At 34.5% G+C, this 129,300-nt stretch overlaps 1 protein-coding gene across 3 annotated transcripts; it reads left to right on the forward strand.

The window, feature by feature from the left end:
- The first annotated feature begins 15,970 nt into the window (after nucleotides 1–15,970).
- Nucleotides 15,971–86,603, forward strand: POT1 (protection of telomeres 1). Of its 3 annotated transcripts, none has more exons than XM_036864040.1 (20): nucleotides 15,971–16,245; nucleotides 16,918–17,205; nucleotides 18,831–18,903; nucleotides 22,011–22,102; nucleotides 34,156–34,269; nucleotides 35,077–35,124; nucleotides 37,102–37,216; nucleotides 50,987–51,117; nucleotides 54,901–55,191; nucleotides 59,910–60,065; nucleotides 64,734–64,903; nucleotides 66,012–66,100; nucleotides 70,518–70,574; nucleotides 72,418–72,574; nucleotides 74,325–74,530; nucleotides 77,633–77,768; nucleotides 81,141–81,229; nucleotides 83,054–83,145; nucleotides 84,707–84,812; nucleotides 86,392–86,603. In XM_036864040.1, the coding sequence occupies exons 2-20, from the start codon at nucleotides 17,083–17,085 to the stop codon at nucleotides 86,502–86,504; spliced, it is 2,358 nt and encodes a 785-aa protein (XP_036719935.1). In that variant the 5' UTR covers nucleotides 15,971–16,245; nucleotides 16,918–17,082; the 3' UTR covers nucleotides 86,505–86,603. The 3 variants fall into 3 exon arrangements, with proteins under 3 accessions (XP_036719935.1, XP_036719936.1, XP_036719937.1); XM_036864041.1 differs by having other exon boundaries at nucleotides 17,021–17,205; XM_036864042.1 differs by lacking the exon at nucleotides 16,918–17,205.
- The last annotated feature ends 42,697 nt before the right edge of the window (nucleotides 86,604–129,300 follow it).

The following is a 129,300-nucleotide window of genomic DNA, read 5'->3' on the forward strand; positions in this document are numbered from 1 at the left end:
GTAACATGTATCAATTCTTTACTCCTTTTTATTTCCAAATAATATTCCATAGTATAGATATACTTGTTTATTCTTTCATCATGTTGTTTATTCTTTCATCAGTTGATGGACATTTAGGTGGTTTTTACATTTTGACTTTTATGAATAGTGCTGTTATGAATATTCATATACAACTTTTTGTATGGAGGTATGTTTGCATTTCTCTTTGAGTATATACCCAGGAGTGGAATTACTACACCATATGGTAGCTCTGTGTTTAGCATTTTAAGGAACTGCCTAACTATTTTCTACATTGTTTGCAGCATTTTACATTCCCACCAGCAGTGTGAGAGTTCTAACTTTTCCACATCCTTATCAACATTTGTTTTTATTGTTTTTATTGTAGCCATTCTACTGAGTGTGAAGTGGTATCTCATTATAATTTTCATTTGCATTTCCTTAATAGCTAATGATGTTGAGCTTCTTTTTATGGGCTTATTGGAATTTTGCATATCTTTTCTGGTGATATGTCTATTCAAATCCTTTCCACACTTTTAAATTGTGTTATTTGTATTTTTGTTATTGAGTTACGTGTTTGTATTTCTGGTTACTAGTTTCTTATCATATAAGTTATTTACAAATGTTTTCTCTCATTCAATGAGTTATCCTTTCACTTTCTTGATGGTATCAGGATTAAATGAGGTAGTCTGAGCAACAGTATTAGTAATTAGAATAAGTTTGTAGCCACTCAAATGAAATTACAATATTAATCTTATTATTATTCAGTTATACATTGGATTACATGTGTGTATGATTTACCTTGAGAGTTACTTAAATACTTAATATTTCTTATTCCATAGGAAAAAATGCATTCTGAGTTCCAAATAACTAATTTACAAGTGGCTTTTGAAATAAAAAGGAATTGGTGTCTGTCATTCTATATTATACATAAGGCTTTATTTGCTTTAAGGCAAAAGCAGTTAGGCAAATATAAAGGCAGGTTATGTTGTAGTGAAGCACGCAATTTCTAAATGTTTTCCTGCTCTCATTGTGATGATACATTCATGGAAATGCATGATTTGAATAAATGATTTTTAAAATCTCAGAAGAAAGGTTTCAGAGAAATTCTTTAACTATTTTATTGCGAAAATAATTAGCTATGGGAAACTCTCCATCTTCAATTATTAATGCACAGAAATGATGCAACAAACCACAATAATCTTGAGAACATTTAATTCTTGAGACGGACCATTCCGCTTCCATTTCTAATGAAGGGGCAATAAGATAAACACGTATTTCTAATATTTTTATTTTAAAGCTCTGATTTTATTCACACTGATGATAATGTTATTTTAAATGTTTATCTATGAAATACATTTTTAAACTAAAATTTTAAACATTTAAACTTTTTCTTGTCAAAATGTTTTTCTTTCTGGAAAGCTTTTCCTGTTTTCTGTGTTGTCAAATACATTTTGAGAAGCAATAAATCAGTATTTTAACACCAAAACTTATTCTTCCAAATAAATATTGCAATAAAACATTTATTACAAATCAGAGTTTTTCTTACAAAACATGAGTGATTTCACATAGTCCCAAAATATCTTCTAGCCATACAGCTTTGATTACCTTCGTCTTACCTGGTGAGAGAGCTAACACGCTGGATATCTGTATTAAATATCTATGGGGTTTATTCAGGAAAGAAGACAAGCAAAAATCAAGGTATACAATGTGCTTAGTTTGTATGAATTTATAGATATGTCTTACTCCATCAATTAGAACGGGTGCTAAGCCATACATCTCATAACTGTATGTGCCACATTGTATAAACATAATTTTTCTTAGCTTCAACACAAACATTTTACAGAACGTAAAACTTTGTTTTATATAACATGCTGAAATTATTTTATATATTTTTGAACTTGTGTTTTTGTTGAAAATTGATCCAATTTAAGCATACTTCCAATTTATTAAAATAGATATTTGGTTTTGCCTAATTCTATAGGTTTGATGTTGTAGGATGAAGCTTTAAGCATGCTGTTTCAACAAGATTAACAGCTGATATAGTCTGCCTTAGCTGTGTGAGCTTACTTCATAAAGACTTGTTTTGCTATGTCGCATTTCCCAGAAGAATTTAATCTTTTTCTCATCATTTAATCTTTTAAAATCCTTACAAGTGATGTTTTCATTATTATGTTAATTACCTTCTAAAGAACATTTTTTTTCCCCCTGTAGAAATAATCTACTCATTTTCACATTTAGGTGAAAGTGCAAGATTTTTGTTTTAAGCATATCTATTTTTGCAGCTCATTCACTTTTTTTTTTTTTTTAAATACACCCAACTTTTTTTTTTTTTATAGCTACTTTATTTATTTATTTATTTATTTATTTATTTATGGCTGTGTTGGGTCTTTGTTTCGTGCGAGGGCTTTCTCTAGTTGCGGCAAGCGGGGCCACTCTTCATCGCGGTGCGGGGTCCGCTCTTCATCGCGGTGCGCGGGCCTTTCACTATCGCGGCCCCTCCCGTTGCGGGGCACAGGCTCCAGATGCGCAGGCTCAGTAGTTGTGGCTCACGGGCCCAGTTGCTCCGCGGCATATGGGATCTTCCCACACCAGGGCTCGAACCCGTGTCCCCTGCATTAGGAGGCAGATTCTCAACCACTGCACCACCAGGGAAGCCCTCATTCACTTTTATATCATCCATTATTTAAAAGTTTCTTTTGAGTTGTTTGATGTCAAATGACAGTAGTGTCACAAAATAAATATAAGGGTTTTTCATTAAAAATATGTAAGATTCAATAGTCTCTCAATTAGTTATTGATAAATAAAAAATGCCATTCTCCCCAAAATGGCAAGAAGAAAAACCTCACTGAATTTATCTCAGAAGTTTTCTGTTAAGGTAAAAGGAAAAAGTATCACTGCCTGCATTCCTTCCATTACAGTGAAAATTTAATTTCTGACCCATCCCCATAGGGATTTTGAAAATGTTGACAATTTCCTAAACTCCAATAATTAAAAATTAGTCCTAAAAAAATCTTAAGTGTTTGTGATAAATTAGCAGAACTGCAAGAATAATGTCAAGTACAAATACAATGTATAAGTTTTTGTCACTTGCTAAATTTGCTGGGAAGATTCTCATTGGTGTTACAGTTTACCTACGAGTTTTTCTGTTATATGTGTTCACAGAAAGATTTTGAAATCAGTATGAGGTAATGGTTGAACATAAGAATTGAGAGTAAATATGACTCTGTTTTCACTTTAAAATATCTTCATTCTTCAGATGATTTACTTTAAATTTTATACAAGCTCTGTATATGAACAACAGATTGTGAGGGCATACTCTTCTCAGTGTAGATTTTGCTGTGTTTTCACAATCTAAGATTCCAGTTATCAAGTAATAAAATAGCTAGCCTCTCTGGTTGCAGAGATAGTCTTTATGCTATAAATCAATGCACTAGCTTCTTGTAAACTGCTATGAAGCCAGACAGCCTGGAACAATTTAACAACAAGAGAGATGTGAATTTTCTCTATTTATCTTAATAAAGTGTTAACTTCAAAGTATTTAAGTGTTTGCAGTTTTATTCCAAAATAAACATGCTCAGATCCAGTTATGGAAACTTAATTAAATCACTTTTCATTTTTCAGTGTCTTTCTTAGGTTCTGCTATTTAACTACTACTATAAAAAAAGGTTTCTCTAGAACTGATGACAATAACTGGTAAAATAAATTTCTGAGCATAAACACGAAAAGGATTTTACTATACTTCCAAAGATTTTATCAATAATAACAACCTTGAATTTTTCTATCATGTAATAAAACTGCAATATTACTACAGAGTTAGTTAGACATTGGCATAGAACAAGAACTGAGCTTGGTTATAAAGCACTGGGACTCGAGTGAGATTTTTCTGGGTTGTAAAGAATAAACAGAAACTTTAATTTTCAAAAGTCAGGAGACCAGAAGGGGGAGCTCTCACACCGAGCCGCAATAGATAGTGAGGCTCAACAAGAACAAGATAGATTCCTCCTCCTTCAGCAAGGACTCAGCCAATGAGAACTGTCTCAAGTCAGCCAGTGAAAAGCCGTGGACTCTTTGTTTACCATAGCCCTCCCAACTTCCTTTTCCTCTTCTTCTCTAAGAGTTCTTCTCTCTTCTCATTCCAGGAGGTAATTTTGCAACCCTCCCTCAAAAATGGGAAGACTGGATGCTATCTTTCTTGATGATTGCATTTCAAAGAGATGCCTTCCAGTTTCCTTGAGAGAGACATACCTGGGTCCTAAAGCTGGGAAGAGTCTTATTTAGCTTTATTTACATACTTTTCAAAGAGACAAAGAAAGAACTTACAACTACGGTTTTCTAAAGTAAGTTTTCTAAGAAAAGGGGTGAGGGAAGTCTCTTAAGTCTCTTATTTTTAATTTATTTTTGCACTTAACAGTAGAAGTGAGAAATTGGAAATGGAAAGGGGAAAAGCAAAGAGAAAGTCTCTGCCATGTATCATCAGACTTAAGATACAGAAAATATAAGTGGCTAAAAAGAGAAATCAAGGTTATTTGGTTTTTAACTACTTATTAATGAGTAACATCAAGGCAGACAGTTTTCATTACGAAAGAAAATATATATCATAATGTAAAAAATTTTAAATTTTAAGAAATATTTACCACTTATATCTAATGTAAGTTTAGCCTAATAAAATTATGCTTACATATGTGGAAAAAAAAAAAAGAAAACTTTCTTTACTTGTGTCCAGGCTCCAGTATTCATTCTTCCAAGAAGGTGACTGGAAGGTAAGCTAAAAACAATTTCACTGGGAAGATCTGTACAACATTTACACAAACCCATTTCCTGGAACATACTCTGAGAAAAGAAGAATGCATGGGAGAATAAGTATGAGAAACATTTCATTTGCATCCCTGTGTAGGAGGTTCACAAACTACATTTTCATATTAAAGTCCCTGTGAAGTCCAGCTTTTGAGGAATCCCTTTAATTTTTTTTTTTTTTTTGGAAATAACATAGACTATCCAAATTTAGAACAATCTAATTTTTTTTTCAGAGCTTGCTATAGCAAAAGAGTCATCTACTATCACTTGTCTGCTGCCTTTATAGATAAACAAAAATTTAAAACAGTACAAAATATTTGAGTCACACTTCTCCTACTCGAGGACTTCCTAGAATTGCTTTATTTCTTTCTCACATTGAAAAATGCTGTAGCAAAGGTTAAAACCAATCTGACAAGTGGCTTAAAATGAGTTGATCTTTTATTTTATTGAATATTTTGGTTTGGTGGCTTGAATGCCATAGAAATCTTTCTGTTGTTTTAAATCCAGGAAATTTACATGAAAATGTCATAGTATTAATAAGTCAGAGCCAATTTTAATTAGAATACAATGTCCACCTTCAATTTATTGAATCAAAATTTTTTATCTCAGGAATTTTTCTTGATTTATATTTTTAACTCTATTTTCTGTTCAAATTGTTTTATTCTCCTCTCCATGGACCCCAGGTATGTGTATAATAGGTCTACGTTGGCAAACTTCCACATCTATCTCTTTCTAATTGTTTAAATGTTTTTTTCTTTTCTATTACATTTAATTCAATATGCTGAAATTTGTCCTTCTTTTAGGTAGATTTGTTTTCAATTGTGTGGATGCTTCAACTGTTGCATCACTTATTGTGGTTTTATTTTTGTCTCCACTTCTTTTGTCATATTATTATTTCTCCTCTGATTCCTATATTTCTGTCTTGAAATCTTCACACATGGAGGGCTTTAAACAATTAAAATTCTTTTTTTTAATTTACAAAGCTATTTGGTTCTATAGGAAAATACTTCACCAAAGTTTTTATCTACTCCATGTTAAAATATTTTGTAGGCCATCTTAGTTTTCAGCTTTTTATATTCTTTTATGACTTTTTTCCTTACGTGTCCCTTTTACATTTCTGCATACCTTTGATTGTGAGAAGTTCTTTCTGGCCCCAGTGGTTTACAGAATTTAATGTGGGAACAGACCGGAAGATTACTTTAGGCTAACATTATGAAGGGTGTGGTAAACTTCTTTGCTCCAAAAATGGAACATACATATAGTTTTTTTCCTTCAACTCCAATTCCCTTGCCAATCCATGAGGGCTAAGACAATCAGGAAGGCTTCTTCAGCCCACGCACTTGGTCTTGATGTCTAACGCAAGAGTTAATTTTCCACTGAGTGGTAACAAGCACTATGGAAACCTGCTACTCTGACAGATTTGCTCATGATCAGAAGTGGCTGCTAATCTTTCCAAACTTTCTCTCTTAATGTAATCATTCTCAACATTTCATCTCCAATGTCCAATGCAGTTGGTATACTTTATTAGTGTGCTTTAAATTTGGGGGTTATTGGTGCTAATGTAATCTAACATAAAATTACTATTCTACTTCTCATTTTCTTTGTTAGAAGTGGGCAGAGATTTTGTTCCTACTCCAGATTAAAAGTGTCTTTGTTGTGCATTTTTTAAGAATAAATCTTTCAATTTTTAAATTTTTATCTATAATTATTCATTGATTCATAGTCCATCACTCTAGAACCAATGTGAGCAATTTATACTTCCCTAGAAAATTATCGATTTGTCTATTTCAGTTAGCCTTTGAATTTTATTGGTGTAAGTTTTTACAGAGCATTATTTTATACACATCTAATAATCTACATCTATGATAGGTAACATTATTATTTCTGATATTTTTGTAACATCTTGACTCACTCTGAAGATGTTAACTCTGTGCCTTTTAAAGTCTTCTGTTTGATCTCTAAAATATTGAGGTTAATTTCTTCAAAAATTGGGTTTGGTGACATGTTAATAAAGCATATTTTCCTCAAACTTTTTGTGATATTTTTGCTAGTTCCTTATAATTTGGTTTGCTAATTTCTCTTTGCCTGGCCATGGATGTATGTTCTGATACCAGAGCAGGCCTCAGGAGACCGTGGGAGTAAAGTGCTGGTAAACTCTGCTTGAAATTTCTGTCTAATTATGTCTGGTTTCAGTGATGCAGGCACTGACCCTCGCCACTTTGCTCTGAGGGCAAATGCAGCTGATGCCCAGAGAAGGAGAGGGTTCCATCCAGCTATTCCGCATGCATTCACCCAAATAATCGCTTCTCTGGGGGGCTCCCCAACTGTTTTAATGTGTTGCTCTGGACTTGAATCATCCTTTGGTAAACAGTTCACATCTGCCCCTCAGTCCTCCTCCTAATGTCTTTCGAGCTGTAGTTTGCATGAGCCTCTTTTCTCTGTTTTATACATTTAACTAATTCCTCAGATTACATGGCTAATTGATAAAAGGTATTCTAGTTTTCCATCACCACTTTATATTTATCATTTTGTAAAATATATATGGCCATTTGAAGGTGATTTGGCTTGGAGAGGGTTCTTATGTTTAGTCAGCCATCTTCATCCGATGTCCTTGTTCAGCACTTCCTGTGATTACTGATTTGAAGCCCGATTTTTTTCTCTGATCTGGGTTGAACTTTTCTAGGAAAGTTATATAGTATCTGTGTGGATTTATTTCTTCTAGAAATTTGGGGGGTTGTTTGTTTTAGTGATATTTTTGGTGAGGGAATTTGTCACTTGCAGAATGTTTTTTCCTTATGTGTTTAAGAGATGAGTCAGCTTACAAAGCCCATAATGGGAGAAGAATGGCTTGATTATACCTTACACATTAAAACACAGTAATGTGTGATGCAAAGATCTGAAGAGTATCATTAGATATTTTATTATCTACTGGTCCTAATTGGAAGGGACCCTTTAAAGCTTGTAATTTAGTTTACTTTGGGCATTTTAGATATTTAATAGTGTCCATGTTTTTCACCTCTGTGGTAGTCATCTCCATAGAATGCAAATATCAGTTCACAGGCATAGTGTGGATGAATCTATGCAAAAATTTGGATATTTGCACTCTCACTTAAATGGCTGTTATTTTAATATTTGCTTTCATTAAAAAATGGGGGATATGTCAAAGATAGCTTTGAAAGTCTAATACTAAAACTTGGAGCTATCTGAGAGTAATCAAACTATGCAATTATAATTCGAATATGCTGAAACCATCAATCTACAAATATGACTCAGGCTGTAGTGTGTATTTTACTATTTGATTCCGGGGAAAGCTGGAAAATTATGAAGTTTATATAGGCCTGTGGAAATTGCCCCATATACTATTTTTGGGAAGTCTTGCAATTTTAATATTTCATCTTTGTATTAATATTTTACATGACTTTTTTTTTACAGTCCTCCAGGATTTAAAACAGTGCTAAACTAGGGTAATAGATAGCTGTATTTACCAAAGGTCCTCTAAGAAACCGGAATTAGATTATCAATTTATTACAGGTCCCAGTATGTCCTGAAAAGTGTATTTATTACTGTTTTCTCACAGATTGGTGATTCATCCTCAAAAACAAATAGTTTGGATGACACTTGCTTTGCCTTGAGGCATTTACTGTCTGGACTTTTTCCTTTTGCTCAGTATTCCCTAAGGGGTATTTTACCTCCTAATTCTGTGTCCTGGAAATAGATAGTTTTGAATTAGTCTTCAAAAAGTGAGATAAAGATACCTAGGATATGCCATATATCCTCTCTTTGCCCTTCTGTACCGTCTCACTATTCTTCTTTGACCTGCTGTCTGCCAGGGGAGGCTTGCATGTGTAGACCACATCATTTCCACCCCATACCCTCTGGTTTCTGGTTTCCTGGGGACTATGCATCTGTGGTTTGGCTTGAAGCTGACTTCACCACTACACTGAAGGTCACATCTCTCTTCAAGGCAGTATTCTCTACATGACTTTCTCCTTCTAAGATCTAGGAACTGCTCCCTCTCCTTACTGTTGACATAGGTGGTCTATAGCTTTACTAAGACATGTTGACACAGGTGGTCTCAAGTTTCACAAAGCAAAGAGTAATGACACTAGTAAAGAAAAGGAGATAGCGATAGTTTTAATAGTGAGGTTTACATAGTATAGCCAAGCTCAGTTTTTGGCTCATGGAGAGTTAAAAACTTGTACTAATTATTTTGTTGCAAATGAGAAAAAACAAAACTCATGTCAAAATGTCATAAGCAAAAATGGATTAGCTCTTATTACTGAAAAGTCTAAGAGTAGATGATCAGTTATCAACAGATCTGGAGATCAAACATTGTCATTTGGACTGATAACATATAGTCACCTATTTGCTTTAAAACTAACACAAGATAGTAAAAGACTAGTGAACAAATGGTTAGGAAAGCACCCTCTGGTAAGGTGACTTTTCAGCAGAGACCTGAAGGAAGAGAGCAAGTTTCATGGATATTTGGAGAAGAGAATTTCAGTGTGTTTAGGATGTTTCAAAACCAGCAGAGGGTCAGTACTTCTTAGCAGAGAGACTGAGGAGAATATTTGAATGTAAAGGTGGAGGTGGTGAGAGGCCAGATTATTTTTTTCTGAGTGTGATGAAAAACCATTGAAAGATATTGCAAGGGGAAGTGACATTTTCTGAATATATTTTTTAAAGAATCACTCTGGGTCCTATGTGGGGAATTGGATGTAAGAGGATAAGAATGATAGTTAGAAGGCTGTTACTTTGTAACAGTGAAAGATAATTGGCTTGATGGAGGTGGTGGCAAGTGCCTGGATCCAGGATAGGACATGATCTGAAGACAGAGACAAAGGACTTACAGATTGGTTGTGGAGTGTTAGAAGAAGAATTAAGGTGGTTTAGCCTGAGTAATGAATTGCATGAAGGTGGTGTTGTTCACTGAGATAGGGAGTATTAAAAAGGAGCAATTTGGAGGTTCATAACATCCTGAGTTCTCTCTTGGGCCTGTTATGGTTTGAAAGTTGGAGATATCTTCTAGACATCTGAATGGAGATACCTAGCATGCATCTGAAAATATAAGTCTGGAATTCATGGGAAGTATGAATTTTGGAAATATAGATCTTAGAGGCTGTTTTTTAAAAAATCCTCCCATCTCGTCTCAGATTTTGCTAAGTGAAGATTATTAGCGATGTTAGATGTCTTGTACCTATGAATTCCCTTCTGCTTGCCTGAAAGAAACCTTCTTTCGACTTACAGTCATGTAAAACTGAAACAAGCTCATATAACTAGAAATTCAGAGGCATGTGAATTTCAGAGTTAATTGATTCAAAGGCTTAAGACTATCAAGTTTGCAGAATTTTTTTTTTTAATCTGACATTCTGCTCAGTTACCACAGACTGGCTTCATCTTAAATCTGGTTCCTTTCTGGTCATGGAGCGGCATCCAGGAGTAATTACTCTACATGTTTCCTCACTTTGTATCAGGAAGATGGGAGGCTGATTTGTCATATTGTCACTACAGAGAGAGGAAAAAAATCTCTCCCAGAAGTATCCATCAAATATCTTTTCATCTCTCCTTGGCTCGCATTGGGTCACATGCTCATTCCTGAATCAGTAATTGTGGCAAAGAGGATAGGACTTTTCTGAGGGAGGAATGAATGGTTTGATATAAAGGCTGATGGGCAGAGATTGAAAGAAAAGAATGTTTAATATAAGGAAAAGTTGAGATTTATCAAGATTGATGTTATTAGTATTTGTAAGTTTAATATGAATAGAATTGATTAGCAGATTACTTGGAGTACATAAAAAATTCTTCATGGTCAGATATAAATGACAAGGCAAAAAGAATAAATTTCCTTTTCACCATTTCCTTACATTCTAATAGACTTACAAGACTCTGTTAAACAAACATGCCTCTAGACTTTGGACTTGTTTACACCATCTTAATATGAAAATAATTAGGAATGGCAAAGTATTTGTTTTTCTCCATCTGTTCTATTCCTTTGACTGTGCCAGACTTTGACACTGTACTCTGGGTTGAATATACCCTAATTAAACTGAAGTTTTTCAAATGTGGTTATATGGTAATCATTTGTATTCCACTCTAATCATAGGAAAGATACTTTGGACTAATTTTTTACTATTGAGGACTAGATAAAAGTAGGGCCAACACAAATGATATTTTATTCTCTAATTAATACAGTAGCTATAATCTATCATTGTAGGGAGAAAAGAAAAACTGTCATTTAGCTATAGACAGTCTCATTGTACACAAGTGAAAAATGGATAAGGTACCCTCAATTTTCATCAAGGGGACTCTATGATGTTGAATTTTCCATTTCCTGAAAAAGAAATGTACGAAGGTAATGAATAAATGCAGATTTTATTTAAACTAATAGAAGAAAGATCTGACAAAGGTACAAAATGTCTTTTTGTGTTAAAAATGCATTTTGAACCTAAAGCACATGGTTCTCAATTATTCCAAATAACCATGATGAATTTAAAAAACATGCAACCTCCTAATCAATTTTCCATTATTTAAAACTATTCATTATAAAGGTTTTTAAAATGTGCCTATTTTTGATCACTCAAAAAAGATGGGAACAAAAGAGAAAAATATCAGATTACATACTGCTACCTGCTACCATGCTCTCCAACTTTCAGAACTGGACCAGAGTCTTTCTAAAACAAGTCATCAACACAATTTTTTAGTCTAAGATTAAATAGATATAAAGTTCTATATGTGAGTAGTATTGCAGGATTTTCTAGGACATATCCTCATGGTATAAAGCATAGGGCATGCAGAAAATGGGGACTCTAAACTCAAGGCATAAACCCATTTGTCTACAGTGTTAAGAAGTTGAAAGTTCCCCTTTGACTAATCTATTCTTCCTGTCTGTTAATTTCCAGCAGGTCTTTCCCTCTTATTTTTCTTTATCTCTCTTCTGTGTGTGCTGCCTCAATTATCCTTGTATCAATCTGAACATAGACCAAGTTCCTTACTTCCTTACTGTGATCTCAATAACTTTACCTTATTAAAGATTTTTTTTTTTGAATGGGTGAATGAAGGACAGCACAGGCATCAAAAAATGACACCTCTTCAGGGAATCATGCATACCCTCTGGCTTTTTCCTGGTTCCTTCTCAATTTCTCCCTCTTCCCCACCTCTACAGAGAAACTTGAAGAACCAACCATTTTCTTAGGCAACGTGGTTCTTCCCACACATTGGCACCTGGGGATCTTAGGGTTTTTTTGGTTTGTTTGTTTATTTGTTTTGTTTTTTCTATAAACGGTTTTGTCAGAGAATCTTATTCTGAATTAACTCATGTTGATGTTGTGAATGCAGGTTTTTTTCATCTCAATATATATCTTTGGTGTAACTTAACTAAAGATTATCTCTGTTGAGACAGCCTGTCTCAATCAACCCTGTGCCTCTTAGACACTATGAGTTACTTAGGTGCCTCATGGCATGGTCCAACAGAGGAGAATATCCCACTCTTCTTCATGATAAAATCATGGCCCTTCTTGCTTAGTGCAGCCTTGCTTCACACATGTGTGTCCCTGTAATGTTAACTAGGCTTTTAGGCTGTTATTTTCTGTTTCCAGCCATTCACTTTTCCCTTAGTGTGTGGTTTGTCCCTTAGTATTCCTCTCAGACAGGGCTTTTCACTGAATTTCGTTTGAAGAAAACTGGAAGTCATACGTAAATTTTAAAAAATACTACTAAAATACATAAGTTATCAGGCAATCTCTTCAATAGACGTTGATTTTTTTCCCCAATTTGTGATACTCAATATTATGTCTAAAAAATATCTCTATTGTTTTCCTAATATGCACTGTGATTACATACCTATTACATATTTAAATTTATACTTGAAATATAAATTTGGTATAAATTTGTTTGAGATATCTTGTTTCAACTATATAACAATATAAAAATTTGATGCTTTAGAAATAGGATTCTATACATTTATTGAGATGTTCAATAGGATTGGAAAGAAATGCTATTGGATTATAAGGAAATGAATGCTAAACAACGTAGCCTAGATATTACTGTTGGGAAATCTCAGGAATAAGTAGAACATGATATTGTCAAGCTGTTGGGATGCAACATGATAACAAATGCTTGCAGGAAGATAGTTGATTGCAATAGGAATGGGTTAATGGCCCCACAATTAATGCAAAGGAAATAAATTTGAAGTGTTGGGTGTCGAGAAAATTCAATTCAAAATTTCAACATTAAAAAGTAAATATTAAGGAGCAGTTTAAAAATGCCAATGAGAGATAAGAAGTACCAGAAATTTGTAGATTAATTTCTTTCATTTTGGTCAATTACTGAGAATAACAGCACTGAATCCTTATATTTTTTTCTCAATTAAAAAAAAATTCTACTTTTAGTGCTCATTATTTATTAGTGAGAATCTCATTTTAACTTTTCTTAAAAATTGAACATTTTTACATTGTAGATTTTATACCAAAACTTTCTTCTTTGCACGTGTAAAAATTATAACTTGTAATAGCTATTACATTAATTATTAGTCTTGGAGCAGCTTTTTATGCTGCTTCAATGGATGTAGAAAAACAGTAATGGATTGTTGTGGCATTATATGAGTTCAGTAACCTTATCTAGTTGATTCAGTTTCTTTTTTTTCTCCTCTTATTGTCTTAAATTATGCTGTATTTCATGTTCAGTTTTCTTCATTTGTAGGACAAACTAATTGCTAATGTCAGAGAAAGACGTATAGGATCTGCAGCCAGATGCATCCCCAGCTCTGCCACTAATTGGGAGGTTGTGAAGAAGAAACAAGATTGGAAGTTACTTGGATGTGTAGGGAACACCTGGGTTCTAGAGTAATTGAGAACAATCACAAAAAAAAAAAGCAGTTATGTACACTTCTGTTAGATATCTGCATCACGGTGGGATATGGACATTTATAGGCTATATAGGAAAGAAAAAAAAACTTTAAAAGGTTCAGTTGATGGAGGATAAGAGAAAAACTAAGAACATGTGGTAGTGTTACCAAACTCAAATTTGGCTGCTCATTGCTCAAGAATCCAATACTGAGAGGCAAATATTGGGTAAAAGGAAAGATAGCATTATTGAGGAAGCTAGCAGTCCTGTGGAGAAGGTGCTCATGGCCAAAGAACCAACTCCCAACTCCCTAGGTTTTGCTTGGAGATTATACAGGGTAAAGAGGAAAAGGGCTACATGCTGAGGAGAGGGTTTTAGGGCACATGATCAGTACATGGACATTCTTCCAATTGGTTGGTGGTGAGGTAACTGGGCGTCAACATCATCAACCTTCTGGTTCCAACTGGTTTGGGGGTCTACGTGCTTGTGGGCAGCATACAGTTAACATCTTCCACCTGGTGGGCGTTTCACTATCTGCAAGACAGCTCAAAGGATATGGCTCAGAATGTTTTCTATAGCCTTTAAGGAGGAACCAAATGTCCTTAACTTTGTTTAATGGCTAAACCATCATTATTTTGTCTTATTTGACTATTTTCCTTTGTTTCTGCATTTTCTCATTTCTCTGATTGAATTTATTGTTTGGCTAAAGGTTTTCTACAGACAAGAAGCAGGTGAAGGACATTGGCGGTGGGGGGGGGGGGGTCCTGTCCCTGGAAGGCCCCATAGGGTCCTGCTCAGTTACAGTAGCAAAATGAAAATACTTTTTAAAAAGATGAGTAGGAAAGACTAAAAAGTGTCCTTTTGGCTTAGCAACAAAGAGGTCTTCAGTTATCTTGGAAAGGCAATTTCAGTGTTAATAGGGTAGAATTGGGGGTGAAATGGAATGATGGAAGCCAGAGGTGAGGAAAGAGAAAATTTTTTCCAGAACATTCGTTCATTCAACAAATATTTAGCACCTACAATGTGCCAGAACTGCTCAAGTTTCATGCATACAATAGTAAACAATTCTCCTTGCCCTTAGTAAACTTAGGCTGTGGAAGAATGTGTTTAAATGCCAACGGTGAATGTAAAAAATTAATAAACAGAAACCTCAATTAAATAGAGTTGGGAAACCAGAAGGGGGAGCTCTCACACCCTGCTGACCTCAACAGTTAGAAGAAAGACTTCTTTCCTGGCAAAGACTCAGCCAATGAGAAGCCATGGACTGTTTGTTTACTAAAACCCTCACAACTCCCTTTCCCCCTCTGTATCAGCTTTCTTCTTCCCTTGCCAGTCTGGGTCTTGCATATCTCCCCCTGGCTCAGAGTTGCCATGCTCTGCTGATCCCAAATAAACCCATCTTTGCTGAAGAATTATCCAGTAGTCTCTTTTTTTCAGATCGACACAAAGAATAAGAAGGAAAAGTTGAAAATAAGTTGAGAGAAGATATATAATTTATGACAGAGGTGAAATGAACGTGGCAAGGATCCAGAGCCAAGGTGGAGGTCTTCACTTAGGCAAGAAGAACAGTTTTTATGAGCTGGTAGAGACCAGGGTAGGAACAAGGAGAGGATCTAAGCCTTACTTAGGAAAGTTTTCCTCTAATGGCCAGCTGCTGAACTCAGACTGTTATCACAACTGGTGGTATATGAATCCAGGGGTGGGAGAGAAAGGGAAGATGGACTAACACCAAGTGCTTCCTGCTGAAAAGAATACTTTCTTTAAATATAGTTAGCTATTTCTTCCTGCAAATATATATGTACAGCAGATATTTTAGTCCAAATAGGCTTGGAAATACTTATGTAATTCTTCATTTCATTATAGTTTTGCACTGATGAGGTTTCGCTTAAATAGAATGATTGGAGGCATGAATCAGAAATTAGCAGAGGATTCACATTTAACAATGTCTCATTAATTATAGCACAAAATCATAGCCCTATAAACCAATGAAGTGGTTAATCAAATCTGTCTGAAAAGTAGCATTACTCATTGGTGGAATTATTTCACTGTAAAAGCTGCATTTGAGCGCTTGCTTTTAGGGGGAGAGAAATGGAAGCTAAAATAAGGGCCCTGCCCACAGGAACTTCCAGCCTACCAAACGGAACCTTTAAACCCGCTCTGGTTTTGGAGAGGCTTTTCATTGGTTACAGGATTTAGGAAACACGGCGCATAGCGTTCCCGTCTCCCCCCGCCCCGCACCCCCCTCCCCCACCCCCGCCCCGACACGGCTTGCCCAAAATAGGCGGGGGCGGGGCTAAGGGGAGCGGAGGAAATTCGGGGAGCGGGAGAAGTACAGCCGCCCCACGCTTCCCCAGGTGCCGCACCCTCTAGGTGTTCCGTGAAATTTCCAGGGCATTTTAGGCCTGGAAACCGTCTCGCAACTCGTCCTTCCAAGCGCCCAGGAGGAAGAGGCTGATTACACCCCCACCACCGACCGTGTACGCATGCGTGGGACTGGGTTGCTAGCGTGCGTGTGACGTCACGGGCGCGCCAGTCTGAACGCTTCCTAGTTTCTCTTTAGAGCGCTGGTCAATTTCCACGTACGTTTGGAGTTCGTTGCTTGGGTACAAGGTGAGTCGGGACCTGAACCAGTATTATGAAGAGGCTGATTTAATTTAGATCAAAATTTGGAGGAGTTATTGCAGAGAAACTCTTCGTACTTGTCTTTCTCGTGAGCTTGCTGTGTTGAGCATCTTGCTTGGCGTTTTGTGAGCAGCTGACTTGAGTTAATGCAGGTCCCCGCCCTCTAGACGGTCAACTGGCTTGGAGAAGCTTGGTGGGCACACACTAAAATTAAATATCGACACTAGCTCGTGTCCCAGGCAAGAAGTTTGAGAAAAAAGATTGACTCTGAAATGCACAAGTTAACATCAGTTCAATAGTCGTTTCTTTCGATTGCATAGGGGCTGGAGGGGGGGAGGCAACTGATATATTTTGGAGTAATAAGCTTTTGGTGCACAATTTGCCCACACAATATTACAACTGCCAAAGGGATTAAAAAACAAACCCCAAACTTTTCAACCTCCCTTCCCTTCCCCAATAGTTTGTACATTTTAAAGCACAGTACTAAAGGGAATTGCTAGTGCAGTGTTCACAGATCCTAAAACTGGCTTTTAGAAGTAGTTCTTTAAATACAAAACTAAGTAAAAAAGGGTTAAGTTTCAATGCCTTAGGAGGATGCGTGTATTGGTCCCTGTAATAAAATTATAGAATAATCCATCCTTCCTCCCTTTCCCCCAACAGTGATGACTAACTTAAAGGAAAGGAAAAGCAAAACTAAATCAAAGAAGCTTAAAGCAAATTATTGACTACATTTTGGATAAAACGCTGGGCTTTGTGTTTTCAGCAGTAAGCTATCAACTTCCCTAACTGAATTTGCTTTCCACGGCACTGTGAAGCAGATCTGATATGCCACTTGAATTAATAAAAGAAGTCAAAGGAGTGCCTGAAGTTGATCTGCTAAGTAAATTACACAAAGTAGATTTCAGATACCTACAGCCAGGTTGTGATTATAGCAGGAAATATATCGAGGTAAGAATTTTCATAACTCAGAATAGTTGTCTTTTGTTTTCAGCAGTTGGATTGTCTAGTGCCTAGGTGTGGTTTTTCTTTGAATTTCTCTTGCTTGTGGGTGGTAACTGAGCTTCTTGGATCCACAAGTCTATGTTTTTCATCAAATTAGGGATATTATTGGCTAATGTTTCTTGGATTTTTTTTTTTAGTATATTATTACTCTTTTCTCCTTCTGGATGTCAGTTACATGTATGTTTGTATGTTGGGCTGTTTGATATTGTACTTCTGGTCTCTGAGGTAGTTTGTTTTTCTTCAGTACTATTTTGTTTTTGTTTTGTTTTTTGGCTGAGAGGGATTTTCAGATTGTGGAATTTCTGTTCTGTCTTTAAGTTTACTGAACTTTTTTTTTGGTTATATCCAATATTCTTTTATGCATATTTAGTGAATTTTAAATTTTAGTTATTGTATATTTAAGTTTTGGACAAAGTTAAGAATGCTGGGAAGGAGGTAAGGGGCTTACTGATAAAATGGGTCTGAGAGTAAAAGAAGGAGAAATAATGCCACACTTCAGTTTTGCCCTTCTAATCAATATTCTCCATGTAGACATTTATCTTTTATTCCTTTATTTTCCATTTTCCTTATATTTCATATGAAATAGAGTATTACGTATTACAGTTGGTCTTCTCTACTTCATTGAATTTAAGTTCCTAATCAAATGCTTGTTAGTATTTGCAAACTCATTTTGCATTTGGTTGATTTGGATGATGTTTCTTGCATACTTGTATTTATTAATAAAGTGCTGTGATTAGATTCCTTTTCTTTGTGACAAGTCATTAATACTAATTATTACTGAGCTGTATCTAACTTTATCATTCTTATTTTGTGTTTGATATAGAAGCATTTAAATGAAATATTTTTTAAATTCTAGCACTTTTATTAGTGTTACTAAAATAAACCCTTTTAGATATAAGTGAAACGTCAGTTTGAATTCTTAAATTCCTTTGTCTAACCTGCACGTGTCTGTAGATATCTCAAGAAACATAAATATGTTTCTTGAATTTTATTAAATACATTTTACTGTGAAATTCATTGTTTTTAGTATACAGTTCTGTGAGTTTTGAGAGATATATAAAAACGTATAACTACAACCATAATCAAGGTATAGAACAGACAATCACCCCCCTAAAAAAAATTTTATAGTCAGCTGCTACCCTAATTTCAGTCCCTGGCAACCACTTTTGACCAGTTTTCTGAGAGTATACAGTATTCTTGCTTTTCAAGAATGCCATGTAAATTGAATCATACAGTATGTAGCCTTTTATTTTTTTAATTGAAATATAGTTGATGTACAATATTATATGTTACAGGTATCAGTAGGTAGCCTTTTGATTCTGGCTTCTTTCACTCAGTACATTTGAGATTCTTCAGGTTGTTGAGTTTATCAATAGTATTACTTTTTATTGGTTGCTAGAATTCCATCACAGTCTGTTTATCCATTCCCCAGTGTAGCAGTACTTGGATTCTTTCCAATATTTTGTAATGGTGAATAAAGCAAATTAAAAAATTTATTCTAATTTTTACTTGTATCTTGGTGTTATAATCTCTTTTGGCTTTTCTGTGTAACTGTTTTTCTCTCGTTTCAGGGAAAACTCTCACTTATCTCTTCTTTAACTTATGGTGGAAACAGAAGAGCTGTTTTGAAGATTGGACTACAAGGTATATAAGAAGACCATTTCTGCTTAACTTTTTGCTTGTAATCTAGAAATGGGTAACTTTATATATGTATACATACACACATAAGCACAAAAATCATTTCTAGTATAAAAATCTATGGAGTGAAAGGTTATTCTTTTCCTCTCTAAATTTTTTTCTCCAAAGTCTATCCTCTCCCCATTCCCCCATTGCTTCTGTTTTACTTCAGATTCCTTTAACGTCCTATCTAGACTATTACAATAACTAACTCATCCCCCTACTTCTAGTTTCACTAATGTGACCCAAACAACTTAGCAAATTTTAAGAAAATGCTACTTTCAGCATGTTATTTCTTACCCAGGTGTAGTTACATGAGAGATAATTCTTCTTCCTAGTAACCCTTAAATAATCCTGGTAAGAGCTTAGAATACTTGGGGACCGAAGTAAATCTCATCTGAAGTCTGAAATTAGTTGAATGAATGAAGAATGATCTACAGCAGTGAATGGGAAACAAACTTTGAACCACATTTGTACAACTATTGAAAACCAGATATATATCAGACACTGTTCTAAGTACAGGGAATATAGCAGTGACCAAAACAACGTTCTTGCATTCATGGAGTGTACATTGTAGGGGAATAAATAAATTCAACAAATAATTATATAAAGTAATAATTGATAGAAATGTGGTTTGTAGACAAATAGAGCAGGATAAGGTGGTATGCCTGATGTATTATCCTTTTATATATTCCTAGGTATGATTTGCTAGTATTTTGTTAAGGATTTTTGCATTTAAATTTATGAAAAATATGATAGGAATCTGTCTTTTCCTGTAGTGATTGGTAATTTATGTTTCTAAGGGAATTTATCAGGTCATCTTGGTTGTCAGATATATTGGCATAAAGTCATTCATAATATACTTTTTATATGCTTTTAATGTTGGTGGGATCTGTAATGGTGTCCCATTTCACTAATTTGATAATTTGTGACTATTTTCTCTCTCTCTCTCTCTCTTACTTTTTTTTCTGATCATTCTGGCTAGAGATTTATTTTACTGATCTTTAAAATCAGCCTTTCTTTTCATTAATTTTTCTCTATTTTCCAGTTTTCAGTAACATTTCTTCTCTGTTAATCTGCTGTTAACGCCAATCAGTGTACTATTAGCTTCTAATATTATATTTTTCAACTCTGGAAGTTCATCTTGAGTTTTTTCATATCTGCAAGTTCTCCTCACCTATTTTCTTCTACTTCCTTGAACATGTACTTTTAATAACTGTTGCAAAGTCTTCTTTGGCAATCCTATCATCGCTGTCATTTCTGAGTTCTTTTCTATTGATTCCCTGCCCCCCCCCCCACCATCCTTATGTGTTTTTCCTTTCTGTATGGTTGGCAGTTTTTTAACCGGATCCTGGACATTTAGAATTTTATATTATCAAATATTGGATTTATTTGTAATCCTTTAAATATTATTTGTCTTTGTTTTGGAATACTATAAATTCTCTTGGAATCAGTTTGATTAGCTTTTTTAGGATGGGTCTAGAGCAGCCTTTATTTGGGGGCTAATTTGCCCTTATCACTAAGGAAGTGCCCTTCTGACAAGTTTACTATGTGTTTTGTGTATGAGGATTCCACTCTGGCTGGTTGGAACCAGAACAGTTCACAGCCCTCTGTAAGTCTCAGAATTGTTCTGCCTGTTTCTTTCAAGTGGTTCTAATCCCTTTCCTCCTGTGCTTTTGGAGATCAGTACTCAACCAGAGACCAGAAGGCACCCATCTCCAGAGCACTCTTATCTATGCTGCTGTCTTCCTTTCAGCACCATGTCATGCAGATTCTAGCTGCCTTGTTGTCCTCAAATCTGAACTCTTCTGAATTCAGTGAGGCTGTTGGGCCTTCTTTGGATTTTTACATCCATTTTCTGCTGCCTGGAAACTCTTTCCAGGAAGTAAGCTGGAGCTATTGCTTTGTTTTCCCTCTCAAAGAGATCACTTACCTGCACCTACTGTTGTCCAGTGTCTGAAAACTGTTGTTTTATATATTTTTTCTTGGTTTTCTAGTTGCTTTAAGGCCAGACAACAAATCCCATCCCTGTTACTCTGTCATGGCCAGAAATAGACATTTGATAGGTCATTTAAGATGTTAAAGAAGTAAGTTATGTCTCGATTAAAGACCATTGTATTTTTGTTTTTAAGGAACATTAGTGTTTCAGTTTATGTATATACTTGTTTTGAGGAGTTGGATGAAAGAGGTAAGTGAAAGGCAATAGGCAGATGTAGTTGTTTCATTGCTGGTGATAAAGTAGCAGATTCAAGAGTTTTAAGTTACACTGCAAATTTTGGAAAGATATTTCATGTACTTCATAGATGCATGAAAGTCTGATATGAAGGCAGTTTCTTCGAGTAGTTGAATGTTTGAAAGCTGATGTTAATGAGACCTCCCTCAGATGATATAGTAATTGAATCTTAGCATTTGGACTTGCTTCAGTGGTTCTAGGAGGTGGCCTCTGGAGAATGAAGATTATGGAGATTCTTCACCAAAGCCTTGAATATCCAAATGAAATTATTGTAGAATGTTTGTTTCTTCTTTTCCAAGTAATTTTCATTGTCAAAATCACAGATAGCTTGGTTTTTACACACACATGCTCTTTTATTCTTCAATATATGGGTGCTGGGGGAGAAGAACACACTTCCCTAGATTAAAACTTCATGTTTTAATAATTATAGATTACCAGAAGATCAGTAAAAATGAAGTATTTGGGGAATGATATGTTATACACTATAAAAATTGAATAATTGTATCTTATTCAGTTCTTTTGATCATAACCATGTGAAAATAAATTGAAAGTGGTCATTATATGATGTTAATGTAGTATTTACAGAAACTTGTGAAACATATTTTAGGTGAAACTAGTTATAATTTTGGCTTTCACGCCTAGTAGCATTCTATACATTATTTTTATGATACTTAAGGTGTTAAGAGTAAACTACAAGTGAATTATAAACATTTTAATTACTCTTCTTCATGATTATATTTTGAAGTAACTATAGTTTTTAGAATTTAGTTGTCATCAATTTTCTTGTCTAGAGCACTTTTATATCTAAAGTGTTTTTCTGTGTGTCTGTGTTTCTCCACAGAACAAGAAAATTCAAATTCGGAGATCAACACCATCAGTGTATTATTTTTTGGAAAATTAGCAAAGGACTGTGCTAAAGTTTTCTATGAAGGGGTAAAGTATTTTTATATTACTTTATCTTTTTCACAATAGACTAATTATTGATGATGCTGTATTTATCCTATAGGCCATTTTTTAGTGATTCATTATATATTTGTAGATATATGAAAAACTATACTTAAAAAAGGAACATTTTTAAAATTGAACACTCGTAAGAGGTTAGTAAAACTTATCATTGACATAAAAAGGGACAATTTTTCCTCTCACTTAAGTTTAATTTTTAGTATTCAGTAGAATATCTTAAAGATATGTACATTTTCTCTTCACTTAATTAAAAAATAATTCTCACTAAAAAATAATGAGCTATAACTCTGTATTTTTATAATATTTTCTATAATTGTTATAAAAATAAATGCCTGCTAAATCCCCAACAAGATAATACCAAACCAAACACAACAGCATATTAAAAGGAGTAAACACCATGACCAAGGGGGATTTATCCCAGAAATGAAGTTTGGTTCAACATAGGAAAATCAATCATTGTAATACATCACAGTAATAGAGCAAAGGGAAAAAAACACAATCGTCTTAATTGATGCAGGAAAGGCATTTGAAAAATTCTACACACTTTCATAATCAAAACACTCAGAAAACTGGGAATAGAAGGGAACATCTCGACATAGTAAAGATCAATTATGAAAAACCTACAGCTAACATCATACTCAGTGGTGAAAGACTGAAAGCATTCCTCCTAAGGTTAGGAACAGGACAAGGACGCTTGCTTTCACCACTGTTATTCAACGTTGTACTGGAACTTCTAGCCAGAGCAACTAAATAAGAAAGAAATAAAAGACATCTAAGTTGTAAAAGAAGAAGTAAAACTATCTCCCTTCTCAGGTGACATGATCTAATATATAGAAAATCTTAAAGAATCCAAAAGAAAGCTACTAGGGCTAATACATGAATTTAGCAATGTTGCAGGTTACAAGATCAACACACTAAAATCAGTAGCACCATCCAGTAGAACTGTTTGCGATGATGGAAATGTTCTATATCTGTGCTGTCAGTATGGTAGCCACTAGTCATATGTGGCCAATGAGCACTTAAAATATGGCTAGTACAGCTGAGGAACTAAATTTTAAACTTTGTATAATATCATTTTAATTAAATTTAAATAACCACATATGGCTAGTTGATACTGTATTGGACAGCACATCTCCAGAAATTAACCACTGTTTGGTGTATAATCTTACAGATTTTTCTGCATGTGTATTAAAATGATTTAAAATTAACTTTCTGTAAGAATCTCATAACATCTTTGATGTTAATTGGAGATCCTCTAGATACTTGCAAAACCAGTTTTGGCAATTAACCAATATTGAAGCATATAGCTATAAAACATTGTTGAGTCATTGATAAGTCTCCAAATAAGTTGCTCAGAGTTAGACAGTACTTCTATAATGATGTTGCAGGAATATTAGATATATGGTTTCAATCCTTTTTGAATTATGATTGTTACTAATAAGTAAATGGCATGGGAAAAAACAATGGTTTCTGCAAAACGACACAGTCAGATGAGATTGTCTGTACTCTGTCTCTTTTTTCATTTAGGTTCAGTATACATTTATTAAGGGCTGATATTTTGCTTGACTCTGTGCTAGGCTCTGGAGAAACCAAAATGAATAAGACACAGTGCTTGACCTTATGGAGTCCACTATCTGTAGTCTAATGGAAAATCATTTAATGGTGGTAACTATAATAGAACTGGAATAGCAGCCTCAATAAACTGAATCTGCCTGGAGGATATGGGGAAAAACATCAAAGAGTAGGCACTTAGTTTTTTAGTGGGATATTTTATTTGTTAGTCTTTGAACTTTTTATTATGAAAAATTTCTAACATATATGTAAGTGGTGAGAATTGTATAACGACTGTCCATATTCCAAATATCTAACTTCAGTTATCAGCATTCAGGCTCTTATTTCATGTTTCATCTTTTCATTTTACTGCCACAAATTATTTTGAGGCAAATATCAGGAATTATATAATTTAAACCCTAAAACTTGCAGTATGTAAAAGAGAAAGCATCCTAAAATTATATGTGTATGTGTATATGTATATATACAAATGAATACATACCATAGTACAATTATACTACTGAAATATTAACATCAGCTTTTATAAGCCATGAAATATCATCAATGTATTCATGTATATACATATACAATACATTGTATTGTATGTACAATACAATACATATACAATGTATTCATGTATATACATATCTATGTATATCTATGTGTCTTACTATCTATTTGAATAAACACAATTTCATCATTATGCCTAAATAATTTAACAGTAATTCCTCTATATAATCAAATATCAAGTCAGTGTTCCCATTTCCCTGATGCTCTCATAAATTATTTTTACATTTATTTTCTTCTACCAGGAGGAGACTTTAGGTAGGGAGCTCAGTGAGGAGACCTTAACAGTAATTCAGAAGCTATTGTGTATGTGTAAAGACCAAAACTAAAGCGATTGTTGAATTGACATAGAATTGATTAGTTGTATATGTGTGTGTGTGTGTGTGTGTGTGTGTGTGTGTGTGTGTGTGTAGTTTGGAGAACTGATCTAAGAAAACTGTATGATTTATGTTAGAGAATGTTTTGCCTGTGTTCTCTCCTAGGAGTTTTTTGCTAAGTTTCTCTAAGGAGGTGGTAAATCAGTTAATTTTTTCTTAATTTATGATTTGAACAAAGGAAAGAATTAGTGTAGTGATTTTTTTTCTCAGTGAAAAGCTGTTATTAAATCAGTGGTATATCTTAAAATCTTACTTTACAATTTGAAGAAATCAAATAGTTGCCATGCAATTCATGTCCAGAAATTCCTAGGACAGTTCATTACACTGTTTCTCTCAGAATGATAACTAGACTAATTTTTGATGCAATTTTAAAAACTTTGAATGAGATATAGTTTTAATGTGGTTGGTATGGCACTGTGAAGTTCTAGAGGCAAGTATACTAAAAAAGTACTATCTGACAGTCTTATCAAGAAAGGGGACTAGGAAATAAAGTATATAAAGCATGTGTACACACACACACACATACACACACACACACACACACACACACACACACACACAATCATACATGCTTGAGGCCGTTTAGGTAGGGTAGGATCCAGTATCTCTCTATAGCTATTTCGATGAGGCACTTTTGTGGGTGGCTCCAGTAAAGGCCTGTTATTGTTCCTTATTATTATTCTTCTTGCCCTTAAAGGCATGACTTTATTTCAGCTTTGTTAAAATAATTAATATTTATGATGACAGTTCTGAATTATTAAGAATTCAGTGTTTAATAAGTCCCCAAATCATGCCATTTTTTAAGGAAGATATTCTTCAGAAATGATGAGAGTGAGGGAGGGAGAGGAATGAAAGTGAGAATACTAAGCAGGTGTTTAACAGGGAAAGATTCACTTATTTAGAAAAATAACTTACATATTTTTCCCTTGAACTAGAAAACAATTTTTCTATTACAATACTTTGATGAGATAGGGGAAAATGAAAAAAAATCAGTTTAATGACTAATTTGCATGTGGATGCTAAGTTATAACAGATATTTTCTCTGGCTGCCCATCCTTCAAAACAAACAAACAAAAAAACCCCCAAATCAGTGTATTAACAGCTTTCTCATTCTTCAGGCTGTTAGGTATGCATAGGCAAGTTTTGCGATAGTACATTGAATTAGTAATATTTAGTTTTCATGGGTTATAGAATATTTGAAATATACATGAAATGTAGTTTCATGTTCTTATTTCAGATGAACTCTTTCCTTTCTGTAAAGAAGTACACTTTTAACAGTTTTAGAGATTTCAAGGACCTGGGCCAGGAAATAATAGCCTACTTCCTTTCAATTTGCTAAGATCATTAAAGTTGCCTTTCTTTTCTTCGATCCTGATATATTTTTTAATAAGTACGACATTACACTCTCTGCTTCAGTTTCCTTCAGGGAAGAAAAGTTGATTTTAATGCATGATCAGGAAGAGGCTTTAGCATCCTGTTTTAAGAGTCAACTGGCAATAAAACTAAAGCCTGCTTCATTTTTATGAAAGGGCCTATAGTTTATAGATGAAGATGAGACCCTAGGGTGCTCGGGTCTCCAGTGAATCCCCAACAGTGTATAGATAGCCAAAAAAGGTTCTTCAGTCAACTAAAAGTGTATGTAAATGTATTTATGTATTTTTTTTCCCCTCTGAGGAGGCCATCTGTAACTATTACCTCATTCTCAAAGAGATCCATGAACATATGATCATCAAGAACTGCTTTTTAAAGGCCCAATTTCATGATTCTATCTCAGTATATAGTTGAGTTAATATTGAACTCCAAGAGCAATTAGCTCTTTGCCCACATTATACAGAAATAATAATGATCTGATATTAGAAGTTGGTATCTTACAAAAATCTTCTTGTATTATTTTTAGAAAAGTTGTATGTTCATGAAAGTCAAGTGCTAATATGAATGTAATGCTTTAATCTTCTTAAAGAATTTTTTGAAACATTTTACAAAGACAATACAAAAGAATCTTTGGAGGAAATGTTCTAGGTAGAGTTGCTATTAGAGAGGTTTGTGTGTATTACATTTATTATGCATATATTAATTTTTTTTTTTTTACATTAGTGCATAGATCTCTGTTTATCTTATACTTCCTTCTTCCTCATTAGTCCTGGGTGTCTCTGACTGTGTATGTGTGTGTGCGTATGAATATGTGTGTTTGTTTTTGGAGGGGTTCATAATTAAAGAGCTCTTCTGGCTGGCATGTTTGGATGTTTTGAAGTGAAATGATATAAAGAGATCGCAAATTCTAATTTTTAGTGATGTAAGGAGATTGAAGAACTTACTTTTCTGTTTTTTTTCTGTCCTTTATTTTACATAGTTCAATAGCAAAGGCCATACTTAAGAGGCTGTTAGATTTTGCTTAAGCTTAGGCAACAAAACACATTTGTTTATTTTTCAAACATTTATTAAAGCTAGCTTCTAATGCTTAATCAGGTTTTTGGAATCTTTTACTAAAATATGGTACTAGTCTTTTATCTATTATATTACTAATCTTTTATTGAGAATATCATATTACATTTGTATGGAACTTTACAGATTGCAAAGTGCTTCCATATACGTTTATCATTTGAGCCATTAGTAACCCTCTGTCCTGATGGTCAGTAGTACTGTTATTCTAAAGCTAACCTTGTAGTAAGTACAGAAACTACTCTGTCTCCACGACTGTATTTTTTTCCTGCCTCAAGGAGATATTATGGGCTTGAATTAGGTCTTGCAAATATTTGCCCTAGAAGATTTTGTTCTTCTTGTGTGGCCATGGTTTTAAAAGCCTTCAAGCAGCATGGAAGGGCATAACCAGAAAAATAAAAGCTGCCCCACTCACTCTGAACCCACTCTCATTACCTACTCCCATTATAAGATAAAACCACTGCTATGTCTTTTTTTGTTTTGGTATCCTTCCAGCTTTTATATATGTGTGTATATATGTATACTTATGTATGTATGTATGTATCTTTATATACATATAAATATATATGTACATTTTCTACCAAATGACATCATACTATCCATGTTTTGTAAATTGCTTTATTTTACAACGTATCTTGGACATCTTAGAGAAGTGTTTTAAAAATAAATACATGGTATTGAATATTAGGGATCTGTTTGCTTATATTTTAAATACGTTTTTATCTTTATCCTTCCTTAACATTCTTGTATTTATTAAATTCTTACCTGAGAAATAATATAAAAGGTTTATAATATAATGAATTAGCAAAACATGTACGTGTATCTATAAAACATGTATGATATATTAGATATTAATATTTTTCCTAACTGATATGAAAGGTGCCTTCTGCTTTTGAAATATATTTTAAATAGGTATTCATTAGAATAGAATAGAACTATACAACTAATTAGTACTTGTCAGGTAATAGGATGTTGGTAATGGTAAGTCAAGGTTTCTCCTTTTAAAATATAATGGTGAGAAGACTGAGGTCACAATTTAGTTTAAATTCTTTCTGCGTTTAAAATCACGAATGTTGATCATTTGGGAGGTCTAATTAGGCTATTTATTTTAGAGTTTATAGTATTAAGGTTAAAGATTGTTGCAAATCAAAGGTAAAACTTTTTGCATAAAAGAATGAATTTTTATTGTAGAGAGGTGGATGGACCTAGAGACTGTCATACAGAGTGAAGTAAGTCAGAAAGAGAAAAACAAATACCGTATGCTAACACATATATATGGAATCTAAATTTTAAAAAAATAAATTAATTAAAAAAAATTTTTTTAAGTAAATAAAAAAAAGAAAAAGAAAGAAAGAGAAAAAAAAAAAGGTCAGAAGAACCTAGGGGCAAGACGGGAATAAAGATGCAGACCTGCTAGAGAATGGACTTGAGGATACGTGGAGGGGGAAGGGTAAGCTGGGACAAAGTGAGAGAGTGTCATTGACATATATACACTACCAAACGTAAAATAGATAGCTAGTGGGAAGCAGCCGCATGCACAGGGAGATCAGCTTGGTGCTTTGTTACCACCTAGAGTGGTGGGATAGGGAGGGTGAGAGGGAGGGAGACACAAGAGGGAGGAGATATGGGGATATATGTATATGTATAACTGATTCACTTTGTTATAAAGCAAAAACTAACCCAACATCCTAAAGCAGTTATACTATAATAATGATGTTAAAAAAATTTTTTTAATTAAAAAATAAAATAAATAAATAAATGTGGACATACACAGGGTAAAAAAAAAAGAATGAATTTTTATAGCTTGATTCTTACACCATTCTTCTTTGTCACTTGTTTCCTTAAGATTAATTCTGTATTTGAATACAGCAATCCTACAACATCTTTGCTTTGCTAGATTAATGGTACATTTTGTGGGAATACAAATGGTCTAATTGAAATTCCCTCCATCTGAGGCATTTTTTTCAGTTTTAACTTTCATTTCAAGAAAGTTTGAATGTTAATATGTAGATATAAAATAGGAAAGACTTTTCCAAAGTATTTTAAAAGTTTAAAAAAAGGTCTTATCACAAAACTGTCAAAGTTACAGACATTTGTTAATACGTTTTTTCCCATTCCTGTAAGATTTAGTTCTGAAAGAGGAGGTAGAGTAGTACCTACCATGGACGTCAGGAGATCTGGGTTCTTGTCTTAGTCTACAACTAATTAGCTGTGTGTGACCTTAAACTGCTCATTTATTCTCTCTGGCCCTTATTTTCTTATCTGAAAGATGAAGGTGTTTGATTACACGATCTCTAAGGTCCTTCACAATTCTAAAATGCTAAGATTCTATGAAGTAAGTTTTGTAGTAGTTGTATAGTTTGTGTTAAAATTTAATGAAGGTATATTTTATGTAATGTGTGTGTGGTGTGTGTTTGTGTGTGTACATTCATATATTTAGGTATTCACTGAGTTGTCTAAACACTTGTCGAATGTTTTTTGTCTTCTATGCTCCATGTCAGAGACATTTTAACTGAATAAGACAGTTATGGACCTTGCCTTCGTGGAATAGTTTTCAATGGAGAAGAGTGGAATTAAACAACTGTTATGTAATTAATTATTTTATCCAGATATGATAGGTACTAAGAAGATTGAGTAGCAGAATGAGAAAAATAGCAGAAAGAATGAACATAGGGGTATTGGGAGAGTAGATAAGTAAGAGAAAACAGCATATACAGAGGCCCTGAGTGAGGATCCTGGAATGCTAAGGAATTATGGTAAAGCAGAGTTCCAGAGTGAGTCACATGAAATGCGGCTGGTGAGCTGGTTGGGCATCAGATCATAAAATGATTTGTAGACCATTTAAAGATTTTGGTTTTTATGCTAATATTACATATATTACTTCCAATTATGTCCTTGGTGTTACATGATCCAATAAGTGCTAATACCCATGAAATACATTTTTTATGTTAAAGAAACATTTTCTGTCAATCACTGCACTATCAATGACATCAGGTCCCTGGTTTTTCCCTGTACCCTTTCACTCTTTAACAGTGTTTTAAGATGTGATAACCTAACAATATTTGCAAGGTCAGTATAGTAAAAATTAATGCCTGTTAAAGTCAGATAAGTTTTTCTTTTTGGATTGTCAACTGTTTCATATTTTCTTTGCCCTTTTCCTGCTCAGTGATGACTTGAGAATTTTTAGTATATTATCCATTAAAAATTAGCAAATTAATACACTGGTTTTGTGATTTACATTTTTGTTACCTATTGGTTTGCTTCCTATTTCACCACTGATTGTGTTCCTTATTAGGAGATATTAGCATGTAAAAACCATGGTTGTTTATATGCAAGTAAGTTGTCTGATTTTTTTTTTTCCTTTTAATTGTTCATTTTTAAAGAACACTTAAGTTAAAAAGACCCGTACTGATTTCATTCATTTTCTCTGCGACTCTTTTGCGGTAGAAATAGTCCTGTTGGCTACCCTGAAAATTGTTTAATGATGAGGGCTCAATCTATCTAAGGCACTGTGACAAAAGGGAAATGACCGCTTTGCTGATATCTGAGTATGCTGAGTTATTTCAAAGATTTCATTTCAAATGTGTTTTCACTTTTATAACCTTGATGCAAAGATAGCAATTAAAACCTTATCATTTTTAGTAGCAGAGTTATGCTTCTCAAGCTGCTTTTCTAATACTGTTTTCAGCAGACTGAGATAGGCATCTACTCTGACATATCAGAATACTGTAGTCTCACCACTGAACTGTGTAATTCCCGTTCTTGTTTGAATGGCTTCAGTATGCTATGCTCTTCTCAGAAACTTAGAACAGTGCGTATTAAATCTCATTTTCACCTCAATCTAATGAGTGTTTATACGAACTAAAACAGCCTATTATATATTTATGTTTCTTATCCTCTGTGTATTTGAATTAATTTGAAAGTCATTATGATTAATAAATTCATGGGACATGAATCCTAAGCCATTTATTTTTAGATCTGTATTTCAGTTTCTACCAGTGTTGATTAATTTATTCAACAGATATTTGTTGACCACTGATTATGAACAGAAGCCTCCACTAGTCACTTGTGTGGGATATTCAGATGGATAAGACATTCTTAGTCCCAAGGATCTTACAGAGTTTTAAGGGCAGTAAAAACATTAAGAAAGTTTATAACACACAACATGAAAAATATTGAAATGTGGCATAGGAGAGTTCAGAGGAAGGAAGAATTATTTTTCCTTCTTCCTTCTTTGGGGTACAAGTTAAGCTAAACCTCACAGGGAAGAAGCATTTACAGCCCAGATTTTAAAAGATAGGTACTCAGAAAATGCAAAAAATGTATGAGGAAAAACATTGGGTATATAAGAGAATCTGATTTATTTTGTATTGAATGGCAGTATAGGGAGATAAAGCAGGCAAAGTAAGTTGGGATGAGATCACTGAGGGCCTTCAATGCAATTTATATGTGTAAATTAAATATAAATTCATGTTTATAAATATAAATTGGGGAGGGATAAATTGGGAGTTTGGGATGGATATATACCCACTACTATATATAAAATAGATAACTAATAAGCACCTACTGTATAGCACAGGGAACTCTACTCAATACTCTGTAATGGCATATATGGGGAAAGAATCTAAAAAAGAGTGGATATATGTATATGTATAACTGATTCACTTTGCTGTACACCTGAAACTAACACAACATTGTAAATCAACCATACTCCAATAAAAATTAAAAGTAAAATTACATTAAATTAAATTTAAAAAATAAAACATAAATATAATAAATTGAACATTTATTTTTCTTTTTTATAGCTTTATTGTGTAGCTTAAAATTTTTTTTAAATAACTATATTTTATTTTATTTTTTTTGAATTTTTTAGTTTTACTGATTTTTTTATACATCAGGTTCTTATTAGTTATCTATTTTATACATATTAGTGTATATATGTCAATCCCAATCTCCCAGTTCATCACACTACCACCACCCTCTGCTGCCACTTTCCCCCCTTGGTGTCCATACGTTTGTTCTCTACATCTGTGTCTCTATTTCTGCCCTGCAAACTGGTTCATCTGTACCATTTTTCTAGGTTCCACATATATGCATTAATATACGATATTTGTTTTTCTCTTTCTGACTTACTTCACTCTGTAGGACAGTCTCTAGATCCATCCACGCCTCTACAAATGACCCAATTTCCTTTTTATGGCTGAGTAATATTCCATTGTATATATGTACCACATCTTCTTTATCCATTCGTCTGTCGACAGGCATTTAGGTTCTTAAAAAGTATTTTTGGTTCTTATTTCCGTTTTGTCGATTGTATGCTAGAGGAAAAGTTGTAACTTTTTACTGAGTTGTGTTGCTAATGTTAGAATAGACTTTTGAAAATTTTTTATTATGAATACTGATGTCTTGCTTTTAATGATTTATTCTCTTTATTTAAAAATGTTTTCTCCATCATAAAAGAAATACTTTTATTCTTTAAAAGTTTGGTTTATACAGAAAAATTGAAAAATATGCATTTCTTCCCCTAACACTTGCATTTAGTGTATATCTTTCCGTATATTTATGTTTAAGACATTTTAAAGTAAAATAGAAAATAACATGAGATAGGTTATTTTTTGTATTTTGAAGAGAATTTAGAACTGACAGACCAATGATTTCCCTACTTCTATTTATTTTCCTGTGTTAGTTTGATTAAACAACTTTACATCTTTGACTAAAATCTTAAGTTTTCATTTAAATCAGAATATACTGTTCAAAGGTAAATTGGAAAAACTGCATATTTTTCAGTTATAAAAGTAATTTATTCCAGAAGCACTCTTGCTCTTTATTTTATTCCCCTTTAAAACTGCCTAAACCATGGTACCAACAGAAAATCTTCAGTGGGAAGGAAAATTTTCTCCCACTTAACTGTGAAGAATTGTGTTTATTTAGCATTAACAGCACAGACACAATTATGTTTGCAGTCTCACCTGAAGAAAATAAAATGCAGAAATTTGCAGAGCTAAAATATCTGGATAGGGCCAGAGATTTTAGAAAGGCAATTTATGATCCTTCCTTCGATTCACAGGTAGTTTATGGAGGGCCTACTTTGTGCCAAGCCCTGTAAATACAAAGCAGAATAAGACATGACCCTTGTCTTCAAGGTGCTTACAGCCTAATTAATGGATCTAAATAGAGAATCCTGGGGGTTGACACCACACTCTTATATGTGCAAAATAAAAATCAGTAATGCAGAAGACTTCCATTTGGTAGAAATTAAGATTATTGAAGGAAGCTGACTAAAGTAAAGCCCAGGAATTTCTGTTTATCTTAAGGTTTTGGTGTTAAAATTAGAGGAGTAAGATATAATATGTGTGTGTGTGTGTGTGTGTGTGTATAGATAGACAGATAGATAGATATAGATATATACATAAAATACAGCAAGACAGGACTCACTAAGTGTGGATGTTCCAGTATTTGGAAAATAAGAAAAGGGAGATTTAACTAAAGAATGAGAGAGGCAGGAATAAATGGAGATTGGCTTCTTCTTCTTCTTATAAACCTACGTGGAAAGAGAATATCTTTGTTCTTATTAGTGTATAAATGGAAATGTCTTATTTATGTCTCGTACCCTGGATCTTTATGCTCATGTTAGTTTTATAACAATATGGAGTTCTTGCACTAATGACATGTCTTCCTCAATGTAATCTCTCAGAGATTTAGTTTCATTTAATTTCCATTCTTAATACTGTTGGCTCATCACTGTCTCTTCGTTGTGTTTATTCATGCACACTTATTCACATAAATTGAGATAAACATTGATTTTTGAAGCCCTACTAGATAAATAAAAATTTCTAAGTGATTTAGGTAGTGTTTTCCTGGTCCATTAAGAGGAGCGCTGTACTTATCTATGGCTACATTGCTGATACCCTTTTGTAGGAGGTGGTAGTCTCAATCTTATATTCAGAAAGCATTAAACAAGTTTAGGCTAACCAGCTTTTGATTTTATAGAAATGATTCCTGTTTTTACATAGTAATAAAAATAAGAATCTCTATGGCATTCAGAATTATGGTATTTTGATGATTTTAAAATTATTTTTTTCTATATAGGACACCATTGCAGTGGCCGGATTTGTTATTTTGTCAGCATCTTCATCTACAAGCAGAGATGGTAAACTTTGCTTATTTTTGAAAGCATCTGAGGACTTCAAATCAACTGTTTATGTAAGTGTGCAACTTTTTAGTCTCTAATTATATTGTAGTTTTAATGAGCTAAAGTAATGGAATAGAAGTAGTATTTCTGTGTATCTGCAGATAAACTACTTAGTCTGACTGAATTATTGTAATTAAATATTTTAAGTTTAAAAAATAAAAATCCTTTTCGTGGCTTTATATTTAGAATGATTCCAGGTAGCAGAGAAGGATCCCTTAAAGATAGGTATTTGTTACTGAAATTCTTAAAGCTTCACGGACACTCTAAACCTGATCAATATATTCTTTGCAGTTATACTGTCATCCTCTTTTGATGGTCTGCTTGATTTTATCTTAAATTGATCAGGTGCCCCTTTTTAGGTAAAACTGATTTCCTCCTATTTCATTCTTTATGAAGGTCTTCATCCTCTCCCTCTCACTTCACCACCCCCGCCCCCCCCCCCCCCCCCCCCCCCACGCACACAAACACACACACACTTTTGGAGACTACCTGTTTGGTCAAGGCTGTCAGGTGGAGAAGTAGGGTTGGGTCAAGCTATGTGCCTGCAGACCAACATCTGCCTGTTTTGTTTTGTTTTTTTTTTTTGTCTGAACAGGGCATTTTATGGGCCAGGTTGTGGTTCTATGATATTAAAATTAGTGAATTAAACTGAAGCTTAGCTTAGACAACTTTGTACCTGCACTCTTAATTTGTAAGCTATAACTTTATGCCATTCTGTGAACTGGAATATTATAAAGTGTGTAGCTTTACTACAATTAAAGGTCTGTAATCACATTGGACATGTCTGTATACAAATAAGTCCTCTCTTTTTTTTTCAGGTTTATGTTAAATCCGTAAGAGATTTTTCTACAGAATCAATGTCTTTGGTAAGATGGTATTCATTTTAATTTAGAAATGTACACCCCACACACACATACATATATGTATTTGATCCACTTTATAGACTGATTTTGAAATAGTATCAATACAGTGGGAAAACATAATCTCTACTTTTTTGGTATATAATGATATTACATTTGAGTTATATATTTGCTTAGTAATTAATACCTGGTTCATCTGTTGTTTGGAATATTTGCTGATAATTTGCAGATGTTACGTACACAAGAAAATTAAAATGAAAAAGAAGTTTTATCGTGTGAAGACACTGGGATTTTTACTCCTTTTAAATCTTAGGCAAATTCATTTCTTTTGCTCTTCATCAGCTTATATTTAAACACATTATTAAGTGCTGAATTGTGATTTGACAAATTATGTAATTTTAAGTAAAGAATTTTATTTTACTTTTGATACATTTTGCTTTTTCTTTTAAATCATATTTTCAATATTTTATAAAATTTTGTCATCTCATAGCAATGGGAAGGTTCCCATTTTTAAAGGTGAGCTACTTGTAGCTGAGTGAAACTGGAAAGAAGGTAATATGTTGATAAAGTTTAGTTATGGCACATGGGCTCCTTAGTTGCACAGGCAGGTTCCTTAGTTGTGGCACATGGGCTCCTTAGTTGCGACCCGTGGGCTCCTTAAAATAAATTTTATGTTCTACCTGTGTTCTTAAACCTTTAGTTTCTATTGGACAGAGTTCAAGGACTTTGCTTCTAGTTGACAGTGACTACAGGATACAGGTTTTAAATTCTGAATACTACCATAATAGTATAACTTAAATTTGTTATTTAGGGTAACTGTAACCAATAAAAGTATTGATGTACTTTTTAAAAAATATGAATTAACTCTGATATTAGTGTTTTTCAAAATTGTTATAGATAGGTCAACTTCAAATATTTTATACATCCATGCACTTGTAGTAAGGCAGAAGTAAATGAGAGAACCTCTGAACTTGGCAAAAATGGTTTTTCAGGAAGCTCAGGTATTCTGAACTATTAGAATATAACCTAGCTGCTCTGCACACATATACTGACTTATTTACATTGAGAGCCAAATTACAATCAAGATGTTGATTGCTGGTTGTGAATTAACAAGTACATTACTTGGAAGACCATAATGGTTAGGGTCATTGAGCTGTGCTGGCCTTCCCATTCATCTCCACATTAGGGAGATATTTGTTAAGATAATATATTGGATCCAGTTAGTCTGTCAGCTGAATACCTATTGTCTCTATTCTGTCCCATATGCTGACCATCGTTTTTCTTTCATTACTTTTTTTTAATATCATGGTTTGATGAGATTTCTAAGCAAGCCCTACCCTTGTGTTTGGCCTGAGGGATCAGCTTCCTTGAAAAAACCGATTCATTTTGATTTGATTTTAAAAATTTTAACTCTTAGTGTGATAGGTAACCTTATTTCCAATTGGGAGTGAAGTGGGTGGGTGATGGGGCCAGATGTCTGAACCCTTTTCAGGATTGTTTGACTAACATCAGACATTCTTGTGAAATCACTTCCCCTTTTCTTTCCAAACTTCTGTACAGTTATTTCTGAAAATCTTTTTTCTTTTATTACCATTTTTAATGTCTTTATATCATTTATAATCAAAATCTGGCTTTATTTAGGCCTTATTAAAACCTTCATAGCAGTATAGGAAAAAAAATAAATATATGCCACAAGTTTTGAAGTGATATTAGTTAAGGTTAAAAACCAGAACAAAAGTCTCTTAAACTGCATTTTTTAGAGTTATGTACAAATTACACCATTTATAATCAAAGTTATTTATATGAAAAACTAGATGGTTTATATAGCAACCTTTATAAGCTGTGCATTTCCCCTTTTTTCAGGCTACAGCCTCTTTTTAGACACTTAGAAGGAAAAAATGCAGATCAGTTTACTAACTTACAAATTTGATCTTACAAATAAGATCTAAAATCTTAATACTTTTATTCACTGTCTTTCTTTAGGTTCCAGCCACACATTATGTATATACACCCCTGAATCAACTTAAGAGTGGCATGATTGTCAACGTCTATGGTGTTGTGAAGTTCTTTAAGCCTCCATATCTGAGCAAAGGAACTGGTAGGTATTATTAAAATTGGTCAAGATTTTAATGGGCTGGAACTGTTTTATTGGTTCGGGAACACAGCTCCTTCAGTACTCTAAGTCTTAGAAACTTAATTGTGATTTATAATTGTCAAACAATACTGATGCAAATTTTCTGGCCATTTTTATTTATAAAATAAGTATAGTCTATAAGTTCTAGAGAATAAATGAAGAAAAGAATGCTAAGCAGCAACATGACAGCATATGAAAGTATAAAATAGCCTGTGAAAGTATAGAATAAGCTAGAAAAGGTAAATATATAGACACGTACAGAATGTGTGATGCTGTAATGATGTTATGTAAATCATTTTAATTCTTGTATAGAAGTTAAAAGGCAAAAGTATAAAAAAGAGCTATGTAAACATATGTTAGTGGTTACAACATAAAAAGATGTAAATTGTGACATCGGTAACATAAAGTATTTGTTGGGGGAGGGGAGTAAAAGTGTAGAGCTTTTGTATATGATAGAAATTTATTTTTTATCAGTTTAAGATAGTTATAACTGTAAGATGTTTTATGTAAATTTTGTGGTAACCAAAAAGAAAATACTTACGGAAGATACACAAAAGAAAATGAGAAAGGAATCAGAGTAGGTCACGACAAAAAAAAAATCAGTGAAACACAAAGGAAGACCATAAGAGAGGAAACAAGGGACAAAAGAGCTACAAGGCAGACAGAAAAGAATTAACAAAATGGCAAGAGTAAGTTCTTCCCTATCAGTAGTTACTTTAAATGTAAAAGGATTAAACATCCCAGTCAAAAGACATAGTACTTGGGTTGTTTTTAAAGATAATTAAGGAGATATAACCTATTCTATATAAAAATGTAAGCTTTTAAACAGACTAACATGTAAAAGAATGAATCAAAAAAACATGGATTTCAGCTTTCTGAGAGTTAATGTAGTTTGAACAGACAGGTACTTTCACCTTGGTTTAATTTAGTTCAACGAAATTTAATGTTTATTGCTCTGTTTAGTCTAATTTGAAACAACAACATTTGTAAAAGGCATCATTATTTTATGTATCATTAAGAAAAGCTATGCTTCACTGTCAATTGTAAGATATAACCGTATTTTAGAGATGTTAAAAATGTGAAACACTGGTCTTGTTGATGAAATACTGTATCGACTGTATGCCTGCCAGCTGCTGTGGCTCATGCTGGGAACACAAAGATGTTCTCAGTGAGTTAATATTTTTAAAAGATTTAATTTATTAAATTATATATATGCAAATTTTATTGTGGTATGAGCTCTAAGTTTACTCCTTGGTGGGGTGGATGGGGGAAAAAAAGTCTCATTTTCATGTGGTCAGCATTTTTTTTTAGTGTGTGTTTTAAAATTTTATTTTGAGCATTATTTGATTTTTTTTTACATTATGAAATATATCAAACATACAGAAAATAATTAAATGACCCCTATATTATATTTACTGGGCAGATTTTACCATATTTGCTTCAGTTTTTTTAATTTTTATTTATTTATTTATTTTTAACTTTTATTGGAGTATAGTTGACAGAATATTTTGTTAATGTGTAAAGTCAAGACTTAGTTTATGTGAAAGTGACTATGTGAAGACTATTGAATCTAGAGATGAGAAGTTTGAAATAGGTGGTAGCTAAGTCTGAAGACCGCAAAAGGATGTTTTATGGAAAACCCTGATTTCTGTTGTTTCAGCAGGAGGGGAAGAATTAAACATTAAGGTTGAAGCAGAGAAATTTTGTTTGAATTTCTCAAATATTTTCATTCAACTTTACTTTTTTGCAAAGTCTACTTTCCACACCCCATCATGCCATTCAACGTACATATGAATACTTTCACCTTAGTAGTTTCTTCTCATCATCGAATTTTTTTCCCCTGAATTTTACATTGCCCATTCTGTGAATTCCTTGTAGAGGTGTAATCACTGCAGTCCTCTTCCAGTTGCCAGTGTTATCTGGCTGGCTTTAATAGGCCTGCCAAATTTAGGAATAAGCTACAATACTGGTAATAATGTTCATCTAACTTGGTAGAAGATATAACTTTAAAACTTTTTGCACTTGGTATGGTTCAAATGCTTATCATTGAAAGTTTTTAGTAAATTAATCAGCAAATACATTATTTTAAAAAATAACATGAAATGAAAGTATTATAGAGTAAAATGATAGCTGTTTTTAAAACAGCTATGATGACTCAATTTTAGTTTATTAGATAGCATAATCATTTTCTTCTGACAATGTTATTAAATCATGTGTATATAATGAAAGCATTGGGAAACTGTAGTATTTATTGTATATTCTATGCATCCTATATCTCTCAGATATGTTTATAGTTAGATCCAGTCCCTTACTAAAAAAATTCATGAGTAGTAATAAGCCAACTTTTATTATAAAGATAATATGTTTCTCTGTTTCTTCTGAGATACTAAATTAAAATGAATGTCATCAATTTTTTCTGAATATATTCATTGAAACTCTAAAATGTGTTTGAAGACACAGCGAGATGTCGTTACTACTACCAAGATGGTAATATTTTAAAACTATCTGTCTTATAATTTTAGTTACACTCACTTTTTTTTCTGTTGATAGAATTTATCCTTCAACATGCTGCAGGAGAGTCAGACAAATAACACTGATTTTCGTGTTCAGGAAAGAATCAACTTCATTAGTATTACCACTGAGAAGTACTAGAATAAATGTACAGGAGTAAGCCACAGCTGAGCCTTTTTTGTACTATATAAAGCAACATTATTTCACAAATACAGGGCCACAACCTAAATATTACATCTTGATGTACATAATAGTTATGTGTAGGAAAATTACCTTGATGCAACTCAAATTTAGATAGATGGAAAAAAGTTTATTCTCTTATATACCATTAGCTAGAATTTTTCATTAAAATTCATTTTATAAATGTTAAATTCAATGCAGTAGAAGCAATTTGGTGCAATTTAGCATCCTTACTTCTTGACTAAAATTTTTCTTGAGGACTTTCCTCTCATCCTCTGTAATAATGATTACACATGACCTGTAGCATACTGCTATCTTATTTCTGTAGCAAATGCTTTATTTCCCAAGCTTTATCTGCAGTCTTGGAGGAGTTGTAGCTTTTATTCTTACAGAAGTCTATCAGTCCTGTTTTTAAAAGGACTGTCGATGCTCACATTCTTACTCATTTGTGATAAGATTCATCATGAAAACTGAGAATTTCTCAAGGATTATGGAAACAGCATATATTAAAAGATCATCGTATCATCAAAATTGATTTTGATCATGACTCAGCAGGGATACATAATATGGCCTTTTTCATATAGGAAGACAAGGTTATTGCCACATTCTTGGGATTTTGAGATTTTATAGCATTTATCTTCTCTGAAAGCCTTACAGTTACTTTTGCTTTGAAGAGCTGGGTAGGTAGAGCTACGTAGGCAGTGTTTTGCCCTGCACAGATAACATTGGGCATTTTTCTTAGATAACACGTATAAAGGAGTTTAATTTTAGCTTTGTCTCAGATTTTAAGAAGTAGCTTAATTTTTTTTTTAAACTTGAGACACCTTTACTCTGTTCTTATTGTCTGTTCTTGCTAAATAAGGTAAGTAGAGGCAGGCCATAAAACATATCCATCCAGACTTGTTAATAGTATGTGGTCCTGCTTGCTTGGTTAATATCATAATGCCTGCTCACTCTGAGCAAATGGGAAGAGTAGAGAGAACCCTGTTTGTGCTTATTCTTCCTAATATTTGAGTCCAGAGGAAGGAAGAGAATAGCCAGAGTATTCATATCATCAGTTTTTACTGTTCACCTCTTTTTTAATTTTCTTCTCTGTCCAACTTTGTGACCCTAGAGGTCTCAGCCTTTTCGTGTCACATAATGTGGCACATCACCTGTGGCTCCCTAGCTTTCTTTCCTCAGGAATGCTTTATGTTGCTAAACTATTTTCACACCTCCTCCCATCAAAAATTCTCAATATTAGAAAAGCAGCTTGGTTAAACTGAACAGTTTTGGGTGTTACAGTGTTTCTACAAGCAGACTTCTGCTATTCAGTTTCTTAGAAAAAGGACACCTGTTTTAGCTACTTACTGAGCATTATAATCAAATTACTAAAATTGTATCCAAAACATTGGATTTCTAAGAGCCCCTATCTGTTTACCTTACTTTTCGCTCTTAGGATAGAGTGCTAGGATATAGAGCCCTAGGATTTTTTCTTTTCATGTTCTGTTAAACATTCCAGCTAACTCTGGATTACTAATTTTGGCTGTGTGAAAATACTGTTTTCACTTATGAGAATGACTTGCCATTTATGCATTAATGTTATGTAGCATAATTGTTTGAATATTTTTGTTTTGCCTGAGTAATATTGGTTGCCTATTAATGATTATGTAGTTAGTGTCTTTTAATTTCTTAAAGTATAATAATTAACTCCCACATATTCCACATTAAAATGGTTGAAAAAGAATTTATTAATTACTGAATGATTAATGACTTATTGGTACTCCATAAGATCCAGGAGCCTTTCTGATTCATCAAAGGGAGATTAAAACATCTAGTACAACATAAAATTGTATGTAACATTTAATTATATTTTTTATTTTTTAAAATTGATAACACATCTTTAGAATTTTTGACCCTTTTGTAGTCCTACACCTTTCTGAAAATGTGATGACAGTTATAGAGCCTGTCCTAGAAAAATTCACATGCATGTGAACTGGGAAGGGGTAGGACCAATTCTTACTTCTTGGCTATTTTGATTATGGTAGAATTACAAGGGACTATGTCTCTGTAGTGATCTATATAAAATGTAGTACTTTATGAATTTTCACTTTCAGAAAGTATAATATTGTTGATACCCTAAATCAGTGCTTCTTAAGCTTTTTATATTCCTAAAAATTATCAGGATCTCAAGGAGCTTATATTTTTATGGATCACAGTTATAGATATTTAAACATACTGGAAATTAAAAGTGAAAAACTAACATTAAATAATTTATTTAAACCAAAAATAGTCTATTGTAAACATAAGTAACATTTTTAATGAAAAATATATTTTCCAAAAATATGGAGTGTGGTATTGTTTCACATTTTTGATGACATTTTTATCTTTAAAAAATAATAAAAGTAGCAGGGTTCTCTTATCTCTTCAGCAGTCTGTTACGACATGTTATTTCAGTTGAGATACATAAAAATTTCTGGCTTCACACAGCTATGTAGTTGGAAAAGGGAAGAGGACTTTTATAAAAGTCTTCAGGTAATTTTGGATATTCTTTGATAACCTTCTTAAAGGTTGGTTACAATGAGGAATCTGAAACCATAGCAATGAACTTTCATATTCTATTGAATTAAAATCCATTGATCCATCTTGCAGTTTGAATGGATCTTTAAATCATCCATGATTTGTAGTGCATAGGTCATTTGAAAAAAAACATTTCCTGAGGTATGCAACTCTTCTATATGTTGACCTATTTCATTGTACAGTATCATACAATACCAAAATATAAGTTATTTCTGTCACCAGTCAATTTTATCAGAAAAGCCTTTGACGCAAGAGGGAGGAGATATGGGGATGTATGTATATGTATAGCTGATTCACTTTGTTATACAGCAGAAACTAACACACCATTGTAAAGCAACTATACTCCAATAAAGATGTTAAAAATAAGATTAAATTAAATTGTAAAAAGTCTTTGAATATTGAGAAGCCATCAATATCATGGTAGAAGATGGAACTTTTCCAATATTGTAATTTTAGCCTAAAAACTTCGGTTTTATCATTGGCAAAAAATGCCAGTTTTCTTTGAACTGAAAGATTAATTCCATTCATTTTTGTAAAAACATCTGACAAATACCAGAGCTTGAATAACTAAAATTCTTCTGTCAGTCATCCTTTTAAATAAAAATGCTGTTCCATGAGAAGAATGTGGCTAGTGTAACTCATAAACAATCACACAAGTGCTTTTCCTTAAGATGACCATCATACTTTGGTAAGCAGTTGAAATATTTTGCTTCCCATTTCACCACATAAAATATTAAAAAGACATGTACTCAAGGATCAAATATAAGAAATTTTTAATGCTTCATCAAGAATGGCCTTATTATTTAGTAAAACTGTTGTGGTTTTTGTTTTAATGTTAGTGTGTGTTGGTGAAGGATACAGTAACCACTACTACAGTTTGAGGCTACTGCCTTGATTCTTGCCAAGACACCAGCAGTTTTATTCACCATTGCTTCTATACCATCAGTCCAAAGGTCAACACAATTGAAAAGGCAAATAACATCTTAATATTACTATGAAAATAGGTTTGAATTTATGGACCCCATAAAAATATCTTGGAGCCCCCCAGTGGTTTGCAGACCAAACTTTGAGAACTGTTACCCTACAGGAACTTGAACATTTCTTCAAGCTGACACAGTGAACTTCTGTATCCTAATTTTTAAGTGAGGTATTAGATCTTCTTGGCCCTTGATTACCATTTTGATCCATTAAAGTTGTTCTATATTATCTTCAACATTGTAATTTTTGAATAAGTGGTTAGTGCTATATTCCACCTTATAGCTTTTTCAGAAACTCTTTGTGTTCCAAATGAAATTTCTCTTGAGGACCAGATGCTCTTGTTAACTACAAGATATTTCTCTGTGGAAGGTTGATAGCACCATATCTAAAAACAACTAATTGAGATTCCAGTGGAAATTAAAATTGGAATTCCTTTGCAGTCCCTTACATCTATACTTTTGATTTTATGTTCTGACTGTGATCCGTTTGGCACTGTATCTTGGCAAAGTATCTTCATGTACTTCGTTAAGACAGATTCTAAGATCATGTCTGTGTTCATTAGAAAAGAATGTTATGATTAATTATCAGTAATAGAAATGCTGCCGTTGCTACTGCTGCTGCTACTACCACCACTGGCCACCTCTTATACATGGCATTTAACCATGTTCTAGGTGCTATTTTAAATACTTTACATGTAGTTACTTATTTAATTTTAACAATCATATGAGGTGAATACTATTATTTTCCCCATTTTTTAGAGAAGGAATTTGAGGCATAAAGAGGCTAAATGATTTTCAGTGTCTGCAGTAGGCTTCAGAGGGAGAATTTTTGCAAGTACTGTATATTTGCTGTAGTAATGACATGCATTAATTTAGTAAAGATGGTTGATCAGCTACTGTGTGTTATAGATGCTGTGAACTGTGAAGACGTAATACTAAATCTGGAAGCCTACCTTTTTGTGTTTTCTGATTAAAGAGTGTCTACTTTCCTTCTGGCATTCTTCGGAAATCTTCTATATACAATCACTGTTCTGAAAATTATTTACTATGTACACATATATCTTTGTTACACAGTAAATATATGTAATTTATTTCATGACACATTGGGTGTTTTCCTACAGCTAAGTTATTATTTAAATTAGAAACTTTCTTAAGCAACTTCTTATCTAATTTGACAATGCACAAACGTTCTACACTCCATCTGTAAAACGCTGTTACTGATGCTTCTGTCATCCTAAGCTTTCACAGCTAGGAATTGGTGACTGGGAATTGCCTAGCCCTGATGCGCCTGCTCATTTCCGCTCCCGCTAGTGGAACTGTGTTCTCCAAAGAATTGCATTCTTACAATTTTGTTCCCAAATCTCTTTGTACTCCTTTTACTGGTTATTCTCATCAAGTAATTTCATTAAATCTTATATAACCAAATGAATATGAATGTGAAAAGACTTTTTTTGGAAAACTTAAGTTGAATGTTTTGTAAAGATAATAAACCAGTGGTGGGATGGATTTGGCTATGGACCATAGTTTGCCAACTCACGATTTATAATACTGTGCTCTCTCCTTTGTCCTCTTACACTCACAATTCAGTTAACTCCTCTTTAAGTAGCCTTAAACATACATCTTCTTTTATTGCTTTTGTCTTTCCACTAGGATTTAACTCTTGTTCAGATACCTCAGGAGATACTCTTTTTTGTCTCCTTTTCTTCTTTTATTCTTTCAGTTTATGAGTCAAAAAATAATTATTACAAAGAATGTGCAAATGCATATAAGCCTCATAAGAATGAATTATTGTAGAATCTTTCTGTGATGTTTGTGGGGTTTCTGTGATGCCTCTGGAGTAAATTATAGGTAAAGTTTCATTATAATGATATGTTATTCTTCAGTAATGAACTCTCCTTTAGTATGTTTCAAGATAAATGCATGAAATAGTAAATAATACAGAGTTAAGATACAGTATAATTTTACCTACTTAGGAAAACTCTCAACCCTCCATCACAGTTTTAAGCGTAATATTTTACTTTCTTTGGGATTGTTGTTGATGTTTTAAGAAGCATGCAACATGGAGACAGTGTGGTGTTCTGGTTAAATGAAGAAACAGGAGTCAGATATGCTGAGTTGTATGTGACCTATAAGACATTCACACTTGGATACCTTGCCTAGAATTTTTAAGAAACTAAGTTCTCTCGTTTGTAAACTGTTACATACAACTATCTAAGAATTCAGGGAGATAATGCATATAAATTGCTTAACACACTACCTGACATATAGTAAGCCCTCAGTAATTGCTGACTGCTAAATAATGTAATTTCCCCCTAGTTATAGGCCTGGGAATAAGATATCTTGCTAACATAAGTACTGTATTTTTGTTTTGTTTTCTGTCTGAGAAGTAAAGTGGATTATTCCATTTCTATAAATTCATTTAGAATATTGACATTTTGCACATTATTAATCATTATTTGATAACCCCAAACTGTATTTAGGACTGTAAATATGTTTTACCAAAATATATTCTTTAACATTAAACATAATTTCAGACTCTTGATTAAACTTCAGTCATGGTATGAAATTTAATTTAAGGTCTCTTGTGTTCTGAACTGCAAGGTTGGGTGTGAAATTTATAAAACCTTTTGTTTTCACCACTTTTCTAAAATATGAATGCTTATTGTACTGCTCACCAAGGATCCAGGGCCGTCTTAAGTCTGTCTATTTATCCAGTGCCAAGCTTAAATGTCAGTTTCCAGTTATTCTAGAAAATGTCATCTGGATCATTAATTCTGCCTTTACTGTGATGAGTCATTACATGTACAGGGAGTATAAACTCTATATACCAGCAAATGTTGGCATATAAAATAACACACAAGCTGAGATTACAGCATTAGTTTTTAAAGATGTAAATCAATAAAAGGAAAATGTAAACTTCATAGGAGAAGGTGCCATGCCTTGTTCGTTTAATATTCTTCCTGAATAGTAGCTAGGTAGCACTAGGTAGACACTCAAAAAATTTTAGTTTAACTTATGTAAAAAAAATTTTTTTATTGGATTGGAAAACAGTAAAGCAGAGACTAAGTAGGGTTCCTTGCTGCTAAAATACAAAATTCTAACCAGCACTGAGATATTTGGCATTCTAGGGTGGTGGAGGGAATTCCTACAGAGATTTAAATTCTAGAGAGGTTTATTCAAACTATGCAAGCTTGGTCATTCACCTATAGTTAGTATCTATGGTGATTCTGCTGTTGCATAACATTCACTCCACTGCCACCACCGTTAAGATCCTTACTGAATTGTCTTATTTGCGTACAAATTCTCAGTATTTTGTCACTCTATATATATATATGCAGTATAGATGTTTTTTGCTTTCACGGAACTCTTGCTCTATGGAAAGATTCTCTTTTTTCTTTCTTTGTTAATAAAATCTTATTTTATAAAAGGATTTGAGCACCAGGTGAGTCTCTTTGGCTTGCACTTGGGAAAAGTCATCGGTAGTACTTCCGATGAAAGAGAAAGAAAGGAACAGAGACTTAACATATGATAGTTCAGGTATGCAGTGCACAAGTGTGCACCGTCTAAGGAGATGCCATTTTCATCCACATGGAGTCACTTAGATGAAAGCACACCTGTGTAGATTTTCAGGCCAAGTCCTATTGCAGCTGGGGAGTGCCCTCCTCTGCATAAATGTACACCAGCACGTAGAGCCATCCCTTTGACCCAGTCAGAATTCTGAGCATGCACATACACACCCTGGCACACACGCCTGTTGTGTTGCTCTCTGGACAATCCCCTGCGGTCACTTCCCTCTCTCAGCAGTCCCTGGCCACCCTAACTCGGAACCTGACACAGACACTTCAAGGGGAGTGGGAAGGAGGAAGGGCCTCGAGAAGGAATGTGTGCATTGCAGGTGGCACATGTGTCCCTGTTTCTGAGGGCTTGTATAAAAAGGCCAGAATGTATGTGCCAAGGCTGCTACTCTCTTGGGCTCAGTAAAGTTCCTCTGTAAAGCTGTCTAAGTTGTACAGCATTTCTATTTAAGAAAGAGGAGTCTTTTTCTAAATCTGCACAAAGATACTGCAAAAGCTAATGGCGACCCTATATTAGACCCTCTAGACAGTGGGCCTACACAGTGTTTCTCAAAGTGTCATCTGGAGTCCTTTGCAATCTATCAAGTCATCTTTGGGAAGGCTGGCATTTTCCAGGAAAAACGAAACCATGAGACAGTTTTCAATATTTTGAAATTTAGGTTAAGCCTGATTTTTTTTTTTTTAACTAAAGCCCCAGGTTTTGTTTGTTTGTTTGTTTGTTTTTCCCAGTTATTCCATTCTTTTTTTTTTTTAATATAGATTTATTTACTTATTTTTGACTGCGTTGGGTCTTCACTGCTGCGCGCAGGCTTTCTCCAGTTGCGGCAAGCGGGGGCTACTCTTCCTTGCGGTGTGTAGGCCTCTCATTGCGGTGGCCTCTCTCATTTCGGAGCTTGAGCTCTAGGTGCACCAGCTTCAATAGCTGTGGCACGTGGGCTCAGTAGTTGTGTCTCGCGGGCTCTAGAGCGCAGGCTCAGTATTTGTGGTGCACGGGTTTAGTTGCTCTGCGACATGTGCGATCTTCCTGGACCAGGGCTCGAACCCGTGTCCCCTTCATTGGCAGGCGGATTCTTAACCACTGCGCCACCAGGGAAGTCCCTCTATTCTTCAATGTCATGTACATGCTACAAAGACTGGTCTCTGTCATTTCATCCTGGCTAACATTTAAATTCAGCTATTGTTATTTATGCCTGCTAAATTTGCAGCTTTCTTGGTGTATCATAACCCCAGTTTACAAAAGTGGCTCACTGTGAAGCATTTAAAGTGAAAGGAGTAATCTAGAATCACTGCAGCTTAAAATAACACTATAAGTAGTAAATCGTTCTCTGGTATAAATATGAAATGTGAGTTTGTGTATTCTATTACAAATAAATCTGTGATACGTGATCTTGCAGAAGCTGCCAGGAAACAAAAATGTAAAGACACCAAGTTTGATCATGTGTACCTGAATTGAGTTTCATTAGATTAGTGATCTCTTTGCCCTTGTGTTTAGTCTGTCATGAAATTGTATGAAACTTAAAACCTTCAGAGAATTTGTGTTTTATTCAAAGTACATTCATCGTTATCCATAGTGTCTAACGCGCTGCTACCTGTCTTTGCATTCAACTTCTGGTCCATCTAATAATGAGTAAAGAACTTCTTCGGTCAATCTTCTTCTCTGTGACTATTGGCAAAAAAATTTCAGTTCTGAATTCTTAACTGAATTCTTAAAGCTGAAGAAGAAACTTCAAAGATAGTTTTCAAACTTGGTTTATATCTTCTTGAAAGGTGTTATAACACATTGAGCAGCGGCGCAGTGCAGTAGGGATGATTAATTTCACTCTTGCATCACTTCCTCTAGGCAAGTTTCTCATTTTCCCATTTTAAAAATTAATTTAGTCTTTTTAAAGCGTAGATAGGAATAATGATGAAATAATTTATAGGATAATGAAATAGCAAAATATTTTGAGATAAAGGAAAATAGATGACTAAGATTCTGTAATGTATCTTAGATTTATAAAAGGGTACAATAGAGCCATATGATCATCACAAGAAGAATGTGTTTTATTCTATTAAAAAATCAGTAAAATTTATCTTTAATCTTTGGAAGACTGCTAAGAAAGAAAGAAAAAAAATGTCCTGAAGTAACACTCCTTACAAATAGTTAAAACTACTGAAAATGGAAACTCCAAAACTAAATTGGGTCCAGTAGATCCTGTATATCAAGAGACAAAGATGTAGTATCTTTTTACTCTTTTTGAAGATGCTTATTAAGGTTTTGTTTTTAAAGTTTTTTATGTTCTCTGAATTGATTATTGTCCCCTCCTCACAGAATCAGGTTTCTCTTTCTCCTCTTGCCCTCCATTCCTCTCCCCTCTCCTTTCCTCTCTCCCCACTTCCCCCATTCCTTCCCCTTTCTCGCCACTCCTCCTCTCTTCTCCTCCACCTCCTCCCCTCCCCAGTGTCCTTCCTTCTATCCATTGTTGTTCTGTGTCTGGTAATGGTTTACTGTTTACAAATTTACAAATGTAGGTATGGTTTATTTTAGGTTGTAGACATTTGTTTCCTTTGCTTTGTGTATAATGAGTTTGTTTTTTCAACTGGATCTCTTTTTTTGAATGGGAAATCTAACAGTCTGACAGAGACAAATAGTACTTACATAGGGCACATTGATTGAAAGTGTCAGTCTAAGGTGGGTGGGAAGAGAGCCTTCTGACTGTAGACCCCCTAATGTGATAATGCAGATGGATTTATTCTGGGTGCTAACACCCTCATTAGAAGCCTTACCACTTCCTGGTCTATCAGTGAAACTTCCTTGGAAAGCAGCCTGTGTTCCAGGAAGGGCTTGGTGTTAAAGACTGAGATACCCTACCTGCCTACCTGAAGTTATTTTCAAGGGGAGTGAGGGTTAGGATGGGTGCTCATTGAAAGTTGTTCTATGTGTAAACTTTTCACGAGCCCTGATTTTGGCTCTATTTTTCACTGTCACCCTTAATCCCAATGGCTCCCATCTTTGCTGTAGCTACTTTAGAGTATCTTCTGGATGCATCCTCCTCTGTCCATTTGATCCCTTAACCATTTACTTTCCCAACTTCCTGAAATATGTTGATATCTTCTCTCCCTCTCCTTCACTCCCCTCTCCTCTCCTCTCCCTTCACTGTTCTGGGTTTATCCTTTTCTATGTCTATACTGTCCCAAGTATATTACTGAGAAGGAAGGAAGTCAACACATAACTCTCAGTGTGCAATTTTCTGAAACATGTATATTAAAAGGTAGCATCTATTACAGTTTTTGCTGCCACCAGTGATTGAAGTTACTTGTTTTCATGGCAACCCAACTATCATTAAATTTTTTTTTTCCTGCCAGCTTAAATTATATAAAATTGCTCTCGTTCTAATGTGTAACCTTTTATAGATAACTAGCAAATCATCATTTTCCCTTTTGAGTTGTTCTTATATAGTTTTCTATGAGTTGTTTGTTCATTTGCCTTTCATATTTACTGTAAAATCTGGGTTTTATAACCAGTTTTCATAGTATCTTTATACAGTATATTGACTCTTCATCACATTTGCTGCAAATATCTTCTAGTTTTTTGCTTTCACTCTAAATTTAATTGTGTTTATTTTAGAAATTATATTATTTGAATATGTTTATCTGCTTCATGGTTTCTAAACTTTGAGGTAATAAAGTTATTACACCTCCAGACAATTTATATTAAGTACGGTTTTTATTTTTGTTTCATTAAACTTTCTAAAATGAATTTTTGTAGAACACTTTTGCAAAATAATTTGGCAGTGCATTTTGAGAGACAAGAAAATTTCTTTATGTTTTGATCCTATTCTTAGAAGACTTAATTAAAGGGAAGAATAATGTTTGGTGTTTTGAACTCAGTATTATTTTGTCAAATGCTTTGAAATACGAAAAGTCAGGTAAAATATTTTTGTGTTTTCCAGATTATTGCTCAGTTGTAACAATTGTGGACCAGACGCATGTAAAGTTAACCTGCCTGTTCTTTAGTGGAAATTATGAAGCCCTTCCAATGATTTATAAAAATGGAGATATTGTTCGCTTTCACAGGCTGAAGGTATAATTCTTACTGTTTAGAACTTATATTTGTTTGAAGAGAACACTGTATTGTTCACTAAAACTAGTTACACTAATTATGTGGTTGCTTTGTTAGAACATGATGTCAGGCATTTCAAGAGACAAGAAGAAATGTAAATAGTATCAGACTTCAAATGATTTATATTAGGAAACCTCTTCATTTGAACAAACTACCTGACCTCCTTCCACAGAAATGTGTTAGCTGCCGCGATTCGGACTAGTTGCATTCCGTAAGAAAACATTTAATAAAAAGGTAGAGCTATTAGATAGTATGTGATTTTTTAAAAATCAGCTTTTTAACACTTTAATATTTTCAGTCTTTTAGGTTTTAAACATTTCAGTCCCTTCATAGTTTGCTTTTGTTACATGGGTTTCCATGCAACCCCTTCACTATCTTGGTTGTCTTTTCTTCTAATGCTTCAGTTTACCTGTGGTCCTCATGGTCACTGATGCTCATAAATGAATGCAATACTCCAGATGTCTTCTAGTCTTAAGATATGGTGGGAAATAACTCTCTTGCTCTATTAATGCCTTTTCCTTGAGAATAGAAGAATAGTGGAGAACATTTGCTTAAAGATAAAGAGAACTAGAAATATTACTATTGTAGCACTATATTACAGGCTTATCCAGACTTCAAAAAAATAGCTTATTTCTCACACACTGCTGTTTCCTATAGAACAGTTGACCCTGAACAGCACAGTTCTGAACTGCTCAGGTCCACTGACGTGCAGATTCTTTTCAGTAGTAAACACTGCAGTACTACAGGATCCCACGGTTAGTTGAATCCATGGATGCTGAACTGAGGATAGAGGGCCGACTGTAAGTTATAAGGGGATTTTCAACTGCACGGATGGTCGGTGCCCCTAACCCCCGTGTTCAGGGACCAACTGTATTTGTAATTCTTGCTATTGTTTAATTGAAGTAAAATATACATCTCTCTTTTCACAGTATTAGCATGCTCATGTTACTAACACTCTAGAAACGTCCTTTGTACCCCTACCTGGGGTTGTCATTCACATTTCCCCTATCCCCAAGAGTAAATAATCTCATAACTTCTAACAACATATATAGTTTCATATATATTTGTTCTTTATATAAAGGAAAAACACTATAGTTTTTTTTTTGGTTTTTTTTTTTGGTTTTTTTTCGTTTCTGGCTTATGCTTGTGTGAGTCAACTGTACTATTGCATATAGTTTTACTTTGTTCATTTTCACTGCTAAATGGTATTCCATTGTTTGAATACACCAGAAATTATATATTTATTCTGTTGGTCATTTAGTTAGTTTTCAGTTTGAGGCTACTATGCTGCTATAAACAGTCTAGTACATATCTTTTACTGAATATATATAATTATATGTAATATAATTATACGTTTATATGTAATTATGTAATTATAATATATATTACATATTATATATTGTATAATGCATAGATATATATGCATTTCAGTTGATTGTATACCAAGGAGTGCGGTTCGTGAGTTCAAGGTTGTGCATATATTAGCCTTTAGTTTTCCAAAGTGTTTTTTACCAACTTACACTCCCATTAGAGATATAAGAGAATTCCAGTTGTTCCACATTTTCACCAGCACTTGATGTTTTCCATTTTTTTGAATTTTAACCATTCTGTTGCATATGTATTAGTATCTTATTGTGGTTTTAACTTGAATTTCCCTGAAAATTTATGAAATTGAGAACCTTTTAAAATTTGTATGTCTTCTGAAGTAAAAAGTGTTCATTTGAGCCTTTTGCTCGTTATAGAATTTTTAACTTTTTAAAATTATTTCTGAAAGTTCTTTATATATTTAGGCTACAGATCTTTTGTCAGGTATATGGAGTGTGAATATCTTTTCCCACTCTACGGATTGCCTGCTTACCCTCTTAGTGATGTTTTTTTTTTTTTTTTTTTTAATTAATTTATTTTTATTTATTTATGGCTGTGTTGGGTCTTCGTTTCTGTGCAAGGGCTTTCTCTAGTTGTGGCAAGCGAGGGCCACTCTTCATCGCGGTGCGCGGGCCTCTCACTATTGCGGCCTCTCTTGTTGCGGAGCACAGGCTCCAGACGTGCAGGCTCAGTAGTTGTAGCTCACGGGCCTAGCCGCTCCGCAGCATGTGGGATCTTCCCAGACCAGGGCTCGAACCCGTGTCCCCTGCATCGGCAGGCAGATTCTCAACCACTGCGCCACCAGGGAAGCCCAGTGATGTCTTTTGATGAACAAAAGTTCTTTATTTTAATATAGTCTACTTTATTAACTTTTGTTTTATGGTCAGTACTTTTTAATTTCCTGTTTAAGAACTCTTTGTCTACTCACTTCATGAAGATGGCTTCTAAGTTTTCCTCGAGGTCATTTATTATTTTCCTGTTTCATATTTAGATCTGTAATTTTCTTTTCCTATAATGTCTTTGACACATTTTGAAATTAAAGTTTTGCTGCCTCATGAAAATAGGAAATGTGCCCTCCTTTTCAGTTCTAGAGTTTGTGCAAGATTACTGTTGTTTTTTTTTTTCGTACTTAAATGCTTGGAATAATGCACTGGTAAAGCTATCTGAGCCTGGTGATTCCTTTATTAATAGATTTTATTAATGAATTAACATTTCTTTAAGAGGAATGAGATCATTCCGATTTTTTATTTTTCTATCAACTTTGATATATATAATTTTTAGAAAAGTTTATTTCATCCAAATTGTCAAATTTATTGATAATGCTACTTACCTATTAGATGCTTATAGAATTTGTAATGATAAATCCTTTTTTGCAGTCTTGATATTATAATTTGTGTTTCTTCTCTTTTTTTCCAGATCATTCATTCTAGGTTTATCATTTTTATTAATCTCTTCAGAGAACCAGTTTTTAGCTTTGATTTTCTCTATTGTATGTTTCTATTTCTCCTACCTTGATTATGTTTTCTTTCTACTTTCCTTGGATTTGAAATAATATTCTTTGTGCAGCTTCTTGAGATAGAAGCCTACATTTCTGATTTTTAACCTTTCTTCTTTTGTAAAATATTCACTTATTTCTATAAATTTTTCTCTATGTATTGAATACTACTTTAGTTATATCCAACAAGTTTTAGCACATCACAACTTAAGTATCCTTCAGTTCAATATATTTTCTAATTTCCAATAAATATATAAATACATTTATTAATATCAGACAGTATTACAGGAGACTAAAGGAGGTATTTCATAAGTTCAAAAGGGTTGCTTTATGAAGAAGATATAACAGTCATAAATGCATGTGCATCTAATAACTGAGCCTTGAAATTCAGAAAGCCAATGTTTTTAAGGCATATCTCAGCTCTCTCAGTCAGACTGATGAGCCCTTAGCCTCAGCTGCATTTTACTCACTTCAAATTCTTATATTTTAAGTGTTCTAGTTTTCCCTATAATATTCATAAGTAACTATTACTTATTATCCTTTTTCCTTTTATAAATTATACCTTAATAAAAAAACTAATAGATGTTTTGTTAGTAAAACTACAAGCCTGATAGTATTAGGGAGGCTGCCACCTAGCTCTTAAAAAAATAAAAATAATTTTGCATAGTGTTTTACAGTTTACATGGTGCTTGTGGATTTTGATATAGCCCAGTAGATTTTATAATTTCATATGCTAATTAAATGAAATATTTAAAGAATTATGTCCTCTATTAACTATGATGGCAAGATTTTATAATCTCACAAGTGTTTCCAGTTCCTAGGTTCTGCATCAGTAACCTGTTTTGTTTGTTGCTGTTTTGTTTTCTACTTTGCCACTTTCTTAGATCCAAGTATATAAAAAGGAGACTCAAGGTATCACCAGCTCTGGCTTTGCGTCTTTGACATTTGAGGGAACTTTGGGAGCTCCTATCATACCTCGTACTTCAAGCAAGTGTTTTAACTTCACCGCTGAGGACCACAAAATGGTAGAAGCCTTACGTGTTTGGGCATCTACTCATATTTCACCTTCTTCAACGTTAGTGAAATTGTGTGATGTCCAGCCAATGCAGTATTTTGACCTGACTTGTCAGCTCTTGGGCAAAGCAGAAGTGGATGGAGCATCATTTCTTCTAAAGGTAGATATTTTTAAATACTTGAAATTGTGTTGTAAGTTACCATGACCTATAAGCCTGTAAAGAGCTTATATTTCAGCATTCTGATGGAATAAATATGCATACTGTGTATTAAGAACTTAAAATCTAACCATTTTTAATGAGCCTGTAATTTCTATGCAACTTTACTCTTGAACTTCTCTTCTTTATCCTATACTTCTAGAGAAAAATAGTATTACCAGATCTACATTTTAAGTATAGTATTGTTTATGTTGTGTTTATATATTTCTTATTAGTACTAACAAAATGAGTTGTTTTCTATTGCTATTTTTAAGTTGCAGTTCTAAAAATGCATATTTCTGTTTCCCTATCAAGATGTAGCCTTCCTTCTCACTCATTTGCCTTCTTCTTGGCCCATTGATGTTGGATTCTCTTCCCATGTTATTTCACTGTTTGCTTCATAGGTAGATCATGGATGGTTTTGAAGTGTTTATTTTTCTTGTTATATTTTATTTTGTTCTTAAATCTGCAGAAAATAAAGTGACATAAGACCCACCTAATCTTTGTTTACCCCTATCCCAATTTATTCATGAAGAGCTTCTGGAGAGGACAGTTGTCTGATACCATCCTCACCTACCTAGCCTAGGCAGGATGCATTTAAACAAACACTGCTTCAGCCCTGCTTCTCTGGTTCTTTCTTTAACTTCTGACTCTTTGGAATGATGGAACAGGAAATGGAGTACAGTGGCCCTTGGACAAATATTGGGGTTTAGCATTATTATCAGTTATACCTTGCCCATATTAAAGAACAGTGAAGATAGAAATTACTGAATAAAATACAAAGTTTTTGAAGTTGAAAATAGCACATATTTATATACACATGAAATACTCTGAAAAAGTAAATGCATGCTATAAAAAAACATAAATAAGTTAAGTATGACAAAATTGAAGCTAGAGCAACATAAAATCATCCAAACAAAATGAGAAAATCTTAGGTCAGCCAGTCATACTTTATGCCCAGAGTGACATATTTAACAAATGAGTGTTTGCTAATCACTGAACACTTCCAATGACAAAAAATCGGCTGTGCAGAGAAGTATTCTCCACCTTTTGGCTGCTGTATTGAGCGTAAATTCTTAAATTCTGAGATAAAACCTGCCACCTTTTAGCTGACGTAGCTGAATCTACATTTTCCTTCTAAAGCAAGAAAACATGCCTGCATCCCATTTTTATAGATAGCCTTTTCGGATAAGTAAAAACAGCTTTCATGTAGATATTATTTTAAAATACAGCATTCGGAAGTGAATGTAAGAAATTACATTAGTAAGACTTTCTTGAGGACAATTTAGAAGAAATCTCAAAAGTCTCTCTATGCTCTTTGTCTCAACAACTCTATTTTCATAAATTTATTTTATAGTAATAATTTAAAATGTGGAAAAATGCCTTTAAAGGAATATTTATCCTTATATTTCTTGCAGTAACAAAAATCAGAAAAAACATACTAGCAATGGAGAATTTTGTGAATTATTTATGTGTTGTGGAATACTCTGTGACTAAAATGACATTGTAGACATATACTTATTGATATAGAAATTCACAATATTCTCTTTAGTGATTAATGTACTTTCATTTATATACTAAAAATGTATTATATGCATAGCAAAAAATATATTGAGAGGACTACATAGCAATATTTTGCTCATTTTATCTATGGGAAGTCAAATTTTAAGTGATTTTTTTTTTCTGAAATTGATTTTCCTATCCCAAACTAGGAATAATTTTTTTAAATTTTGTTTTGAAAACAAAAGGAGCCAGACCTTACTCCAAATGAGTTCGGGTCAGCATGGAATAGCGTAATTATTTCCTGTCTCAACTGAGATATGATGCTAATATTGGTCTCTTTATTAGTAACTATAATACATTCATTTTAATTATTCTAGTAGATATGATTCCCCCAAATACTGTTGTTTCTAAAAGAAGTTAATTTTAATTATAGGTTATTAAGACTATAATGTTAATAAGAAGAGATTAAAGGCTATGGTTGGAGATAGACTCAAAGATAAAATTTAGAGCCTTAAATGTCTTCATGAACAAAGAAAGAAAAAAAAAGCATAGCGTATCAGAATAATCTTTCAAGTCAAGAAATTGAAAAAGTAACAAACAGAATTATAGAAAGTATGAGGTAGTATTTTAATAAGGTATTTAATTTTTGGATAGGTAATTTTAACATTGCCTAGAAATTTAAAAGATATTTTTAAGTGATATATAGTAAAAAATTTCTGTCCTTGACTTCCTCTCTTGTCCCCATTCTACTATAATAATAAAAATAACATTAACATTTCAAATTGTCAAAGAAGGATTGTTAAATGGTGATTGTTATCTATTTGGAAAAAAGAATTAGATCTGTATAAAATATGCAGATACCTAACAGATTGAGTTTTGATACAAGATTACAAAAGTTCCAGAATTTCAACACAAGGTCTGACTTATACTCTACTCTCTCAGCCCCTCCTTCAGAAGACTCATGGATTGGTCTGTAAAGCCATTTTAAAGTCTCAAAAACACATATACAAAATGAAAGAACAAATTCCAAGTGAAGAAAAATGCGACATAATGTTACTACTCCCAAAGTGATTGTCCTGGTTCTTTGAATAATTTAGGAAACAGAGTGAGTGACACAAACTCATGATTGTTTATTTACAACTTAGCACTGTCACCAACATTATTCAGTACTTTCTCTGTAATCTGACACTGGCAGACACCTGTATAGATATGCGGTGTTTTCCAAACAACCCAGTCAAAAAATAAGCGGAAGACCTAAATAGACATTTCTCCAAAGAAGACTTACAGATAGCCAACAGGCACATGAAAAGATGCTCAACATCACTAATTATTAAAGAAATGCAAATTAAAACTACAGTGAGGTACTGCCTCAAACTGGTCAGAATGCCCATCATTAAAAAGTCTACAAATAACAAGTGCTGGAGAGGATGTGGAGAAAAGGGAACCCTCCTACATTGTTGGTAAGAATGTAAATTGGTGCAACCCCTATGGAGAACAGTATGGAGGTTATTTAAAAAACTGAAAATAGAGTTCACATGATTCAGCAATCCTATTCCTGGGCATATATCTGGAAAAGACAAAAACTCTAATTTGAAAAGATACATCCAATTTTCATAGCAGCACTATTTACAGTAGCCTTGACATGGAAGCCACCTAAATGTCTATTAACGGATAAAGAATATGTGGTGTATATATACAGTGGAATATTACTCAGCCATAAAAAAAGAATGAAATAATGCCATTTGCAGCAACATGGATGGACCTAGAAATTATAGTAATAAGTGAAGTAAGTCAGAGAAAGGCAAACATCATATGATATCACTTATATGTGGAATCTAAGCAAATGATACAAAAGAACTTATTTACAAAACAGAAATAGATTCACAGACATAGAAAACAAATTTATGGTTACCAAAAGGGAAAGGATGGGGGGGAAGGATAAATTAGGAGTTTGGGATTAACAGATACACACGACTGTATATAAAATAGATAAGCAACAAGGACCTATGTATAGCACAGGGAACTATATTCAATATCTTATAATAACCTATAATGGAAAATAATCTGAAAAAGATATATGTGTGTGTGTCTGTGTATGTGTATAACTGAATCACTTTGCTGTACACCTGAAACTAGCACAACATTGTAAATCAACTATACTTCAATTTTAAAAAAAAATAAGTTAAAAAAAAAAAAAGGAAATGTGGTGTTTTCTATTTAAGTAGACTGTTCACTCTTACCCAGCCGAAGTTCTGACATGCAGAGGCATTCTCACCTCTCTCCAAATGTCTTTTGTCCCTCCCTGTTATAGCATAGCATAGCCTCAAGCTCTTCTCTTCCAGCCCTAGCACAGCACAGGCTAGCTCAGGTCTTCAGGACGGGATAGTGCATACTCGTTCTGGGCCCCTGTTCCCATCCTTACCTCAAGGTGACTTAAATAGCAATCCAACCTACCTTTCCCTTTCCATCACCCATGATTGTCATTCATTTGTGTTCATAACATCTAACATAAACAAAATATTCATATCTGTACTTTCAAAGGCCTTTTCCAAATCAGAACAAAGTGGAAAAATGGGCAGAGGTCAGATTAGTTCCCTAAAAGCTAGGAATTTACACTTAAGAAAATTAGCAGAGATACTTGTAAAGGTTTATATACAAGATGGTAATTACTAAATTATTTAAAATAGCAAAAAATTTGAAACAAGTCAAATGGCCAAAAAAGGGATTGGTTTAATAAATTTGTTTGCATCTATAACGTAAAGTAATGTGAAGCCATTGAAAATCCTATTTTAGAAGAATATTTAAATTGCCTGAAAAACTGCCCAGCAATAAATTAAGAAATGAAAAGCAGAATAGAATGCCAGTTTGGTAAAAAGAAAAAAAGACATATATATTATAAATACATAGAAGAAAAAAAAAGATAAGTAAATTCAACAATATATTAATAGTTTTTCTAAGCTCATAGCTGTTTGAATTTTTTTCCTTACATTTTATTCATTACCTATACATATGTAGTCCTTTTACAATCAGGAAAGAATATACATCATATTCAAAGTTTAACAGATATTTGGGGGAATATATTTAATTACTTTTAAGCTATGTCACCAGCAAATAAAACTCTTCTAGCCTCCACAATTTTACAAAAAGATCATTAAACTTTTTTTCTACTTCTTGTGCAGGTGTGGGATGGCACCAAGACCCCATTCCCATCTTGGAGAGTCTTAATACAAGACCTTGTTCTTGAAGGTGATTTAAGTCACATCCACCGGGTGCAGAATCTGACAATAGACATTTTAGTCTATGACAACCATGTTCAAGTGGCCAAATCTTTAAAGGTGATGTTGTGTAGCAAGCATGTTTGCTCTTTTGTATTTTTATAAATTTTAGGGTAAATCACATGTTAGATGATATTTGAGGTCTAGAAACTAACTACAAATTAATTTTTTTCTTTAATTTGTAAAATGTGTATTTAAATTATTAGAAGATATATTAAATTATAATGGCTTGAACAGCTTTTTTAAAGTTAAAGAATGTTTCCTGAATATCTTAAAGCTGTGCCCAATTTCACTATGGAAATAAAGAAAAATTTTTTTCTGCAATAAAATTTGCCTTAAAATAACAAAGGATGTATAAAATATTTGTAAACTTAAATGATAAGCTCTTTTACTTGGTTTGATAAAATCCAGTCTTTAACTTTTTACTCATTAATCTAAGAAATTGTTAATCCACCTCTAAAATATATTGATAAATTGTCTGTGTGTACCATACAGTTTATTAGAATTTGCTCACTGTTTTTGAGATGCGGTTTTCTAGGTAAAATAACGCTGCTTAGTTTTGGCACTTCTTGCTTATTAATAACATTTTGAGGAATATTTTTCTTCATTTTACCGTGTCTTCTATTTGCAAGTAACCTTTCTTGCAAAGAATGCTGTCATTGATAATAATGATAATAATAGTAACATTTGTTAAGCACTTCATATGTATTTAGCACTGTCCTGTGCAATAGGTACTGTCATCATTTCTGTTTTATAAATGAGAAAACTGAGGCACTCAGAGGCCCAAGATTTCGCAGCTACTTGGGTAAAGCCTGTATTTGAATGTACATCTGTTTCCAGAGCTAATCTTCTTAAGCAGTATAAAGAAATTAATTTCTTTATTGCAAATAGCTTCCATCCTACATTTAGGGAGTTATATAACCTACTTATAGGAAGAAAATAGGGAAAGTGAATTGTAATTTCTTTAGATCTGAATTTTAGTGCCCGGTTTATTTTTTGCAAATAAATGTTCTTGGGGAAGGAAATATTTCCCCTTTTATACTGTGTTACAAAGAAGCCCACCCAACTCAATAAATTAGGTTAAAGTCCAGGTCAAGGAAGGTGATAACTGTACTCTTTTGTCCTTTATGAGTGTTCATACCTTTCATATCAGAAAATTGACTGTTGACGATATATTTTTGATGCTTTTACTTGATTTTATCTGCATTGATTAGCTTATTTCAAAAATAAATTTAATGATAAAGCCAATTCTAAAGTCTTTTTAAAATACAGATAGAGTTCTTTTACGAATGAAAAAGATTTACATTTTAGATTTGACTTTCACTGTTTAATTCCCTTCTCTTTCCCTATGCTGTGTCTATAGGTCTTTTGTTCCTCTCTCTTGTCCTGATTTCCTTGTCCCAAGTCCTGAACAGCACCTGCCACAGTGCTCTCCATGTAGTAAGGGTGAAGTAAATAACATCTGCTGGTGAATGCATGAATCAATGAGCGCTGTGAATTTTTTTCAGATTTTTTTTCATTTCCTTTGTCCGCTTTATCTCACCCACTAGAGGGTGCTATGAGCACACATAATTCAGAAAATGAAGGGCAATTAATTTTTCTCTAAAGATATCATGACATTTACCTACAATGTGACAGAAAAATGAAAAGGATTTTCTCTATGTGTAAGTAATATAACTGTAGGCTTTTATTTAATGTACATTGACATCACATTTTATTTGTTCTGAGGCAACCTCTATACTAACCATTTCGTATTTTTTTAAGAAGTGCCCAGAGTCAAATGATATTGATATCAATTAATTCTTGCAAACACTTAACGATAACTGCTTAAAATTGCATATTTATATTGAAATGCGTGGAATACATGTATTTTTGTTGAATAGGAACAGGAAAAAAATGTGATTTTTATTTTATGTAATAAAGAGGATAGTTAAGGCAATTATAAAGTACAATATAATTGAACTCTATATACGATACATTTTACAGCTAAAGTTGCCCTTAACGTTTTTCCTAAACCTTGCTTTTTAAGTAAGTTATCTCCTTCCCTAAACAGTTTACACACACACACACACACACACACACACACACACACACTTCAAACCTTTTGTCTACAAACAAAAGCAGTGTATTTTCAATCCCCAGACTTATTTTGACACAATTTAAAAATTATTATAAAACACACGTAGTTCTAATTATGTTTGGCATTCAGTGACCCAAGAACTATACTTTGGTTATTTTCAGACATATACAGGTCATTAAAAATATTAAACCTAAAGGGAAATTTTTGAAAGTTTATAAGGAATATTGAAATTATTTCTAAAGGAATAAACATTTCTTAATAGCCAGTTTGCTTTGCTTTATTTTTACTGTTTCTGTATTAAAAAGGGCTTTTACAACATTTTTAGAGGTATGTTTTATAATTTTTTGGTTATTACCAACAAGACGATTTGTTTGTTATATATTTGTCTATTATAGCAGAGCATCTGGCACATTTTATAATATATTTAGCAAGCTTAAAAAAAAATACAATGCTGCCTCCAGAAGGAATTTCTGGAAATAACAGTTTGTCATTTTTATAGCCTATATATATAAAATTCTCTCTTGGTCTTTAAAATATAATTTTGTTTTATTATGAAATACAATAGTAAAGAAGATAGTATAACAAACATCTACGTGCCTGTCGTCCAAACTTAACATTTCTAAATGTTTTGTACACTTATTTCAGGTACTTTTAATTTTAAGAAATGAAATTTCTACATGTGGAACCTTCTTTGTACCTCTGCTTATTCTAATTCTTTGCTCCCCAACATCCTCTTTTTATTTATCCTAACATGTACGTGTGCACACCCATGTTTATTAGGGTTTTATATACTTTTGTCTGAAAAATGCATATGGTTATGTATCATTCTATAATTTGCTTTTTTCCTTTGACATTATATTTGTAAGATTTATCCGTGTTCATATATGTGTCTGCATTAATACCAGCCTGTCGTAATTATCATACCTTTATTTTTAAATGATATTTCATAGGTTAAGCCCTCGCTCCCAGTTCAGTCTTCAAAACTAACTTGACTGTTCACTTTCAGATCAGTTTTTACAATTCCTTGAAAGGCACTGGAGATTTAGATAGAAATTGCATTGATTTTAAAGAATAATTAATTAGGAAATTATCTTTATAATGTTGAAACTTTTCATTTATGATTATGGTATCTTCGCCTTGTGTCTGGCCTTCTTTAAGTCCTTTGTAGATTATATACATTTACTGCACTAATATGTATATTAAAAAGAATTACAGAGTAATAAATGTTCAAAAAGAATGACATAAAAGTAAATAGAAAGAGACATATTTCCTTCCATCATCTTACTTTGAAGACCATGAGGAAAACCAGTTTTGTCATCTTTTATGTGTGTGTGTGTGTGTGTGTGTGTGTGTGTGTGTGTGTGTGTTTTCCTTCTCTGACTCTATTTACCCTGCCCCCCTGCTGTTCTGTCAGTGGAAGAGGTTAGAGAAGAAAAGACTAAGTGCCTTACCTCCTTATAAAACCCATGATTGGATGGGAAAAAGATCCTTGAGAATGAAGGAGTGTGGATTTTTTTCCCCTTATTTTTCCCCCCATTTCTCTCCTCCATCACATACAGAGGGTGATGAGGAGACATACAATGATCTGAAACAGCAATAAGCAGAGGTGGGAGGTTGGTTTACTACCTTCTCTTTCTTTATATTCCCCCATGTATAGCTTTTCTGTTACACAGAATCTCACCACTGTTAATCTTGACCTTGTAGGAAAAAAAGAGAATGGTAGTCCCACAGTCATCAGCAGTCAGGATTGCTGCTTTATACAAATGAATTAAATTTCCTAGTTGGTAACTAGCTCCTTTTGTTTATAACTCTTTCTTCATAAAAATAAATGTGATTTAGGTAATATAGCTTCTTCCTTTGAGTAGGTGTCAGTTTCTTTAATAAACATTCTGCATCTGTCTCTTTTTAAGTCTTCTACATTAAAAGAATATCAAATACTCCGTAATTAAGGATATTTTTAAGACTTAGTTTAGCAAAACACCTAAAATTAACTATGGGACATTTGGTTCAAAACTATAATTGGTTTAAATCTATATTTGAACTCATAGAAGGTGTTTCACATTATGGTGTACAGACAAAAATATTTACAGAAATTTTCTTTCCATAGAACTTGTGTAATAGAGGGAGTTTACTATTTTGATAGAGTAGCACATTTAAACATACTTTCTAGTATTCTCATAATGAGAGTGTTTTAGTGATCATATTTAATTAAATCTTACCTTAAATTAGTTAAAGCAGGTTATTTTCAGAAACCTTAACCAAATAGGTTTCTTAATCAAATAGAGGGCTTGGATTTGATTTAGGTAATAGGTTTCTTAGCTACCATATCTTACCAATGCTAAGACTCAATCTTATTTAACGTTTTAATATCTCTAAAATGGAAATATGCCTTTACATTTGAAAAATACATACATATCTATACATGCATATGTATGTATACAAACACATACACACACACACACGTTTTGGTTTTGATACAGTGTCCTTGGGGCTGATATTGAGTACACATTAGTAGAACATACCAGTTTCCTTTCTGATGAGTCAACATCCCCGGTTATTGGTCTGTGCCCCATGTTAGTTGTTAAATATTGTATCAGAAATTGTTTGGTTTTTCTCCATTTTCTAAATAATAAATCATCTACTTTTAGGTTGGAAGCTTTCTTAGAATTTATAGCCTCCATACCAAACTTCAGTCAGTCAATTCAGAGAACCTGGCAACATTTTTAGCCCTAGAGTTTCATCTCCATGGAGGCACCAGTTATGGTCGGGGAATCAGAGTCTTGCCAGAAAGTAACTCTGATGTGGATCAACTGAAAAAGTAAGCATATTATAAACCTATTTAGAAATTGTAAATAAGGTATTAATTAAGCTGATTTCTAGGATAATATTGTTCTGAGGTGGGAAGGGGGGCTCTAAGAGGTCTCTTGTAATTGATCCGCAGAGCCTTCCTTGCCATCATTCATTTTTTTAAATAGATGAACCAAATGAAACAAATCAAGTGATTGTAGGTTCAAATAGCTACATAGTAGCAGAGCTGGGTTTATAGTCTAGGTTTTCCAGTAGTTACTTATGCTGTTACCTCTACTCTTTGCACTCATGTTCTACCATTTGCCACCTTCTCCAAGTACAGAAACAAGCTGTGGAAACTGGAGCTTAGCTAAAGTTTGGAAAACTTGATATATATATGTCTAGGGTGCCAAACACACTTGATCAATCATGGAAAAAATACTGCCTTTTTAAAGTGCGTATAACCGAGAAAATAGGTAACGGAAATATTTCAGGGTATCATATTTTTAAAACTTTTAGGTGTGCCCAGAAAGTGAATAGTACCTTAAATCCTGCTACACTTGCAGCTCCCTTTTCCTTGAAGTATTCCTGTAAGTGATGTGCGCAGAAACTCTTTGACCCGTATTCTAGGGAAATAAAAATTCTTCTACATGTTTTCAAAGAGTTATAGAAAATATCCTTTTCAGTAAATTGAAATGACATAACTATTCTCCAAGTTTTAATATATTGAAATCAATATGACTTTATCATCAATGAAATTAGCTATTTTAATAACCTTCTATCAGTTTCCCTACTTTATTTCTCATATTGCAATATATAGCCACATAGTATTTCACTACTTGAGTCTAGAGTGAGATTGTTCTGACTTACAATGTCATCCATTAAATACCCAGCTTATTTGCAGTATTTCATCATCCCACTGTTCTACTTGTGTCTTTCTAGACTTAGGTTTTTAAAATTTGAGGGTCTCTTGGAATCCCCCGATAATCTTAAAAAACTATAGTCCTACTGAAGAATGCGTACACACACAGAATTTTTTATACAATTTCAGTGAGCTCTTGGTTTCTTTGGGTAGAGCTAAACTGACCATTGTTTGACTTTGTTTTATGCAATTAAAAATTATATTCTTTCAATTACAGGGTTTTAGAATCTGTAGATTTGCCAGCCAATCAGTGTTTAGATGGTATATGTCAATCAGAACATGAGGACAGCTTTTCAAATATTTCAAGTAAGGACAGTTTTTTTAAATTTATTAAACTACAGTTGATTTACAATATTGTGCTCGTTTCAGGTGTACAGTATCAGATTCTTTTCTGTTATAGGTTATTAACAAGATGTTGAATATAGTTCCATGTACTTTAGAGTAAATCCTTGTTGTTTACCTATTTTATATATAGTGGTGTTTATTTATTAATCCCATGCTCCTAATGAGTAAGGATAATTTTCAATGTTGCCAGTTTAGTTTCTGCTAAGTAAAATGACTTTATCAACACAAATTCTCTTTTTTAATATCTTCCTATCTCTCTTTTTTTTTTTTTTGGTTAAATCCATATTCATTGTAAAGAAACATGCTAAATCTTTATCAGTGTCCTGTGCAAAGGTAAACATTACTCCTCCCTTACCTGCATAGTTACATTTTCAAATTGGGGTGGTACGGATTACTTGATTTGTGATATATGTAGTGTTGATGTGTATAAATATGTATTTATTATAAATCTGTATTTATTTTCTACTAAACTATTTTGCTCATCAGTTTCTAAAAGGAACAAAGGTTGTTTTTGCTGCTTTATTTCAAATAGCCCAAGTATTTTTTGATCATACATATCTTAGAGTTCCCAGTTTTATTGAGTTAAGTACCTAATTACAAAATGTTAACAAACAATTGGTTGTTTATTTATATTATTGCCTACCTGAATAGCTGACTATTCAAATCTAAATTTTAAAACACTCAATCTGTAAGATTTTTTTCTTTACAATTTTGTCTCAGTATTTGCTTATACATTCTGACACCTAGAATCTATATCATGTTTCTATCCCCTATTTTTTTTTAACAACCTAACTCCTTCCCTACTATGATCTATTTTATGAGTATTTACTCTCTTTCTGTATCAGTAATGATAAGCATTAAAATTAACATGTGTGGCTTGATGGGCACTTAGTCAGTGCCTACAGCCATTATTATTTTATCCTAACAGCACTCCTATGAGGTTGATATTATTCTTCCCTTTTATAGAAAAGAAACTGAGGCTTTGAGTGATGGGAGTCATATAATTTGTCCAGGGTCACTTAGCTATTAACTGATGGCAAAGTCAGTCAGATTCAAATGCTGGCTATTTGATTTTTTTGTACATGTTTATTTCTTCATTTTCTCTGCCTTAGAATTCTTCATATTTCCTAGCACATTGGTGATAGCATTTTAGCCTAATCTGTGATTATTTGAACTGCCATTAGGAGGCCAGTTTACTTCAATTGACAATCATTTGGAGACAGTATTAATTTGTAATTATACTTTTTGAAATCTCTTTTCTCCTTTTAAAAGGTATTTCTAATTGTTTTTAAATTACAAAAGTAGTACACGTGCCAGTATCAAGCTACGTAGCCTTCCCATGCCTTTATGCCCACTCGCTGAGGTAAAGTTAACAGTTTAGTGTGATTTCTTCAACATCTTCATGTTTATATGAATATATATATACTTCTACATAAACAGATAGAAGTTCTCCCTCTGTTTAAAATTTTTACAAACATGGGACCATACTAGACTAGCTGCTTTATTTAACAATGTATCATAGACCTCTTTCTGGGGTAATTCATGTAGCTCAAACTCATTCTTTTAATAGTTACATTATATTTTATATGAGTCTAACATTATTAATTCAACCATTTTCCATTTGATAGACATTCAGGTTGTTTCCAGTTTCTTACTCTTACAAATACTTCTTTAATAAACACCCTTGAACAATTGTACTTTCATGCTTATTGTTTCTCCAAAATAAACTCCTAAAGGTGGAGTTGAAGGATCAAAGAGTAAGCACATCTGTTATTTTCGTAGATGATGCCAGATTATATACCAAAATGTCATAGGATTCATATGCAAATAACAGTGTGGGAGAATGTCCTTTCCTCACACTGTCAGTGGTATTGGCCGTTGACAGTATAAGTAATTTTTTGACAATTTGGTAGGTATAAGGTGATATCTTATTTATTTTCCCCGAGTACATGGAAACTTAAAAATCTTATTATATATTTATTGGCCCTTTTTACTCCTTCTTTGAATTGTCTGCTCTTACCCTATACCTGATTTTCTGTCGGGTTCTTTATTTTTTTCTTATCAGTTTTGTGGGAGATTGTTGTATATATTTTGCAATATTTTCTCTATTATTATTTCACTTCATGCAGAATGGTAGATATTAAGTAATCAGATTCTTTGAAATTATACTTTGCCAGCTTAAGGTTCTCTTGCCATGGATTCTTAGGCCATTTATTAGTGATGTTGAGGAAGACGGACAAGTAATGCATATGTTTGTATATGATGTCACATACAATAAATTATAAAAATATAACATGCTATTATATATAATAGAATGTAGTAAGCTAAAGTAGTTGCAAAATATGGATACTTTTTTTTTTTGGATACTTTTTTAAGTCTTAAATTCTTCATTTTGGAAAGCATTATTAAAACTTATTGCTATGGAAATTGAGTTATTTGTAGTGAGGTGGATGGACCTAGAGTCTGTCATACAGAGTGAAATGAGTCAGAAAGAGAAAAACAAATACCGTATGCTAACACATATATATGGAATCTAAAAAAAAAAAAAATGGTTCTGAAGAACCTAGCGGCAGGACAGGAATAAAGACACAGACGTAGAGAATGGACTTGAGGACACGGGGAGGGGGAAGGGTAAGCTGGGACGAAGTGAGACAGTGGCCTGGACTTATATATACTACCAAATGTAAAATAAAGTAGATAGCTAGTGGGAAGCAGCCGCATAGCACAGGGAGATCAGCTAGGTGCTTTGTGACCACCTAGAGGGGTGGGATAGGGAGGGTGGGAGGGAGATGCAAGAGGGAAGAGATATGGGGATATATGTATATGTATAGCTGATTCACTTTGTTATAAAGCAGAAACTAACACACCATTGTAAAGCAACTATACTCCAATAAAGATGTTAAAAAAAAAAAGACTTATTTCTATGATCACTACTTTTGCTTTTTTTGTTAAAGTAAAATCATATTTTATGGTATTCATCAAGTCATCCTATTAAGTTTAGTAAATTTATTATTTTATCCACCTATCCCTTCATTCCCTTCGCAATGTATTTTTTCAACATAAGAAAAATTTTCGAACATACAGAAAAGTTGAAACAATTGTACAGTCAACACTCATATACCCACCATCTGATTCTCCAGTTAACATGTTATTCTCTTTGCTGTGTCATTTATCTCTTTTTTAATGCATCGATCCAGTTTATTTTTTGATGCATTTCAAAGTAATTTGCAGACATAAGTACATCTCCTAAACACTTCAATGAATGAACATCATTATCTAGAGTTAAATATTTGTTTAGAATTCTCTTGTATTTTTGAGGTAAATTATATTCAATGAAATGGGCAACCTAGGTGTATCATTTCATGAGTTTTGGCTAACACATAAACTGCATAACCTAAGTCCCTCTTAAAATCAAGACCATTACCTTTTGCAGAAAGCTCCGTCGTGCTCTTTCCCAGTCGATCCTCACCCCCAACCCCACCTGAGAAGTCATGATTTTTTCCACCATAGATTAATTGTGCCTGTTCTAGAACTTCAGATAAATGCAATAACATGTTATATACTCTTGTACATACTATTTGTTTTTGAGATTCATCCATGTTGCATATATCAGCGGTTTATTCCTTTTTAATGCTTAGTATTATGGTATGACATAGACATTTTTGAAAATATGAATTTCCAGTTGCAGCACCATGTTTTTTTTTTTAAAGATGGCTTTGGTGTCTTTGTCAAAAATCAAGTGAGTATAAATGTGGATTTACTTCTGAGCTTTGTGTTCAGTACTTAGTAGTGTGGTGTGAAGTAAGCATTTTTTTTGCTCATACTAATTTCCAGTTGTTGCAGAACCATTTTTTGAGAAGAGTTTTGCTTTCCATTTGGATTGCTTTGCTGCCTTTATCAAAAATCAAATGACCATGTAAATGTGGGTTTATTTCTGCACTTTCTATTTAATTCTGATAATATTATTTGTCATTCTTTATGTCAGTACCATATTCTTTTGTTTACTATAGCTTTATAGTAAATCTTGAAGTTATATAGTATAAGTCCTCCAATTTTGTTGTTTTTCAAGATTATATTCTAGATTCTAGATTCTTTGCCATTTCCACTTAAGTGATAGAATCTGCTTGTCTCTTTCTGTAACAAAGCCTATGCAATTTTGATTAGGATTTTATTGAATCTACAGATCTATTGGGAAGAATATCAGTTCCTAACAATATTGAACCTTCCAATCCATGAACAAATGACATAATCCATAAACAAATTTCACCATTTGTTTAGATTTTCTTCAGTTTCTCTCAGTAATGTTTTATAGTCAATGCCACATTAAGCTTTTAATGGATTTTAAAAATGTAATTCTTCTTTCCTTTTCTCCTAATAGGCTCTGGATCAGTATCACTATATGAGGTAGAAAGATGTCAACAACTATCGGCTACAAGTAAGACCATTTTCTTTTTTGTAATATGGGCACAGTAGTGAGTATTATGAAGTCTGTCCTTATACTTATCTATCCACGAGGGCAAAAACATATCCGTGTTAATTTTAATCAATTCACACTATGTATTTAGTGGTGTGTCCATAAAGGAGTTCCTTAAAATATGCCCCAAAACTTTAATGTTAGCAATGATAGTTAATCTATCAGATACCCACCTTCTGATACTTCAGCTAAGATTAAAAAAAAATTAACTATTTCTAAGCACAAGTCTATTAAATAAAATTCTGTAATATACTATTATAAAGATATGAGTTTCTCATTATTGGAGAAAGGGCATATAATTATGAAATGGGCTAGAAGAAAGAAGCTGTGGTATTATATTAGAATTGGAGGTGTCAGTATGTACTCATGGTTTTAGAGACAGATACAGAAATAGATATATGTGTGTTTGTATATATGTATTCACTCACATATACATTCATACACATGCAGGTGCACGTGTATAAGTATAGGTATGAACATGTGTGCATATGTGCCCGAGCTCTGTTGATGAAAGGGCATAAAAACAAGGACACCCAGTAGCAATGAGTACACCTAGTGTACAGATCTTAGTTTATAAATAATATTCCCAATCAGGGCTTCTTGGAGAAATAGCAGATTCCAGGGTTGGGATAGGAGAATTATAAGGTGATTCTGGAACATCTTGTTGTGCCAGAAAGTAGAGAATTTCTCAGGTTAATGGTGGCAGATGTCAAATCTCATACAATTTGAGTATCAAAATAAAAATTACTAGTGATGGCATAGAACTGATCGAATAAAGTAGGAATCTGTTAGTCCATATGGATAGTAAATAAATGAACAAAACAAATAAATAAATAAATGAGGTTGAATGGAAAGCTGTTATTTAAAATAGAATGGCAGCTGATAAATGTAAAAGGAATAATGAAGTTAGGGAAAAAAATCACCATTTTTCAATCATGATAGTAATTATTTAGTTGCTAATCGTCAATGGATCTTAAACTAGCAGGATCCTAAATGTTTAATGAAATTGGGATATTTATATTTTATCAAATACTTTCTTATTAGTTATAAAGGGGGAAATAATAAGTTTATAGCGGAAAATCCTGCTGAACACCACCTTAATCAGCTGAGCAAAGTTAACATACCCAGGAATGAAAACACTGATATCATGTGCCTTTTGATGTCATGCAATGAGAAGGCCACAATATCACTTACACAGTAGTATTCCTACCAAAAATGCGTAATTGGTATCTGATCATGAGAAAAACCAGACACACCCAAATAAATGGCCTCTACTCCTCAAATATATTAGCATCCTGAAAGACAAAGAAGAGCTGAGGAACCATTCTCTACATTGAAGGACTCCAAGGAGACAGGAAAAATAAATGCTACACATGGTTCAGGACTGGGTCCTAGACCTGAAAATAAAATGCTAAATAAGAGCATTATGGGGATAGTTGGAGAAATTTGAATAATGTCTGTTGATTCAGTGATAATCAATGTTTAATGTTCTGATGTTGAAAATTACATTGTAATATGTTAATGAAATTGCTTGTTCTTGTGAAATACATACTGAAGTACTTAGGGATAAAGGGGCAAAATGTCTGGAAGTTACTATCATGTATCTGCAAGGTTTATGTATATATGGAGAGATGGAGATAATGACAGATGGAGATGATGATAAATGTGACAAAATGTTACCAAAATTGACAATTAATACAACTTAATTGGATTTGATTGTGTATGTTTGTTTCGGGGGATTCATGTCATGAATATACTTATATCCTTGCAGATTTCTCTAACTTAATTCAAAAATTCTTTATAGTACTTACGGATTATCAGTATTTGGAGAAAACCCCACTGTGTGCTATTTTGAAACAAAAAGCTCCTCAACAATATCGTATCCGAGCAAAATTGAGGTCATATAAGCCCAGAAGACTCTTTCAGTCTGTTAAACTTTATTGTCTTAAGTGTCATTCACTGTAAGTATTTTCCATAACAAAACCAAAGTTTTCATTTCATGAAATTTGTGTATATATGTTTTCTTATGTGTCAGTTTAAGTCCTGACAATGAGTAAATTGTGATTTTAATGTATTGTATTTTGAAAGAATGGTAATCTTTTTAAGAGAAAACACTAATTCTTAGAAAATAAATCCTTTTGGTGTTTCTTAGTAGTAATAATTAAAAGTAGCTGCTGTTTTCAGATCTGAAATTCAATTTAGTAGCTCTGATAAATGCAAACAAATAATAACTGTGAAAAGCTGTATAGCACAGGGAGCTCAGCTGGGTTCTCTGTGATGGCCTAGTTGGGTGGGCCGGGGCCGAGGGGAGGTCCAGGTGGGAGGGGAAGTATGTTTGGGTATGGCTGATTCACTTCGCTGTGCGGCAGAAACTAACACAACTTTGTAAAGCAATTATACTCCAATAAATAAATAAATAAATATAATAATAAAAAAAAGAAGAAAATATTTGGGGGGACTTTCTCATTTGTCACAAAAAAATCTTGAAAGTAAACCATTATTAGCTAAAATCCTTAAATAGAAAAGATTTCTGGTTAGTTGAAATTCCTAATTAAGTGTTAAGAGAAAGCCTTGTTGGAAATATTCCTGTCCTGCTTAATAACTACCATATAGTGAACATAATTTGAACTTTTGTTGGTAATTAAGGATTTCTCAGTTCCTCAAAAGCTTTATGCTAACCATCAATTATTTTATAAATAAGTAAATAAATTTATAAGACATTAGAATGAGTATGTACTTACTAACTCAAGACATATTCTGAAAATTATTTTTAATCCCTCTCCCTCTTTTTTATGCAATTTGACTATCTTCCCTCTATATATGTAATATGAACATGTATATACATCTCCATTGTATTTATGTGTGTGTACATTGTGTGTGTGTTGTGTACACGAATGTACATATATTTTCCCCTCCACAATCTAAGTATAATACTGTTTGTGGAGATTTTTGATCATCAGATCTCCTTATATAAAACAGGGGACCGTCTTCTACCCATTTGGGCTTGAAATGGTAGTTGGAATTAAAATATAAGTACAGATTTTGGATAGTTCTTGAAGTATTATCAAATTATAGTTCATAAAATTCTGTAAAAATCATATAGCTTTGCCAAACAAAACCACCCTCTATGATAATTTTTTAAACAAATAGGGAAATCATCTTAGAAATGTTAAGAGGTTTTACCTAAATTTACACAGCTGATTGGTGACAGAACCAAGACAAGGAAACAGACCTTTTGATTCTAGATTATGCGATTTCTACTGTATCATATTTTACCATATGACTTTTGAAAATTATATTCTAGATTAAAAGGAATCAAATGGAATATTGGTTTGTAAAGTAGGTACCCTATGAAAGTGATATTACTTAAGTGGTAAGTGGATATTTAGCTGGAGTGAAGACGGGGCTCCTGCTGGGAAGTTTAGCATTCCTTACAGAGGAGAACAGTTTGGTGCTAGAATTAATGGTGTCACAAAACCAGGCAAGGAAATTGCTGGTGGTTAATGTAATTATGATATGGATCTAATTAGCCATCAAATATCTTTCTATTGAATGAGTCATGTAATCTGCAGAGTGAATTATCTCCATGTTTTAAAATAAGTAGCTGGTTCATAAGCATATAAACAATTTTTTTATTGGATAGTTTGTTAAATTTGAATTTCCAAGCTTATACCAATTGTTTTTGTATTATTTCGTTGTCAATGATTTTAGGCAAGAAGTTCCACATGAGGGTGATTTGGATATAATTTTGCAAGAGGGTGCAACCAAAACCCCAGATAGCAAACTACAAAATACATCATTATATGATTCAAAAATCTGGACCACTAAAGATCAAGGAGAACGAAAAGTAGCTGTTCATTTTGTGAAAAATAATGGTATTCTCCCACTTTCAAATGACTGTCTAATTTTGATAGAAGGTATGATATTTAAGTTGCTGTTCTATTAGACTACAGCTTTTGTTTATGTGTTTCTCTGATTGATTATTGTTAAATATATTTTAGGGGCAACCTGGGACGTATAAAGTCAAAATATTGTTAATTTAAACTTCAAATAATGTAATATATATAGCAACTAGATTCACATATATACATATACACATATATGTATAAATTTATCTGAATGACATTTTGAAATTACACATTAAACTCAAGTGTTTGCATTTGTCCATCTTGTTGGATTCCTACATGTCATCTTAATGAGACCCAAGGTGATTGCTGAGCTGAATAATAATCAAGAAGCTGCTTGTTATGTATAGTTGCTGTTATCTTGGCCACTGGATGTCACTCTTGTTTCATAAAAATAGAATGAAAGTCATCTATTGATAGCTAAATCAAGTAAAGATAACCTGACATATTATACTTTTGTCTTATTTTTATCTACTATTTATCTAATAATCCATAATAAAAGGGGACCATCATCTTTAATATGCATTAGAGAAATCGTTCATTTTGTGAATGAACTGATCTTTATTACAATGGATTATGATCATTTTTATTCCTGGCATTTTTCTGTCTATAAAACTAACACATAATCGTTTTAGAAAATAATGTATATATGCGAATACACATGTATATAAACATTGATATTATTTTTATGAACATCACTTGTTTTAATACATTTATAGCATACCAGAAACTATTTTAATTAATTTTATCATCACAACAATCCTGTGAAGTTGGTACTATTATAAGCTGTTTTTTATACATGAGAAAAAACTGAACCACAGAGGAGATAAATGTCTTTCCTAGTACAGGTAGTGGGTGGTGAAACTGAATTGCTTCCAGTTTTTTACATAGCAACTCTGTGATGAACTTTATCTCCCCCCTGAAGTGTAATTGGGCACAAGGAATTAAGTGAATGTTGCCCAATTACTTTCTAGTAAAGTTATCATAATGTGCACATGCTTTAGCAGCATGTGAGATTATCTGTTCACCTACCCTCCTCATAATATACTAGAGCTTTAAAAAATTTGTCCATTTTGATGAGTGAAATGTGACATCTTATTCCATTAGCAGTATTTTAATCTGTACCAGGAGATAGATGTAAAAACAGAAGGACACAGACACACACACACATACATATGGAGTAAATCTATTTATATGGCCTAAAAATAAAATAAAGCTGTGATCCTATCAGGCTTTATTAGAACTGTCCTTGTTGGGCCAACTAAGAGGATGTCAAGTATGCCTTCGGGTCCTCCTGTGCTTTGCTGCCTCCCACAGAATTCTATGCTGAAGCCAAGTTGACCTTGACGGTCCAAAGGAAGCTTGAATAAAGAAGTCCCCTTAGTTCCTGATCCTATCTTTAATTACCAGTCAACCCTCAAACTTTCAGCCTCACCTCCTATCGCAATTCCCATCCCACCCTCTAGCCATATTGAACTGGTGATAATTCCTACACCTAGTATATTCCTCTGTGCCTCTTTGCCATTCCATCACTGTTCTGAGAAATTCTGCTCTAATACATCTTCAGAAGTAAACTCAATAATTCCCTTTATTCAGCAATTCATATAAAATATTTAACGAGCACCTACATGCATCAAGCACTTTTCTGATTTATCAGGCAGATTTGAGTGGTTCTTATTGCAAACTGTATGAACTTCTAGTAGAGCACTTCTTATATTATATTTGTGTTTTATCTGTCTGTTTATAGATTTGTTTCTTTCTTAGAATGTAAGTTCCCCAAGGTCAGAATACACGTTCTTTTAATCTATGTATCTTCAGCACCTAGAGTAGAAAACCTGGCATGTAACTGGCTCTCAGTAAATATTTATTGAATATATAAGTACATCCAAAGTAGTAATAGTTTGCCTTACAGAGCCTTTTAATAAAGTCAAATGAAAGTGTATGTGAAAGCACTTTAAAAGGGTTTCATCAAAATGTAAGCTATTTTTATTTTATCATATTTCTGAGTATTATAACTCTAAGCATAGGCTAAGATCTAACTGTAGGATGACATGGCAAACCTGTGGTTTCCAGCTATCACAGAGCTGAGGGAAGAGGTATGGGAGCTGGGCAAGTTAAAACGCCATGAAACTTGCTGTTCTTATAAGATTTATCCACTTTTTTTGAATAAACGCTCCTTGGATTGTTGCAAGCCTTTGGTTAATTTCTAGAGTTCTGAAAAAGTTGAATTTGACCATTTTTGCCAAAGTTGTTTTTGCTATTATGGAGAAGTGTATTTTTGGACGTTCTTACTCTGCTATGCCAGAAATGCTTCCCCCTCACAATTGAATTTTAACATTACAAATTTTACACAAATTTTAGGAAATACTCAGAAGTATTTTTATAAATCATATTCTCTTTCCCTGGAGAGGAAGAATCATCAATCTAAGTGAAAAGTACACCAGAAACGGTACCGGTAGGTTTGAGTAATCAGAGAGAATGCTGCCTTTTAATAATGGTGCACCGTTGAGCATACTCTTTCTTCTCAGCCAGCATGATGGTTTTAATACCCACCCTGTCGTAGCATTAGGGTAACTGTGATGGTTTTCATAGGAAAAATGAATAAACACTCTACAGGAATTCCTATTACATAAACTGTTTGCATCTATATTTAAATTCAGTGTTAAACTGAAAAGATTTATTTCAAACTCAAGACTAAATTTGCCTAGACATTAGTAGTAAATAGCAAATTTAATAATGGGAATCCTGTCATATTTTGACTCTCAACTTTGTTCTTTTTAGATCATTTGAACCGAAGTATTCCTGGCATAAAGAGCAATTTGTATAAATTTTAAAAGACGGTTCATATTTCACAAACCTTATATTTTGCTCAAATCTCAGCATTTTTGCTCAGTGGTTTCTTTAATCAATGAATAGGATCCTAAGCTTACAAATTATTATTTTTAACAATAAATGTATAAGAGCATTAAATCTCTTAAATTCATGGTATTTGTTGTCTTTTTCTGTCAATCCCTTTAGTCCTTCACTGTTGCTCATGTGTTACTCAATAAGTACCCCAGTTTGCTTACTTTATATTTGTACTACTTGAAGGGTTTACTTGTTCTCTTTTAATAGGAGGTACACTTAATGAAATCTGCAAACTCTCAAACAAGTTTCATAGTGTAATTCCTGTGAGATCTGGCCACGAAGACCTGGAAGTCCTCGACCTTTCAGCACCATTCCTTATACAAGGAAAAATACATCACTATGGGTATGTTTTCAATAATGGGAATTCTGGGAATTTTAAATTTTATTTATTATTTTATTCCACTTGTTACTATATATTCAGTGGATACTTATTTAGTACCAATTTATAGGTACTAGATTTTTTGGTATATATCTATTCTTCGGATACCGTATATATTGAGTGCCTACAGTATGCTAGGTTTAAGGCTGTCCCAAAGGCTAATATTCATTTGCTTTCTTTCATAACAATTTAGGTATTAGTTACAGAGAAAGTTCAGAGCTGTATCCTAGCAAAAGTTAAGTGATTGAATTCCAGAATTTCTGTGCCACAAAGTTATAAATGAGTTGCCACTGAGAAACTGGAAGATATCAGAATACAGTAGGAGCTAGAAACAGATGTCTAGGTTTGGAAGGAAGCAATATAGATAGAATCTCTCTTTCTACTTGATCAAACAGTCACCCTGGAAGTGCTCTGCTTTGAGAAACCTTGGATTATAGAATATTTTCTGCTTTATTGGAAAATACCAAATTGTTTTTCTAATGATTGTAACATTTTATGGTCCAATCAGCAGTGTGTAAAAATTTGTTTACCCTGGGTTCTCTTCCACGGTTAGCTCTTGGTATTAGTCTACCTTGTAATTTTGTTAGACTGATGAGCATCAAATAGTATCTATGTTGTTTTTGTTTGCATTTCCTAGATGACTAGGGAGTTTAAACAAGTCTCATGTTTATTGGCTATTTAGGTTTTTCTCTTCTGTGAATTCCATATTCACATTTTTCTATTCAATTACTGGTCTCTGTTTTGGTTCTTGTGTGTGTGTTTAGGTGATTGTAAAAATTCTTTCTATATGAGAGATACTAAACATTTGTCAGTTACGTGCATTTCATCAAACTTCTAGTCTGTCCTGTACTTCTTAACTCTATGCTTCCTTTTGTTTTACAGATTTTTCAAATATTAATATAGTCATATTTACCAAAATGTTTGACAAGGCAAAGTTTTTGCAAAACTTTACTTAGATTTCTGGATCTGATGCTTTTTTAATGGAACAGAAACTAATGCTTCAGTTTCTTACTAGTTACACATCTTTTAAGGATTTGTTTCTTCTTGAATCTATTTTATTAATGAAAGTTTTCTAGAGAAGTATTTCATTTATCTTTTAAATTTAAATTTATTGAGATAAAATAATTCATAGTACTTTCTGATGATTTTTAAATCTCCTCTTCATCTGTTCTTGAATCCACTTCATATTATTTGCTCCTTTTTTTCCCTTGGACTTTTTTGCCAAAGCAACTAGCTTTTGTTTTTGTTGATGCTCTCTATCTTTTTATTATTGTTCTTAACTTTATTTTCTTCCTTTACTTTCTATAGGTTTCCTTGGTATTTCTTTTTTGTAATGTTTTTAATTGAATGCTTACCTCACTTAATTCATTATTTTTTAATATGTTTTTAAATATTTGTATTTAAGTCTGTAATATACCTCCTGAGAAAATAGACATAGCTTTAACCAAAGATTTGATACGTAGTGTTTTTCTTGTCACTTCTGAATGTTTCGCAATTCCTATTATGATTTCTTTGGCCCATGAATTATTTCACTGTGTATTTTAAATTTTTCCACACACTCATTTTAGGTGCTATGCTTTTGTTTGTATTTTAGTTAGATTACTTTTTAACCAAGTAGCGTGATGCATTTCATAATGATTCTTTGAGATTTGTTTAGTTTTGCTTTATCCTAGAATGTGTTTGTTCATAATTTGTACATATTACATAGATTTTAAAAAGAAGGTGTATTCTTTAACAGTTGTGTTTAGTGTTTAATAGTGTTTAGTTATGTCCATTAGACAAGCTTGTAATCGTATCCAAAACTTATCTTTCCTTTGTAATTTTATCTGTCTAATCACTTCTTAGAGACTGTGCTAAACGTCCTCTGTGATTGTAGGTTTGTGACCTATTATTCTGTCAATGTGTGCTTTATATGTTTTGAGTCCTTTTTGCTTGCTCATTCAGGTTCAGTATTTCATCTTCTGGTGAATTCATTGTACTGTATATCCTTATGTAATGACTTCATCTTTAATCGTGATTTTTTGCTGTAAGGTTTATATTTTTCTTGTTTTCTTATTACTATATCAGAGTTTTTTTGGTTGGTAATTGCATGGTGTATCTTATTCTCATCCCGTTGCTTTTATGTTTCTTTGTTATATTTTAGTAGGTCTCATAAATAAATACTTATCAGTAGATTTTAGTTGTTTTTTAATAGATGAGTTTAAAATATGTTAATTACTGAAACATTTAGGTTTTATTTCTATACTGTATTTCTTGTTGTTTTCCACTTATATTATTGTTGTTTCTCTTCCCACCCTTTTTTTTGTTATTACTTTATTTTTTTTTCCAGTCTTCTATTGGATTAATTTATAAAAATGTTCTCATTTTTCTCCTTTTTCCTCTTTTATTACTTCGGAAGTAATGAATTCTCTAATTTATGCTTATTACTCTTAATTTTTAATTTGTACACTTAATTTTTAATTTGTATACTTGCTTTATCAATGTCTAAAGTTTAATATCACAGCCGTTTTTTTTTTTAAGAAACTAATACTCGTCATTCAATTACCTTTTTCTGTTAAAGAAGAAACTTTTATGTATTTAAAGAGTGGAAGGGGATAACATTTAATATAGTTACCCTCTGTTTTCCCCCAGATTGCAAATGAAAAGGAATCTGCATGAACCTTTTGAATGTTGATTTTTATATTTCTATCCAAGCATATTTTCTCATCAACATCTCCTAAACATTAATACATATAGTAAAAAGTAAATTGCTTGTACTTAAAATGTTTGTATGTAAGTAAAGCAAAATACCTATACTAGATAATAGGCAATTTTAGTGTATTATGTAATTTTAGATTGATTTGTATACAAAGGATAACTATAGTACTAGGCATCATAAACTGTGATCCTCTAAATATGTGCTAGTACTGACTTCCTTAGAATAATTTTCTCCTGTTGCTATATTTATAAAATTAAGACCTTGGCGATTCCATATTGTTCACAGAGCCATAAAATGAAAGAGTCCTTAGAGTTTGTCTCTTCAGACTTTTTGTTTTACCAGATAAGGAAATTAGCCAAATTAATTAACAATCTGCACCTGGAACCTCTCTCATTGTCAACTTAGAGTTGTTTATTCTGAACTGTACTATCTTTTTAGATTGCTTCTATTGTAAGAAGCTTATTTTTTTTTAATAATTCTGTTTGTAATATGCACATTACAATACAGGAAGTGCAGTGCTCTTTTGTTTAATAATATACTTTTTAAACTGCATGCTTGAATGGCAAAAATGTTATAATAATTAAATGAGTTGTAATAATTACTTATAATAAATCATTTTTTTCTTTTATTAATTTCAGGTGTAAACAGTGTTCTAGTTTGAGACCAATACAGAATCTAAATTCCCTGGTTGATAAAACATCGTGGATTCCTTCTTCTGTGGCAGAAGGTTAGCTAAGTTTCTGTGTCCTGTCGTTGTAACTGTCTTTGTATAAGGTGATCTCATTGAGAATATTTCAATATTTGTGGATATTGTAAAACCAGAGCAAAGGCTGAACTAAAGTTTAATTGTCCTTAAGCAACACCATTCATAGTGGTCATAATAAAAGTATAAATGTTTAAAATAATTGAAAACTTACTTTTAAGCATCTGCCAATGTTTTTCAATTATTACATTTTAATTTTCAATAATTTAGTAATCATAAATACAACTTGTGAAAAATCTCTCCAGTTTATAGTATCTTGGGATTGAAAAGAGTTGTAGAGATAGCTATTACAACTTTTTACCCAATACAAGTCTTTAGCTGGAACAACAAGAATCTTTTTATATCACGTTATTAACTGCGGTTATCCAGCCTTGGCTTAAAACTCTTCAGTGACTGGGGACTCGTTACATTGCAAGGTAACATATCTTACTTTTTAGGTGCAGTACTTAACAGTGAGGCAAAATCTGCTTACCTATAATTTTAACATGGGCCACATTCTGTGTACTAGAATTAAAGTACATCTCTTCCCTCTTCTATAAAATCAACAAACTGTACATTTGAAGATAATCTGTCAAGTCTTCATTGAGTCTTTATTTCTCCAAGCAGGTACCCTCACTTCCTTTGGTACTTTCCCACATTCCTTACTATTTTATTTCTCCTCCTCAGTAAACATTCCATTTTACCAGTGCTCTTCTCAAAGTTTGGTACTCAAAGCTAGAAATAGAGCTGCAGGTGTTGGCCAATTCAGAATATGAAGAAAACCTTTATTTACCTAAGATTGGATACTGCTCCTACTTGCCTGAAAATTTTATTGTGTAGATATTTATTTGTATACTTGGTTTTGTTTTCTTTCTCTTTTAATCCAGCTATATAATACTGCTAACTCATATTTTGTTTGTGGTCCAGTGAAATTCCAGATTACTTTTGCATGAGCTTCTTACTATGTGTTTCAAGCTTGGTCTCCTCATCCTGTACTAAATATAGTTTTTTGTTTGCTTGTATGGTCCCTCGGGGTAGGTTTTATGTTCATCCTTCTTGGTTTTAGCTCACCGTTTATGCCTATCGAGAACTTCTGAATCTTAAAAATCAATTCCTCAGTATTAGCAATTTCTCTCATGTCTGTATGCCCTAATTTATTTGTTTTACTTGCTCCCTTCATTGCTGAATATGGATTCCACAAATGGAAGACGATATTCCGTTATATAAGCATATCGAATGTCTTCCATTTCCAGACACAAAGTAAGATGTTCATTTTAACGTATAAATTTTCATATGATTTAGCATCTCTTTAATTTCTTCCTTTTTCCTCATCTTACCAAATTATGAAATCTCAGATTCTCACATCATTCAACCAGATGATATCTCTTAAAAAATAATCGATCCCTATGCTTAAAATACAAAGGAGAGAGACATGTTAAAAAATCCTAACTATTGAACTGTATGCTGTTTCTGAATTGCCTTTCATGAATTGGTTTTTATGTTTTTTATGTTTTCTATCAAGATCAACTCATTTTAAAGATAATGCTGTATTAATATTTAATTTACAAAAGAGACTATTGCTCGTGAGTCATTATCCCTATACAGGTGTAGTGTAATGTTCCAAAATTACCCTTCTAAAATGAGCTTAATATATTGGTATTAGAGAACAAAAAGGGATAAGTTTTTTTAATCTCTTGAGTTATTTTAGTAAACAAGACTAACAGGTATCTAATATCATAAAACAATTTTTTCTTTACTTTGATTAAGGCATAGGAGATTCATATGGTTTCAACTTTTTTCCTTCATTAGTACTGGGTATTGTACCTCTCCAACATGTGTTTGTGATGACATTTACTCTTGATGATGGAACAGGAGTATTGGAAGCTTACCTCATGGATTCTGTAAGTAATAGAGGTAGTGAAGATACTTCTAATTAAAAACTAGTACTTTTTAAAATTTTAATATATTTATTCATGCCTACTTTGTTACTGAGAAGATTTAAGGCAACTCGGAAGAATAAATAAAAGACAAGCACATAAATCTTAAATTGTCTATGTATTTCTCTCTCTTTTGATTTGACACTGTAAATCTTAATATGTGAATAATGAAAAATTGAGGAAGTTCTACTCCAGGAGCCAAAGGCAGAGGTATGGTCACACCCTCAGGCATTATCTATTAGCATTTCACTGGGCTTTTTAAGCCTTCACATTTCATATTAGAGAGAATGAAATTACTTTGATAGGGAGATAGTTGTTATGTGTGAAGCTAGGTAGCTGTCCACAAGACCACCTTCATTTCTGATAGTGCCAAGTTTGGAGGTTCCCAAGACCACCCTTACTTCTGACACCAGTTGAAAGTTCAGAGGTCCCCAAGAGCACCTTTAGTTTTGATAATTCACTAGAAAGACTCACAGAACTTATTGAAAGCTAATATGCTCACTGTTAACAATTTATTACAGCTAAAGGATATAGGTTAAAATCCTCAAGGGAAGAGGTACATAGGGCAGAGTCCAGGAAAGTTTCTAACATGGAGCTTCCGTTTGTTCTCTTCCCATGGAGTAGTGGACAGTGTTACTTTCCTGGAAATGATATGTAACAGTACACGTGAGGTATTGCCAACCAGGGAAGTGCAACTGAGCCTTAGTGTCCAGAGTTTTTTTTGGAGCTTCATCAAGTAGTCATGGTTGGCTGCCCATGTGACTGATCTCAATCTTCAGCCCCTCCAGTGGTCAAGTTAAAACCACATGCTCCAAACTCCCCACCCTAAATCACAATGTTAGAGTGACCCAGGGTCTCCAGGCAAAAAAGAACACTCCTATGAGGCATGACATTCCAGGGGCTTAGAGATTACCTCTCAGAAACCGAGGGCAAAGGCCAATGAGGTTAAATTTTTTACTATACACATTGGGAAAAATCTGGGGTAAGGTTGAGGACAGTTTTTCTCCTGCCTAAATAAATTATTTATCCATTTATTAAATAAGTATTTAATGAGCACTTACTGTATGCCAAGTGCTACTCTTTGTGATGGGGATATAGCAATGAGTGAAACAAGCAAACTCCTTTCTCTCCTGGAACTTATAAATAGGAGAGGAGAAAAAAAAATTAAACAAATAAATATATACTATATATTAAACTCTTTTAAACTTAATACTGAGACATTGTAGGTGCTCAATACATATGCTATCAAGAGAATAGTAAGCCTCACTGTATTCTAATCATTATTCTTATCATTAAGTCAGAGTGGTTTAACTTGATTTTATATATATGTATCATAACTGTTTTTAGATTAAAGTAGTAAATCAGATTTTAGAGTTTAGACTAGCACTCTAGTTTATGAATTCTACGATATAGTGTGAAATAGTCTAGATTATTTTAATTAGATAATATTCAAATAATTTTGTATTAATTATAACTTCTGAAGAAGATAAAGATCATTTCCTTGTTTCTTCATATTTTGCTTAAGGAAAAATTTTTCCAGATTCCAGCATCAGAAGTCCTAATGAATGATGGCCTTCAGCAAAGTATGGATATGATCATGGATATGTTTTGTCCTCCAGGAGTAAAAATTGGTAGGCAGTAATATTTAACAATCCATTCATTCTTTTTCTTGAAATAATACCTAGCATATGGCTAAGCTATGGACTTTTAGAGGTATTAAAAACTTTGAAATCTGAACCCAAATAAATTACTAAGTAGTGATTGATTATACTGTATGATCTACCTATTGATGAAGATAGTGGCAGGGATAAAATAGGTATGAATCATAATTCCTGAAATGAAAAAAGTTTTTAAAAATATTTTGAAATATTGATATAACAAGGGGGAGGCAATTTTGATCACAAGCACATTTGATATGATGCTTATGCATGCAAACAGTTGAAATTAAACCAACAGGGATGAAATTTTGACAAGAAACATTTCCTACAACAAACTCATTTAGCCTGTTTAATTCAATTTAATTAAATTGAATTTAATTGAATTGTCTATTCAATATTAACTAGTTTCAGATTTTACAAGTTTTTATTTTACTAAATATTTTTGTCAGCTTTAGTTGTTTTCTGTGTAACATTTGATTCATCAACCAGTCTTCAGGTCAAATTGTATTGATTACACCTACTGCCACTGATTTTTCCTTTTGTGGCCATTATTTCTCTTTGCATTGAAACTTGCAGATCTAAGTCATTTTAAGACAATTTAACTTCTAACAGTTTTTCATCAGTAACAAATTTTAACCACCTGCAGATCTAGCTGTTGTCAGTTTAACGTTTATAGGTTATTTTAAGTCAGGTTTTATTTTCCCCTGGTCAGTCTTTGCATTCTATAACAATTCCAAAAAGATAGTTTTTGTACATCCATAACTAAGTCTAACTTACATACTTTTATTTGATGTCACCTTTTATTTTTGTTGGCTGCTTGGATTCTTTTGGATAAATTTCTGCAAATAAAACTGCCATATCAAAAAGCATAGGCCTGATAGGCTTTTGATACCTACTGCCAGATTGCTTTTCAAGAGCATTTTACCTATTTATGGTTCTACCAGCAGTGTAGGAGAGTGCCTGTCTTGCTTGACCCTTGCCAGTAGTGAGGACTATATTAAATGTCTTTCAAATTCAAACTTCAAGAAATATTAACAAACTGTTCTAGAAGTTATAAACAGATTTACTGTGGTCATGACCAAAGCTTGGGAAATGGCATCTATGGCTGCCAACATTGCTTGGACACAATACCTGGTACCTGATGGGAATTTCAACTAGACAGATGTAGGGGTGAGCTGGTTTCTTTGCAGTCAACCAAGAAAAACAAAACAGGGGAGATCAGTAAGTGATCAGCAGAAAAAAAAGGAATAAAAGTTGGGAATGACGTAGATTACTACCTTTGCTATCAAATATTTTGAAAAACCCCACATTTAATGACTTTCCTGTTGTTGGGAAAAATTCTAATTAGTCAGAATTGCTACAAAACAATAACATGAATCCAGTGTGTATTTGGAAGAGCAGATAATGGTAAATGTGGTGAGTGTATTTATTTACTTTTCAAGCTAAATTAAATATGCTAATCTTACTAGCTAAGCATTATGCTTAGATACATATTTCAGAGTTATTTGTTTAGTTTTAATGGTTAAATAGCATTTCTTTTTTTGATTTGTAGATGCATATCCATGGTTGGAATGCTTCATCAAGTCGTATAATGTCACAAGTGGAGCGGAGCAGCAAATTTGCTATCAGATTTTTGACACCACAGTTGCAGAAGATCTTATCTAATTTTGACATTCAACTTAGCATATGTAAAATGCTATAATTTTGGAAAACATTACTATTTTCTATGAGATTGCTATAAAAGACATAAGAGATTTTAGCTCTGTAGTTTATTTTCCATTTTAACCAGTATTTAAAAATTTTTTGACAAGTAGGCATTGTGTTATCTTAATACTCTCTTATAAGTTAAAAATGTTCCTGTTGCTCAAAATATTCAGTATGATGGCTGTGAGGGATATAAAAGAGAGACATCGAATAAATAAGGACTGTGTTCTCATTTACTCTTTACTCTCCTCCTTTCAGAGAAGCTATTTTGTTACCCTACCCTAAAAATCACTCTCCCTATTGGTTTTTCCATGTATCAGCCACTGATTTCTCTGCCATCCATCATGCCTGCTTGAGCTTCTTTTTCTGTCCTGATTTTTATATCAGCAATTTGGTTGACTTTAGCATGTATATGGGATTAGGAAATGTCCTTACCTTAAATCTTCCACTCTTACTGAGTGCAAGGATTTGATCTGTTTTGTTTTTATGCAAAGGGATCTGCTTGAACAAGTACTCCTTGAAGAAATGCTTGTCTGAGTGAGCTACAGTGTGCTTGAAAAGAGTGATTTGCTTTAAGTGGAAGTAGCAGAATTGCTTTTTTTGGGTGCTGATTTTGACTAATTGAGGATAAATCCATTTTTTCAGACCTGAAATATGTGCTTTGATTGCTTGTTTCTCTACATGATATTAGAAGTTATTCCATTCCTACTCAACCTAATCAAGTGGTCAGATCTGCAATGTTAGCGACTTACGTGTGTTACCCTTTTTGTTAGGGTCTTATGTAAAATATACTTATATTTCAGGTTGAACATTGAATGAGAAATTAACTCAGTATGATAGTCTGCTTTTTACCTGATGATATTTGTCAAATTTAAAGTCATGAAATTCAGTTTTATACAAATGCTTCTGTATATTTGTATATATGTAAAGGTTTATGTATGTTATTTGCTGAAGACTGAGAGATACAGATCTGCCTAGTTCAATATTAGTGAAGAATAAATAAATGTACACATTTCAGCTGTTTCATTTATTTGTCCTATGTTGAGCTGAGGCATGATTTGGGGTGAAGAATCAAAGCAAGTGTGTCAATATAGCAGATATTTAGGACTGTCTACACACCAAGTACCATACTAAGTAAGCACTTAACGTGTACTTTAGTTTCAAAACAACCCATCTTCCTGATAAGAAAACTGAGGTTTCACTGATAAGCTGACTTGACTAAATGCATACAATTATTAAATGCCGGTCAGCACTTGAATCCAGGTAGTCTCTGCTCAGGGGCTGCATTGTTAGCCACTGAAGGACTCTGGAGCAAAAGCTGGTATGGGGTTTTCTGCAAGTGAGTTCTCCCTTAAATATCTGAAGTAACATTGCAGATAGAACCAAAAGGCTTTTCACACCTTATTGGCCAAAAGGATTGAATATCTGATTTCCTCTGCTCATAATAACTCTAAATTCGAATTCCTGAGTATATTAGCACATCTCCAGACCTAACTACCCATCTGCCCCATCGCCGAATTATCAGCTTGTTCGAGACAATGGAAGAGACCGACGCGGCTGTTTTGGAGATGTACACTCTTGGTTCAAAACATATTCAAGGAAAAACTTTTAAGAAATGTTTTAAGAAATTTTTGGTATTGGTGGTATGCTAGGGACACAAAAGTGAGAGAGGCGTTTTCTCCTCCTTCGGGAAGCACCCAGTCTAGGAGAGTAAGGGTCAGAGGTGCAGGGAGTGCCTCACGTGTCAGCCTGTGCTGTCTGCCAGTTAATAAAGTAAAACTATGAATTTTCATGATTTCTCTTTACCTTTTGTTTTGTTTAGTAAACCCCAACATTGTCATCATTTTTGTTTTTTTTAACTTTTCAATTTTGAACAAGAAGAGTTTGTCAACCCCTAGTGTTTATCCAGCGGTGATGTATGTGCCTGACCCTAATCGGGAACCCAAGTGTAAGGGGAGTTCCATTTCTGGAGCAACAACTAGACGATAGTTCATCGTGCCCAAATTTGAGCCCTGTCCCCTTTGTAGTCCGTGGGACTATTGGTAGAATCTTCCTGTCAGATTTTAAATTACATAAATTTAAGAACGTAGTATGCGTACAGCCTCTTCCTCAGTCTCCAGTCTCCGTGGCATCCATTGTTTCAGACACTACTGGATTCTCTTGAGGCCTCCACGCTGTTCTGTATGAGGAAGAGAGTGCATGTCTCAGAAAATCTGAGGCAGTCGATTCCTCTTTATCTAGATGTGATAATGAAAAGTGCTCTGCTCACAGGCTCTTTCTGTGGCCACCTCATACCGCTTTATTTGAGGGAACTATACCTGCCGAGAAGGAGTGCATCATTCCCCATTTCGTTTTACCCTGGTCATGTTGCACATTGGGTGTTGTTTCTAAATAAATAGAGAAAGGCTGGTGTTGGTGGAACAGAAGGGGCTGAATACATCTTTGACTACCTGGGAAAGCAGTCTCCACACAATACTGGCTGCCCGGTTTTCAAATCTGTAGATCCTGTACCCAAGCTACTTGCACACACAGGAATGGGCCAAAATCTTTCTCCTGCCTGTGCCCCAGCTGACTGCTCTTTTGTTTCCGAAGTCAACGCATGCATTTGTCACTAATTGTGACTCTCAATCCAGCCAATCTCTTCTATACTCTATGGAAGCTTTCATTGGTATCTGGGGAAAATGCTACATTCTTCTGATTATTTTCAGTATTTTGAATTTTGACCATGCATTTCATCAAGTTTTGTTTTTATCTAGAATTTTTTTTTAACGAAAGTGATATGTACTTGTAAGAATTTGAAACAGCATAAAGTATGTAAGGTTGAACTAATTCGTGCTTTAACTAGTACCCCAGAGGAAACCACTTTTAACAATTTGGTGTATAATTTTCCAGACTGTTTTCCCGGAGAACATGTAAGTATGTGTATATATACATTTTTTTAAATAGCATTATGCTATGAATATATTTTGCAACTTGCCTCTGTCACTTTGTAGAGTGGATTTTGGTTTTTTATGTCAGTACACATAGAGAAACTTGTTTGTAATCATTCAGCATAAGTCACTTTTTAGTGGGGAATTCTCCGATCATTTCACTTTCTATTTTTGTAGTGGTTTGGGGTTTAAGTGTTCTTCTTATGCCAATTTTGGAATTTTATATTTTTATAGAATGTATTCTGTTGTTGACTTTATTACCTTATAGTTATTCATAATATTATTTTTATTACCCAGTTTGTATTTTATCTGGTGTATTTTCCCTTCAAATAAACCTGGAGCCCCTGGGACCTGGTTTCACTATATCTCCTGGAGTTTTTCAAGTGATCGGAATTTTGAAAGTCTGTCCAGACTTCCTAATACAGGTTAGGATGCTGCCATGACATAGCTGTCTTGAAATATTCTTTTATGCTTTAAAGAACTCATTGTGAAAAGAATTACATTAATATAAAAAAGGAGAACGCCTCCGGTAGTGCTTTTCATTAGGAAATTCAGGTTCTATGAATGATATGGTGAGTCACACTCAAGTTCTAGAACATCATTTTAGGTGAAATAAAAAAATTTCTTCCTCTGCTGGTCCCTCAGTGTCTCTGGATAGTGACAAATCCTCCCACCCACTCTAGAAAGAGGGGGAACTAGACAGCTCGTAAAATCTGGGCAGAGTGATCTTTCTTGTTTTCCCTCGGATACTTGGAAATAGTATCGAAACTCACCAGCGCGCTCAGGTATGTGAACTCATATCTTTTGGCAGTCAGGAAATGAATCAGTAGCCCTATGTATTATTTTTCCCTGCAGTATTGTGATTTAAGCTGTTAGAAAGTTTGAGATCACTTAGGGTTTCAAAGTGATGATCATCTTACATGGAGATTAATGGCCCTTCCATTCAGGACTGCATTTGATGGGTAGAGAACTATTAGGCATCAATTACAATGATAAGGATAATGCATCAATGTGCTGATGCCCCCTCAGATGTGCTGATTGATGAAACATGGATAGTTCAGAGACTCCTCTGCTATTTTTAGACCATAACAACATCCTGATGAATGTCTATTTTTTTCCCCTTGAAATCTAGGCCACAATGTCGTATTTGTATTCATGTGTGTGTGTGGGCGCGCGCGCGTTTGTTCTCTGCTTTGAGTTCACTTTGCAGGGCACTATGTTGGAATTTACTTTGACAACCTCGTCCACAACTGCCAAAGAAAGACATTTTCAACTTGTGTGAAAGTTTCTTTTATTTCGTCTATTCACAATACTTTGAAGATATGGAGCATGTGTTTATTGAAAGCCTTATCTCTATTAATAAAATATTCCATCAAATATTGTTGCAGTTTCTAAACAGGTACCTTTTCATATACAACCCTGAAGCCCTGGTATATACCTTTTTTTTTTTCTCCTGTACCTTCAGAATGATTTTTCCCTTCTGTGAAATATGAACTCCCAGATAAAAGCCGATTTGTCTTTACATATAACTCTATTCCTCAGCAGATTTTTGTCCTCCATTAGAGGGCAAAGTCCTTCTAGAATTTCTCCTGCCAAGTTTAGCTACCTCATAAATGATTTTCTGTCCCAAGCTGCTGTTAGAGTTCATAGGAATGGTAACATTTAAAAATCACAATTGTTGGAGTCAGATGAAAATATTGCTTGTGATAGATAGGCATGGTTCTGGTTTTATTGGGTTGTATAGGAAGTCCTATGTGCTTACTCCCCATTAGATGGGGTTCTCGAATGATAAACTTGCCCTTAAATTTTGGAATCATTAACAAATATTTCTGCACAATGATCAAAGCTTAAATGGAGGTTAAGATAAAGAATACAGAGTACAGAATAGGCACTTAAAAGTCAGCTCATACATTCATTTATAATTCATACTGTGTCTATCCAAAAAGAGTTGGATGTGGTTTATAATAAAAGACAGACATGGGACACAACCTGTAGAATTAGGGCAAGAAGACAGGAGCTAAATAAGGAGAAGAGCGTTAATTCAAAATTCCTAACCTATGGGCTACTGCAGGTTTTGAACAATACTTCTACATGAAGATGCAACAGGTTACATAGTTCTTATTAAATAACAAGAATGATGTTATTAGATACAAACCTTTTATTAGTCTCAATTTTAAGACAAGGTGGATTTTTTTAAATGTGAAACAACAATTTTTGAATTAATAGTACTTGAAACTTGATCCAAAATGGTGAGAGGTAAGCTCTGCAAATGGAAGAAATAAAGCAGGGGAATTTCCCACTGGCTATCCACCTTTTGGCTCTTATATGAGGCACTTTTTTTTTTTGGTTTTGTTATTAATGATTAAAGTGTTTCAAATACCTATGCATATTCAAGAATTATTAGAAGCATTAATGAATTACCACAGGAGAAAAAAAATCAATTCCCTTCAGATGCAAATATCACTGAGAAAATAAGCTCTTTTTACCTTTTTCTTTTCTAGTTGCAGGTAATGAAATAAAAAGAGATGTCTGTATTCAATGTTTCATGTCAGGAAGAATATGGGTTTTAATGAATCTCAGTCCTTAGGAAGATAATATGCTCCAGTATTTCACCTTCAGTGTTCCAGGGAAGGTATTGCTTTAGTCATAAGTAAAACAAGCTTCACACTGGTGCCCAACTGGGAATTTGCTGGGAGAGTATTTTATCTACACCAGATTTACTAAGCACTAACTGCCCAAACATTAGATCTAGTCATCTTGATTCGTCTCTTTCATTAACAGCCCACAACCAATCCATTTGAAAAATCATCATAGATCGCTCTTTAAAGTTCATCCAGAATTTGACTACTACTTAGCACCTCCTCTGCTACCATGCTGGCCATGCAACCATCTTCTGCCTTGACTACAGCCATATCTCCCCAACTGGCCTTTCTGCTTCCACAATTTCTGCACATGGAATATTCTCCATACAGCAGCCAGACTGATTGATTAAAACGTAAGGCCAATACCATCATTTTCCAGTGTTCTCTAATGTCACACAGTGAGCTTACCATGGCCTTCACCGCCCAATGCGATCCATTTCCTTACTCCCTCTCTGACATCTTTTACTATTACATTTTTCCTCCCACTCCTCTCCACTGGTCCCCTTGTTTGCGTACCAGGCAGTCTCTCCCTTCATGGACTTTGTAACTTGATGTTGTTACTTTAGTCTGGACATTGTTGAACTCTTCCAGGTTCCTTGTTTCCCACCTCCCCCTGATCCTCTGTAACCTATAAGGTTAGGCCTTCCTAACCTTATGGGAAGGCCTCCCCTGATCATGTAAAGACCACTCTACCCCATCATGCTTCATTCGCCACCCCTGACTTAATTTTCTCTATTGCACTTATCCATCTGACATTGTTTTACTAGTTCATACTGTTTCGCTTTCCTAAAAAAAAATGAGCTCCTTAGAAACAGGGAGTTTGATTTGTTCACTGCTATTTACCCAGTGCCTAGAAGTTCCTGGCATATAATAGTTGCTTAGTAATATTCCTAGAACCAACAAAATATTTGAGACTCAAAATCTGACAATACTAGAATTTATTAGCACCTAAAGTGATACTAGCATTTAAAGGGATTTCTGGCACGCAGAAATTTGCATTTAAAAATGAAACCTAGGAACCTTCAAGATGGCAGAGGAGTAAGATGTGGAGATCAACTTTACTAGTATGAACGGAGGCAGAAGAACGGATAAGTGACCTGGAAGAAAAAATAGTGGAAATAACTGCCACAGAGCAGAATAAAGTAAGAAGAATGAAAAGAATTGAGGACAGTCTCAGAGACCTCTGGGACAACATTAAATGCACCAACATTCGAATTATAGGGGTCCCAGAAGAAGAAGAGAAAAAGAAAGGGACTGAGAAAATATTTGAAGAGATGTTACAATAAATAAATAAATTAAAACCCAGGTAACTTTGATGCAGATTGAACAAAGATTCTATGGGTCTGAAGCTCAGTAATTTGCATTTTTAGCAATCCCCCCAGGTGATACCTTTCAGGTAAAAGATTCAGAACCATTATTTTAGAAATTATTTAGAGTATGAAGTCTGTATCTTCTTGCTTCATTTAATTTACCTGCCTGGTCTTGAAAGCATTTGAGTTGAAGCACCTTGAACTAGAATCTGAACCAGTCTGTGGTTCTTAGCCTTGGCTTCATATTATAATCACCTGAGAGGGAGCTTTAGCAGCATTGGATCCTTGGGCTCTTGCTCTGGACTGCATGGATTCAACCCCTGTCTACACCCCCAAACTAGTTGTTTGACCTTAGGCAGATTGGTTAGCCTCTCATGAAAACTGAGAATAGTAATAGTGCCCACCTCAGAAAACCATGCGGAAGTGGAAGGGTGGGGCAGAGTGGATTAAATGAAATAATATATGTAAAACACTTAGAATTTGGCACATAGGAAATCCTCATAAAGGATTAGATATGATTACTAAGCTTTGGTGACAAAAACCAATCTTTATTGCTATTCTCTTAGAAACAAGATTTGAAATTTATTTATCTTTCTAATTTGGATTCCTTAACATCCAAGCAAGCTCTGCTGCTGTGGTGCCAAAGGGAAACAGCTACACACTTGGGGTCACTCCAGACCCAGTCTAGTGAAGCTATTACAAAAATGGGACTGTAATGGAGTGAATATCATTGGACCAAATGACCAAAGAATCCTCTCCTAAGAGGATTATCTTGGATAGTTTTATTATTTCAAGTCCCATTTTCTCAATATCTCATTTTTATTGTGAAAAATACAGAGAAACAAAGAAACATAAGATAAACAACAGTCACTATGGGTCTGTAGGGTTGATTTTTATTTTTAAGTAGAGGGATAGCTTGACTAAGTGACAAGAGGAGGAATCTGAACGTCCAAGTGTGCAATCACTGAGAAAGTTGAAAATATTTTTTCTGATTAAAATCCGCAACTCTGAAACAATGGTGGAAAAGGAAGAAACAATCGTATGTAAATTTTACGGAGAATTTTTTTGCATTGTAATCAGTTCACAGAAGTCTCTTCAGTTTCTGCATTTGAGTCACTTAAAACTAAAATACAAATAAAGCTACAGATTTCCCAATGCTTATATCATTCAGAAGTAGTTATATTTAATAAGTCATTCACTAGCCATTAGTTGTTCAGAGAGTCATCAAGGAAATTTTTTCTTAATATTGGATAGGATCTAATTTTGGAATGAGCTTATATGACTCCACATACCTGTCTCTTCTTCATGTAATAGCGATTTGAACAAAGAATAATGATGTAATACACTACTAATGTTGTGTCCCTATGGTTTTATTAAATCTAAATGCAAATCAAAATGCATTTTTTATACCAGTGTATTTGGTGAGATAATTTAAATGCTTATTTTATGGTTCCACAGCCTAAAACTGACACCTATTTGAAAGCATTGAATTTTCAGTATTGAATGTGCAAATTACTTTCTACTCTAAGATCACAAAAAGAGCATGTGATACATATCATAATTTATCTACCTCAGAAAGTAAGCTTTGGTTCTTATAGAGAGGACACACGTTAGGTACTTAAAATTTACTGAAACCTGGCTCCCATGTATCCCTCGGTCTTTCTGACACAACACTTGCTTATTGTAAGATAGTGATAAAACCAGTCTTTCAGAACCAGACCATACCTGCAGGATCACGGCAGAGGGGGTTAAACCCTATGGCACAATTCAGTTACTTCCCTTATAAGGGAAGCCAACACTGCAAATATTCATAACATGATTTCCCTAGATCCACTCTAAATAGATCAATGTTCTTTTGGAAAGTTAAAATCCACTTCATACTTGCCTTAATCATTGGCTCTTTACCAGAAATTCCTCTCTGCCAAAAGAATACCTAGTGAGAGGTTGAACCTCTCTTGCAAGAGCTTCAGTTTTTGGTTCAAGGCCTTAGACCTTCATAAAATGCAAATAAGTCTAGAAAGAAGGTAACATTTTGTTGTTATGAATATTTAAAATCACTATAAAATCTGGGACTTCCCTGGCAGTCCAGTGGTTAAGACTCCGCGCTTCCACTGCAGGGGGCACGGGTTCAATCCCTGGTTGGGGAACTAAGATCCTTCATGCCGCACGATGCGGCCAAAAGAAAAAAAAACTAGTATAAAATCTTCAGGGATGTTTTATTGGAAATAGAGGACTGTGCAGGGTTCCCAGGTACAGGAGTAAGAAGCCCACATCTGGGGAGGACCCCTCACAGACTGCAGTGGGGTGGCACCAGCCTCTAAGAAGTTTGGAAGAAGAGGCAGAACTAGAAGATGAAGTTGCTTACCCTGCATCTCACCTTCTGGAAATCAGCAAACTGGATATCCGGTCCCTGCCTTCACACTAATTCACTTAATCCTGAGTCAGGCTCTTAACTTCTCTGGACTCTCATCTATAGACCATTTGTTTCCAAGTTTTCACCACTGATTAGTTTGAAAAGGTTATACCTGTGAAATTTCACCTATTAAATAAGAATTTGTTTCTCATTTTTATTTATTGAAAACAACAGTAAATAAGTGTTTTTGGTCTGATTAATATAATTAGTGCCGTCTAACTAAATTCATATAATCCTAAGCAAAAGCAAGGAATCAGTGCAGATTTCTCATGAGTAACTGTCCAACTTTTTAAGCTTTTTGAAAAGTTGAAAATGGTTTAAGAACCCCACTTTCTACCCATTGCTCCTTTAAAGTCCTCTAATAGTTCAGAAGTCCAGATGGTAAACCAGTGAACCAGGATGATCTTTAAAATCCCTCCCGTTTTAAATCCACATTTCTTGGATTTAATGGATCTTGGTTTCAGTTTTGCCAGAGACACTTCTGTTGTATTCAGCTATTGTTAGCTGCCCTGAAATAGGGCTTCGCTCTACCCAGGAACAAATGTCTTACACTATCTAACTAAAAGGCTTAATTTAATGAGCATTTTCAGTGGAAAGAGGGAAGGAAACAATAGAGGACTGCTTTACAGGCTGCCTTTCAGGCATCATTTAAGAACAAACAAACCCTAAAGCAGCCTAACGAAAAAGAAAATAGAACCCCAAAATACTATCACCAGTTCAGATTCATCACTGACCTTTATTCATTTCACAATTCCTTTCCTGTTGGGTTTCTTTCCTCTTCCAAGATGAGAATTCCTCTTTGGCATCTGAAAGATCTTTCTTGGAGAACTGTAGATTATCTGTGTTCCTTTCAGTGTCTTAAGAAAAAGGAAAATTAATTACTGAGATCCTTCTTCATCTGAATGGAGTTTTTTTACTATTAATTTCAATCTGTAGTAAGTTGAACACTAGTGTTCTGGCAAACCAAAATGGAATCATTAATATTCTTTAAATTCCTGGCAGTTCATTTAGGAAATAGGTGATATTTTAAATGGAAATTTACAGACTTAAAGAAATAATAATGTACATTCAAATAACCCTTTACAAATTACAATGCATGTCCATGGAGTATAGACGGTAATATTGATTTGCCCTGGATGCTCTTACGTCCCGCCTCCAACCTTGGAGTAATAATTGATTTGAATTTCTCTATTTGTAGAGAGAACTCACAAATATGTTACCATGTATGTGGTATGAATTAAATAGATAAAGGGATAAATATGATTTTACAACGTTTATTTAGTGTCTATCTCTCTCCAGGTTATTCTACTTTTATGAACTATGAAAAATTGAGCATGACAATAACATCCCAAAAATACTATTTAGGAAAAGTGGGAACAACCATAATGTCCCAGAATACTAATTAGATAAATTATAAGTCATACCCCCAAATTGTAATATAATGCAGCCCTCAAATATCATGTTTCAGAAGAATATTTAAGAACCTTCTTATATTTACTGTTACAGGTAAAAAGAAAGGCGTATACTAACAATCTGACCCCATTTCAGTATGTGTGTCTGTGCATTTATTCAATGAGCACATTTCATGAGCCTTTACTTTGTTCAGAGCACTGTGATGAGAACTGGCAATACAGCTCTCGACAAAACAGTCCCTTCCCTCAAAACCATACACATGCCAACAATTACAGGTAGAACCAACCAGAATGCTAACAGTTTGGGATTTTTTTGAACCTGTCTACACTTTTCAGAATCCATGAAGATCATGTATTGACTCATATTTGGACTAAAGCATAAACTCATTTTTGTAACTTTATAATCATTTTATGCTTAGATGAGGAGAAATTCCAGCAGAAAGAAAGCAGTCTCATTACATCATAGCAGTTATAATAGTCTTCACATGTTGCTACTCTCTAGAATAAGAAGGAAAACGAATAAAAAGAGCATACTGGACTTCCCTGGTGGCACAGCTGTTAAGAATCTGCCTGCAAATGCAGGGGACACGGGTTCGAACCCTGGTCCGGGAAGATCCCACATGCCGCGGAGCAACTAAACCCGTGCACCACAACTACTGAGCCTGCGCTCTAGAGCCTGCGAGCCACCACTACTGAAGCCTGTGCTCTAGAGCCTGCGTGCCACAGCTACTGAGACCACGTGCCACAACTACAGAAGCCCACGCACCTAGAGCCCATGCTCTGCAACAAGAGAAGCCACTGCAATAAGTCCGCGCACCGCAACAAAGAGTAGCCCCCACTTGCCGCAACTAGAGACAGCCCAAGTACAGCAACGAAGACCCAACGCAGCCAAAAAAAAAAAAGAGAAGAAGATCATACTATTTTCTGGTATTTTCATTTTGCAGCTAAGAGAGGCTTTCTTTAAAAATTGTCATGTCTCCAGGGAGAATGATACAAAAAAGGAAGAACAGTACTATATTATTAATGCTTTGGCTATTCAAAATTTGTATAAAATCACTTAATTTAACATCTTCTCAATAGAGTAGAACACCACATATGGTCTGTCATTTTTAATTATGATAAAAAATCTCATTTAATGATCTCACTAGTTTATCAATTTATAATTATTATTGGAAAAACTTTTTTGATTCCACTAGGTTTCTAGATGTAATGCATAATTCAATAAAAGCCTTGCTGATTTTAAGTTAACATCATGTAAAATAAGTCTTCTACATTTTGCATAAGCGTCACATGAAGCAGAATTCATTATTTCTTATGTCCTTGATAAGAAGGTTAATTTTTGTTAGGACTTTGTAGATGAATATACGTTCAAATTAATATTAAAAGATTTGACAGGAGCTTTTTAAGTTGTGAATTAGGCCATGATTTCAATGATTAAATTTTGCTACACCCTTAAATAGATACCAAAATCATGGGACAGAGAAAATAACAGTAAACTTTAAATAACCAAGGAAATTCACATTTCTGCTGGCAGTAGACCATTTAAGCCTTATTCATAAAATTAAGGTAATTAATACATTTCATTGTCTTCACTTGAGTGATTTTGAATTTGATAGGCAGAAAATAATCCATTTGACACATCTTTTCTGCAGTACTCAAAATTTTCTATTTCACCCACTTTGAGCAAATACGGTTTGTGTCCTTTGGATTTGCTTATTCCTTCATCAGAAATTCATTTGCAACTGCTTTCCAAAAGGAGAAGGGGATGAATTGGGGTCTTGTGAATTCTAAAGAAACTTATTGCACATGTTACAAATATCTGCTTTCAACTTCAACAGCCTAAAATGTTGACTTTGTATCAGAAACGTAACATTCCAATCTTGAATATGAGGGAGAATGTCAGAATACTAACTTGTTTTCCTATGTAGCCACTATCCATATCTCTTTAAAGATCTTTTGATCTCAAATCTGAGTAAAAATATAAGAAGTTCTATGAGATCAATCTTGCATTAAATCCAAACCAAATTGTCCTTGTTCTTGTCCTGTCTTATCCTGATAGAACAAATAAGCTAAAAAAATTGTGTCTATTGGAAAGCCAATATCTGTCTAAAAGTTAAAAACCATGAATGAATTTAGACGGGTTTAGAAACTTTTTGTTTCTTCATAAAAGCTTTGTCAGTCAATGAATTTTACTGGATAGTTTACCTGGTTCATTTAGGTGAGTCTTTTGTCCATTCATTTAACATATATGCATGAATCTGCCATGTAACAATAATAATTCATAATCCACTGTGATTATCAAGAACAAATTGAATAACTCTGTATACGTGAGATTCTGAACAAGAATGGAAATATCCAGTGAGCCAGGAATGTTCTTGTAACTGAGAAAAGTCAGCCAGACTCAAATGTCTTGGTGGTTTTGGGATAAATTTAGCATGTGATCTACCATGAACAACTGCTTCCTTGGACTACATTTTTTTTTCAAGTTCAGGTATAAATATATTTGCCATCTTCTGAAGTACTACCTGTCTTCTGTAGTGAACTTTTATAAGAACTAAAGAAGAAGCTTTTGTGAAGTTTACCAGGGTATTTGCCTTTTATAAAATTATTGCAAAGCATTTTCATTAAAGTCAGCAGAAAACTCAAGATCTTAGAAATCTTCATTTTCTGATCTCAAATGCAAATACATTTGGCCTTTAAATTTTCTCCATAATTTAAATCAAAATAACAAAGATTATTCACAATTTTGTCCTAAATACCAGTACAAAACAAACCAGCAAAATAAATATTTTATAGATGTGTACCATTATATAAGGAAAAAATTTTGTTGAGAAAATTGGTTTGTTTGAAATAGATTTTATTTCAAATAAGCAGAGACAGAGATAGCCTAATACAGTTTGACAGTTGTCCATAAGCTCTTCAATCATTCTTTTTTAAATCTAGTTTTATTAAGATGTAATTGACATATAACATTGTGTAAGTTTAAGGCGTACCATGTGTTGATTTGATACACTTATATATTGCAAAATGATTACCACTACAGTGTTAGCTAAAACCTCTGCCACATCAAATAATTACTCTTTATATATATCTCACCATGCTTAACGGTTGGTGAGACTTCTCTTCACTCCCTTAATATATTTATTTTGGAGCTCTGGTTATTTCCATTATACATTCTCTTCTTTGATTACCTTTTCTTAGAAATGAGAGATTATGTGATTAAAATGAATCAGGTTAAAATTCTGTGTGAGAAACTGCATTTGTATCATCTTTTCCAATACTTATTCATTGTTTAGGTGTGAAAGTCCTCAGGTCTTTGTACTTGAAGTGGGTATCTGTAACAGAGGGAAACATTAATAAAGAAATCAGTTGAGAACATGTGCAATTTTTTGTCTTGTTTTCTCATATTTATTACAGAAGAGAGAAAGATGCATGCATGTGATACAAGGGAGTGGTCTCAACTCTTTTCTTATTACCTCACAAATACAAAAAAATGTCACTAATACTCTACAGGCAATAGAGACTGAAATTTATGGATGTTTTCAGGTGCCAAAATGATTTTGAAATGTCAGATACTAGTAATACTATATCTTCCTCGTGCTTTCCCTTCTTTAGGGATATGTGTTGGGGTAGAGAGTTATAGAGGAGTGGAGAGAGAAATGTAAGTATCAGAGTTCTTTTATTTTTTTAATAATTAGTTTTATTGTTACAAAGCAATGAAGACTTTCAATAAGAGTGTAAAGGTTAAAGCCACTGCTAAGTGTCTTAATGCTTTGTGGGGTTTTTTTCCATCAATACTGTTTATGGCAAACACTACTGGCTGGCTGACCCAATAGCCATCCATTTCAGCTAGTGATGACCATGTAATACATTTGTGGGTCAGAGCTATATAAGTAGAAGCTTGTTATGTGAGGGGTTTGCTTTCCTGATAAAAAGAGGTACATTGATCTGGCACCGCATTCTAACCTTTATGCCTTTTGTTCCTTCTTTTCCTGTCTGGAATGCAGACCTGATACCCAGATACACGGCATCACTTTACAATCAGGTGGCAGTAAGTATGAGTACATAAGGCTTGCCACTGAAGACGGTGGGGTATGACGTTAAAAAAGAGCCAGAGTCCCCGCATAGCATCTTTGAGAAACTGAACTAACTTCCCATCTCAAGACTTACTGTTCTGTATGAAAAACGAATCCCTGTTTGCTTAAACTTCTCTTTCGGTTTTCTGTTATTTGAAGCTGCATCCACCCATTCCTAATCCATTTACACTTTTAGACTTTTCAGTTATCTGCCATTAATTGAATGCTTATACTGTGCCAGGCACAGGGCTAAGTATTTACATATGTTAATTTAATTCACAGGACAGCCATAAGGAAAGTAACACTGTATTACAGATGACATACTGGCATACAGGGTGGATGGATCCCTGTGTGACTGGAATGGTTTCATTAAATAGAGAAACTGAAGCAGAGACATGTTAAGCAACATTGCATAACTAGTAAGTGGCCATACTAGAATTCAAACAATGTCAGTCATATTACAAAATTTTACAACTTTATAATTTTCAAGACCTAAAGAAGCTCATTTTAACTTGTATTTGATTTATGGTGAGGCTGAAATTCTTTTCAAATGCATTTGTCATATACTGTGCCCACTTTTCTATCAGGACATTTCTATTTTTAAAAATAACACTGAACTTCATCCATGTTTCCTATTTGTCATTTGTCACTTTCACTTTGCTTAGGGGTTTTATTTTATTTATTTTGTCATGCAAAATAATGTATTATGAAGTTAAATTTATTAAAAATCACTTATTCTTTCTGGTTTTTATATAATACGTAGAAAATTTTTAGACCTCTAAGAACAACATATTTATTCCATAATTTTATTCAAGTAATTTTATAGTCTAATTATTTCTTTTTAAATCTACCTAGGATTTATTTTGGTGTAAGACATGAGGTAAACTACAACTTCCTCAGCTTATTAGAATGTTATCTCTAGCATGTGAGAAAAATAGAAACAAAAATCAAGACCCTGTGTATTTTGTCTATAACTGAACTTTCCATTCTTTTCTATTGGTCTCTTATGACAATGAATATCTTTTTCATAAACATAGTCAACATCATAAATAATAGAGAATTATAGGAAGCATTTCTGTTAGTAAAAGTGCGCATAATGATTCTATAGCTTCTTAAAGTTCTGGAGATCATGGCCAATGTATTAACTTACGAAGCAGAACCAGTAGTATAAATACAGGAAAAGAAAACACAAAATTTAAATATTTGCAAAAATCTTTATGACATTAGAAAATCCAAGTGCTGAGAAACTAAATATCAGAACTAATCACAACAACTCAGCGAACTGGTGGAACAAAGTTTAATTATTCCCAAATCATGAGTTTCCTTAAATATCAGTGAGAGCAGATAATGTTTTGAGATTATCATTTGTTTTTTCTATGTTTTTCCTTTATCTTTTCTCTCCCCCATCCACAATTTAAGTAAGTCTCAGTTCTGCATTTCATTTATTCAGAAACATTGACTGAGCAGGAAGCAAAAATGGCGTGTAATATGTTCTGGCTTCTCTTTGTCCAAGACTTTTGAGTAATAATACTTAGGAGAATGTGAAGGGTTTATGGGGAAGGTAAAGGGGGAGTGTGGTGTGTGTTTAGAGCCATAGTACATTGATATGCATATTATTAAGGTAGTGGAGGTCTCTCTATAGAATGTTGTAGTCTGTCTCCTTCCTTTGTATGCGTTCTGCATTGCAGCTTAGGATGGACACTTAAAGATAAATAAATATGTTACAGCTGCTCCTGAGGGTGGCGTGAAGCAGGCCAGAGGCTCAGGATGCCTCCATGGGGTTAGTGTGAGCCAGGAGGGCCAGGGCTCTGAGTTCTTTGCCTCCTTTTATTTTTTTAACATCTTTATTGGAGTATAATTGCTTTACAATGGTGTGTTAGTTTCTGCTGTGTAACAAAGTGAATCAGCTATACATATACATATATCCCCATATCTCCTCCCTCCTGTGTCTTCCTCCCACCCTCCCTATCCCACCCCTCTAGGTGGACACAAAGCACCGAGCTGATCTCCCTGTGCTATGTGGCTGCTTCCCACTAGCTATCTATTTTACATTTGGCAGTGTATATAAGTCCTGCCAAGTTTTCATGCACTGGTTTTGAAGATCCAAGAGAGGCTCTTCAAATAAGGCTGTGTGACTTTTCCATGTAATGAATTCTGCTCTCTTCCTAAAACAGTTCTTGATATGACTACTTTCAAGTTCTGTATGGTCACTTAAAAATAAATAAATAAATAAAATGGGAAAATGGGAAGAGATTTTTAAGATGTGTTAGACTTTCTCCAATGCAATGTTGACTTTACTTGTATAATTAGAAATTTTAAAAAAGCTGTGCTTCTTAGAGTTAATATTTTGACCAAGGCTACATGTTTGTTAAAAATATAGATAAGTAAAGATGAGGCTTTCTTGTCTTTATCATTTCTTATCAGTAAGCTTGAGAGGGTCTAGGAGACTATTTGTTTTTTCTCTTCCCATTCGTAACGTCAAGTTTGGGATTTAGGGTAACTTGAAAGCTATTAAAAGCACTTACATAGTTTTACTGCAATTCTGAACTCTCTGCAGTGTTTCTGTTGGCAATTTTAGGTGAACATTTATAGAACATATATCTGGCAGGCCACATCAGTTCATGTATTGAATCAGGTAGTAATATTGTATCTTTTAGCATCTTCTATGCAGCAGGCATAGTGTGATTGACTCTACAAAGAAACAAATGTTAATAACATACAATTTCATAATCCATTTAGGCAAACAAAACACGACATCTTTTAGGAAAAGATGACCATATTACATAACAGCAGTTCCAGTCTCCTCCAAGATTGGGTTTGTGCAATTAAACATTGGTATCTCTTCACTGATTCACTTAAAATGCTATAGTTTGCCCCTGGAAATTCTTTGTATTTAATTAATTATAAACCACACATCTATTTTAACATGTAAGAATTGTATTCAAATATAAGCAGCATGCATATCTCAAGAAAACTGTCCTGCTTTTTTGCAATTTTAATCTCCTTTAATGATTAGGATAATCCATTTGGCCATAAATCTAAAATTTATGTTTGAGCTGCTTGAATCTAGGGATCATCTTCCTGTTTTTGATCTGGGTCTATTCCATCTACCACATACAGAACTTGCAGTCTTACAGTTTCCTTCCTTGTATACATTTTGTATACATCTAGTTAAAGAATTCAGTGTGAGCAAAGCATGTTGACCTTAAGCAACATTTTAGTTAGAATGCCTTTAAAAATCTTATCTCCTCTTTGGGGGGGGTGTGTGTGTGTGTCTACATGGGCTTTTGTGGATACATTTTAAAAGGAACTCTTTTCTTCAAAGAAAAATTTTAAAAAGACAGTGTTACTGCACCTTTGTTAGCAGGGCACAATTGTTTAGAGCCCAAACAAAAAACTAGAGAAACCATTACCAGTATTTAAAATCAGGAATTTAATGTAGAAAATGGGTTATCAGGTGATGGAAGAGGCTAAGAAGCTACCTAGAGGATTGTGAGGCTCTCCAAAGCTTGGCAAAGCCAACGCCCCCACCACCTGCAGGCTGAAGGACAAACGAGTAGGAGGTATGATCGTAGCCCATGGTCTTGAGTTTCTGAATGAAGACTGAAGCTAGTGGGCCTTTCTGGAAGGAGCTGGAACCTTGAAGGTGATGGTAGCCACCACCAAATACAGAAAAAGGGTACCTTGGAGTCCCCCTTCCTTCTGCCCTCTACTCTGTTGATGGTGACTGAAGCTTGGAAATGTAGGATCCAGAGCAGAACTGAGAGGAACAAGGGCACGTGTGACAGAGCAGGGACAGAGGGCAATTCAAGTTGTTTTCAGAAGTAGGGATGGACTTGCACTGAACTGCCCAGGCTATCTCTCTTGTCAGTCCCTTGCTCTCACTGTTCTCATCCTGTGGGACAGCCAAAGGAAGCCATGCAGTGGTGATGTCAGAGCTCCTAAGGGGCTTAAATCAATGACAACTGTCTCATTGACCCAATAATGCATCCTGTCGAACAAACCAAGTCATGTGGAAAGTGATCTATTTTCCATAGCTTATTTTTGGCAAAAGCATTACATTGCCACTTCACTTTAGCAATAGCCACAGGGAATACTTTTAGACTATAGGGTAGTATAAACGATCTCCATAATGCAGAAATTTATTTATTTATTCTCTTCGTAGTGGTTCTTTTATTCATAATTTTACTTACACGTGACGCATGAAGCTATTGAGCTAATTAAAGTGAAAATAGAGACTAGTTCAATGATGCTGAGAGTTAGGAACTTAAAATTTGGAGATCAAAGAAAAATGTCAGTGAACCACGGCAATTGCACTGCTATACAATAGTAATTATATAAATCGCAAGGAAACTGAAATTGTTACCACATTGACGATATTAACAACAGGGGCATGGGATAGCCCTGCTGAAGCCTGATGATCAGGAAGAGATTTGGTATAGACATCAATTATATACAAGGTGCTTCGTGCCTTGGCCTCAAATATTTTCCGCTTGATTTCTTACTACGCCCTCAAATATATCCCAATATCAATCCACAAATAATTATAAAATCTTTTTCCAGCATTTTGAAGATATAATTGACTTAGAACATTGTATAGGTTTAAGGTGTACAACGTAATGATATGATACATGTAGATACTGTGAAATTATTGCCACAATAAGTTTAGTTAACATCCATCACCTCACATACTTAAAAGTGACAAAATCTTAACGGAAAAATGAAGCCACTGGAGAATGACCAAAAGTGGAATTCGTGCCTTGACATAAGGGAACTTATGCATTTGCCCTTCTTTTCCACCCAACTTTGTGTAGTATAGGGCAGCAAAAACTCAAGCAGAGAGCTGCAGTATTTGGGGGTTGAGTTGTCAAGGGACAGAATCTGGAGCTGCCTAAAAAGCTGAGAATTTCTCCCTAGTAAGGGAAGAGTTATGGCGGAAGGAGCACCACAGTATAAGTATAAACTTTCCTCAAGTCCTTGGTGACTGTGTAAGTGTAAGGGAAAATCCAAGTAGCTCAGTGGAAAGCAATAGCTTGGAAGTTTAAAAGGCTCAGTAGAGATTTTAGCTGCTGCCCACCATGAGGAAGACAATCATTTGGAATGTGAGTCATGGCAAGTTAAATGGCTTGATAAATACCTTATGTTTACCACTGAAACCCCAGGCTTTCAGACTAAAAACTGTATCACAGGGATTTGCCCTGTGGGATTTTCCCTGAGATACTGACCATCCAAAATTAGGCCTGCTCTAAGAATATGTAAAAGCAAGCCTTCACAAGTTCAAGGTGAGCAGCCAATAGTGTAAATACCTGCTAGGAAAAAAAGCAATGGTTCTTAGAGAACAATATCCAGCTTCTCACCAGTGTATCATCTACAATGTCTAGAATGTAACAAGCATCACTAAATATGCAAAATAAAATTATGACACTACATCAAGAGGAAAAGCAGTCAACAGAAATGGACCAACAGATCCAGAGATGGATGAAATGCCAGAATTATCAGAAAACAAGTTGAAAACTGCTTTTATCAATGTTTTCAAGGACTGAAAGGAAAAAATGGTTATACTGAATGAACATGTAGAGAACCTTAGCAGAGAAATGCAGATTATAAAACAGAATATAATGCAAATTCTAGAATTGAAAATTAAAGTATCTGAAATAAAAATGTCACACGATAGGATAAACAGTAGATTAGAGATGGCAAAAGAAATAGTTGATTGAACTTGAAGACAGATCAATAGAAATTATCCCATTTGAAGAACAAAGAAAAAAGATTAAAAACAAGGAACAGATATTCAGATGTGGGATAATATTAGGCTGTCGAATGTACATATACTGGAATCGCCAGCTAACAAGAAAAAAGAAAATGGGAAAGAATCTATACTAAAAATATGTCTGAAATTTCCCAAATTTAGTGAAAAACATAAATTTCAGGTTTAAAATCTCAGAGAATCCCGAGTAACATATCATAATCTGACTGATAATAAAAGGTAATGAGAGCATCTTGAATGCAACCAGAAGCATGTGTGTGTGTATAGTGAAATATTATATACAGGGAAACAATGATTCAAAGATGACTGACTTCTCATCAAAAACAGTGAAGGCCAGAAGATAATGGAACAAAATCTTTAAAGTGCTGAAAGAAAATTCTCTCAGAATTCTATCTCTGGAAAGAATATATTTCAAAAAGAAAGGCAAAACGAAGATTTTTCAAATAAATAAAAGTTAATAATTTACCACCAGCAGACTTGTACTACAAGAAATGCTGAAGGATCTTCTTCAGGTTGAGGGAAAATAATGATTGGGGAACTCAGATCTTCAGGAAGGATTGGAAAGCAGAAGGAAGGATAAATAAGTAGATACATGTAAAAGAATATCTTTTATTTTTCTCTTAACTTTTTAAAAAGACCATTGCCTTGTAATGCAAATATTATATATAAGGTTGTATTGTAGGGTTTATAATGTATGTAAAATTGAAATATGTTAACAATAGCACAGAAGATGGGGTAGATAGGATCATGCTGCTATTAGGCTCTAGCATTTTAGATTGAGTGGAAAAATATTAACTCTAAATAGATGGTAATAAATTAAAGATGCTTATGATAATTATATATAAATTACTTCTAAAAAATCAACAAAGAGGTGTAACTAAAAGCCAAAACAAATTAAAATGGAATCTAACTAGTATTAACTAACCCAAAAGAGGGAAAGAGATCATGCTTTTTATTCTATATAAAACTTTAATAAAACATAAGAAAAAAATACAAATAAAATGGAAAAAAAAAAAGATCTGGTGGATCAGAATATTGGGAGTGGGATTCAGGAATTTATGTTTGATAACAACCCCTGCCCATCCCCCCCCCCCGCTAATTATGTTGCGCATCCATGTTCGAAACTACTGGTGTAGATAGAACTTACCACGTTTCCCGTGGTTATGAAAGCACAAAGCCTCTCACAGGGCTATTTGCTCCTCTTTACAGACACATCACTCAACTGTAAGAGCATCAGGAACCTCAGACTTGTCAGCTGCAAGAAGCTGGCTATGGCCTAATGGTCTGCAAAAACTATGTTATCAAAATGACAGCAGTTATGAAAGCCTTGGAGAGTTTAACAGCTTGCTATTTCCTCTTTTATTCTTACATACCTCTTGCTAACTTTTATCTTCCCCCAATTTGTCTGCCTTTTATAGGCATTTGATGGAGACAGAATTTTCATCATCTGACACTTCCATTTTTACAGGAAAGGGAGACCTGCGGGGGTGTATCAATATTCTCTGTCGACTCACACATTTGTGGCCTGAGCAAGTTTGGCCTTGAGGTTTTAAGGACACAAGTCTGTGGCACTTTCTGTATTTATATAAAGTCAAAGCTGTGTGGAAGATGACAATCTGTCAGAAATGCTGGTCCAGCGGGGTCAGCAGTGTGTAATAAGGCAAGTCATGAGGGATTGAATATATGCCTGTTCCTTGTGCCTCGAGATGTCACTTTCCATCACATTGAGGCAAAAAAGGAAACTCTTCAGAAAATGTGTCGATTTAAAATCAGGAAAATAATTTATAGTGGTAATGTGCATGTGCTAAGTGTGGAGATTGCATGTACAAATCTCAACCTGGATTTTTTAAAAAGTGGAATTTTTGGATCATAAATGCTTATTTAACGTAATACAAAGAAAATTTTATAATCATTTTGGAAATACTGATTTTTTTTTCCAGTAGCCTTCTAGGATGGCAGATAAGTTTCCATATGTCCAGGTATATAATCTCATAGGAATCCTCTAGGTTCTTAATTTAATATCCTGATTTAGGGTTATGTCTACTTAATTTTTCTACATCTGACTCTCTGAGTTGGGATTTTGTCCCACCACTCAATATTTATTGAGTAACTAATGTATTTCAGACTCTGTGCTAGGCCGTTGGGATACTGTCTCCAGCCTCACATCTCTCAGTCCAACCAGGGATGGCCACAATTAGAGACAGTTATGAGATACTGTGTTAAGTACCGTGATAGGGAAGTACAAGCACATAGGAAAGGGTACGTAATTCAGACTTGGGATGTCAGAGAAAGCTTCCTGAGAGATGTCATCTTTAAGTTGAGACTTAAAGAATGATTAAGATTAATGGGGAAAGAGGAGGAGTACAGAAGAATGTTCCAGAAAGGTGAACCAGTATGTGCAAAACCCTAGAGGTAGAGAGAGCATAGACAATTTAGTAACCACCCTCCCGCCCAAAACTCAGGCTATCTGAAATAAGAGGTTAGGTAAAGCAAGAAGGTTAATTAGTGAGAGAGAGAGAGAGAGAGAGAGAGGATATCTATCTATCTATCTATCACTTTCCTTGTGAGGAAAGTAGATACCAGATCATAGGAAATGTTTAAGTGATATTAGGAACTTGTTGTAATGACCAGGGTGATTACAGTGTTTTAAGGGCAGAATGGCATGGTCAGACTTGTACTGTAGAAAGATCACTCTGGCTACAGTATAGAGAATGGCCTGGAATGAGATTTGGAAGGACCGGGGTCAGGAAGGTCAGTGTGGATATTGTTAGGTAATCCGCATGAGAGGTAATGGTGACTTGAACTAGGGTGATGACAAGGGGATAGAAGAGTACAGATTCCTGAAAATTTAAGTGGCAGAATTGCAGGACTTGCAATATAAGAGAAGGGTCATTGGAATCTAAACTGAGTTATAAACGATGTGGATATGCATAGGAGTTTGTAGAAGTGGTTTCAATAGAACTGAAATCACTATGAAGTAAAACAATGTTAAGGGAAGTAACACAGTGAGAGAGCTGGAAGAGAAACAGTTTGTACACAGGGTGGGACTTTGAGGTTAAGATTTGAGAGGTGGAGAATTGTCAGGTGATGATAAAGCCCAGGAGGTGGCATTGGGAGCGCGTGCCTGAAGGTGAGGGATGTGAAGATCACGGGAGAGGCAGTAGGCACAGCACTGGATGACCAGATTCCCACACTAAAAAAAAAAATTCTTTTTAAATGAAAATTGAGGCTGCGTTGAAAATCATGAATCAGGCATAAACGCTTCAGGGAATGAGAGGGAGTCACCACGAAGTTAGGAGGTGACAGAGGGAAGGAGGAGTAGAGGCTAGCATAGACCAGGTGACGTCACGGTAAGTGAGCCAGCCTGTATTTCTCAGGAGAAACAAGCAGAGAAAAATTTCCTTCAGTAACATTCTTCCCTTGCGTGCCAGATCTCGCGGACAGAAGTTGATGAGTGCAGTAGCTGCTCTTATTTCCTAGTTACATCGTGACACTTCGACCACAGCTAGCCTCTGTTCACTCACAACTGTCTCATCCCTTCGAGTCCCAGTTCTCCTGGAGTCCTACTCTAATGGCTTCCCCTTTTCCAACATTTACAGCTCCTTGGAAATGTGTGCAAGCATGTGTCGTGTGTGTGTGTGTGTGTGTGTGTGTGTGTGTGTGTGTTAAGGGAGGTGATGGTCATTCTACCTGTACAGTTTTTGTGTTTAGTTTTTGGCTCATAGAAATGATGATCCTTTGGGTCCAGAAGAGAAAAAAAAAAATGAGTCATTGTCTGAGAGGTCAGCTAAGTGTACAAAATCAGTAGTATACTTATAGACATAGAGATGTAGATATAGATAAACAGATAAGCTCTAAAGGTTGAGCGTGTGAGAAGTTAGAGAGTCATGAAGAGCAGTACTGAGAGAAGAGATGGTCATGCTCTACGTTGTTCCAGATCAGTTGCTGTATTTGAGATTCTGGATTCTGACTTCACTGGAGCCAGAATGAAATCATGTCTGCAGGAGTCACTCTTTCTGTTGATGGGGCATGGGAGAAATGAAAGTGAGATAGAAGGGAAAAATAGTATTTATAGAAACAATCATCATGAGGGCCTCTTATTCCAACAGTAACTGCTGTAAAATGGGGAAAGCAAAGCCTTTTACATGTGTCCAGACTGTGAGATCACTGAGAGCAAAAAGTGTGCCTTATTATCTTTTCTTTGCCTTTAGGGGTTTCTGCAATTTTATTATAATGTTTTGAGGTGTTAATTTACTTAGCATTTTCTGCTTGGGATTCATTGAGTTTTGAATCTAAATATTGATGTCCTTTAACAGTTCTGTAAAATCTTTAGCCATCATCTCTTCAAATATCTCTGATATCCTTTTTGGAATTTGAATGGCTGCATATTCCTTTTCGTCTTACCCTTTACCTACTCTTGCTTTCACTTTCTGGATAATTTCTTTTCCCTGCAGACTTGATCATTCTCTCTTCAGCTATGCAAATCTGCCATATAATCTTTTCACTGGGTCTCCTAACTTTAATGTTTGTGTTTTCAGTTTCTTAAAGTTCTATTTTTTAAAAATTAAAGCCAGGACTACTTTCAATTAAAATTTCCACTCAAACTTTCTTCAGACAATCAAAGTGGTGATGATGGGGACTGAAGCTCAGGTGAAAGCTTACTAATGATTATAAATCCTCAGAGGAGGCATCAGGTTCTAGACAGACAAACTTCTTTGTTATTCTCTTCTAAAGAGAGGATTTAGTTCTCATCCACCTTTACTCTGAGGGTTTCGTGTGCTGGGGTCCAAGCTGTTTTCAGACTTTAGCCTTTACCTCCTGCCTGCTTATACCCCCGTCCTGCCATGGGGTTGTCAGAAACCACTGATAACAAAGCTAATTTTGTCACTTACCTCCCACAGTTCTTGCTTTCACTTCAGATTTGGACTCTGTATTCCTCAATTTTGTGCCAGATCTGCTAGGCTTTTTAAAAGATTTTTTGATGTTATGTCTAGTATTTCTGTTGTTTCAGTAGGAGGACCATTCAGGGTACCTAACTTGAAAGCCTTTGAGTTCACCGTTGAGCAGCAGGAAGTCAACTTCTGAGAGAGAAAAAATACAAGGACCTCCTGAGAGTGGATGCTACTGGGAGTGATAGAGCGGGGTGTGGCATAGCTACTGAATTCACTCAGGATAAGGCAGGAATCTAGTCTTTGATGAGTGTGGAGGTATGATCAGGGACTAAGACAATGGTGGTAAGAAAGGGCTGGCCTCACAGCCTTGTAATTCAACTATACTCCAATATAAAATTAAAAAAAAGAAAAGAAAAGGCTGGCTTGTGTCAAGGAAACATGAAATGTGCCTCGCAGAAAGAGTGCATTTTATATTATCACGGAGAAAAAATTGCCTCTCGTCAACAAGTGATTGAGAGATCTGATCTAGACAGAGATCTAAATTGAGTGCATTTTATATGATTCAGTAAAATATCCTTCCTTTATTAAACAGGAGAAAATATGCTAATCATAATTAATATGAAAGTAATTAATAAATTTGAATCTTATTTTTGAATTTAATGTTTATTCCTTGGAAAGGAAAAAGAGCTATAAAAACCGAAGAAACTAGAGTGAAAATTAAACTTAACATGGGACGTAAAGTAAAATGATGGTACTGCTTCATCTTTGTGGGAAAAAAGAGAGAGATAAAGGGAGTGGCTGTGGTTATGAAGGAGAAAATGGGGAGTATGAACGACAAGGAAAGAAGATAGAAATGGTGAACAGACACAGGAAAGGACGCTCAACACTGATCATCAGGGAAATGCAAATCAAAACCACAGTGATATATCATCTCATACCTATCAGAATGGCTATTATCAAAAAGACAACAAACAAGTGTTGGCGAGAATATGGAGAAAAGGGGCACTCCTGCACTGTTAGTGGGAGTGTAAATTGGTGCAGCCACTATGGAAAACAATACAGAGGCTCCTCAAAAAAATTAAAAATAGAACTGCCCTATGATCCAGCAGTTTCACCTTTTCACAAAAGATATACGCACCCCTTTGTTCACTGCAGCAGTATTTACAAGAGCCAAGATATGGAAGCAACCTAAGTGTCCATTGATAGATGAATGAACAAAGAAGATGTGGTGTGTGTGTGTGTATGTATATGTGTGCATATATATACATATATATATATACACACATATACATACACACACACAATGGAATATTACTCAGCCATTAAAAATATGCGAAGTCTTGCCATTTGTGAAAACATAGATGGATCTAGAAGGTATTATACTAAGTGAAATAAATAGGACAGAGAAAGACAAGTACTGTATGATATCACTTATACATGGAATCTAAAACACAAAACAAACAAACCAAAAGGAAAGCAGACTCATGGATACAGAGAATAAAAGGGTGGTTGCCAGAGGAGAGGTGGCTGGGAAGGGGCAAAATAGGGGAAGGGGATTAGAGGTATAAACCTCCAGTTATAAAATAATTAAGCCATGGGGATGGAATATCCAGCAGAAGGAATATGGTCAATAATATTATAACTTTGTATAGGGGCAGATGGTTACTAGACTTATCGTGGTGATCATTTCATAATGTATGCAAACATCAAATCACTGTGTAGTACAGTTGAAACTAACACAATATTGTATGTCAACTGTATTTCAATAACATTTTAAAAAGATAGAAATGGCAGGTAATATCATGAGCAAAAAGAGAACAAAAGGGTAAATGTCAGATAATACAAAAGGAAAGAAGACTGGGAGAAACACACACAGTGCAGATGCTGGAAAAACTAAGAGACTGCCTGAAGAAAAAAAACTGATAGACCAAAAAACATATAGAGGTGGAGGAACAGAAAATTAAAAAAGGAAAAGAATTCAGAGGAAAGATGAGAAATGGAAATCCTGAGGAAGGAAAGGAATTGTAATCAGTAAGTGTGTGTCCGTGGCTTTTGGATTAGTTGTGACAATGTTTATGCATGTCTCCAAACAACATGATTCCCAGCCTTTGGGGGAACTTACTGATTATCCATCCACAGGGAATTTAAGTGGTTTTTTCTTAGTAGCCTGGAACAAAATGGATAGGAAGTGAACAGTAACCTTCCCATGGGCAGTGAAACAAACTTTCAAAAATAATATTTGCTTAGAACTTTTTCTTTTTTATAGGATTTGAATTCCTTCTTAAAATTCTTTAAACTGATTTTTAAAAAATAATCTTTTAAATAATATGTAATTTGAATAAATAAAGGAAAAAAATTTTTTCCTACTCTTTCATAGACTCTGCAAAAACAGGTATTGAGGACTCACTATGTTTGGATCCCTAAATAGGCAGGCCCCATAAGATTTTAGTTTGTGATACATAATTACATGTCAGACAAAAACATTCGATCCATTTATTTGAAAACAAAACATTTACAATCTGATTCTTTCATTTGTACAATGTATTTAAAAGTATTTTCAGATATACTCTAAGTTTGCAAATATGCAAAAACATAATTACTTGGATGATTTCCCACAGACATTTGTTAGTTTTGAAGGGTTTAAAGTTTACTTCATTAAAAATGTATGAGGATGGTCCTCTCAAAAGAGACTTAGATTTACGATGGCAGCATTTCCACATGTCTAACTCCCACTATGGACATTGCCATTAAAATGACCAATGGATTATTTAACCAAAAAGGAAGGAAAAGAAAGAAAGAAACCCTTCATTAGTGCAGTTAAATATGGAATAGCATTAGCCACTCTTCAGAAACTGAGATTTCCACTCCAGGTAGGGCAAGTAGAAGAAGAATGAAGGGCAAACCTAAGGGGCCACGTTATACCAAAGCTTACCTGGGAATAAGTGGTGATCTCAAAGAAATATTTGATGCTCACCATCTGGGGAACCTGGGGTCTTCTTGGTGCTAAAGTCACAGTGCATATGATGCATCCTCCAGATTTATCGTGTCCTGGTTTATCATGCACATAAGCTAGTGCCCTATTCTTATTAACACCCCATTGCCAATCATAACAAGGAAAATAACATCTTCAAAGAAAAAGTCTGCACCTCTTCACCTCCTCCTGTCTGTTGAATCTCTTAGCTGGTCAAGTAAACGTACAGCCTAGATTTATTCCTTTCCTCTTCCTCTGGACCCAAAAGATTGAGACGGGGATATACGAACATCTGATAGACCCCATTTCAATAGATCTTCCTTTTAAAAGATGGAGTAAACAGAAAAAAAAAAGGTCATCACCTGACTTATAAAAATACATTCCAATTCATAAAAAGAAAAGTACAAATATTTTCTTCTCAAAAAGAATGCAATGAGCAGTAGGAAATTTTAGAAAATGTTTCTTTTTCCCATTTCTTTAAATAAATATGTACAATGGTTACAATTAGAAATAACACAGAGACTATTTCCAATATAGCAACCAAATGATATCTATTCAAGATCATATACAACATCTGTCTTTATTAACTCCCTTTCTCCTTGTGCTTAAACATATGTCCGCATTTGCAATCAAAAGGCGTTGGTTCAAGTTTTAGCTCTTTAAATTCTATCAGCTAGGTGGTCTCCAAAATGTTGTTTAGTACCTCCGCCCACAAAAATGAAGAAAAATATTTTAAGATATTTTGTTCTTGGAGCAGTTAATATGAAAATTAAATGGAGTGAAGATATTAAAAATGCCTATCTCGTGAAGAATTCTAAATACATTTTAGTTTCCCATCCTTTCCTTTCTCTCTTTGTTCTTTCCAATCACCCCTTTCCAATTATTGGTTCATTTTTCTTCTTCACTTCAGAGCTACATTTCTTTAATATACATTTGACCTTTGACATTCTGCATTTTTAATACCCATTCCATTCTCTACTTCATACCTTGCTATCTCACTGAAGACGTATCATTTAAGTTAATCTCTGCCCAGATCCACTTATTTTCTTTCTAGTTATCCTCTTTTGACTTTCTCTTGTCTTTCACATCAAAAGCTAGTGTTTCTCCACCTTGAACCCTTTCTTGGCATTGTAGATGCTATCCTGGACCTTACCTCCAACTTCAGTTCCACACCGAATTCATTAACCAGTATGAATGAATGGCAAAGGATTGTGGGAGAAAGCACAGTTGTTAGCACATTTTTCAGTCTGAAATGTACAATGTAGTGGTTAAGTGCATGGGGTCTGGAGCCAGGCCTGGCTTGAAAACACAGCTTCACTACTTCCTTGAAGTGTGAACTTGGCCAAGTTATTTCATTCGCTTGATCTCAGTTTGCTTAAATTTTCTTGAAATCCCAAGGTTTAAAGGAGATAATGAATGTAATGCAATGAGCACAGTGCCTAGTACATAATAGCAGCTAGTATTTATGGAGCACTCAGTGTTAATTCATATTAATTTGAGGATCTTCCACAAGTGATGAGAATTAAATAAAGAACAGATGAGTGACACTAGTGAACATTAATTACTTTTGTGTTTATCTTTTAATCTCATACTTTCCCAGAACAATTCCCTGCTTTTATTCAGAATCTTGTAATGCTCCTAATGAAAGTTGAACTTTTGTGATTAAGGTTCAGAAAGAGTAGTACAGTTTCAAATATTTATGAACTGAAAAAAATGATTCTGTCACAGAATGGTCACTTAAATATAGTCACTTTAATTCTGCAGACAAGTCCAAAACCTCTATTTACTGGAGTAAATCTTATAACAATGAGTTGTGACGGTGGTGGCAGGTGAGGTTTTGAATACTAGAGTGTTTTCTTACTTCCAGCATTTTGAGTATTTATTCTGTATATTTCACCTGTTATCAATAAATGAAAAATTATCTGACACGTATTAATTAAACTCTCTTGATCTTCAATATGTCTACAGGTAAGCAGATCTTTCTGTGGTTTGTGTCATTTTCACTACAAGATTAAAGCTTTAAATTTTAATATTTGGCACTAGTACATCTGTCAGAATTCATTTTAACTCATCTATAAACATGTCATTTGCATGTTGATTAACTGTCACAATCTCCTCTGTAACAATCTCAGATTGGAATTGCACATAAGTCACAACTGAACAGATTTCTATTAATTCCAAAACCTCATATGAAATAATAGTTGTTTTTCTGAAGAAAATCTGTAGCCAGTGTGCAAATTATACATTTTGTTTATATAGTTGATGTTTTAATTATGCATTTGTTTATACATAAAACTTGGATTTCTAAATCAAGGACTATAAATATAAAAAAGATCTAGCCAAACTAAAACGCAAACCTCATGCGATCAAATTCAACAGTTTGGCAGCGGGAAGCGGTGAATGGATCCACCCTGGCAATCCGACGCAGTGCATTTCCTACCGTAAGGCAGGCGAGGGCGCTCTTCCCCACAGTATTTTGGTTTAATCCTCCAGGGGCAAATCAGGTGTGGGAAGCCAGCCCAGTCAGAGGAAACACCGCACAAGTTCAAGCAGCATCTTGGCGGAGTCCTATTGGAGACCTTGAGAAACTAAATTAAACCTGTCACAGCTCCGGGCGGGAGAACCTTTCTCAGTTCTGTTGAGGTTCTCAGAGATTCCAAATGGCTTTGGAGGAATACTGGTTACACTGTCCACTTAGAACTAAAAAAAGGAGGGTTTCAACCCAGTAAGTGCATCCAAGTGCATTCCCAGCCAGCAATCTTAAGTGTTCGATGAATGCTTTCTGACTAGATTTCCCTAGGTAATTAGGGCAGCATTTATTTACTCCTGAGTAGGGTTCTAGAAGGTGGAGGAATTCACAACTCTGAAAATGCAGTAGACATTGAATTCTGGATCCCTTCCTTCACATGTCCTTTAACAGCTTGAAATACAACATTAGAGCTCATGATCTCTGGAGGGTTGAAGCTTTTAACTCTCTCTGCCCTTTAAAGAATGGTTCTGGCTCTATGTTTTGGGAACTCAACAGGCTAGAATTCTCTCGCATTATTTTTATCCTCCCTTAAATTGCACTATGATTGTCATGAGTCTCATTTCTTAAAGTAGTATTGATAGCATGGAAACATTTATTTATTTTAGTTAACAATGAGAGGGAGATTCGCATACTCCCAGCCTTAAGAGTGAGTGACTATACCAATAACTTTTAGGTCTATTTTTAACTGAACTGTTACCTTTAATCCTGTCCTCTGAGTTAGTTTTATGTAACTCTACATTATGGAGGCTTTGAGATACTCAGCCTTTTATCCCAATCACTGTTATTAATGCCCAAAGAGCATTATGCCCTTGATTTTAGCAAATCCGTGGGCATTTCCAAGTTTCAACAATAGGCTGAAAATAAAAGCAGGGTTGACACTTAATTGTGATAGGATGAGTTAAATAGTTCACATTTGTTCTCAGAAATAAATGAAAAAATCATCTATAAACATAGGTTATCATGTTGAAATGATACATCTTTCAATAGGTTTCTAACATTCAGGAAATAATTGAAGAGTTATGTATGTTTTCAAAGAAAAGTAAGTAAAATGGAATGAAAAGGCATTTATTGGCAAATTGACCTCCAGCTATTCTTCAACTAAAATATTTAGCTAGGGAGGCAGTTTGTGCCCTAGAGGAAAAAGCAGGAAAGTGAGGAAACCTGGGTCTTGGGTTTACCATTAATTAGCTGTATCACTGTGATGTTTATTTCCAACTCTGAGTCTCAGGCTACAGAGTTGTCAAATGTGCAGGATGGGGCATTGCAGATGGAAAAGTCATCTGAGGAGTTAAAATTATTCACACTTATATGGTATTTATTAGAACAAATAAAAACCTATATATATGTATCTATATTTATATAGCTATAAAGAAACTAATGCCTATATGTTAGATTTAGATAGATATAGATACACACACGTGGCCAGTAAGGCAATATGGTGAAATAGGAAGTAAAGGGTAAGAAAGGAAGGAGAAAAACAATTTGTGGGTAATATTGCTCTTCTATTTTTTCCTGGCAAAGTTGCTTCCAAGTTTCTTGAGTTAAAAGGAAAAAAAATTATGTAAGAATTATTTTCGTCCCTTGGAAATACGTTTTGTTCCATTTCCAAATTGAATGAATTACTTTGACATAATTACTTAAGTCAAAATGTCAAGGATATTTTTTTTCCAGAAACGAATACATAAATTTTACAAAGCACTTTTCCCCAACATCTTTTCAAGTTTAAAAGGCTGCAGCTTTGCCTGCAGTCCTACACTTTTGCACAGCTCCTAACAACTGACCCATTTATTTCCTGGGTCCAAGGATATGTCTTACGGCCCCTCCCCTTCCCTTCCTCCTCCCCCTCCTGCCCGTGTTCTTCCCCCTCATCCTTACCCTCTCTTTCCCTGGCTCACTCCCCCGCCCCGACCATCTCTCCTTAGGCCCACACTGTTCTTTCCTGGAAGTCCCCTGATCCATGAGTCTCCTTTACCATCTTTCTTGATCTGTTTCTTAGTTTGTCTCTCTGCCTTTTCTATTTTTTTCTCTCCCTTTCCCTTTGTCTATCTCCTTTCTTGTTTCTTCACTGAGGACAATGTAAAATGGACCTATAGTTTAAAAATAAATGAATAAAATTGTGCTTCCTCTTCTAATTTCAAAATAGGGTAAATTGTTTCCATGTTTCTTTTAAAACAGCAATCAAACCACAGTAATTAAAAGAAGGCTCTGTGCAACGTGTGGGTGTGCACACCCACGTGAGTGTGTGAGCGTGCACATTGCACTTGTGTTGTTAATCGGATATCTGTTCGGGAGAGCAGTGCAGTTCTTCCGTTAAGACAACAATGCAGTGTCTCTGTTTGCTCTTCAGGATCCACGCTCCACCCTCCTCTCCGCTGGTCACACCCCCTTGAGGCTAATCTGCCTGAATGAAGTCAACAGAGATCCTGTTCCCTCAAGTCAGGATTAGCAAATGGGAATTCTGGGAGGATGCAAGAAGAAGGTCACTGCTCTGTGCCGGTTGACCCACCCTTTCTTTCTGAGTTTTGGTAACTTTACTTCCCACCATCTCTTTAGCTTGGGTTTCTGCCCTGTCCTTTCACTTCCCCTTTTAATTAGATTTTTGATAAATAAACCCTCCTCAAATTATCCTAGTTCAAGCGTGTCATAGGTAGCCTGTTGGAAACCTGGTGGACACAGCAACCTTCACTCATGTATTCATTCATTTAGTAAATATTTTTTCAGTGCCCACTAAGTGTCAGGCTTGGCACGGAGCTTCAGGGAGATAAGTAGTTGGCAAACAACAGTCACAGCCTCTGACCTCATGGAGATGAAAATTTAGTTTGGACATGTTTTCCCACCACTGTGGGTGGCCAACATTGATTGAACTTATCTTTTTTTTCATTTGATACTCGATAAAATCTAGCTCAAACTCAACGTAAAAGTCACACTCCAAGCATTGTAAGCAGTTGCTTTATCTCCTTAGAATACTTCCTAATAGATGTTCTGGTAGAGTACATGTGGGAGCAGCAGGGGCAGGTATTTCCAGACAGGGGCATACTAATGAGCTACCAGCATGGTCCACCAGTTGGAGCTGAAGTCTGCAGCAAAATTCCCTCTTGCTTGGGGGAGGTCAGTCTTTGGTTCTCTTCAGGCCTTCAACTGATTGGATGAGGCCCACCCAGTGTATGGAGGACAGTCTGCTTTACTCAAAGTTCACCAATTGACATGGAAATCTCATCCAAAATCACCCTCACAGAAACATCACATTTAATATATCCCCCAAATGACAAACGACATCTTTACACCTTAATTAAATAATGAAATATTTCAGATCAAATACATTTTGAAAATTTAAGAATTTAAGTACATATTACATGACTATGACGTGCATGGCTCTTTGCTTGATACTGGCCTTACACAGATGAATGACATAGACAGATTTCCCATATTCATAGAACTTAGTTTGATGGTAAAATAAATATATTCATGAGATCATATGGTTTTGTTTTTTTTTTTTAAAGATTATTGTAAGTTTTAATTTTCTATTTTTTTTTTAATGCTATTCTTGTCTGCTTACATTCTTTTTATGTATGTATGTATGTATGTATGGCTTTGTTGGGTCTTCGTTTCTGTGCGAGGGCCCTCTCCAGTTGCAGCAAGTGGGGGCCACTCTTCATCGCGGTGCGCGGGCCTCTCACTATCGCGGCCTCTCGTTGCCGAGCACAGGCTCCAGACGCGCAGGCTCAGTTATTGTGGCTCACGGGCCGAGTTGCTCCGCGGCACGCGGGGTCCTCCCAGACCAGGGCTCGAACCCACGTCCCCTGCATTGGCAGGCAGACTCTCAACCACTGCGCCACCAGGGAAGCCCGATCATATGGTTTTTATGTGCAACATGAAAAGAAACAATTGAAAATTTCTCCACTCAGTGTCACAGGTACACATTTATGAAACTGATTTCTTCTTTTATTCACGATGCTTATCCTATAACTGTTCCATCAGCTTCCCTGACCTTTTCCAACAGTTATATCCTCAAAGACCACAGCTGTGTTATCAGGACCTCAACACTGTCGCTCGTTAATTTGGATGAGTTACTGTAATGCTCAGAGCCTCTGTGTCTTCATTTCTAAAGCGAGTGTGAAAATTTCTATGTTGTCACAATGGAATGGTAATGTGGTTGACAGAGAGACGTAAGGTTTTAGTGGCAAATGGCAAGGAAATTTACAGCAACGGGAAAAACAGAGAGTAGTTACGTAAAGCAAGGGTTTACACAGGGAGGTTTCAGAGACCGGGATGGCTTCTCATATGGCCCCACATTCCAATGAGATCATGCAGCTTCGGATGGTGCCGCCTGAATGGAATGAGGATCCTTCCAGCTGGGAGAAACTTGCTTTGCCATTTTCAAGAGTTTTTTAATACCCTATTACTGGTGTCAGTCAGGCTGTCCTGGAGACTCTGGCTATATGCCTGCCTCCTGACTAGCTGCAAATAACTAGCACAAAACAAAATTAGCACCTTCCTGAGTGTTTACATGGAGGTGGGATGAAGCGAGGTTCTATTACCCATGATCAAGCTTCAGCAGGCCTGGGCTTCAAGCTCTAGGAGGGTCCCTCCCGCAAACAACTAGCTCACAAAGATCCGATATGGAAACGTTTAAAGCACCCGGCCCATGATGGGCACCCAATCAATTAAAAACTAGAATTCCGTGACACGAATAATATTGGTCATATTACTATATTACTAAAACGACAAGAAAAGATAATAGTCTGTGAACTGGGTTCTCTTTATTGCTAAAGTCACTCCTAACAGCAAGTTATTATTGTTATTTTTATTATTATTTGTTATTCTGTATATTATTATTTAATATACTATACTTAGAGTATATTCGGATTTTTCATATTCCCAACCTCGTACATTTACTGTATCCCAAATTTCTTAAAAAAGCAATACTTGGGGCTTCCCTGGTGGCGCAGTGGTTGAGAATCCACCTGCCAATGCAGGGGACACAGGTTCGAGCCCTGGTCTGGGAAGATCCCACATGCCGTGGAGCGACTGGGCCCGTGAGCCACAACTACTGAGCCTGCGCGTCTGGAGCCTGTGCTCCGCAACGAGAGGCCGCGATAGTGAGAGGCCCGCGCACCGCGATGAAGAGTGGCCCCCGCTTGCCATGGCTAGAGAAAGCCCTCGCACAGAAGCAAAGACCCAACACAGCCAAAAATAAATAAATAAATTAATTAATTTAAAAAAATGTACTTAAAAAAAAATTAAAAAAAAAAAAAGCAATACTTCATCTTTGAATGTAACTAATACTGGTGGTTACATAATATTTTATTCATTATTTTTCTCAGGAACAACAGTGTGTATGCTTAAAGACGATTATTCAAATATTTAATTGGTTTTAGTCAGAATGAGCTTCCTCTTGATTTTCTTCATGTTAAGAATAGCAAACTATACTATTTTTGAATGCAAATCATATGTTTTAAAAAGCCATTCAGTTGCCTTACATTACAAATGAAAACATGCAAAACTTGTGATTGTGTTTTTATATATACGGTTTTAATACTTTTTTAAAAATAAATTTATTTTATTTATTTTATTTATTGGCTGCATGGGGTCTTCGTTGCTGTGCGCGGGCTCTCTCTAGTTGTGGTGAGCGGGGGCCACTCTTTGTTGCAGTGCACGGGCTTCTCATTGCAGTGGCTTCTCTTGTTGCAGAGCACAGGCTCCAGGTGCACAGGCTTCAGTAGTTGTGGCTCGTGGGTTCCAGAGCGCAGTCCCAGTAGTTGTGGCACATGGGCCCAGCGGCTCCGTGGCATGTGGGATCCTCCCAGACCAGGGCTCGAACCCGTGTCCCCTGCATTGGCAGGTGGACTCCCAACCACTGCGCCACCAGGGAAGCCCAGTACTTTCTTTATATAGGATGCCATATTTATGTTTTCCACAATCTAGATATAAAACCACTTTATATTCAACTCCAATTACTCTTATAATATGAAGAAACTGTTAATAAGGACTGCTGTCTGTCAGTAAAATTAAGAAGTGATTAAAGTATAGAGTATGAATGCAAACTTCATCATGCCACGCCACTCAAATAGCATGACACCTCACGCAAACACACACCATCATGTACACACACACACCTGAAATACTCCGTTGACTTTATATATATCTCAGGATAGAGTCATATCCCTTTACCATGTCTGTGAGGTCTTTCATGATCTGGCTCTATCACTGCTCTTCAGCCCCACTGCATTCTGCAGTTCCTTGGCACTCTCTGCTTTAGCCACAGTGACCTCCTTTCAGTCTCTCAGCTGATCATACCCTCTCCTGCCACCGTACCTTTAAGACATGGATGTTCTTCTAGCTGGTGCATCCTCCCTTCCCCTGCTGAGTAGTTAAGTTCTAAGAATTCTTCAGAACCTCTTTATAGAAGTTCTCTTTGACCTTCAGGATTTCAGAGAGTCTAAGCATCACATAGCTCACCATCAAATTTGTCTCCACTGCAGTTTCACATTTGCTTGTGCAAACGCTTCCTTTGCCAGCTTCCCCACCCCCATTAGACGGTGGGGTTTGTAGGGGAGAGTCCTGTCAGTTTCTGCTCACCATCACATTCCCCCAGAGCCCAGCACTGTGCTTTGGAGGAGCTTGATAAATATTTGTAGAAAGGGTGAAAGGTGAATATGAGCCGTGTGTGAAAGCATGTAATGTTGGCCAAATTTCCAGCTCATATATTAGTGCAATTGAACGTCAGAAGACATAATAGATGGTTTAATTTATCTGTTTGGAGTATTGAAATGTAAAGATTTCAGCGAATGAAGTGTGATTTGTTCCTGCCCCTGCTTTTGATTCCTTAGGGAATCATTTGCCAAGTGCCTTGGATGAAAATATTTGCATTTTGGTTAATTTTTGTTTGTTTTCTTGTTGTCCTCGGGGAGCGGAATGCCTGTCTGACTCTGCCTGACAGATCAGCTCTGGCAGGTCTGCTGTTATAGAAAATTCTCCCCCCCGAAGGCTGTAGATCTCCTGCAGGGAAGCCTGAGCAAATGCTGTCACTTGCAGCCATGCAATGCTGAAGACATGCAGTGAGAAAATATGGCAGGCATTGTTTCAACGTACAGGTTTTAGCAGAAAACCATGAAGAATTTTCAGGATATTGATTACAGATTAAAACAACAATAACCTTTAACTTAAATCCTGAGAGTTCCCCTTGTCATTTTTAGTTTCTTGTTTTTCTTGCCAATTTAAAACAATTAATGCATTTGCCCCCATATTTTTCAGGGAAAGATGCTTTCATCAGAGAATTTTTTAGCTATACTATTTCACTTCACTTTTTACATAGTCTATTTCATATTTCTTGTTTTAAAATCATCAAAAGAAACCTTCCCTAAAGCTAGGACAATAGGTATACGGAGCTTCCTGAGATAAGATCTCTCTTTTCTTTTTTTTTTAAGTGTACGTGCAAGCACACTGCACTGTTTTGTGCATAACCGTCAGTGAATATTTGTTGAATTAGTAAGCACTTAAAATAGTTACATAATCTGTACATTTCTCCTCTAATAAATCATTCTGAGAAACAGTAACATTTCATTTAATTTGGTCAAGACAAAAATGTCTTTTACTATTCAAAACTATCAACTAGAGTAATAATCCTTTGGTCTGTATGGGGCAACAAAGTTGGGTGAATGGACTAATTTGACCAAGAATGAATTCTCTTGAAAATAACAGTAATGAGAATAATAGTCAAGATTCAAAGCAGATTGTTAATGGGTACTTCTGAGATAATTGTCTTCAGGATCTTTTCTTTCAGGTTGTTATACTTCAGGGTGTATCTATGCTTCGTTGATAATTAAAGAAGGACTTGAAAGGAATGAAAACATTAGAGGTTCAAGTGTAAGATGTAGTAAGAAAGGAGCCACAGAATGATTACTGAATACACTGGCATCTAAATAAATAGTTATAATAGAAAGTCTCTTATCTGGTGAGTAGAACCTGTTGTTGGTTACATCACTGAAAAGCAGTGAATGTGAGGAAGCATTAAAAAGTGATTAATACATATCTTAAATATTGTATTTTAATTTAAAACATACAAAACATACAAATATATTGTATATTATTGTATATTAAATATTGTATATTATTGTATATTTAAATATTAAAATATTAAAACATACAAATATATTGTTTAGTCACCAATCTTTTGAGATGAGGCCAAGAATTTGAGTGGTGTCTTCTGATTGAAGGTCCTCATCTTCTTTTTTACACAAACCACACCCATAATGCATCATTCACATTTCCAGTTTGAGTTTCATCATAGTAGAAAAAGAAGTTAACACTTGTAAAGCAATCTAAAAGTGTAAGCATTTTAAGTTTTTGTCATAATATTTTACAGTTGTCTCACTCGCACTTAATTTAACAGCATTTTAATCAATTCTTTATAAAATATTCAAAGAAACATCTTTATTTCAAAGAAACATCTCAATTTTTATATAATGTTAATTTATGTAATTACAGTGACAAGAACAACTGGTTTTCACAGGGGAAGAAACAAGCACAACTGATTTTGACTTTGGTAAGCAACATAGGTCAAGGAGCAAGGAGAGAGCAGAAGAGCCCAGGTTACCTAGAGGACAGTCTATCAGCGATTGGACAGGTCATCTGCAGCCTGTGTTTTACAGGTAGAATGAAGAGCATTAGTGAATCCAACTTTGGTTAGTTCTAATCAAACAGTTTTCTTTTAAAAAATTACTTTTCCTTACTTTAAAGATAACATGTTAATTATAGAAATTTAAAAAAATATGAAAATAAAAACCACACAAACACAATGCACCACCTGGAAAATCACTCTAAATATTTTCCATCATTACTTCAGTCATTCTAAATCCATAAAGTTCTTTTATGCATGGATCACATACAATACAATAGTTTAAAAAAATAGTCCATGTTTTTAGCTAATAGTGCATGTATGAATATACCCTAAGATATAACAATATGTACTTATAATGAGCCTGTCATAGCTCATAAATATTAGTAGTGATGTTGGACCTAAAATCAGAGTTTCTAGATTTCCTTCTCTTCCATAAACATCCTATACAAAAGAAAGATTTTTTATAAACTATATAAAGAATGTGAATCACTAATATGAAAATTATATAAACATTTAAAACACTTATTACTTTTTTGAATATTATATTCTTTAAACAGTGCCTTAACCATTTACAAATGAAGATACATGGGTAACATTAGAGACACTCCCAAGATTACCCTGCTAGGTAATTAATGGTAGAGTCAGAATTAAAACCCAGATCTCTTCTCCATATTGTAATATATATTGGTACCTGTGAAAAGTCTAGTCTTCATGATCTGGGTGAACAGTCTGCTGTAATGGTCTGAGGGTATGTATTTTCCTAAATGTACTTTCCTCTAATAAAATGGCAGATTTCTAATACCTTTAAATATATTTCCCATTAATAATTAAAAATTATAGCAATTTTATAAGCAGTTACAGAACAGCAATAAAATATCTTCAAAAAACAAAACCCTGAATTGCTTTTTCAAAATGGTACCTGAAATTAAAAGAATTTCAAACTTGTTAGAAGTAAAAGCGCCCTGTGTTATTGCCTCCAAAGTCTGGTACATAATTTTGAAGCCCAGTTTTAGACTGCAGACAACTCCAAGTTAAGAACCACCTCAGCTCAGCTCACTTCATCACGCACCTAGCACAGCGTCACATAAAATGGTGCATACTTGTTGGTTGACTGACTGCCTCCAGTCAATTTTTTTCTTTAATAGAATCTCCAAGTCTTTCTTAAATGTTGTATGTATTTTATTTCTCTTCATCTTGAGCGTGGAAGAAAGAAATGCTTTCTCCACACACCTCCCATATTCGGTGCCAGAGTCAGGTAGAACTGTTGTCCTGAGCTAAGGACCTGGGACTATTAAATCGTGTGGTTGTACTTCCTGTAAAAGTGTGTGTAGCTGGTGGTGAGACAAACAAGTGGCCCTTGTAAGAACTTCAATCTCTTCATTGATATTCAAGCAACTAAAACAACTCAGTCCAACAGTTACCGAGGACCTGCTGCAGGTCAAGGTGTGCTTTGAATTTATATACATTCCCTTTTCAATCATTACAGCAAACTTGCAAGTCAACAAAGTGATCACCCCTGACTTTTCCTGGTCAGAACCCCTTCTCATATTGGGAAATGCCCCCATAATTCTTCTGTGAACTCCCTTCTCTGTCTAACATAACTTGCAGGTGTCTGTGGAAGCTGTTTATTTCAGTTTTGTGCATGCTCTCTGACCACATCTGAGAGACCCAGGTATGATTATCTGACCATGTCGGGTCCTTTCCTCAGATATTGGAACTAGAAAAGGGAAGTTAATATCTTTCTCCCTCTAATGATTGAATTCTTTAATGTGTAAATGTGTAAGGTGTCGGCAGGTGTATTTTATCATATGTTTGAGGTGACAAAAGAGCTGGGATGCTGGAAGAAAGAAAAAATGGCAACCGGCAGAAAGAAGCAGAGACAAAGGATGGATCAAGGTTCGGATTAGTTTCCTGTGCCTCCATTCACTCCCATCCCATCCTCAGGGCACTCTGTAAGCCCTCCTTGCAGGGATGTGCCCTGTGAAAATGGCTGGTTCTCAAGTCCATTCATAATACCTCCCTTTTTTGCCTCTCTGACCTGTCTCTCCCCATTTCTACCTTCAACACTATTCCCAGCCACACTGTACTACTGCCACTATTTTAATTCTATCATGTTGAGTTTTAGTTCTGCCCTAGTTTTCCCTGGATGTCCAACCCTCCCCTTCTCCCCTGCCTTCCCTACCTCCCCAACACTTATCTGCAGGTTTACAACTTTCTTCTTCAAGGGCATCAACTTTGACCCCTCCTCCAGTCAGAGTAAAACACCTTTTTATGTTTTCCTAAGCAACCCTCACTTTGACTATTTTAGAGCTAACTTTGTCATCGTATATTCTAATTAAATGCCTACGTACTTGACTGGATTCTCTGTTACAGTGTGAGCTCCTCGAAGAAACAGATCATAACTGTTTTTCTCACCGCTATACATCTAGCACACATAGCACTGTTCCCGGCACAGAGCAGGCAAGCAAAAAGTATCTTTGAATAAATAAAAGATTAATATATATTTTAATATCACAGAGTAAGGAGATCTCTAAGTCAAATATTCCTAAGTATTGTGATTGAGCACTCTTCAAAAAATAAAATTGATGTTAAGCTCTTTTTAAGAACAAAAATTCTCATACACTATTCCTAGCAACACTGAACCACTTGTTCTATACACTTCCTTCTTTTTCTCTTCTCCCCATCTTGGCTGGAGTCAGTCCCTCTGCTTACAACATGGTTTCTTCCTCCTACACTTCAGTAATTAACGCCCACCCTCCTGCCCTATTACCTTCCATCTCCTTCAGGAAGCCTCTCTGAACCACTGACTGGTGGAACTTCCTCTTCACTCTCAAAGAACTTGGTTTTTAGTTCAAATTCGATTTCTACCGCACTGCATGATATAGGGCAAGTAACTCACCCACTTTGGCCTCAGTTTCCTTATTTCTAAAATGAAGGGGTTGAACTAGATTAATCATCTTTAATTTCTTTTTTAGCAGCCAAATTCTCTTAGTTTATACATGAAATTCCTTTATGAAGTCCAATCTATCCATTAATGGAAGTCTTGTCAGAGAGTGAATGTATCTTCTCTCCAGTGAGCTAAGAATCATCTTGGAATCATGGAAACTACCCCAGCCTACATTGCCTAAAAGAGGCCACCCTTGTGATCACCAGGGGGTGCCTCTCTCAGAAGGTAGACCACTGCAAGGGGCCTT

The sequence above is a fragment of the Balaenoptera musculus genome, chromosome 9 (assembly GCF_009873245.2).
Source record: "Balaenoptera musculus isolate JJ_BM4_2016_0621 chromosome 9, mBalMus1.pri.v3, whole genome shotgun sequence".
In the NCBI taxonomy this organism is placed as follows: domain Eukaryota; kingdom Metazoa; phylum Chordata; class Mammalia; order Artiodactyla; family Balaenopteridae; genus Balaenoptera; species Balaenoptera musculus.

What these genes read in the sequence shown, in the direction of transcription:
- POT1 (XM_036864040.1), top strand. Translation starts at nt 17,083, where the DNA reads ATGCCACTTGAATTAATAAAAGAAGTCAAAGGAGTGCCTGAAGTTGAT. An exon ending in TTTGAAGATTGGACTACAAG is followed by an intron (nt 18,904 to 22,010) that starts GTATATAAGAAG and finishes GTTTCTCCACAG; the next exon opens with AACAAGAAAATTCAAATTCG. An exon ending in TCAACAACTATCGGCTACAA is followed by an intron (nt 70,575 to 72,417) that starts GTAAGACCATTT and finishes AATTCTTTATAG; the next exon opens with TACTTACGGATTATCAGTAT.